Source organism: Setaria viridis, chromosome 6 (genome assembly GCF_005286985.2).
Source record: "Setaria viridis chromosome 6, Setaria_viridis_v4.0, whole genome shotgun sequence".
NCBI lineage: Eukaryota > Viridiplantae > Streptophyta > Magnoliopsida > Poales > Poaceae > Setaria > Setaria viridis.
Genome location: NC_048268.2, coordinates 30,919,038 through 31,033,100, shown reverse-complemented (window position 1 = coordinate 31,033,100; position 114,063 = coordinate 30,919,038). Strand labels below are relative to the sequence as shown.

Genomic DNA, 114,063 nt, shown 5'->3' with positions numbered 1-114,063 from the left:
GAGCCGAAGGTAGAGGAGCCAAAATTTTCGGCTTCATCAGCTCCTTACCTTTCTTAGTTCATTTCATACTGGGTTGGTAACTTGCTCCATACTATAGGACTCAAACGGTGCTGCTACAGTATGGTGTTAGGTGGAGGCAGCAGACCGGCCAAAGGGACTCTTTGTAGTTTTTAAGTTCAGCTGTTGCCTTGTTTTATTTAGGGTCTTGGCACCATTTTTTATATTTTGCACTTAAATTATATCGATCTTACTAATTCAGAGGCATGCATAAGTTCAGAAAAATCAAGATTATTTTGTTTGTTTACCAAGTTATGACAGTGTATACATAACTAATTTGAAATTGCACTAAACAAGTAATATTCAGGAAACACTATGTTACAAAAATAGACCTATGGACTATTCAGTGTTGCAGCACAGGACTGAATCACTGAACTGCTAAAGGTGCAGCCCTGCTGGGACGCGGAGTGTCCCCTTCTCCCATACGCAGTAGTCCTTGCCATGCGCCGCGGGGTGGAAATCCGACGGGATCACATTGCCCACGTCGTACCTTGTCCCGATCTTCACCATGACCTTCTCGTCGACGACGGCCACGTACGCGTCATCGTCGGCCAGGAGGATCCGCAGCTTGCTCCCGGCGTGGATGCCGTTGCGAGCCCTGATCGCAGTCAGTGTCGATATCTCCTGCTTCAAGTTCCAGTCGAACATGTGGTCGTAGAACTGCATGCGTTCAAACATGGTTATTAGGAGTTTCCCCTGATAAAAACTTGCTTAAGCTAAAAACTTGAGGTGCTTACGATGCAGGGGACCCCAGGATGGGTGAGGATGTAGGCGTAGCCCTGCATGACCTTGTCGGACGGGAATGGCCACAACTTCTGCGTCGATCCAGTGTCGTGGTTGTCAATGAACGTGACGGCCTTTTCTGGGGTCCACCCAATCAAGCCGGCTGCCTTGCCAGAGCTGTCGCGCAGCCGCCACAGCTCGCCCTGCACGCCTGCCTGCAGCAGCCCCTTGGTGGTGAAGTCGAACGCCATCGCCGGCTTGCCGACCGCTTGCACCCAGTTCACCAGCTCTTGCCGGCGCTGGTCCTGGTTCGGCGACGGCTTGCCGTCACCGTTGTAGCTTAGGGAGTTCCAAATCTCGGCCACGACGAAGCTTGGCCTGGTGTTCTTGACGTACATCTTGGCAATCGCCGGGGAGTAACCCTTGGCGAAGTCGAGGCGCCAGCCATCGAAGCCAACGTCGGACTTGAGCCAGTTGAGCCAGGCAGAGAGCTCCCGCTGGACGCGCGCATTGAGGTGGTCGATGTCGGGCGCAGCTGCGAACCCCTCGCCGGTGTCGCGGTGGCCGGTGCCGTCCGAGTACTGCGTGTCATCGCTGCAAATCATGCCGGGGCCCCAGTCGAGGCGTTCGTCGGGCGTCCCGCCCTCGAAGATGCAGTAGACGCCGCGCGCGTCCTTCTTGTCCGCGCACCGGTGGTTGATGACGATGTCCGCCACGCACTGGATGCCCCTGCGGTGGAACGCCGCGATCAGGGACTTGAGCTCCGCCGCCGTGCCGTACTTGGACGCGTCCAGATCGTACAGGCGCCCTGGCATGTAACCTGCCGACGATTGACACGTTGATTCGAGTTAGAAAGTGCATCCAATGCTAACAAAGAATGAGTAATCTGAGGTGTAAAAACAATGCATAAAAATTACCTTGTGGGGAGACGGAGTGCGAGGGAGGAGGCAGCCAGACGTGCGTGACGCCGGCCTTGGCGATGTCGTCGACCTTGGCCTTGAGGCTATTGTACCAGCCGCCCTGCTTCTTGCACGACTCCCAGTTAAACCCCTGCACGAAGAGATAGTGATACGTTGAAGTACTTGTCCTAAGATGACATGCAAGATACAAAGCCTAATCTTTTAGGGGGTGTTTGGATACTAGGTGCTAAACTTTAGCAGTGTCACATCGGATATTCGGATGCTAATTAGGAGGACTAAACATGAGCTAATTATAAAACTAATTTCAGAACCCTGTGCTAATTCGCGAGACGAATCTATTAAGCCTAATTAATCCATCATTAGCAAATGGTTACTGTAGCACCACATTATCAAATCATGGACTAATTAGGCTTAATAGATTCGTCTCGCGAATTAGACTCCATCTGTGCAATTAGTTTTGTAATTAGCCTATATTTAATATTCCTAATTAGCATCAAACATCCGATGTGACAGGTGCTAAACTTTAGTGGGGCGTATCCAAACACCCCTTTAACACGTACCTGGAAGAGGACCTGTGCCTGGACCAGGCTGCAGAGCGCCAGGAGGAAGAGCAAACCCAAGCTGCTCGAGTGCTTCATCTTTGTCCGCTGAGTGCTTCACTGATCTGTGATCTGTGATCGGAGGGTGTGTGGTTGTGCCGAGTGGCCTCGCCGTGCGCCCTATATATAGAGCCGTTCCCGCCTTGCCGGCACGGTGGTCGAGTCAGGGAATGTTCAAGACATGCCCCACATTAATGTGATGTGGATATGGATAGAGGGGCCACGTAGGCCCCGTGTGGGAAGATGGCCGATTGGCCGGGCCAGACCAATCACCGGTCGCTGAGATGCGGCGGCGTGGTGCTGTTGACGACGAAGACTGCGCCGGTTGGGGCGGCGGCCGTTGCTCGCACCGTGCTCCAGGCAAGGCGGAGCCGAGGAGGAGCTCGGCGATCGAGCTCGCGGGCAGTCGCGGCCGGTGGCTTGACCTTCCTCGAAGGCGCAGGCGCGCCACGACCCTGGCCTAGGCCGGGCCGGGGTGACTCCCGCCGGCTTTAGCCTCCTTAAATTCTTGACATGGCGACTCTATCCACAATTCCGCTTGCTGAACTGAAACCGCAAAGGTGATGGATCGATCGATCGAGCCCCCCAGATGCGAACCTCGAAAGGAGATAACTGGATAATGCTCCAATCAATGGACCCCACGGATGTTTGCATGCTTTGCGAATGAAGCAAAATCCATACGAATGCAATGCGTGCATCTGGATGTAGCTGGATTGACCAAAGTCATCGCAGGTTCCATGCATATCTGACGAAATTGGACTCTTGTTCTTCGAAATGCCGACTGACAAGACTTACTACTGTACTTCTCTGTATTCTGGCACCGAGTAAGGCTAATAAAATTCTCAGACGCCAATACCTTTTGCTATAAATTAACTTGTTGATCACAAAAGTCGAAGATGTTAAGGTCGCTCAATCTGGAGATTTTGAGCTCAATCTACTTCGCCCGGTAAATAATGTGGTCTTTGAATGGCTTTTGCGTCCACAGATTTGTCTGTTGGCGCACACCCTTTTCAAGTTTTGAAGTCAGTGGGCCGTACTGTACCCATTCGTTCACATAGGAGCATTTACGTGTGGCTCGTGACGTCTTCCAACTTACAAGATCATCTTCCAACAGTACCTATGATTGTAGATGGCTGGAGAAGAGAGATTGTAAGCGGACCCTATACTGATGCAGGCGTTGCCGACTCTGAAGTACCAGGGGAAGCAAGCAGCAGCGCGGCCAAGTCCCAAACACTGAAGGCAGGGTGACGAATGGGCCGCTCCTCACAGAAAAGCTCTCTCGGGCTCAACGGCCCAACTTGAAGTACTCAAAGGTGCCTTTTTGAGATCGTAAAGGTGGCCTTTGTGCGTGCACGAACATCTATCCGACGCTCGAATTTCTGATTGGTAAAAATCTGGGTGACAACCCAGGTAAAAATCATCTAACAGTCCCACTTTAATTTAATTATCATTTAGAAACGTCAAAGAAGATTTGATGCCTAGTAGGAGCCTAGGGCCAGGTTAGATAACTTCAAAACAAACCGTTTTTTTTTTGTCGTCTTGATCGAAACCCGTCCTAGTTGTCTAAGATGAAGTATACAGTAGCGATGTCACGTGATTTTTCTAAAATAATTCCCCCCTACCTGATGGTATTTTTAGTGCTCGGTAGCATGGAGATTGCGCTCACAACTTTATTTTGTTTAATCCAGCAGATTGACTTCCTCTTTGAGAACAACAAGTTCTTCTAACTAAAAATTATAAGATGACTGCCCCCGACATGATAGCATGCATGGTTGACCTAGCAACTAAGCATGTGTTTGTGTTTGGTTCCGAGGATGAATTGGGACGGTCCTCCTTTTCAGTGGTGTTTGGTTGGGAGATATCGGGACGAGTCCATCCCCATAGGGAAATATTTGGTGTAGATCCGGGATGACCCCGTCCGCCCAAAACGAGCGGACGGGTTCGTCCCAATTCGATGGCGTGAGCCATCGTCTTCTTCCTCATGCGCTCCACCGAAGCTCTTCCTCATCTTCTTCCTCGTGCGTTCGACCGGAGCTCCACCGCGCCACCCTTCTGAGAGGCGGAGACCCATCTCCGGCGCAGGCACAGCGGCCGCTGCTCGGGACCGGCGGGGGTGAGCTCCCTTGGGCGGAGATGCTCGAGGCCGGCATGGCCGAGCTCTGCGGCCGTGGCTCAGGGTCGGCGGGGTGGATCTCCTCTGGGCGGCGCGGCCGGACTCGAGGTCGACGGGGTGGATCTCCCCTGGGCGGCGCGGCTGGGCTCGAGGTCGACGGGGGCCCTCAGCCGGCGGGGGTGAGCTCCCCAGGCGGCGCAGCCGGGGCCTGACGTCGGTGGGGGCGAGCTCCTCGGCGGCGTGGTCGTGACCCTGGGGCAGCGGGGTGGAGCAGGGGCGGCGATGGTTGTGGCACAGGGGTACGGAGGGGTGGAGCAAGGGCGGCAGTGGCCGTGGCCCTGGGGCGTGGAGGACCTCCCAGGTGGCGGCGGCCGTGGCCCTAGGGCCTGGAGGAGCTCCCAGGTGCGGCGCGGCCGTGGCCCTGGAGGGGAGGCGGGGTGGAAGAAGAATAAGGCCAAGAAAAAAAGAAAAATATAAGAAAAATATTGAATAGAGAATGACAGTGGGGTCCACTTTTTAGATGACAGGTAGGGTCCATTTACTACGGCTAACGGTGTTAAAATCGTCATCCATCCCATTCCTTTGATCCCTTATACCAAATAAAGAACTGGGTCGGACTCGTCCCTCTCAACCAAACATAAAATAGGATCGTCCCATCCTAAAAAATAGGGACGGAATGATCCCGTCCCACCTTATCTCCAAGCCAAACTCACCCTAAATGTTCTGGCTCTGCCACTAATAAAATCACACATATGTTGTCACACCCTGAAATTTTTGAATTTCAGGATGTGATTAAAAGGAATAATTAAACAATGATTTTCTCATAATTTTTAAAAAAAAATTCAACATTTATCTTTCTTTACAGGAAATTGAGTATAGGAAAAATAATTGTTTGTTTTTTAGAATTTAATAATGTTGTTCTATGTCTGTGCATTCATGCCGATGCATCATGATTTTTTTTAGTGTAAAAGGTTTTAAAAATGCATTTAGATAATGTCCAGACCCTTCTGAGAATTTTCCAGCTTATCGTGGAACTTGTTCTCCTTTTTCCGAGAGCTAAATTTATTTATTAGAAGGCTCTAGATTCTTTTTCACGAGCTCCAAGTATTTTATTTGGACTCCTTGTGTCCCGATCTATCTCCAGGATTTTTCCTAGAATTTTTGAGATTTTTGGAGTATTTTTCGTGAATTAAATGAATTATCTGGAATTTTTAGATTTTTTTCTCTTTCACGGGAAATATATCCTATCCATCCGGGCCAAGCACGTAGGCTCGACCTGCATCGATCAGCCCGGCCACCGGCCCGCCAAGGCCCATCTGACCCATGCGCCGCTAGAGCTCGACCATGGCCGCCGCCGGCCCCCTTGCCTAGGCGTGCGCGCCTAGGGCTCGCTCCCTATAAAGGGTGAGCGCCCGCGCTCGTGTAGCCCTGCTGCTACTTCCTTGCGCCGTCGTCCTTCCCTCGTGCCGCACCGCCGCCAGCCGAGCGAACAGAGCCGAGCGCCATGGCCACCATCTGCTGTTCCGACTCGCCGTGGCGAAGCGCCATCGGCCAGAGCCGCCACCACCTGGTGCTCCGCGTCATTGGGCTGAGGACGCCTCCTCGTCGTCGGAGTGCCGTCGCCATGGGGAGCCCGAGCTGACCACCGTCTGTCACCACCCGGTGGTAATTTTCAGCTGATGTCGCGACCCTCCGTCGTTGGTGCGTGCCATGACGAGTTCCTCTCGACCTTCTCCACCTCCTGTGCCACTAACCGTCGGAGCTGAGCCGCCACCTCCCGTCTGTCTTGGACCGTTGGTTTCTGCCACCGCCGGCCAAATCCCCGCCACCTTCGTCCACCTCGACCATAGGTGAGCATCACTGTGAGGTTCCTTCGCCTTCCTCCTCCATTTCCCTACCTCGCCACCGAGCCTCGCTCACCGGAGTGCTGCCTGGCCAAAGGAAGAAGAAGCCCCGCCGGTTTTGCGTCTAGGCTCCTCGAGAACCCTGTAATGTTTGCCGTTTTCTTTGTGTCTTGGCAAATCTACAAATAACCCCTTGGATCTATTAGATGCCTGCAAACCAACCCAACCTGAGCCCTTTTACCCTGACCTTCAACCTTTTCACGAGCGTTGTTCCATGTCTCTTGTGAATCTTCCTTGCTTATTAATCACGACTAGGTCCTTGCGATCTTGATTAGCTCATAGCATCTATGTTTTAGCTCCGTTTTCATCTGTTCAAGTCGCGTTAGGTTCATGATAACATAAATTACACGTTAGTGTTGATGTTTTTCTTCATGCATGTTTTTGAAAATAAAGTTAATATTAATTTGATTAATATCTATTAACCATGTTTTCTTTGAATAAAAGCTATTTAGTGTTATACACCGTTTTTCATAATGGATGCTAACTTGATTAATGCTTACTTCATAAGCTTTTCTAAATAAAAGCTAATTAGAGCTACATTTCGATTTTTCATAAACTACATGTTAATTTGCTTAATGATCAACATTGATTCAACTTTTCTTAGTAAAAGTTGATTAGGCTTTTACATCGGTTTTCATGAATGAAGTTAATATGCTTAATGATATTATAAATGCATTTTCAGTATCAATATGTTTAGTTGAACACGAAATATAAAGTTATTCAATTAGATGTCTTATATATACTCTATTTTCTAAAGTTAATTGTAAAACTTGCATAACTTGTACTTGAAGATTTACAAATAAAATATGGTTAAGTTTCTCACGTTTTCAATGTTCAAATATATTTTCTATTAATTCCAAATAGGGTATTTCTCTGAAATAACCTATGTGCATGCTTTTATTTAATTAAAATGAATCAAGCGTATAGTCTTTTTATAATTCAAATCTCTCAATAGCTTTGTCTTTTCAACCATAGTTCCGTTCCAAGCATTTCTTGCGTTCGCGTGATTCTAGAATCGAGACCTATCCTTCAGTACGCTCTTTTAAAACTTTTCTTTTATTTTGGTGTATTGTTCTTAGTTGTACTTGTTTGTTTGCTTGTATGTTTATGCCGGTGTTTGCTTCGAGTAGAAGGATCGCTGCTTGAAAGATTTGAAGAGTAAGAGTTTCAAGAGAGCAAGAGCTGAAGTGCAGTAAGAGTAATTTTTTGTTGGAGAAAGGCAAGTGTGTCATTGTGCTTTTGTCCCAATAACTTTATTTAATCACTTTTGCATATTCTTGCATTTGATTTGATGAGTCCTATTAAGGTTTGCCTAGTTTTTATGATCATTTCTTATCAACCTGGGTTTATCTTTCTGTTGGGTAGCTATGCTTATTGCTTAACTTGGGTTATGGTGGTTCTAATGAACTCAATGATTAAACTTGTTTTATTTATATTGTACCTTTCACTAATACAAGATCACAATGCTTAATTGGACATGGAGAACCACCCAGAAAAACAGTGCAACCACAAGAACTATAATGGCTCTGATCTTAGCTAATTAATTAGAAACCTTAGTCTGGGGTAATCTTAATCGAAAGAGGCAAGAGGGGGCACTGAGTTGGCGCATAACCCGGTCCTCTTGGGAAGTGGGCTTGGCTAAGACACTATACCCTCTAGAGAGGTTTATGCGTGCCAGACACCGAAACCTTAGCAGGTTACCACTGACTGGGGAATTTAGCGGGTTACCACTGACTGGGAAATCTTTGTAAAGGCCTCGTAGTGTCCCTATGCAATCACACATCAAAAGTGTGGTATGATGCCTGATCAGCACAGCATGGTTTGATCTAAAGTTCTTTTGAACTTTTACGCGACTTGTGGGTAAAGATGTGCAACCTCTGTAGAGTGTAAAACTGATCGATCAGTCGTGCTTACGGTCAAGAGCGGTCTGAACCCTCACATGATTAATATACTTGAAGATGGACTTAAATCGTGGTTATGGTTGTGCCATATGCTTATGGTTATATTTCTATGAATTGTGGGTTGGTATATACTTATACCTTAGTAATCAGGTGCTAATAAAATTTGACCAACTAAAAATACTTAATGCAGTCAACCAGTCAGTCTTTCCTCGTTTAAGCTTTACATTTATATTTTTTCCACACTTGCTGAGTACGATATGTGCTCACCCTTTCTATAACCAACATTGCTCAGAAGAAGACGCTGCTATGAAGTTTTTGTGAATATGGTGCTAAGTTCTAGACGTACGCAACCCCCGGTCGATTGCCTGTGAAGTTTGGAACCTTCGTTTCCAGGATTAAGCTGTAAATCTCTGATATCTTTTTACGTGATACTATTGCTGCTATTCAGTAATGATGTCACTACATATATGAAACTAGATCCTGACATATGCATATACCGGGTGTGACATATGCATATACCGGGTGTGACGTACGTTCTCCAATTATTTGTTTGAAAAATGGTTGTTTGATACTGATGCCTATAATTCCATTATTTCTACCTCATCTAGTAGAACTGGGATTAGGGAATAGATAGTGCCTTTTATTGAAAAAGAGTTAATCTCTGATGTTCGAACACAAAATGACTTGATCAGAGTACAAAGTGGTGTCACATGTAGTACGGATGAACGCAGCAAATACGATATTTGGCCCTTCCCAAAGTGGTGTAAGTAGTACGGACGCACGCACGCAGTAAGTTTCTGTATTTGGTCCTTAAGACAGCAAATTTGACAGCACAAACAGCCGCCGGTCCCAAAACCCAACCGCCTCTCTAGCGGTAGCGTCCGGAAGGGACCCGGAGACCACTCTTCTCCCAGACGCAGTAGCCCTCGCCGGGAGCCGCGACGTGGAAACCCGACGGGATCACGCCGCCCACGTCGTACCTTGGCCCGATCTTCGTGATGACTTTGTCGTCGATCATGGCGACGTAGACATCGCCCTCGGCTTTGAGGATGCTCAGCTTGCTCCCCGGATGGATCCCGTTTCTCTTCCTGATCGCGGCCAGCGTGCTGATCTCCTCCTTCAGGTTCCAGTCGAACACGTGGTCGTAGAACTGCATCGATCAACAGCACGATCGAGCAAGGTTAGCTACCTAGGCTTGTAATAGGGTCAAAGAAGTTGGCGATGGAATGCTATAGATGTGCCACTCACGATGCATGGGATGCCTGGGTGGGTTAGGATGTAGGCGTAGCCCTGCATGACCTTGTCGCGGGGGAACGGCCACGAGTTCTGGGTCGAGCCGGTGTCGTGGTTGTCGATGAACGTGACGGCCTTCTCCGGGAGCCATCCGATCAACCCCGGCGCCTTGCCGTTGCCATCTCGCATCCGCCACAGCTCGCCCTGCACCGCCGCCTGTAGCACACCCTTGGTGGTGAAGTCAAACGCGGCGGCGGGGCCGCCCACGGCGTTCGCCCAGTCCACGAGCTCCTGCCTGTCCCCGTCCTGGTTGTTCGCCGGCTTCCCGTCACCGTCGTAGTTGAGGGAGCTCCATATCTCCGCGACCACGAAGCTCGGCCCGGCGCCGTCGACGTACGCCTTGGCGACGGCCGCGGAGTAGCCCTTGGCGAAGTCGAGGCGCCAGCCGCCGAACCCGACGTCGGCCGTCAGCCAGCGGAGCCAGTCGGTGAGCTCCCGCCGCACGCGCGGGTTGAGGTGATCGATGTCGGGCGCGGCGCCGAAGTCCTTGCCGGTGTCGCGGTTGCCGCGCCCGTTGGAGTACGCCGTGTCGTCGCTGCAGATCATGTCGGCGTCCCAGTTGAGGCGGCGCCCCTCGGGGTCGCCGCCCTCGAAGACGCAGTACACGCCGCGGGCGTCCTGCTTGTCGGCGCACCGGTGGTTGATGACGACGTCCGCCACGGCCTGGATGCCCCTGCCCCGGAACGCGGCGATCAGGGAACGGAGCTCCGCCTCGGTGCCGTACCTCGACGCGTTCAGGTCGTAGAGCCGCCCTGGCATGTAGCCTACAGGCACGCAGTTTGAGAATGGATCGCGTGGTGGCCAGTCAATGATGATCGACAGGGGTGGACCGGTAGAGCATCACCTTGCGGCGCGACGGAGTGCGACGGCGGCGGGAGCCAGACGTGCGTGGCGCCGGCATTGGCGATGTCGTCGACCTGGGCCTTGAGGTTATTGTACCAGCCGCCCTGGTTCTTGCACGACTCCCAGTTGAACCCCTGCTCCGCACGCGTCGTCACTCGTCAGTTCAGAAAAATGCATGGGCACGGGAGAGGAAGAGGACAGGGCGAAACCGTGTGTCCGAAGACGTTTTCCCGCAACAGCGTGTACCTGGAAGAGAACCTGAGCTCGTGCCGTGTTGGAGCCAAGCAGGCCCAGCGCCGCCGTGACAACTAGGATCCCGAAAAGGACGGGCAGGTGCGGCCTCGTCATGCCGACGACGCGAGACGACTCGTGTCAGCTTCTACGACTCACCTGCGCTTCTGGTTCTGGACGTGTACAGGTGAAGCTCGTAGTGAAGTGATGAGATGCCAGCTCGTGGCCATGTGTATTTATAGGAGCTGACGGATGGACGGGACGGGGGCCCACGAGGCCACGACGATGTGGATATACTTGGATGGGTGGTTCAGATGTTCAGTGGATAAGATGAGTCGTCGATCCTGATCAGGACGGAAGAGAGAATTGTATTCGTTGTGCCGAACATTTAAGGCCGAGATCAACGTTCGCCGGCACGTGTCGTCCCGGCACGCACGTCGAGCTACCGGGAGATGATCACCGTTATCCAGATCATTTCACCGTTATCCGGATCATGTCAAATATAAAGAGCAACACCTGCAGTGGAATGCAGGTATACTAGGGAGGCGGTCACCGTTATCCAGATCGTGTCAAAAGAACAACACCTGCTGACCACCTGCAGCGGAATCCATGTACTTCTCGACTACAGGAGCAAGAGACAGGCTAGAAATTTTTCAGGCGTCTGAATTTGAGCAAAGTCTGAATGAATTATCACAACTGGAGCTAGCTCTTTTTATACATCATCGTGGCCTAGAAGGGGATTATACTGGGCCTTATCCACAGACCATTCTACATGCTATCAGCCCAAGGAAAGATTGTGGATATATATATGCTTACGGGCCGCATAAGGAAACGGGCTCTATCACTATCAAATCCGTGTTACCGTGTTACCACCCATTTACGTGTTACGATGTTACCAAACACAGGAGCGTGTAAACCGGTGCATCAAAAAGTTATACAGAAATTTGAATGGATAGAGCATGCAAACATCTATCATCATGCAAAATTTGAGATTGAACAAAAATTTATGCAAGAAGTAAAAAAGAAAAGAGAGTACCACTTGAATAGGTGTGGGTGTAATTGTTCATGGCTGATCTACAACCTGCAACCATTCAACTGCTAATTTTTATTTTGTTTCTCCTTGTATAAGTTTTTGTTCAACCTCAAACATTGCATGATGATGATGTTTACATGCTCTATCTATTCATTTTTGTGGATGATTTTTTTATGCATCACCGTAACCCATAGTTACACATGATGTGTTCTCCAAATCCTGCATTCCATTTTCCAATCAGCACATTAACCTATGTGGTGCCACTGCAGTTACCAAGATTCCCTGAGAGAGCACCACATTACCTTTGATGGTTGCAGAATGAAGGCGTCCTTGGTTTCAAACCACTACTCGCCAAGCTACAAGTGTGGTTACCACATCAATTGAAGCACATGTTTGGTTGGTTAGTAGATTTAGACATGCCATAGTTCTTCTAGATAACAATTCCCGGCCCGCCTATGCCGACTTTAACGTCATCATCCCAGGGGCGTGCGACCTGTGCAGTTGTACAGGACCTCCATGAGATTAGTACCCCCATATTTCTAGACAAGCAATTGGTTAAGGATTATTTAAGATTAGTACCCCATATTTCTAGACAAGCAATTGGTTAAGGATTATTTAATTAAGTTACTTTGAGTATTTCTGCATAGGTAAGTTATTTAGTATCTACCAGTTAGGCGGTGAGGAAGGAAATAACATTTTATTCTTAATTGGTAACTGAGATGTATGACATATTTGGTGAAAATATTAGCCAGAGTCAACCGTTGCGGATAAGGTTCTGATAGCCAATAGAGGAGAGAGAAAGAGCCTGAAGCTGACGCCGCGTGGACCAAGACCGGCCGCTGTTTACCACGATTCCAGAAGCCGATGGAAGACTAGGCGGGTCCAATCCGAAGCGAAATCGACTCCACCAAATAAGGGAAAGTGTGGAGATTTATCTTTAATAGTTTTTAGAAATAGCTGTAATAGTTCTTGTAGTATTTGACTAGGATTTTAGCTTGCTCCAGGGTATAAATATAAACCCGCGAGTCTTTTAATCTCTCAATCAAACCAAAAGTACGAGGCAGCGGCAAGCATAGGTTCATCTTTGTCCATGTCAGACAAAGAAAGCTAAATGCCGTGGCCAATGCACAATTCATCCCATTCCACCCTTTTGGCAGCCGACATCCTATGGTACCATGTTCCCCAACCTTGAAGGTTGCAAGGCCATGAGCGAAAACCATTTTCCCAGACAATTAAATCCATGGAGGAGGACTTGTAAGGAATCCTTTGGGTTTTAGCAGTGATGAAATCAGTGGGATCCTCATCACCCGTGGGGCCAAGAAAGAATGCATTATTCATGTCACTAAGCGGAATCAAAATGTGGTCTCTAAGAACCTATGGATCGAGGCAAAAAAAGGAAGGAATGAGAAACATGGCGGAAAATAGATCAGATCTAACAAGCGCTTAAACAAGGCAGTGACATGAAAATACCTCGGGAACAGAAGTGGAGGTCGCCATTGATTGACTTTGGAGTTTCGGCCTCTGCGGGGAAGGTTGAGGATGACCAGTGGTGGGGATGCCCAAATTTGTGGCGACGCCCAGATTTGTAGTGGTGGGAAACTTGGTTGGCTTGAGGTAGAAGAAGAAAGGACAGAGTGGATATATAATAGTATTGTTGATCAAGTGAATCCCGAAAATCGAGGGCAGCGCCATCACGAAGACCGGGAAAGGAATCATGATTGTGGCAACGACTCTTTTAGTTTTGGAAGTATATCGGCTCGGGACACGTGAAGATGCTGACAAGAGAAGAAAATTTTAAAATATAATATTATATCCTAAAATTTTGGTTTTTGGCCAAAATTTTAAAATACAATATTATATCCTAAAATTTTGGTTTTTGGCCATAGTCGACCGTACCATGCTACGAGCAGTAGACCTTCGTCTCATGTTAGCAACTGAGCATCGACGCGCGTGCGTTTAGGCGATGGGCCATGCCGATCTGGCGATCGCGACTCCGATAGCTTGGTTAGATTCTGCTCACGGATTGTCTGACGATGCTTATGATTGTACTTTACTGCTTTTGCAGCAGCTACACATGACCTCGAGCCAACGAAAGCGATACCTACAGAGTTGAAGGTTCAACTCTTACTGTGCAATGGCAGGTACGTTCACTGAGGCTGAAGGCGAAGAAGATTCAGAGCTGAAAAGCTTGGATGGCGAGATGAAACCATGGACCAAATTTGCTTTGATCACGACCGTAACCTAATAGCACGAACGGGAATAGATACTGGACAGGAAGGACCTTTAATTTTGTGATTACATATCTTAGTCATCACTGCATCGATTTACTCTCCCAATCACTGAAGAAGATGCATGCTGCTCGCACGGCTCGAATGCGATACGTGGATCCCGGCGCCGATCGCCGACGAGCCCAGCAAGTCAAAGGCGCGCGGCAGCGCGCATCAGTCGCCGACGCACAGATCGATGGCATCCACCATCGGCGAGAGGGACGTCGGCGGCGTGTGACTCATAGTCATGGAGCATTACGATCGACTTACTTCCCGGCCGGCTCCTAGAGCTCCGGCGGGAACAATCGCCACCGTGTGCTGGATTAGGATGCGCAATTGTAGGCAGCGGCCATGGTCCCCTAGCGCATGATCACAACACATCCCGGGCCTTTTGGGATGCCAGCCATTCTGTGCATTTCCTGTTGGGTTCCTCGTCGTCCCATCACTCGCTCCGGCCGGGACCTGGCTAGCTGCACGCCTTTCTTAGGTCTATAGCAATCCGTGGATGTGTCCTTATATGGATTGTGAAGGGCAGTGTTGGGGAAAAGTACTTCGGGTGCGTGGCGTCCCCTTTCTTTTTCTTTACGATTCTAATCTCTCTTTTAGGGGAAGTTACTGGGTTATCATGAGAAGTGAAAGCATGGTTTCTCATGAACAGACGGCGGGAGCGAAGTGACGACTTCGTGAGTTGGAGCGAGCGGGAGCGAAGTGGCGACTTCGCGAGGCGCGAGGCTACTTCATGAGCAGGGTAGCCGAAGACTGCTCGAACTGGCACGGGGCGCGGAATCAAAAGGCGGCGTCATCAGACTGGGCAACAGTGATGCGTCCGGGGAAAGAGCGAAGTGGCTAGGCCGCTTCGGGGCTGTGAGCTGGCACGTGCTTAGTTGTAAAGTGATGAGTTATAAAGAGTGTGGCTAAAGTGGTGTAATGTTACTGTAATGCCCTCGAATATGCTTTGCATAAAATGAAAATTACGGTTCTATAAAAAGAGACCGTTGTGAATGGAAATGGATACGTTACGACTGAGGGGAGATTTCTTAACCTATCCTGAAGTCACTTTCTCAGTTTTTTATCTTTCCTGTTACCTTCGTTTGGAAACTTGTTGCCCCCTTCGAGGACCGTATCTACCCCAACAGGCAGCTCTGTACATGGCCGGTGCTGCCAGATCTGTAGGGACTATATGGGATTGCAAGGTGCCGAGGTGTTACTCCTAGTAGCCGACCACCACAAAGCTAGTGCTACGTCGTGTACGAACCTGGGCCATGTGAGTTGCATAGAATTAGGTGGCACGGATACACGAGTGCTTTTAACGAAATTATTTGTAGGCATGTGATTGGGATACACTCGCGAGTATGTTTAGTGTGTGGTGTAGTGTACGTACGCGGTCATCTGGATCATCCAGATTCTACTTGAATAGGAAATGTGCTATTTGTGTTCCAAAGGATAATTTTGAATCATGGTCAGGTTTCTTTCGGTATGTGTCACACACCTTTTAAAAAATGTTCTTGATCAATCAGAGAATAGTATGTGTGTTTAAGTATAAGTGAATTCTCTACCTTTGTTCATTAGGTTAAGATTTTTAAGTTGAAAAATATGGATGGTCGCACTTGCAAAGCCCGGCCAGGCCGCTGAGTCTCAGTCGTGACATTGCCAAATCGCTTCACTCATCTGATCCTCCAAGCACGGGATGCAGCCGGCAACGCGCGCGGCACCGATCACCATTCTCCGGAGGCACGACGCATCGAGCTGTGGAGACGGCGTACCGTCCACCTGCAAGTTGCGCGGGGGCGGCGGAGCGGTCGCGGGCTGCGAAAAGGGCCGTGAGCCAGGCGACGGCGACGGGGCGAGCCGGCGCCCGGCCGGCCGGCCCCCGTGCCTTGCGTGCGTCGCCATGACAAATCGGGGGTACCCGTGACGTATGGCCAGGGGCGGCGCCCCGAGCCCGGGCGCACAGAAGTTCCTGCTGGCTCGTCGACTCGTCGCCGTCGTCGTCCTGTGTGATGTGTCCTGGAATGAACGTGTGCAAGATGCAGCAACGAAACGCAGGGCTCATGGATGCCTAGGCAGAGGCGTTTTCGCCATTTTCGATGCGTGTTTTCGTTTTCAGCCGTCCGGCCAGCCGCAAGAAACCACACAAGGTGTTACCGTGGGGAAAGAGGAAACTGCACGGCGCGGTTCTAGAGCGGTCTCGAGCTCTCGGCGTCGGGAACACGGCGACGCCGACGTCAGTACGACCGCCGTCGAGGCGTCGAGCTATCAGCTATCGGCGAATGCCGTTCGAGGATGGAGCCTTCGTGCTACAGGGGCATCCTGTTGACCTGACGGGCGCCAAGAGGAAGCCACATTTGGAGATTGATCGTGGCGTCGTAGTAGCTGGAGTATCTCGAGTTCTCATGACCGGCGCCGTGCACGATTGGAGGTTGATCCGTCTTATGATTCGATTCGGTGGTGAAAGAAGGCATCATGGGTCTCTTGATCTATTTGATATCTTTACTTTCAAATTTATAACGTTTAGAACGCACTAATGAGCTTATTCTAAACATTATGTATTTTTTTTTAAAAAAATAGATATAGTATATTGCTCGAGTCTCCAGAACGCCAGAGAAGGGACATACAAGAGATCACATTTAGTTTCTATGCTCTAGCCATAAATAGTGATAAGTTGGGTGTGCGAATTAGCACACCCTTATGTGTGATAAGATAATGTTGAAACAGGAAGGTATGACATTTCTAGTATTCTTCCCTAGGAAAAAGGAAAATAATTTATTGAGACGATTATAAGTTTGATAGGGTTTCTATTACTCAGAGCAAGATGGCACGGCGTTTCCAATGACTTCCCTAGGAAAAGGAAAATAACTCATTGAGACAATATGAATTCGATTTGGTTTTTTATATCCAATTCCATTGTTTCAGTTAGACGTTGAATTGGTCAAGACACCAACATTATGGCTCTACATGATAGGTGTAAAGATCAACTTGAAAACAATGAACCCTTGAACCGATGAACCATATTAATTTTTTGCCTTTGTTTTTCTACAAATATTTTCAAAAAAAAATCAAGACTAGAAAAATTCCCCACTACTTTTGACATCAAAAAGTGTCACCAAAAATTACTAATAAGTTTAATAAAAAGTTCATAAGTTTGACTAAAGTTTAACACAAATATTCACCAAAAATCCATTAAGAGATGGATCTTGGGAAGTTGTTTGCGTAATCCTGGTCGGTTGTTTACAAATCATTTTCACCTCAAACTAATAAGTAATTTATATGGCTTAAATATACATCCGCGGAAAAAATTATACTGATAGAACAAAAGTTCACCATGTGGAACAATAAATTTTACAAATTGAACAAAATTAAAATATTATATATTTAGACGCCCAAGAGTTAAATAGTGGTTTGAACATTCGTCATTTTTTCAGGTGATTGGAATTTAATATCTGTGACCACTGATTAAGGGGGTGTATATAGAATCTAATGCAACATGATCGTAAGCAAAGGGAGTACATGATGATAATGAAGCCTATTTAAGTACACCGAAAAGAGATGGAACCATATCAATGATCAAGAATTATATCCTTTCGGACATAATTTCTGACAGTTCAAGATTGATAAACACCTTACGCTGCTCTCGTTCTGGTGGTGGCGGCGACACGTATAGACGCGCATTCCGCAAGTACCCATTGTCCAGTCCCTGTTTCCCCCACCTCGCTCCAAATCGACCAGAAACTTCACCCGCAACCGACCACAAATGCCCTCGATTCGGTGAAAAATCGAACGAAGAAGCTAGGAGGTTATCTAACCCGCCGAAGCGCGACGGCATCTCTGGTGGTGCGTGCATCATCGGCGTGCGCAAACAGCAGAAGCTAGCCACATCAAACTGTCTGACAGAGGCAGCACGAAACCGACCCAATCATCAAGCGATGCACCCGTCGCCATCCGTGCTCTCCGGCCGGGTCGTCAACGACATCGCGGTGTCCATCGGGAGGAGGCGCCGGGCGGGGTCGTGCCACCGGAAAGCCCATGCCATTGCTTGTCCGGGCTGGCCGCCGCCGGTCTGAAGCTATCGATCAGTACTTATGGACGGCGACGGCCAGACGTTGGTCTGGTGTATGATCCAGAGATCGATTCGGGGGCTGTGTCTTCATACGGCGGTCGCCAGTAGGTTCGAGAATGTTTTGCTCGCCGGCCGCCGTCAAACGGCGGCAATGCGCCGATCGTTTCGTCGCTGTTGCAATGGACGTATAGGACGACACTGTAATTTTGTGCGTATTATTCGATTTAGACACGATATATAGTGTCCTTCACAAAATGTGTTGCGAAGATCAACTTTATTATAACATTTCCTGGAAGAGACTCAGCCGTGTCTATCAGCAAATATGTACAGAATTGTTGTTTCTGCTAGCAAACAGTACTGTTTTGGTATTTTTCATCAAAGCTGACACGTTTTGAGTGTCCAGTGGCCAAAATTTCTGATAAGATAATGGTAGCATATTTTCTTAGATAGCACATTTTTGGTTCATGGATATACTCTTCTATTATTCTCTTAAAAAATTGTATATGTTTCTTCTAAGTTGGAATTGTACGGTGCAAATAATCTTACTATTACTAATTGAAGGCTCCTTTTGAAGCCTCTATGTGAAGCCACTTAGGATCCTCGGTGGATACTCTAGAGAAATACTAGAAATTCTTACACAAAAGCAAAACATCCAACCATCAATCGGTAGACTCAAATCATCATTATCATTGGATCTATTATGTTTTCTAAAAAACTACCCACCTCTGCTATTATGAAAATAGCCTAAAGTAAACCCCTAAATCTATATCTAAATTACTCACCTCTACCATTATATAAATAAACTAAAGTAATCACCTAATCTTCATCTAAATTACCCACTTATGCCATTATAAAAAAATTAACATAACCCCCAAAAATTTCAACTAAATTATCCACCACTAATACTTCAAAATAACTTAAAGTAACCCCTTAAATTTTCATCTATATTACCCACTTATAACATTATTAAAAATAACATGAGATAACTCTAAATTTGAATCTAAATCACATTCATTAATAATATACCCCCAATATACCCCAATATATGATTTTAAATTATCTATTCTTCACCATTGTATATAATATAACAATTAAGGTATATACATATGATGTGTGTCACCATTTATAAATATATAGAGGAAGTGATGAGAATATAGATTTCCATGTTAAAATTATAGTTCAAACATAGGGTCCATTAAACAAATTCAAGCGCATACATGGAATACAAAGTGAAAAGATAAAAACTATAAATATGGATGAAAACATTATAAAGTAATTACTAACTAAAATCTATCCCAATCAGTTGAACATAATTAAGTATGTAACTATATAACTATTATATTTTTCATAAAAAAATAAGTTACCTATTCTAGCTTTGCCATCATAAAAATAATCTAAAGTAACCTCCATAATCTTCATTTAAATTACCATGCATATTATTATAAAATATAATTTAAAATACCATTCTAACTTTGTACCTAAGTTACCTAAGTATATTATTATTATTAAAAATAATCTAAAGTAAATACCTAAATTTTAATCTAATTATCTTTAGATAATGTCCAAAAGTAAACTAATATATTATTTTAAATTATCTATTTATGTTATTATTGTTAATATAAAAATAATAAGTTAAGGTATATACGTATGATGGGTGTTACCATATAGACCATTTATACATGTATGGGAGCGAGTGATGAAAAATATTAAATTTTATACTAAACACAATGTATGGAGGTGCGATCCAAAGTGAAAAAGTGCATAGAGTAATTACTAATTAAAATCAATCAAAACTGGATAAAGATAAGTATACATCTATATGAATATTGTGTTAGAATATTAAATAAATGAGAGAGTAGTAGGTAAAGAATTTTGATTATTAGCTGGAGTCTAATTTCTAAATAATTTTTAAATACAATAAATTTTTAAAGTATGAACCCGTGCGAGAGCACAGGTTGATGGACTAGTGGAATCTAATATCTTTGATTATTTTTTCCCTAACCAACGATTGATTGTGTCTACAACTTTTTTCGTAGCGTCAGCTTTACCTAGCTATCCCAAGCCATGGAGCCACCCCAAATACATAATTCTTTTTTTTGCAAAATACAGCACAAATGCAGAAGCCACCACAGGTGCCTCGTTGTCAATTAACACTTCATCTACTACTCAAATAATTTCTAGAATATGAGAGCACTTGTGCCGAGTCGAGAGCTCGAACCTGGTTGGACAGGTTACACCAAGAGAATTTTACACCAAGAGAATTTTACCAGGTGAGTTATGCTCAGTTTGCCGAATACATAATTCCTTCCCAGAATTTAGGTTCATCTAGGTTTTCCAAATACATAATTCCTTCACTATTCCTTTTGTCAATGAAAAACCGAAGGGACGTTGAGATTCTAAAGCCATCATTAGTAGTTTAGTACGCAAATGGGATACCAGGAAGTAAAGTGTTTATTGATCTCGGTAAAAGAACTCATATGCTGATCAAAAGCAGATATATGCCTAAAATTAGCGCTCTTGCACTAGGCACTAGCACCAACTCGAGCAAGACCATCCAAGATAAAACAAATCGAGAAAGACCATCCACGAAAGTGTGGCAGTTTTGTTTCATTTTCTAGAAAAGTAAATCAATCCATGAAAATATTACAATTTTTTTAAAAAAATGAACATACAAAAAATATATTGTATACAAAAAATTTGACAAAAATACTTTACAAGAAAACGTTAACAGCAAATTTTAGAAAAAAATTAAAAGAATTAAAAAATGTCTTCAAAAATAATATCCAAAGTAATCCAAAGTTGTTTAAGAAAATCTAGGAAAAAATATTTCGCAAAAACTTTGTATGGAACATTTTGTACAAATATGTTAAAAAAAACTTTGTATAAAGATTAAAAAATATATACAAACTTTGAAAAAAAATTATAGATAAAAAATAAAATAAGAGAATGAATAAAACATCGTAGAGATCTTGAAGCCTGCCTCCCGCTACCTTATTGTTAGCTTGCCTATTGTCGCCAACTGTCGACCCCCTCCCTCCCCAATCCCAATAGCTCATGGACCACGCCTTAGGGTTTGATTGGTTTCCTGCTGAGCCTAGCCTAGCTCGTATCTAGGAGCCAGGCTCAGCGGATGTAATATCAGTTTGATTGGTTGTCTGCATTCATTCACCAGGCCACCGATATAAGCTGTTTGATTGCCCGCACGAGTACATCTTGCATGAGATAAAATATTATCAACAAGTATCATTATGATAGTTATTGTGTCTAAGCATATTTTAAAAGTTCTTAGCTTACATCATTAAATCTTAATCACCTTTGAAAAATACTAATATCACTTAATATACACTAATCACCTATACGCTCATTAGCTGGTGGCCACCCGCATCCAGCAAGCCAGGCCCGCGGGAAACGGACCTTATTTGCGTTTCCAGGAGCTAGCGAATAAGTATAAGGAGGTGATGTTGTGAGGAGGTGAGCTAATGCGTACTTTATCTCGGAATGAATCAAATGCGAACAATATTACCTAAGAATATTTTATGGAACATTAAGTAAAAGCAACAACCACATATACATATCACACCTACTCTAGTCATTTGGGCACTTAACAAGTCTCAATTCCATCTAGATTATGTGTAGTAAATGTGCATACAAATCACCTCAGCTTATGAAAAATGGACCGGATAAAGTATGTATTTGAGAGGCGTACGTGTACATATAGTCAATGCACTAAACTTCACAACTACCTCAATTACGAAAACGATTGATCCGTGGATAATATGTTCAATGTATCGTCGTCGGATATATTTTCCTTGCATGAGTTCATCTTAGCTTGACCCATGCTACTACATGGCACGTGGCGTTGCCACCTCATCCTAGTAGCAACGCCTTGTGTATCCTAACGTTAGGACAAACCCAGTGGTCAATGTAAAATACCATGATTTCCTAGAACTCTCGCAGAAAACGCAAAAAGGACCTCGACGATAACTGTCATGACCGTCTACACCTCCATCCCTGACCATGCACGCCAATAATCATCGCGGCAGATGAACCGAATCTGGAGCTGTTCAGAAATGTCAAGCGCTGACCCTAGCTGATGACATGCATCCATGCACAGTTCGCTCTCGCCGTGGGTGCAATCAGTTTCCTTATACGCGAGGTCAAACGAAGCCTGGGACCTGCACAGTCGCACGCATGCGTTGACGCGCGACGCGACAGGCGGAAATCGAGAGCCCTTATCCCAAAATTTCCCAAATTTTTAATCCCAGGCCTTGAAACCGCAACATCTTTGAAAAATCTCAGACCGCACCAACTCCTGATCCTGCAGCCACACGGGGGCACGCCATTGGCCCGGAACACTCGTTGGTTGCAGGCCGGAGCCCGGAGTTATTTCCGGCACGGCGGCCCGAGCTGTCGCTCTCCGGCGCCACCGAGCCATGGCCGTGGCCTGACACTTGGTTGCCCGGTTGCGCGCCACCTGGTGCTCCAGGTTCCAACCGTCAACTGCACAAGTCTACAACCAGGCCGGGGGCTCATAACTCCGTAAACAACGGCGGGTGTGTGTGATCCTTCTTTGTAATTTCTCACCCGATGGCATAAGCGATTACGTTCTCGTTTTTGACGATATGATGCTTGCATTTGCAGCACAGCATCTGGCGTGGTAACATCTGTACGTGGCGTTTGCTTGCGAGAAACAAATGGTGCAGGCATGACTTTGGCACATAAATTTGAGTAGTTGGCTGCTAAGTTCCCCGCACCTCAGTAATGCTTGCTTGTCAGCTTACAGTTGAAGGTATGCGTGTATCACCTGTGTGACAACAGAGCTTTGGATTTGCTCACTGTTCACAGCGGCTCAACAAGAGCTTAGCTCGTTTGGTGTGCCTCCCAGGCGACGAGCGCACCTGCCCGGACTTGAACCCGACTACATGCACGCTGGGGCGCTGCTCCTCTCCAGCTGCGTCCCAAGCCGCCACGGTAGCACCAGTGAGCCCCTCTGCTGGCCTCACCCTAGTGGAAAAAAAGAACTTAGCTCAGCCGTATTTGGAGTGAACGGGGTACCGGTGGAAATCCCGCCGTTCTTTCCGGCAATAGTAAAGTGGCTAGACTTGCTTGCATGATGTACTTTTTTTAATTCAAACTATGTAAATATATTTAGTTACTAGTTAGTAGGGATGCCCTTTGTACATCTGTAGGTGTATTTTTATGAGATACTTTACACGTATTGAAGTCATCCATATTTGTCCCTATATAAAAGAGAAAACACACTTATTTGTCAGATATATCCCATAGACACACATTATTAGTTGTTGCACACATTATCCTTTAATTTGTAGTACCGTGAAATTAACCATGAGTTTTGTTGGCCTCATGCACTTTACACGTATTTAAGTCATCCACATTTGTCCCATATATAATAAAGAAAGCACAATTTTTGGTCAGATATATTCCATAGAGTCACACGCATTCTTCTTTCATTTTTAGTACCTTGAAATTAATAGCCACAAGTTTTGTTAGGTACAAAATACGAGTTCATGAAGCCAACAAAACTTGTGGTTAATATTCATGAAGCTACAAATTAAAGAGAATGTGTGTGAATCTATGGAATATATATAGCTAAAAAGTAGAGTCAATTACATGTATGCCATTAGAAATTATTCCAATCCCTTCAATGCCATCGAAACGATCAACTTCCCTTTCAATGTCAGTGATTAAAATTCCCCATGTCTTGTGTGCCATTTCTAAGATGAGAAAAGACTATAATGCCATTTCTTGGGTTCTTCATCTTCCTCAATGACATACACAGGGAGAGATGAAAGATGGTCCTGGCGTTCCCCTCCTTGATAACCTCATCATCTTCCCCCTCTTCTCCCCACACGACCTCATCCAACCTCCCAATCTAATTGAGAAAAGATCCATCTGGCCAATTGCGGAAAGCTTACAGCTTTATTTTCATCTTCCTTTTCTCCATGTGCTCTACCATCATGCAACATTAATGTTGTTAGCCTGCACAACTGCACTTGCATCCATAGCATACCGGTCATCCATGCAACGTATATAGGACATGCACTCGCTCGGTCGTATGCTTGTAAAGTGCACTCGCCTACGCCACTATTAGGTTTCAACATAAAGGGGGTGATTTGAGGATGGGGATGAAATTGGGATTGGTTGAGTCATGTGGATGGGGTTTTGGGTTGCATGTGGGCCCATCGCATCAGCAAAAGGAATGGCAAATACGGCATTACAAACAAAATGTGACAACACCATTAGCCTGTAATAGTGAAAAATCAATGGAATGGCGCTAAAAAGGATGCAAAATTTTATCCAGTGGCACATAGGGGAACTCAAGAATTTAGATGCCAAACATGGGAATACTATAAATTCTAGTGGCATATAGAGAATTTGCTTCTTAAGTATGTTTTGTCTTTAATATATGGGACAAAATCTGGATAATTCCAAAATTGTAAAGTATTTCATCAAACTTACATTTAAAGAAACACTAGTCACAAAAGTTTTACTATTATTAAAGTAGGCCCCTAAATTTATGGGAAATACACCTATAAGCCACTAAACTTCGTGAAGTAATAATTCAAGAGAAGTCCAAGTCCTCCTATAAATATCTTCCCATCTATGTGGCATTTAAACTCTGTGTTAGCACAATCATCTGACTTCTCCCTCTTCCCAGTAGAAGAGGCGCATTCATGAAGTGGAAAATTGAATTGACATGGGCACAAAGGACTACACCCTCACCATTAGCATTGGACATAAGTGAAGAGATGCTAACAGGGAGATGATCGACCTCTCATTAACCACTTGAAATTCAACGGATTGAAACTGTATTTTCATAAATGCAAAGGCCTAAGTTTAACAACAAGACAAATTAATTAGGAACTATAAGTAGATTTACTCTCTTTAAAGAAATTAGCTTCCATATTTGTAGGAAGATTATATAATTATAACATTATTTATCCTAAAAGGATGGTTCAAGATATAGATATGCGCTCTTCAAGAGTATTCAAGAGTATTCCCATTATTCAATTTAACATTATTCGGAGTAGAAAGAAGAAGCTTTATCGATGCTATGCATTGGAGTGATGGTGTTGAACAAAGAAAGGATAAATTCCTTATTTGCCACTACAAGTTTTAAAACCATGGTTGTGTTTGTAGTCACTTATATGTGAGACAATGGAACAAAATTAACGGGCCTAGAAAAATTTTATTAGCAAATAAAGAATTCATCCATGAATAGAATGACTAGACCAAGTTCCCACTTCGGCCTAGAAACAATATAATCAATAACTCACAAAACTCTAGATGGTGACCAAGGTGGTGAAAAGAACTTACTTACACTTAAACCACATAGGCAGCATGTCACACGCAAGGGAAGAGGGGATAAAAGAGGAAGATATAAGGAAATGGAGAACGAGGAAAAGAGGGGCAAAGGAGAAGGTGGAACACATCTCTAAAAAAATTTCGAGGCAAGGCTATAACCCCATTTCCATTACGAGAATGGAAATACCGATATTTGGTTACAGAATTAACAGGGTGTGGATAGACGTACGACAGATCGCCAAGGACCTACGTATCCTGACTCAAGCTAGATAGGGCCTCTACAAATAAACACATCTCTAAATATAATGATGATTTAAGAAAGGGGAGATCAATAGCATAAGCAAGATTTGGTAATTGCTAAGACTACCTTGATCTCACGTAAGTGTCGCACCCTAAAATTTTTGGATTTCAGGATGTGATTAGAAAGAATAATTAAACAATAATTTCTCATAATTTTAAAATTTTTCCAATATTTATTTTCTTGACAGGAAATGTAGTATAGGAAAAATAATTGGTTATTTTTCTAAATTAAATAGTGTTGTTTGATGTGTGTTGCATTCATGCTGATGCATCTTATTGTTTCTTGAGTGAAAAGGTTTAAAAGTGCGTTTAGACGATGATCATGTTCTTCTGAGAATTTTCTAGTTTTTTTCCTAGGAATTATTCTCATTTTCCTGGAGCTAAGTCTATTTATTAGAAGGCTCTAGAATGTTTTTCACAAGCTCCAAACAGTTTATTTGGATTCATCGTGTCCCAATCTATCTCTAGGAATATTCCTCGAATTTTTGGAGCTAAGTCTATTTATTAAAAGGCTCTAGAATTTTTTCACAAGCTCCAAACGGTTTATTTGGATTCATCGTGTCCCAATCTATCTCTAGGAATATTCCTAGAATTTTTGGGATTTTCAGAGTATTTTTAGTGACTTTTATTGAATTATCTGGATTTATCTGGATTTTCTTTCCATGGGATTATTTTCTGGAAATAATCAAAAACCTATCCTATCCTTTTTGGGCTGATCCCATGGGCTCGACCCGCTCTAGCACGTCAGTTGCCGGCGCCCGTCACCATCCCAACCAGGCCCATCTGGGCCTAGCTATCATCGCTGCTTGTGTCCATCATGGACACGGCATCACAGCACCGCCGCTACCTTTCCTAGGCATGCGTGCCACGCAAGCCGGGCCCGTGCTCCTATAAAGCTTGAGGCCGAGCCCTCGCGTGCCCCTACCGTCCACGCACCACCACCTCGCCGTCCTTGCACAAGCACTGCCGTCGCCGCATCCAAAGGAGCAAAGCGTCGCTAGTTGCCCCACCAATTCGTCACAGCTGCCCTCCCTCAAAGCAAGCCGGCACCACCACGAGATCTACGGCGTTGAGCCGTAGCTCCGCCAACGGTCTCCGCCCTCATAACGCCACCAGAGCACCGCCAATCGTGCCGAACGAGCCGCCGAAGCCGAGCCCACCGCCGATCCTCGTCACCAATTCACCATGACTAGAGCACCGCTGGGAGAATCCACCACTTCCACGGGCTTCCCCTCGTCAAGATGAAGCTCCGTCACCTAGTCTTAAAGTCCCTCTGACTTCAGAGCCCCGCCAGCCACGCGAAGCCCGAGCTGGCTACCGTCCCCGCCACCACCAAGCCAAATTCCTGCCGCTGCAGTCGTCCTTCGCCGCTGGTGAGCACCTCCCTGAGTTCCTCGTGACCTCCTCTCTATCATGCGTAGAACCTCCGCAGCCCTAGGAGCCTGAAGCACCGGTGATTTTGCTCCCCAAAGCCGCCGTCTGCCATGACCACGGAAGCTCTATGAGCTTTTGCAGATAGGCCCCCAATCTATTTCGTAACCCTTTGCCCCTTTCTTGTGTCTTGGCTGATCTGAAGATAACCCCTTGAAAACCCTTGGAAACTCGTAACCAGATCCAACCATGATCTTTAACAGATCTAACCCTGTCCTTGTGCCTTTTCACAAGCACTGTTTCATGTGTGTTGTGAATTCCCTGCTAGCCCCTGTAGTCTATAGTTATTTTCTATCTAGGTCCTTGAATCCTTGTTTAGCCAATAGAACCTTCGTTCTAGCTCTGTTTCAATGTGTTCAGGCTGCATTAGGTTCATGATAACACACATTACACATTAGTGGTGATGTTTTCCATCATTGCATATTTTTAAAAATAAATTTAATATTAATTTGGCTAATGACTGTTAAACGCGTCTTCTCTAGATAAAAGCTACTTATAGTTATCACCGCTTTTCATAATAAACATCAATTTGATTAATGCTTACTTCATATGCTTTTCTAAATAAAATCTAATTAGGTTATATATCAGTTTTTACAAACTAATATTAATTTGCCTAATGTTCAAATATTATTGAATCAACTTTTCTAAACTAAAAGGTTATTAGGCTTTCACACCGGCTTTTATAAATAAATATCAACATGATTAATACCAATGTGAATATATTTTCAATAACAATTTGACCCACTTGAATCATAAAGTGTGCGTGTAGAGGTTTCACATAGTTTAGCCTTTCAAAACTTAAATGCTTAAATGGTATAATTGTACTTTAATATTTATAATTAAAATATTGTTAAGTTATAACTCGATTTTTCTTAATTATTTATAAAATGACTAATGCCAATATAAATGTGTTTTCTAAATAAAGTTTGTTTAACCCGTCACGACATATGTGTTAACTCGATTAACTATGTGCACCTTTTCCAAAGTTATGTAATTGGTATAATTCATACATGAACATTTATGAATAAAAACTTGATTAGGTTTTACCTTGGTTTTTGCAAATAAAGTATAATTTGCATTAAGTACAACTTAGGGTATTTTCTTTCCGAAATATACTTTACATATGTTTTGCTAATTAAAATAAACCTAGCTTATAGTCTTTCATGCTCTCATAAATGCAAATCGTTTGATAGCCGTTCTTTGTCAGCTTTAGCTCAGTATCTCTTCTGTAGATCTAGTCTTCTGTAAAGCTTTAGATCTTTCCAATTCCAGTTCCAGCTCAGATCCAGTTGTTTCATAACTCTAACGAAGTCTTTCCTTTTTAAGCATGGTTTGTGTGCTTTAGTGAGCCAAATAGTTTATCTTAGAGTTTCTTTTCTGCCTAGTAGTTCTGTGTCTTTATGAGTAGTTTTGTGCTGCTCATTTTCCCTATCTAAGTAATCCTATCGTTCCTGTTTCATGTTTCTTTAAGAATCGTATTTCATAGCTATCATGTCTCAGTTGTCTCTTTGTGAGTCAACTATGTTCTTTTAGTTCTCTGTGGCCAAACCTTTCGTAGCCATGTCTTTAGAGCCAATCTTGTTAGTTTGTTTCTCTACCAACTAGTTCAGTTTAGCTTTGACTAGTTTCTTGCCCCTGTAGTCTAGTTATTCTCTTTGTAGACTAGTCTTTCCTAAACCATAGTTTACGCTTTTCTTCTACGCTCTAGAGTAGTCTGTTTTTGTTATTCTTGTTTGTTTATGTCACACTCGGTTTTAAAGGCAAAACCAGATGACTATCATATGTGTGCCAGGATAAAGTTTCACACATATAATGACTTCAGTAAATATCAAATACAGTGTTATAACGTAAAGAGAGAGTTACATAGATTACATAACCAGAAATGAGATAAAAATCTCTAGTATAAGCAGCGGATCTCCAACAACTCCACAGGCAATTGATTGGGGGAAACGTACGCCTAGCAAATTTTCAAAGTCTTCAACAGATTTGTCTTTTACTGAACAACAGATATAGCAAGTGTGAGTACACTTATAGTTGGTACTCAGCAAGTGTAGGGAAAAGTGTAGTGTAAGGCCAAGTCAAGGAATAGCTGTCTGGTTTACTGCATTTAAGCACTTTTAAAGGTGGTCAAGTTTTATTAGCAAGCTATTTACTAAAATGTAAGTTTATACCACCCAATTAAGCATAAGAGCAAGAATATATCACGAACATAAATAAAACATATATTAATTATTCTTCAAGTTCAATTATCATGCGAGGGTCTAGGCCGCTCTTGACCGTGAGCATGGCTGATATACCAGTTTTACACTCTACAGATGTTGTACACTTTCACCATAAGTCGCGTAAGAGTTCAAGAGAACTTTAGACCCAACCATGCTGTGCAAAAGTAGGCATTTATCACACTACCATGGTGTGACTGCATAGGGATGCTACGAGGCCTTTACAAAGATTCCCTAATAAGTGATAACCCGCTAAGGTTTCCTCATAAGGGGATGAACCCTCCTCCAAGTGGTGCATACACCCCTTGACTGAACAAGCCATCGCACAACTTATAAGCCCCTCTTGCCCTTTTGGTAAGACTATCACAAACTAGAGTCTCTAATTAATTAGCCAAGAACAGAGCCCGTTGGTCTTATGGTTGTATTGTTTTTCTGGGTGGTCACTCCATGTTCCAATTAAGGTATGTGAGTGGTTGTAATTAACAAAGGTACATAACATAAAATAAATTAGGTTCATTATTGTTCAATACTTCCCACCATAAACCAAGTATAGCAACTAGCGTAGCTACCCAACGATAAAGTAAAACCTAGGTGGACAAGGGATAATATGGAAACTAGGTAAATCCTTAATTAGAACCCATCAAATTAAGACTCAAGCGTGCTGCATAGCATATGTTTCATATATAAATGTTGCATAGGACATAATGTCATCAAGGACACAACTTGCCTTTACCCACAGTACCGTTGCTGCTCAAAATGTCTCTATCTCCTTACTCTCGAATGTCACTGAAGTGTGTTCGTTCTACTCGTGACAATCATCCAAAACAAGCATTCAGAGCATGCACATACAAGCAAACAAATAAATTAAATTAAAAATAGTACATCAATCATCATAAATAGTACTAAAAAGTGGTACAAAACTAATCTACTTGTTAAGACAAACACATGAGCGAAAGAATCGCTCAAAACGGAGTTAAAATACAAAAGATATGGCTTAACAAAGCTCTACAGACTTGTTGGCGAGGTTTAAAAACTTCCAAGGGCTAAACTGCAAGAAACTGAGGACCTAAACCTAATTTTGTTTAGAAAATCGTGGGCTAACGCGCAAAATCTTAAAGACGAACTGGATCGTGAAAATCTAAACTTTCTGAGGATTTTTTCGCAAAACTTACAAGACACAAACATTTAGATCAAGGTTTCCTTTTTCTTCGAGGGCTAAAATGCAAAGTCACCATCTTCAACCTCCAGGCTGCATCTCGGTTGGTGGTTGATGACCTTCGATGGTGGTCGGGCCAAGGCGGCGGCGCTAGGCGGCAGTGCGGCACGCAGGCGTGGGACAGGGCAGCAGCACACAGGGGTAGCTCGGACGCGCGGGGTAGCTCGGCGCGCGGCGTAGGAGGCACGAAGGGGCGGCGGTGGCTGCGCAGGAGGGGGTGCCGGGCGAGCAAGAGCTCGGGCCATGCTGGCCATGGAGCATGCTAGGAACAGGAGAGAGAAAGAGAGTGGAAAAGGGGATTAGCTGGAAATGGCCTCCAAACAAGCGCTTGAACAACAAAACGGAATAAGGACGATGAGACGAATGCGATGGAGCGCTCACCTTCGACCGAGGATTGACAATTTTGCCAGATTTGCTCACCGGGAAGTTCGCTAGAGTTTAACACATTGATATGTTTGGCGTCGAACTGTGGGAGTTAGGGTTGTCGAAACAAGGTGGGGTTTGCGGTGTTGAAACAAGGATGTCAAGGAGATCACCGGAAAGTATTTATAGACCGGGATGGAGTCCGGTTTATTTTCCTCCTTTTTCTAATTTCAGGATTAATTTCACATTCGAAAACAATTCTAGAAAATCTAGAAATTGTAATTAAATCACAAAAAATACTTTGAAAACTCCAAACAATTTAGGAAAATTGTTGGAGATGATTTGGCAAACGTGGAACCCAAATAAAATACTTGGAGCTCTTGGAAATACTTATAGAACCATCCAAAATTGGATTAAGATCTAGAAAAATGAGAATAAATTTTAGGAAAAACTGGAAAAATTCTTAGAGGAACCTAATCATCATCTGAACGCATTTTTTAAACTTTTTCACACTCAAGGAATAAAAAATGCAACCAGCATGAATGCAACACACATAAACCTATGGCTCATTAAGTTAATTTTAGAAAAATATTTTAATGCCTAATAAATTCACAAAGAAACCTTAAGGCCTTAAATGAACTCAAACAAATTCTAGAGAAATTCTAATTAATTTTTATTAACTTGCAAATGATGAAATTAGGGTGTTACAGTTTAACCTTACCTTATGCGTTAGTAGTGTGTATTACCATTTTTACTTCAAAGTTAAATGTGAACTTGACTAATTCTTATTCAATTAGTTTTCTAATAAAAGTTGATTAGGTTCTACCTCGGTTTTCATAAACTAATATTTAATTGATTAATTCCTATTTATATGTGGCTTTTCTAAATAAAATATACCTAGTGTTATACATCTGTTTTCATGAATAAAGTTTATATGCTTAATGATATTAATGCTTTTTTCAATATTAATATGTTTAGTTAAACACGAAATACAAAGTTATTCGATTAGATGTCTTATACATGTTCTGTGTTTCTAAAGTTAATTGTTAAACTAGCATAACTTACACTTGAATATTTACAAATAAAATATGATTAAGTTTACCACATTTTCAATGTTCAAATATACTTTCTCTTAATTCCAAATAGGGTATTTCTCTGAAATAACCTATGTGCATTTTATTTAATTAAAATGAACCAAGCATATAGTCTTTTTATTTCTTTTATAATTCAAACCTCTTGATAGCTTTGTCTTTTCAACCATAGTTCCATTCCTAATGTTCTGTTTCTTGGGTTCAAGCGTTCCTAGAATCAAGCCCTATCCTTTAGTATGCTCTTTTAAAGCTTTTCTTTGATTGGTATATTGTTCTTAGTTGTACTTGTTTGTTTGCTTGTATGGTTGAGCCCGATGATTGCTTCGAGTAGAGGGATCGTTGTTCGTTTGCTTTCAAGATTAAGAGTTTCAAGAGAGCAAGAGCTGATGAGCAGTAAGAGTAACTTTTCATTGGAGAAAGGCAAGTGTCCCTAATTATCCTTCTATCTATGCTTATTTACAAGAATACCATGCATTAATTGGAACATAGAGTGACCACCCAGGAAAATAGTGCAACCACAAGAACTACATAGCTCTGGTCTTGGCTAATTAATTAGACTCTAGCCTGGGGTAATCTTACCGAAAGGGCAAGAGGGGAGGCGTTGATGGGGTATAGCCCGACCCTTAGGTTGATCTGCTCTATGGTAGCTTCGCAGTCTTGAGAGAGGTTTATGCTCTACTTCGACCTGAAACCTTAGAGGATTACCACTTACTAGGGAATCTTTGTAAAGGACTCGTAACGTCCCTATGCAGTCACACCTCGGTAGTGTGATAAGTGCCTACTTTTGCACAACATGGTTGGATCCAAAGTTCTTCTAAACTTTTACGTGACTTGGTGAAAGTGTACAACCTCTGTAAAGTGTAAAATTAATATATCAACCGTGCTCATGGTCAAGAGTGACCTGGACCCTCACATGATTAATAAACTTGAAGATGAACTTGAATCATTATTCTAGTTATTTCTTGTGGCCTTGCTGAGTACCAACCATAAGTGTACTCACCCTTGCTTACTGCTTCTCAGAAGAAAAAAGTGTGTGAAGTTTTCTGAAGATGATGCTGAGTTCTAGGCGTACGCAGCCTCCAGTCGATTGCCTATAAAGTTTGGAGCCTTCGTTTCCAGGATTAAGCATAAATCTCTGATACACTCTCTTGTTCTTTGCGTGATACTATTGCAGTTATTCATTAATGATGTCACTATATGTATGAAACTAGATCCTGGCATACATATATGTAGCACTTGGTTTTGTTTTAAAACCGGGTGTGACAGTAAGTAGCCACCTAGTCTCACCAGATAGGCCTAATCTCTATGACCATACACTACTGAGCATCTAAATACCCAAAAGCCCAATTTTTAAGATGATGAAAAATAACGAGTAGTAAGAACAAAACCTGGTAGATCCGGTGGACACTATCATTGCAATCGATACCATCATATTGTGACCTCCAATGTTCAAATCCTTGTTCGTGGCCTCACATCTTATGCCATGAATGCTTGGTAAACTGATCTTACTAACCACTCCACCACCTTTCTTTGGATTAGCCATACCATGACGCCTCCACTAGTCCTTGCTCCTTTGCCATATTGAAGGAGATCACGCGGGGAGGGGACAATTGGGGTGATTAAGGTCGAGGAGTGGTGTGAATGGGCATGGGGAGAGGGAGAGGGGGAGAGGAGGGTCTTCATAGCAACAAAAGTGTGATGGTGTGTGGACAATGTGAAGGTAGCATGTGAGAGCAGACATTTATAGAGGTTATTAGGTAGAGAACGCAATCCGTGAAATACTCGTGATAGATGCCTTAAAGTTTCCACCAGCAGGTGAGAGTGGATATTTATAGAGGCTCCATGAAATACGTGTGACAGATGTCTTCTAGTTTCTCACCAGCTAGGCCTTACGCAGTGTGTCCTTTTAGTTTATACAAGGGTGTCAAGGCATTTTTATTCCTCTCTACACATCCGGATTTTTTTTCGACCGTTAGATTTTGATCTCACCGTTAGGGCATCATCTTCTTGCATGGTCTTCTTTCTCCAACTTCCCTCTTTTCCACTCCTCTTATTGCTCCTTTGTATGACTCCCCTGCCCCGCCATCCTGCTCCTGTCCCTGGTGGTAGAGCTGCCAGGTCCACCTCCTCCTCCCACTACCACAGCTTCGTTGGTATATCAACTTGACACACCCGCCCAAACCCTAGCGACCAATTATCCTTCACCTCCCTAACCAGCGGCGCCTCACCATTTTCGCCTATTGCCCACCAGCCAACTTCATCGCCAGACTAGGCTTCCTTCCCCACCCTTCTTCTAAGTTTGAAGAATAAAGAAAATTTCGCTGAAGCCCAAACCTCATATATAACCCCAACTCCTAATCAGAATAGATCGTGAGAGAAACATGTAAAAATGAAGTTGCTTTCTCGCTGAAGCCCATAAAATACTTCAAATCTAAAGAAGAGAGATGATACGAAAAAATTGGATTAAAACACTTCAAATCTAAAGAAGAGAGATGATGGGAAAATATCAGATGTAGAGAGGCTTTCGTGAAGTATAATAATTTCTCTACTCGGGGTTATTCATTTTAAAGATCTTGGTGTATTATAAAGCTTTCTATACGAACAGAAAACAATTTAATAAGTTATGTATATATATGTTTTGTGCATAAACCGAAGATTACCTCTATTCTTAAAATAAAAAATGACCACGTATAGGAACTAAATAACCCCAATGATACATGCCTCGTTTGTCCTCTTCTTTGCTTGTTTATTTTCTCCCCCTCCCCAAAAGATTTTTGAAATTGTAATCGGAGCATACATGCCGTCAATGGACGCCATTTACATTACATCGACAACCCTCCCCTTGTGCCTCCCGGCCCTATAAATACCACACATGTGGATCCCTCCACCACTCACCATTCGGGAGAAGATTCTCTCAAGATCGCTTCCCTCGTGCCCCTCTCGCCTAACACCACCGCGCCACTGGCGCAAATCACACTCGGATACGAAAGGGAAGTACAGCGGGGGCACTAGCCTAGCCTCCCGTGTGATTTATCTTGAGAGGATCACTCCTCTTACTCTTAGAAGCTGCAGCGTAGGGGAAGGCCACGCATGGCTTTCTTCCTCGCTGTAGCTTGCGTCTACGTCGTCGCACTCGCCGTGCTGGTGCTGCTCGACGCGAGCAGGCGCCGGAGGGGAGGCGCCGCCGGCCGAAGCGGAAGCCCCCAGACGCAGGGGCTCAAGCTGCCCCCGGGCTCTCTGGGCTTGCCGTACCTCGGCGAGACCCTGCAACTCTACTCCCAGAACCCCAATATCTTCTTCGCCGCCAGGCTGAAGAGGTAACTAACTACTGCCCGGCCGATTGCCTAGCTGCCATTGCAGAAATGATCCGTAACTTGCAAATGCGTGCGGTGCAGGTATGGCGAGGTGTTCAAGACGCACGTTCTGGGCTGCCCGTGCGTGGTCTTGGCGAGCCCGGAGGCGGCACGCATGGTGCTGGTCTCCCGTGCGCACCTGTTCAGGCCGACGTACCCGCCGAGCAAGGAGCGCATGATCGGGCCGCAGGCGCTATTCTTCCACCAGGGCGACTACCACCTCCGCATGCGCCGCGCCGTCCAGGGGTGGCTCGGCCCCGACGCGCTCCGCGCCCTGGTGCCCGACGTCGAGGCCGCCGTCGCATCCACGCTCCGCTGGTGGGAAGGCCGCGAGACCAGCACCTTCCACACCATGAAGAGGGTGCGTGTCGTGCCGGTCGGCCTTCGTTCCTCTTCCATTGTACGCGTGGTACGTGTTCTGCTAACTTGGTGGTCTCCTTGGCTTTTCTTTCAGCTCACGTTCGACGTCGGCGTCGTCACCATCTTCGGCCGGCGGGTGGCCGAGCACGTGAAGGAGGAGCTGAGGAGGAACTACTTCATCGTGGAGAATGGCTACAACAGCTTCCCCATCCCCGTCGTCCCCTGGACCCGCTACAGCCAGGCCATCAAGGTACAAAGGAGACAATTCTTTCTCCTCCAAATCAATGGCGCTCGTTCGGTTTCCTACCTTCTTCACAATGTCACCAACACCAACCAACTTGCTCTGTCCGATGCATGGGCGCGTGCATTCTCAGGCGAGGCAGCGGCTGGGGGCGATCCTGAGCGGCATCCTGTCGGAGCGGCGGGCGCTGGGGGACCTCGGCGACGACCTCCTGGGCACCCTCATGCGGTACCGTGACGACGGCGGCACGGCGCTCTCGGACGACCAGGTCGCCGACAACGTCCTCGGCGTGCTGTTCGCGGCGCAGGACACGACGGCCAGCGTCCTCACCTGGATCCTCAAGTACCTCCACGACAACCCGAAGCTTCTGGAAGCCGTCAAGGTGAGCTCACCGGCGCCGATCCCTCCCAGTTCACGGTACAAATTGCTAGGGAATCTATGATCGGGACTGACTGGACATGACGTCGCACCCGACCCAACCGCCGGTGTTTCGGTTCTAACCATCGTCGTCACCCGTGTCCTGGCCCCCCGGCCGGCGTGTCGATCCGCAGGCGGAGCAGATGGCGGCCTACGAGGAGAACGACGGCGGGAGGCTGCCGCTGACGTGGGCGCAGACGAGGACGATGCCGATCACGAACCTGGTACGCCGCCTGACGTGCACACCGCTGCTACCCTGCCTTGAACACGTCTCTGTCGCAGAGGAGTTGGCTTCCATTTGGAACTATGCACTTGTTTCAGCTACCTTCCATGAGGTGTTCGTCGTGCTTCTTGTTATAACTTGTGAATCTTGTTCGATCGATCCGACCAGGTTATCTTGGAGAGCCTGAGGTTGGCGAGCATCATCACCTTCGCGTTCAGGGAGGCCGTCGAGGACGTGGACTATGAAGGTACGTTACACGATCAGAATGCAAAGGCACGCACGTGTAGAACATGGACCTCGCCCCTGGCTTAAGCGTGCAGCGGCAGTGTACCAGCAAAGCTCAGTCCTTTAGCCAGTTGTTGTACAGATGGATCCTTTTAGACACCCACGATGCATGAGTGCACCCAAGGATATGGCCCTCCAGAGAAGAGATAAAAAGTTGGGAACCTGGGAAGAAAAGTCACGTTTTTATGAAAAGAGGCATGCAAGATAAGCACCGCTGTAGAATCATGAACAACATGTGACATGTGGCAATGGTAGAAAAGTTATTTTGAAGCATCCTACTCTGAAACATGGTTTTACTTTTACAGACTTTTTTGTAGTGTATCCCTAACAAGTACAAAAATGACCAAGATTGCATAAACATTCTAAAAGGGGGTAGATGACAAAAACTCACGAGGGATTAATAAAGGAAATTCCCAATAAAATCTTCCACACATGGAGTACCCAGTACATGTCGAGTCAAGCCTACCTCAGCACATGCCAGACCAGACATGGAGAGATCCAACTGGCTTCATCGTCGTCTCACACATAAGCCTCAGAACATTAAAGAGAGGGAGAGACATTAGTCCTCCAAAGGAGACAATTTTGTGAGGCGCAGCTGAGCTGATCTGATTCCCTCGGCTGTGCTGTTTGTATGAACACGAGCGCATCCAAGCGTTGATTTCGGCCGTCGGCCCACGCGGGGACGGTCCGTTCTTCACCTCAAAACACGGCAGCGCGCCCGCGCCCTCTCGTTCCGACTAATATCTGACGAGCGATCAGCCATCGGCCGGCCAGGCGGCCGGTCGTCTCGGCCGCGCGCGGCTGCCCTTCCCGGACGGCACCGGCGTGCCGCTGCTCCACTCCATCCCTGTAGGCAGCATTACTGCAGGAATCAATGAGACAGGGAAAGCGGCCGGCGATGATGGCGTGCGCGCATGGTTCGGTTTGGCCGTTTGGGGGACATTGTTACGAGGATTAAGTCGCGGCGTTTAATCCCTAAAGCTCGATGATGAGCCGTCGTGTTTCCGCCTCTGAATTTACTCCGACTGAGACTGGACTGACAGGTGGCGCTGGGTTTGTGTTCGCAGGGTTCCTGATCCCCAAGGGGTGGAAGGTGATGCCGCTGTTCAGGAACATCCACCACAGCCCGGAGTTCTTCCAGGATCCACAGAAGTTCGACCCTTCTCGGTTCATGGTAATGCATGAGGCCTACCTGATCTACATTAATTGACATCGACCCTTCCAGTAGATGATTGCATAACCTTGACATCAACGTTACATGAGCGCCGATCGATCGAGTCGCAATAGGTTTGCAGCTAGCCATTGCTATCAGCTGCTGCAATCGGTATCAGAGAACCCAAAGTCAAGGACAGCAATTACTTTCACTACCGGCTGCACAGTCATTGTTGACTCTATCGCTCTCTGGAGTAGTACCGCAGGCAGCAGGAGACCCGTTAAACGGCAGCTGGCCAATCACCCGGCCAGGCCTGCAGCTGAGAGGGAGAACTCATGCATCAGCGACACCCCTAGCCCTAGCTTGGAATTATATTGTTCGTGCACAGCGCAGCGACAAAAGCATTACTCACCAACACGCACGCAACACTTGTTGGCACACTCTAGGATAGGTTGAGAGAGAGAACAAGTCTAGAGTCAGCAGCAGATCAGACAGATTTCTTTGGAGCATCATTAGTGGCCTAGCTGGGATCCGAATAATCCTTTGTACTGACCCGCGCGTCTGGTTCGTCGCGTCCACTGCAGGTGGCGCCCAAGCCCGGCACGTTCCTGCCGTTCGGGAGCGGCGTGCACGCGTGCCCCGGGAACGACCTGGCCAAGCTCGAGATGGTCGTCCTCGTCCACCGCCTCGTCACCAACTACAGGTACGTGTCAGCACCCGTCCCCCCACTGGCGGGGACCCGGCCGCCCGGATCTGCCATGTGTCGCGTGCTCCCTCGGGCGCGCGCACCGGCCCGTGGTCCGGAGCCAGACGCCGCTCGGCCCTCGCCTCGGGCACCGCGTCACTTTTCACGCATTTTCCTCGTACTTCTCGGCAATTGTTTGTTTGTTGATTCTACCAGCACCAACGACGCTGACGCGGGGTGGCTTGTGATGGCTTGGCAGGTGGCAGGTGATCGGGTCGAGCGACGACGTGACCTACAGCCCCTTCCCCGTGCCGAAGCGCGGCCTCCGGGCGAGGCTGCTGCGTGCGACGACCGCCGGCGCGGCCGAGGACTACGGCTGCCGCGCGCCGGCCGCGGCCGCCTGAGGTGGCAGCAGCAGCAGTTACCCTTTCTTTCCGTGTCGGATACTGATGGGCTACTACTGCTGGTCATCGTCCCCGGCGTGTGTTGGATTGGATCAGTTTATTGTAATAGCTGGTCAATCATTGGGAGGATGACAGTGTATCATCATCAGCAGTGTCACTGTGTCAGTAGCTAGTAGAGGACAGTAGGACACCGTGTGGTCTAGTGTCAGGCAGGTCGCCCGGGGGAATAAGCTAAAGCTCGCCTTGGGCGCCATTGGCATGCTCTGATGCTACTGCAACCAGAGTATAAGAATAAAGCGGTGTTGGTGTCAAAAACTGTCAATGTGTCATGCTGCGCTGCAGTGACGTCGCCACTCTTTCAGACCGCAAAACGTAGTGCCTGCGACTGCGAGGCTGTCGTCGAGACGCTGACATGTGGCCTGGCCATGCGTCCGCCCGTCCGTCGATCGACTGCGCAGATCACATCACACCGGCGATCCCGTCCGCGCCCCCCCCCCCCCCCCCCCCCGGCTTTTAAAAGCTGCCTGCAGGGGTCGATGCCAAATAGCCCGGCGGATGATTGACGGGAAATCGTGTCGCCGAGCCGCTTTTTGTTCACGGAACGCATACAGGCTGACAGACTGTGGCATCGGCGTGTGAGGCTATGGTAAGGTCTCGCCACGAGTCCCGGAAAAAGGGTGATCAACTGTCATCAGTCTGTTGCATTGCATGACAGCAGTATGAACTCGTTGCGTGGCTACAAAAATCCCAAACGCGCCATGGCCATGTGACGTGCCGATGGCGAGCAGGAAGAGCAGGAAAGGGTCACACGACAACCCGAGGCTTTCGAGGGACGGAAGGCCCGGCCGCATTCGCAACAAAAACAAACCCGGTGCTTTACACCGCCCTGATTTCATTCAGATAACCATGTATCCAGCTCACTCTACCTATACCCTTGCTTCATCGTCACACGCTCACATGACACAGATGCAGGCAACGAGGCAATGCATGCAAGAGTGCACGCGACACCACATGACCATACGAACAGAAATGGAAAAGGAAACGGCGCGTCCAGCATAAAAAGAGTAAAAACAGAGCTAAAAGGCTAAAAGGGCTCCTCCACGGGTCGGTACGTGGCGGTACACATCTGGATCTGGCAGCGCACTACTACAGTCTACGGCACTAGTGTCTGGACGACAAGTCTCTCCCCTTGTTTGCTCCAGTCCAGGTTGCACAGAATCCAGCGCCTAGCAGAGCAGCAGAGGATCGGACCGCATCCCCGAGTGGATCGTCGTATCGTATCCCAGCCCCAGCGCCAGCCAAAGCAGCGGCTCCTTTTCGGGGAAAAGGGAGCCAGGGCACCCACCCGTCCTCGCTGCCAAGCTTCAGAGATCGTTGCAGCGCGAGCGATCGTAGCTTTCTTTCTTTCACCTGATGTTGAGTTCTCTGTAGGTCTGTAGCGCATCCTTTCAGAGTGCAGAGAATAGTTTGCCATATACGTGTCGAGGCCACCCTGCGATCCCCGGCGAAATCATACGTGGTTGTACGCGAAAGTACAAAACGTCCCCCACGAGAAGCAATTATCGCGCTGTTCTCGGGATGGAGGACGAGATGACTCTTCAGCGGGTGCGGCCGGCGGCCGTGCGCGCCTGCGCACTGTCACGGACTCACGGCTAGGTCGCCACGACGCCACGTGCCCCCGTCGTACCAGCTCGTCCCGTACTGACCCGACGTGCTCTGCTCACGGAGAAAGGAAACACGGGCCACCGTGCCGTGCCCCGCCGATGGTGCCAACCGGCAACCGCTGCTCCAGTTCCGCAGTTCGGTCACTGATTTTGATCGGGTGAGTTGGCATCCAGTTGATCTCGTGGGGTTGGCTCGAGACCAGTGTTGGAGTCCAGCTAAACGAGCAAGTACCAGCACCGAGTCAGTGGTGAACTGGTGACCACCGCGGCAGGCAGGCAGGCAGGCAGCGTAGGGACACGGGCGACAACGGCACGCGCGTCACCAAGGCATTAGCTCGCCTTGCCCTTTCGCAGCCATCAAGGTCTCGCTCGCCTTCCCCAACCAACGAAACAAAGTACACGGACCCTGCTCAAGAACGGTAGTGATTCCCCGCTGAATCCGCGCTCCGTTCTCGGTCGTTTCCTTTTGCATCCGGTGATCTGGACCCGGTGGACGTGGACGCTGCTGCACACTGTAGAGCGACGCTGGCTGCGAGAAAGCAGCGGTGGCAGCAGCAGCTGCTGAGCTGAAATCACGAGGGAAAAGGGAACCAACCAATCATGCCGGCGGTGCTGGCTGGGCCAGGCCGGCCCCGGCGGCCGCGGAATCTTGTCTTTCGTCAACCTAGGAGATCTTGAGCGGGAGGGGCGGGGCTCGACACGTGGAGCTTTGTATCGCGTGCCTCCTGTGCGGTTGGAGGGCTCGGTGTGAGTGTGACTGACCCCGACCTCGACCTGACCTGTGAAAGAAGGGAAAGAAGGGGTCGCCGCCGGGCTCCAGGGCCAGCTAAGGCATCCACAGACCGCAGCATATGCCCATCAGACCATGCTACTCACTGTGAGTGTAACAGTGTAAGGCTGTAAGATGGCGATGCCCTGAGCTTACAGATGGCACGGCAGGCCAGTTTTCCATATGGTTTTCAGGATGTCCAGCTCCAGCATGCACAACCGCACCGAGGTAGGTAGTTTAGTTAACTGAACATAATGGCTTTGGTGCCTTGGTGGTACAGTGGAAAAATGCAAGGGATCCAGGCGTCCAGCAGGTCCAGGTAGTTGAAGGTGCGGCGTCGATGTCGTACCCTAATAGCAGAGTAGCACGGTTAGCGCTTGAAGAGATCGAATACAACTTGGAGCAGCGAAAGATTTACGAGCCTTGACACGAATGTTTCGCAGAAACGTGTCAATTCCTTTGCGGTTGTTCCTGAAGGTAGGAACAGCTGTTGACTGTCGATGAAAATTTACACCCGGTCGATGATATGTATGAGCATCAGTTTCACGGCTACACAAAACACCCTAGATTACAGCACGGCTGAAACTCGGACCGTGAAGTTTGGTAAGAATGGGGGGAAATAAGTATGCCTACAGCATGGTTATACAAAAATTACTTCAAGCTTTGCACAGGGGTGGTCTTTGATGTATTGCTCAAGTTCAGAATCGTCTCTAAACCTGAAACGGTATAACGCCTGGCGTTGTGTTAGGCCGACCGGGTAAATCCTGTATACCTTCAGATCGTCCCCACCTCTAATACTCGGTGGTCTTTCGTCCTTCCATACAGGAACGTGGTTGAGGGACCTAAATTTAGCAAGCACTGCAGACTCCAAAGCTCCCAGAGTTAACTGGCCAGATCTGCACGTAGCATGGATTGGAAGCATGTTTAAAGATGTACATGCAGCTAGAGATGCAATGAAGATTGTCACTCACACTTGTATTCGCTTTTTCAATCTAGACTCACCAATATAACCTGTGTAGATCTTTAGTATTCCTTAATTCTTTTTCTAGTTAAAGGATTTTGTAGCTTTCATATCTCAAAAGTAATTAAGGGTGAGCACAACAGTAAAACTTCCATACCTCAGAAAAATGCTCTCCGACTTAAACTGTCCTCTCTCTCGGACAAATAAGTGGTAGACTGTACCCTTTTTGCTGGAACAGCTACAAGGGCGATTTGTAAATTTTGGAGTCCTTTCCTCCTTTTCATGAATCTTTGTAGCAATATGTATGCAAAGCCGACAAGATGAATGAACCGCTGCCATGTCGATAAGTGCTTTGAAAGAATCAGACGGACCATCATACTTCCACCTACAGATGCAAACATGGAATGAGATATGTTGACTCTTTCATAGATGCTATGATAATGGCTGCTAGATGATCTTTGACAAAACTGCACAGAAATATTTTAATCCTTCATCAATATATAACTAGGATCAAATCTACATGTTTCTGTAGTTTTGTTCACTTTTGAAGAACACTCAACGATACCATCATATAGTAAACCAAGACACCTAAATTGCACGAGTCAAGAAAGTTATGCACCAAATAACTGATGCAAGCAGATAATTTAGAGTCTTGTCAAATCTAATCCCAGTAGAGGCTCACAGTAGAACATTGTGCTCCACAAGTGCTAGAGAACCTCACAGTTCTGTCCCAGTCAGTGTGCCTGTTTTTCATCATATAGGCCCAGGCACAAGGGAAATATGCAGACGCAGTGTACGTACGATGGATCATATGTAAAACGTCATATGTGCATCAGTTTCCTAAAAATAGATAACCTATCGACAACATCATCAACAAGCTGAGTCTGTCAGTTGCAACCTGGAGCCTAACTGAAGCAGTTTGCCCATGATTGTAGTTATAGTTGGTAGGTTTCATGCTTTGGCAGTGTCAAAACCTCAAGAGGCAAAAATTACATGGTGAGCTTTACTACCAAGTAACAGAGCCACACTACACCCTCTCCAATAGTCTCCATAAGGAGAAATGGATTTGTTGATGGAAAACTCTTAAATTGCATGGTGATTCAGTTCCTCAGGAAGTCACATCTTTATAATTAAAATGTTTGTTGTCACCTTATCTCGATATGGAAAAAATTAATTGGTTAAAGCAGCACAGGTTCACCAATAAAAAAGAAAGTTGATAACGTAATACAGGCAACTCCTTATGGAGTCGAATTAAACTAAAAAAGAAACACATAATGCCTGATTCATTCCAGATGTAAAGCAATATATAACAGCCCAGATATCACCATGACTGCAATGCTTAGCAGGGCATTTACCTCAAAGATTGATTGAAGGCATCAGGATTTGAAGCAATATTTTTCATTGTCTTAGCAACTGAAGCAACATCATCAAGCTCCTTAATATGTAATATCGCGCCTTCTCCTGGAGAAAACTCCTGAATATTCGGAGCACCAACAACAACTGGAATAGAACCTGTAGTGAAGGGAAAAATGAAATATTCAATCAGTACATTCAACTTACAATTTTAGACTTCACAAATATAGAATGTAAATCCAGCTCTAGAATTGGTAGTTTCTCTGGAAAAACAGTTTCAGAAAATACTTCGTCTGATGAAATAAACATTGCAGTTTGTTTTTTTTTCAATGTCTACAAAATAAACTGGAATAAATTACTGCATTAACTAACCAAATATACAGAAACAATCTAAAAGGAAAGGAAACTTGCCCATGGGGTGAAATGCTTCATCCTAGGGTGATGAACCAAACATATGAAAACAAATTAATCCTCAGCATGCAATGGTGGAAAAGAATTTCCAAAGAAATTTGTGTGGGTGGATAGATATGGGCATAAACAACTACCTGCTACCAGCGACTGAAAAAACTTTTCTGTTACGTAATCCTCCTCATTAGAATTCTCAAAGGCCAAGCTGAATTTGTAGTGCTTCAATGTCTCCACTTTGTCCACTGCACCCAAGCAAGAGATACAGTGTGAACTAAATTTCTTTCTGCAAAGTCAAATAAAATGCAGTCCAGCAGCAGAAACTAGGCATCAAGAATAGACGGATTACTAATCAGAGGAAAGCATGTACTCCCTGTGGTTTCAAATATATGATGTTAGAACAACTTAATTAGTTCAAAAACGAACTAATTAAATTGTCCTAATGCCATACATATAAAAACCCAGGGAGTATTAAACAGCAAAGGTTCACCCAACAATATCTTTGAGGTTCTGACATGGCTCCAAGAATACCATAATCCAAACCTACTGTCATTGCTAGGAAATTGGCAAGACATATAGTAATTCCAACGGGATTTTCATGAAATCTCACATTCCAGACGGACCTTAAACTCACATATACATGCCTCGTATTACTACTCACTAGTCAGACCACTCATTAATGTAAATGACAAGCAGGGACCTTGACTAAGACTAAGCCTTCATAAAACAAACTGCGACTAATGATGCCACATCTACACCAACTATAGACAGTGACATTTATATGGTTGTGATGAGCTAGAAGAGAGTGCATTACAGGTCTGGATCTGGTGGGTGGCTCTAAGGTGGAGATCTTTAGCCCTCCCAATGCCAACAGTACTTTTTTCCAAGCCATAATGCAGAAGGCACCGAGAGCTGGCAGCAATAGATGGATTAGGAAGGGCATTTGGCTTGTTCTTCGATACGGCAAAGTGAGACAAGTAGAAATTGAGTATCAAGACCAAGCATTTCTCCAACTTATTCTCAATCAAAGAAGTGTTGGGTAATTGCTTAGCTCTTGTTTCACTCTTCCTTTTGCTGAAAATCAATGGAGCAGGTAAGCTCCTTGGCCAATAGTGGCCACTGCCAGCCGTATATGGCAGCAGTGCCATGAGTAGAAGGGCAGTATGCCCTGTAATGTATAGTACTAATAGTTGGTAGTGTAGTTGGTAGTTTCACTCATACCATTGTGTACTCTAGTTCGACTTTGTGCTCTATAAGGAGTAGATGAGCAGCTGCAGCTCAAATCAGTTCAGCAGCACCAATTGAACCTGTGCAAAGTGTTTATGCGTGTGTGTGCTGTTCTCCTATCATCTTCTCCTACCTCCAGCTCTAGAGTGTGCGTGTGTTTGAGTGTGAGCTCAGGGAGCTTACCTTGGCCATTGCCAACAAGAAGTAACCCATCTGCCCCCCCCCCCCCCCCCCCCCCCCGCTGACTCCTTGCACATGCTACTGTTGTGCAGTATTAGTATTACAGGTTTATTGCGGCTACTGCCTCAGCCTGTTCGATGCGACTATACAATTTGCCTAAAAATAAGTCCACAAACACTTTTCCCAGCAATGTTTACAACACAAACATAATTTCATTTTGACACATTGAGGTTGAGCGAACTAAATATATGGGCTACATGTGAAGATGAGCAATCTGCTTTGACTACCATAGCAGATACCTAAAAATCTCTGAATAGTGAATACATTGCCCTCAAACAGTCAATAAGAGAATAACCAAACTAACTCAAAGAAGTATTAATTTTCTTTTATATCCGTTGTACATACAACTCTATTTTCAATTCATCTTGCATGAAAAGGAGGATGTCACAACAATCAGCAAATTGACAGGTTAGAATTAGCAGTGGCGATATTTTGATAGATTTCAAGTATTAATGGTATAATGCTATATCTGGCATTCAACGTTTAGATAGTTTTGATGCCTCTCATTCTAAAATATGCCTAACATCAATGGATGGAGGGAGTACCAATCTTTGCAAGCAGACAGAAAGTATCCCGTTCGTGTGCCAACAATGATACACGAATAAAAAGATGATGTTAAACATGCAACAGAGAGAGTGTACCTTTGCCATCACGGTTACGATGACAACTACCATAAGAATCGATTTTCACATCCAAGTTTTCAAGCATCTCAAGTGCTTGCAGACGAAAGTTCCGTGCACCACAGTTGGAAATAAAGGCTGCAGCAAGAGCTTCTTCGGTCTTTGGAGGCACAGGTGCCATAATATCATATTCAGCCCATGAAAAGTAGCCTACAGGTACATCCGAGGAAAGGCTGGTAGTCATCACAATTTTGTACCCTCTCCTGTATAGAAAGCAGCGAAATTGCCAGTCCATTAGAACAATGATTCTCGATATTAATAAATCCTGCTTCTGAAGACAAAATTCAAAAGCTCAATAGCAGGGCAAGAATGATGGAACATGGTACAGAATGAGGATAACAATCAACACAGTCCTTAATTCAAGATCAAAAGCATTCTCGGCGGATGATCTTGTCATGGCTGCTTGCTTTTTCCTCTTTAATTGAAATAATAATGGTTAAACACAAAAAAGAAACAGGTTTGGCATTCAAACAGGAAGAAATCCATTTTACTACCCCGAACAATTCACTTGGTCAATTTGGGGTTAGATGGGACCAATTGAAAGAGGGAATAAATTGAACCGAAATTTGGTTCAAGGGTTCAAATGGACAAAGTGGATTGTTCCGGGTAGTAAAATGGACCTTTTCCTTCAAATGATACTCCATACATTCTTACACTACCATAAACAATAAGAAACAACATTCACATTAGTCCACTAACCTTGCACTTTAACATGGATATCAGGAGACAGCAGCTAGTTCTAAATGTCCCCACGTATGGAAATAGAATTTTAGTAACCCAGCAGTATTAAATGTCGAGTACAGTTTAAGTTAATCTGTTAATGTGTACCAAATTTGGAAAGTCATTTCAAACAGGACGAAATCACCAATCAGAATTAACTTGGTTCTTACCCACCCTCGAGCCACGTCAATATTGTTCTCTGAATAATATTGAGATGATTCCATTGATCTGAGGATGCTATCTACAGAACGATCTGGCGCGATTCCAAAAGTAGCATCAGGTGTCTTACTCGCAGAAAACCCAAACTCACATCCTACAGAGCATTTATTCCAATCCTGAGTGAGAAAAAGAAATACATAAGTATCGTAAAGAGGGAGAAGAGAAGCAAGCCGTGAATGCCAAAAAAAAATGATGGATATGCATCACCATTTCCATACATAACATAATGCCACTACCTGTATGAACACAAACACGTGCGGCCTCTTATGCTTAAATGAACAACACTCCAACAGTCCAACAAAAATCAAATTTCCAAAAGCATTTTTTAGGAAAAAAATTCTACCCTGCTTTTTGGAGGGAGCGTAAACCGGGACATCAGTTTTACAATACAGGCCTAGTTCCCAAACACACGTAAATCGAAACAAGAACAGGGACCTAAAGCACATTATTACAATCCTGCGTAATAGCGTGGAGCTTCAAGCCAAGCAGCTTGAGCTGCAGCCCCATTTTCGTTCTGGCATAATATGCATAATATAGAAGCTGATGGCTTGTACTGCATGCTAGGCTACAAACTAGTACTTTGCATTCCGTGATCCACCATCCTGTAAATCTTAGAACTAAGTTTTTCAATGGCAATCTGTCATTTCATTTCAATAGGTGGCCTCACTTTGTACTTTGGGCAAGTTCCACCACTGCTTCTAGGGAAAAAAAAACTTGCCAAAGCTTTCAGAACAATAAAACTTGCAACTGAGGATAAAGAAAGGAGGGTATTTAGCAGTCACTGTTGGAAATTTCAGACTATTGTACAGAAAGCGCCCCTTCAGTAACACATTAACACTGCTTCCAGTTCCTTTCTACATCAACAGGACACCAGACCCGTTCTAATCTAGTAGCAATATGATTTCCTCAATCCAACTCCAAAGAGCCAATGTCACAATAATGACACTTTACTAAACCATACGCTATTCAAAGTTATCACACTTATCTGTACATATTATTCCAATTGAACATTTAAGACAATATTAGCATGCAGAGATGACATGAACTTACATTTATGCAGCTTCCTATTTGCACTCATGTAAAAGAGTACTAATATAGTATGAAGGTTTATGCTCTAGGCTTAGAAACTTGACTGATAAAAAACTAGCCAATCGAGCAGTTAGGCTGAGACAAGGCCATCAGCTCTCATGCCAAGCATGTCCAGTATGGAACAGGACAAAGAGTAGAAACTAAAACAAACCACTTTTGGTGGCCTTATTTGTATCTCTATTTCTGTCATTAATGCAGATGCTCTGTGGATACATGATATACAAGCTTAAGGTTTGATAATCAGCTAGAACTAGTGGCACTGTTTCAGATTATGTATGTACAAGCTGACCACAAGCACTCTGAAGAAGCACCTTGTATCATTCAATGACTCATTACTCATTACAGTATGTTAGTTTTAGTAAAATTTGAATGAACAGAGTATTAAATAGTGTCATGCTTCACCAAGTATTGAAAAGTTAATGAGACAAATGCTAAGATTAGATGGTCTAGATTTCACGGGACAAGAGATTTTACTCAAACTTATGGTGAAACTTCGATCCACCTGAGCAGCAGATCCATGGAGCCCGTTCGTTACAAAACTAGCTTTCCTAACCCAAATAAGAGCACGAGGGCAAAGGGCATGGAAGAGACCTTAGCGGCGCCGCCGACGAGCACGGGTTCCCTGTCGAAGTCGCGGTCGTAGGGCACGGCGTCCTCCCTCTCGAGCCGCTCCTGGCACCGCCGGATCTCATCGTCGCCCTCGTCGCCTCCCCCGCCCCTCGCGCCCTCGCCCCAGTGGGTCGAGCGGCGGTAGAAGGAGGTGGTCCAGCTCTCGACGGCCTCGGCGTTCTTCGCCATGTCGAGGCGGCCGAGGAACGCGATCTCGGCGAGGAAGGCGGCGCCGACGAGGAGCGGCAGCAGCAGCCCCCAGCGCCGCCGCGGCCGGCCCGGCTGCCCCCCCGCCTGCGAGTGGGAGGGGCCCTTCATCGGCGGCGGCTCTCCTCGCGGCAGCCTCGCCGGCGCCGGCGGGAGGTGGTGGGGAGGGAGATCGCGGGGGACAACCGCGAAGGGGTGGGCGGAGTCGTTGGTTGGGCGACGTGGTCAGGGGAGAAGTTGGAAATGAAGCAACGACCCCAGCGGTCGGAAGGGATTTGGTTCGGCCCAGACGGACGAAGCAGAGCAGGTTGAAGGAAGTGGGTACCACATGTCAGTGAAAGAGAGTCCTATTTACCTCCCTGAACCATTGGTCGAATCCACGTTTTCACCCTCAACTCAAAAACCATCCGTTCCGTACCTCGATCTAGCAAAACCGGACATCTGACCTCCCGGACCCGATTCCAATCCGGTTTTGTTTGAGCTGGATCCACGTCAACTCCAAAGCACTAATCCAATCCTACGTGGCATGAGCCCAATTGTCAAGGTCTCCCTCCTTATTGACGCACCCGTCATCTTCTCCTCCGCACGAAACAGCACCACCGCCGCCGCCTCTCACGCGCGGCGCGCGGTAGAGGACTAGCGTGCGACACCTTCGCCGACCAAAACGGTCCATGGCATCCACGGCCTTCGTTGCTGCCAAATCTTTTCCGACCCACCTCGACTCCTCCTGCCGTGTCGTTCACACCACGCCCCCTTTACTGTCTGTCCCCGGAGGTAGCTACCTCTGCGCCCGCTCCTACCGTTGTTACCTCGCCCGAGCTCCAGGCGCTCACCCGAGGGAACGACTCCTCGTACCCATGCTGTTGTTGCGACTGTGTGAGGAGCAGGTGCAAGCTGCAGGGGGGCCATGCCCACGGCGAATGCCTCCAGTTGCCATGTGCTTGGTACAACTTGCTTGTTTGGATTTGGAGGATTTGGTGAGATGCAGCGCTAGCTGCTGAAATTGGAGCAACAATTGCTCGTTGGTTGATGATTGGAGCTAAAGAGAGCTACGTGCTTGTGCTGGACAGATTTGGGGTAAGAAATGGCATGGCTGTGTGGGGATATGGATGAGGCTTCGGTGAATTTAATTTCAAGGGAGCAGTTGGTGAATTTCTTGCTTGCGGAGATGAACAGATCGACCATTCATCTGCTCTCCCAAATTGACATGCATAGCAGCCAGTGGCTTGGCTCCTTCAGACCCTCACGCATCTCCATCTCTCATAATTGCTCTTAGGTTCATCTCCACAAGCAAGCAAGCGACGCCGCTCTTACCAAGAACATGTGCTGTAGACATGGCTCAAGGGCTGAAGGCGTGCGCCGCCTCCGTCCGCTGCCATGGATCCTAGACCCTCTGCGGACGGCTGCAGCACCCAAACCCGCGGCTATTTCTTCCTGCCGCGAATCGCACCATGCAGCATTGAGGAAGGAAAGGAGAGGAGGAAGAAAGGAAGGACTCACTTACATGTGGGCCAAAGATACGTAGGATAAGTGATGTTTACATTATGTGTCGCCATGTCAGCCGAAACCAGGGTGGATTCGGCTCAGGATGGTCACCTAACCGGTTTTGTAAGCACGAGGAGTTGAAATGGATGGTTTTCGAAATTAGGAAGAGAACACCCCATTATCCAGGGAGGTAGTTAGGACTTTTTCCTTTTGGTTAATATAAAGTTTTTTTGGATAGGCCGGCCCGGTTGGACCCATTTAGTAGTGGGCCCAATCAGTGCTAGGCTGACGGAGGGAGCCTTTGGGCTAGTAAGAAATTTGAGCGGCCCTTCATCAAGAGGACTCAGCCCACCGGCCCACTCTCTGCGGCTCTTATTGGGCCTAATTAAGGTATCCCTGGGCCTTAGCCAACTAACGAAATTAACCAAGTATGTGTCAACTTTGCTTTGCTCCTTCCTCATCAGGCGGCAAAAGGCGTGCTAACCTGGGCTGGACCACAAGCACATAGGGATCGAATAATCCTGAATATGCTGTGACGGTAGATCAGGACACACGAGCGTTTCAGATTGCCATCTGTGCACCCCATGTCTGGGGACAACAAAACAAGGACAGATCAGTAGCCGGTTAAAAACAGCGCGACGTACGTACTGGAAAGGGTCGGATCGTTCGCACCATATGCATGTCCCCCCATGCATCCATAGAATAGCTAGAGCAATGTACTGATACTGCATGAGAGCCCAACGCGTCAGACAAAACCCGGCACTTAAACACACGCATGGGCATGGCTGGTTTATTCTTGCTAGCTACGTTGTGCGTACGCACCTTGTACAAATTGTTCTCTAGCTATTGTGGTCCATCAAGGGCAATAGGGCACATAGAGATAAGGAGCAGCTTGTTAAGTACTATGTGTACCGGTACGTAGGACCAGTATTATTGTACAGCCAACCCAAACAAGACTGGCGCTACAACTACAAATATAGTTCCCTCGAAGTGGCTGTTCGTTTCATCGTTTGGAGGATGGAATAGCCGAATAGACAGGTTTGTGTGTTCTGCCATTTCAGTTATTTTAATTCCGTGCTGATTCCTCCTTCCGAATATACGTGAAAACAAAGTAGGTGATACGATTTGTCCACACTCGCACAACCGCCCAGAGAGTCGGTAACGGGCTTGCATGCCGACTTGTCATGTACGTAGCCACTATAAGCCTGTGTATTCTTCAGGGAGCAGCAACATGATTGCAGTTCAGCAATCTGAACTCTCTGAAGGGTCATTAAGCCCCTTTTCCCGTGTGATTATTCCAGGGATCTCTTATTTTACACGGAAGAGTACCAGCCGACCGAGACGTTCACAGTACAGAGACAGGCCAGGAATTGGATTGGATCGATCGTCGTGCACAGACAACTTGACAGTAGCATCGATACTCAGCTCTACCTATCTACACGTACGCTGCAGTGGAGACAGAGAGACAGACAGTATCGGAGGACGAACTTTGAAAGATGCATCCCTATCGCAACGGCGTACGTACACGCACGCAGCCTTTTGATCTACCTGGGAGAAGAAGGTATCTTTGGTCGTTACAATCAATCAGGCTCGCGCACGGGTGCCGACCTGGATGCCTCTCTTTCCTAATCGATCGTGCATGCCGATCGATCGACCGCGTAACCATCTTAAAAAGCAAGCGATCGATCATGGCATCTTCTTTTCTCTCCCAAGATTTTTTTAGCTACTTCCTCCGTTCCAAATTATAGATCATTAAGTTTTTCTAGATGCACAGATATTATTATGCATCTAAACATAAGGTATGTCTAGATGCATAATAAAATTTATGCATCTAGAAAAATTAAAATGACCTACAATTTGAAATGGAGGGAGTACTCTATACGCCCAGGATGGCTTAGCCAGGACTTTCTTTTTGGGGGTGTTTGGATGCGGGGTACTAAATTTTAGGAGGGGTCACATCGGATGTTCGGACGCTAATTAGGAGAACTAAACATGAGCTAATTATAAAACTAACTGCAGAACCCCTATACTAATTCGCGAGACGAATCTATTAAGCCTAATTAATCCATCATTAGCAAATGGTTACTGTAGCACCACATTGTCAAATCATGGACTAATTAGGCTTAATAGATTCGTCTTGCGAATTAGACTCCATCTGTGTAATTAGTTTTATAATTAGACTATATTTGATACTTCTAATTAGTATCAAACATCCGATATGACAGGTACTAAACTTTATGAGCCTGTATCCAAACATGCCTTAGCCCCAACTGTACTGTACGTGTGTGCCTACGGTGGATTTGTTTAGTTAAACCCGCCATGAAGGGGTTAAGGGTAGTCAGTCCTTCTACGTACTAATTTGATTCGCTTTGCCTTTAATATGCAGGCCGTAGAGGAGTTGGAGAATACTTAATCTGCTCGTTGAGGTTTCTAGAAAAATATAGTGATTAGTGTACTTTATTATAAGGCTCATGATTGATCATTCTTTTGGTTTTTTTTTTTGCTAACCTTCTGTTTATCATCAGGTTCTTTTTTGGCTAAGCTGAAAATGAAAGGATTATTCCCGTATCGACACCACATACCAGACGGCTCTGGTGGAATTATTGCGTGTTCAGTATCAGCGGTTGTCCGCAGCAAATATATATTCGTCAACATCCCTCATCAGGGACGAAATAACCAACCGGCTAGCGCAGCATGCAGCACATCGCTAGCCAAAGCAAAAGGCTTCCCTCTTTACGCCCAGACATATCGTCTATCCTTTCCATCTAGTGGCGTCGCATAATGGTGTCCCTAGCTAGCTAGCCATGCTACTTCATACTCACGTCGCTTGCTTCTTTTCTCTTTATTTTATCAGAAATCCACACAGATAATGCTTTTCAGATGAAGAATCACACTATGACTATTCAGGAATTAGCTGATTGGCGATTAGACGGAGTCCAGTCCATATCAGTCGTCATATGGTAGAGTTACATCACAAGCGAAAAGTACCATCACAAGTTAGAGACCAGGACTTCTTTAGTTGCCCAAAGTTTGGAGATGTAAAATCACTGTAGCACAATGTAGCGTTTCGTTTGTATTTGTGAATTATTGTCAAAATATTGACTAATTAGGCTCAAAAGATTCATCTCGCAAAGTACAACAAAACTGTGCAATTAGTTTTTAATTTCGTCTACATTTAGTACTCCATGCATGTACTGCAAGTTTGATGTGATGGAGAATTTTCTTTTTGCATAGTGTCAAAATTGGGAGTTTGGGGAACTGAACAGGCCCCACATGACATGGTTATTAGCATTGCACGACCAAGGAGCTGACAGCTGAGAAGTAAAGCTGATGCATATTCACCCAGGTCCTCTGCTTTGCCGAGCGCACTCGCAGAGGGATCGTGTGTGTTGCTAGACCAAAGACCAGACAGCCCGCCAACTCTACATGGCGTAGGTGCATTAAAATAGCCAGTACGCAACGCCGGGCCACACCACCCGCACGAGCGCGTGGGCGTGCGGGTCATCATTCCGACGGCCTTGCATTGCGACGCAGTGCAGCAAGTTGCAACTGCTTCGCACGCATGCATAAACGACACTATTTTTCGCTCACATGAGCACATAGCTCCACTGTCCTACTGCCTACTAGGTATGCAGCCTCTAGGAGGTGTAGCAACTCACTGCATCATCGATCGCCCGACATGGCTTTAACCATATGTCTGCAGGCAAGTGTACCGCAGAAAGAGATAATCACCAAGGGCTTACTAGTCGCTCGCTCGAGCCTCCTCCAATAGTTACTGTTTAGCTAGCTCATAAAATATTTTCTTATATTTTAATAGAAAAAATATTTTCTTATATTTTAATAGAAAAGAGAAAAGCTATCCCTTGATCAAGAGATAGTCTTATACACGTACTTTAAGATTATACGGGAAACGGGAATGATGTGTGGAATCATTCGTATTATAAGCTATGTGCTAAAAGTTAGATCATCGGAGAGGTTATCTCTTAAAATGCTTAAAGTTGGATACTAACTCGTACTATTGGAGAAGGAGACGCAACACAGCCGGACACACAAAAGACTGAAAGCGATCACGCTGGTAGTGGAGAATTCGTGCCTCGTCCTTTTTGCCCCCGGGCAGATTAAAGACGGGCGCCTTTTGCTTCAACGAGCGGCTCGAACGGCACTGGAGAAGCTACGGATGCATGGCTACGGCTGCTGCCTGTCGCGGTAGCTGGCTAGCTAGGCTCGATCGAGCAAAGGATCGGAGCATCAGTAGCTAGTGACTGATTTGTTGTCCCAAACGGCCGGATCAGTTGCTGATCCTGTCTCGAGTAGGCTACTAGTAGTCAGTAAGATGCTAGTAGTTGCCGGCGCGCGTGGAATCACAGGCGCTTTCGGTTGGCGCGCGGCGCATTAGCCTTGTGTGCTCACCCGCACGCACGGGGGGACACGACACGAGAAAAGGATGGTCGGCATATATTGATCTGGTCGCTCGGAGGTGGAGCGGTTAGCTAACTTCCACAAGGATCACGAGAAGTCCTTAGATCCGATCCGCCGCAGGAACGAGAAAACACGAGCATCTTGCATTGGCAGCCCGGGCCGGATTGTGCATATCTGATCTGACAAGTTCTAGCTGTAGCTGAGATACCACATCTGACAGCACTGAGTTGAGATTTATAAAAGAGGCAGAGAGCTTGCAAACGTCAAAGCACTACTGTTAAGAGTTGGAAGCAAACCAGAGCACACTCATCACTAGTGCTGAACTGAACCACAGAACACTTGTATGGCAGATCGTTTATTATCTTTAATATAATAGTGTTAAAAGAAGTCATCATGTTCGTTGAGAGGGGCTAGAAATTACCACATCAATCTAAAAAAGAGAAAAACCTACACTGTCGGATTTTATGAAGATCTAATGATCTATATTGACTCCAAACAATCCATGTTGAATACGACTCATAAAAAGATAAATTCAGAATAGGAAAAAGATGACAGAGATATATAACGATAAATATCTAGAAGCGAAGGATCGGGACGGATGATAAGAGGGGGTGAATGGGAGCTGATTTAAATTTCTTCAAAGAACCTCGGCTTGAATTCCGAACTAATCCACAAACCTCTCTTCTAGTAATATCAAGTCCTCTTTGCTATGCAAGAGCTAATGGACCTAGAAATGGTGCTAGGAACTAATTTAGAGGACTAACAGAAGTAAAAATGAACCCAAACAAGTGTCAGAAGAAGAGATTCAAAAATCAACACAAAAGTACGAAAACTCCGCAAAACTCTTCGGAGAATCCGCAACTTCCGGAGAATCCGCACAAATCTCCGGAGAATCCGCACCTACGGAGTTTCCAGAAAATTCTCCGGAGAATCTGTAAAAATCTCTGGAATTTTTCACAACTCCAAAAACAGCCTGCGTGAAGAAAATGGAAAAATCCGAAACTCGATCAAACAACCTCCCAAAATCATGAAATTTGAACCGTAGGCTCACAACAACATACCAAGGCTATTCCTAAAGGCTCACTTCAAAAAGCCCAAGAATTGGTCACCAGATTCAAAGGATTTGGAGAGGGGCACAAAGAGCTCAAGAAAACTCCATGAACTCAAACTTGAAAATGAGTCAAACGGGGTTCAAAGCGAACGAAACTATAGTTGTAGCTTCACATATACACGGTGAATCTTTGTCCAAAAGATCTCTCCAAGAAAATTAAGATTTCACTATGAATTCATATACTTGGCCAAGAACACAAGAGGAGATGAGTTTTAGGAAAAACCTAATCGAGCCAAATCCGAGAGGAATTGGAAGAGGGAAATACTTTAAAGTTGCTCATAAGGATCCTAACAACAAAAGCCTCCAACAAATCTCACGGATTTCGCAGCAAAACGCGAAGAAAAAAATCCCAAAAATACCTCTGAAATTCCCAAAAAAGATAAAACTCAATCTTGAGATGGAGAAGCAATTGAGCACGAAATTGATTCTTGGATTACTCCACCATGTCCGGTTGCAAACCACTCTTAGGCACAAACAAAGCTAAGATGGCAAAAAGATTAAATCAAAGATCCCTCATCTCTCTCCCTCTCTCTCCCCAAATGGCTCTCACGAAACCAAATGAGAAGTCCACCTCCCAACAACCCCCAAAGAGATGTGTCTGCCCCAACAGCCCACTCCTCATATATATAGACATTTGGAAAATGTCCAAAATACCCTTACATTAAGCATACAACCCAAATACCCCCTGGGGTAAAATCGTCGAACTTTATCCTCGTACATCGGATGGACCCGACGCCTTCATGACTTAGCTTCGCCTCGAGCAAGCTTCGCAATAGTGCCACGCATCCTCCAACTCGACGTCGCCCAGTCGCACCGGACTCATCCCCCGGTTTTGAGGCCAAACCGGTCAAACCCTCTCGCACACCCCGCAGGTGTGACTCATCCCTAGTTTTGAGGCCAAATCAGTCAAACCCTCATGCACACCCCACAGGCGTGACTCACCCCGGTTTTGAGGTCAAACCGATCAAACCCTCTTGCATACTGCGCACGACGTGACTCACCGTTGTCGATGCGTGTTCAGCCTCCGCTAAGCCTTCGACGCCTCCAAGTATTTCGCTCCCGGCTCCCGGGCCACCTACTCGACTCGCCTCCATCCCGCTTGACTCGACCGACGTCGTCTCCAACTCGTCCATATACTCTTGCTCTTCCATGCACCATGTGAATCGCCCATGACTCCGCCCGAACTCCTTGGGTCCTTCGGTCCAAGCCTACTCATATCCATCCTTCACAACCCTAATACATCAGCATGAACCTTTCGCTTGACCTTCACCTCATGCCGTCGACCGCCATGTCGCATCCTACACCTGCACATCACAACCAAGAGACATAACACACAAGATATGTTTTACACAAACACCACAACACAACACACACAACATACACCTCCGATTAGCCGTTAGCATAATCAAGCACATATGGAATATGGACTCAACCGATAAAGCCTCAAATCATCCAGTCAATCACTCATCATAAATAGACCAAGGCACATCTCATCTTGATCTCTGAAGAAGAGTTAGTGCATTGATTAGAATTCTATCTAAACCTGACCACGTAGGTAGGTGTACTTTTTGTATATGGTAATCTGAATATTACATTCAAATGCAACTCTATCCCAAATAGATATAATAGGTAGGTAAGAATTAAATCTAGAGTTTGATTGGGGGAGAGAGAGAGCATGGACGGAAGGAAGAATAAAATGCATCACGACACCCTGATGTTGGAGGCGTGAAGAAGGTGGCATGATGCGGCTTAGCACTGATGCACTGAGCGACCGACGACATGTGATTCAGACAATCATGGTGCAAATGAGACAATGACTTCCTATCGGCTAGCTATGCGACACGCCATGGTCGACGAAGAGCTGAGGCAGTGGGCAACAACAATGGACAGTGCCATGGTCGATGAAGAGCTGAGGCAGTGGGGCAATAGCAGTGGACAATATGGCAACAACACACGGGCAATGGAATTGAGAAAACACGATGACGATGGAGCAAGGGATAGAAAAGGGGGAGATCAACAAGAAAACATGGAGACGAAGGTGTGTTGAGATATGGATAGCAGTTGTCACTTGATCTCTATTGCTGAGTAGCATATATATTTGCCAACGTGAATCCTACGTGGAGAGGGGTCTCCCGTTTGCCTTACATCGAGACCCCTTCTCATCTTTGTCAGTTTAAGATCGAACACGCTGGAAATGAGTGGATGAGGCGCAGCAGAAAACCAGCGGGCGCCGAGACTCTTCTCCATGGAAATCTTATCCCCCTCCTTTTTTCCTCTTTCCCGTGTCCTTCTTCCATGGGTGGTGTCACCCGATTTAGGTCGACGGCTGGCGAGGGAGGGAGGCCACACACCGCGAATCTCCGGCTAGAGGCGTCGTGCGCCGAGCGGAGGGGCTGTGTGTTAGAGATAGAGTTGTAAATGTATTTGGAAAATATCTGTTCATGAGAGATACGGCTAGTAGTTTGTTAGCTTGTACTTGCCGTATACTCCAAGGTCTGTAACAAACTATTGTATTCCATGCGTAAGGATCTTTGACGCCCATATAACATGAACCCATCGCTGCCCAGGGCAATGAGCGACGTTTCTCCCACGTTTATTTCCCTCTGTATATTTTCATGGTATACAGAGCCAAAACCAATCTATTGCCTCACCTCCAAACCACCATGGCCAGCTCCTCCAACTTCGGCTTCTCCAATCCATTGGTGAGCCACACCATTACCGAGAAGCTAGCCAAGAATAACCACGCACTATGGGAAGTGTAGGTGTTAGTAGCGGTGCAAGGCGCACACCTTGAAGGCTATCTGATTGGCACCATAGAAGCTCCGGCAGCACTCATCAACAGCAAGACGGTGGACGGCAAAGACACCAAGGTTCCCAATCCACTTCTCGATGATCGGAAGGCTACTGACCAGCAGGTCCTTAGCTTCCTTCTCGGGTCGGTTTCAAGGGACATGCTTGTGACATCCTGGGTCAACTAAGGATGAATTGAACCCACTAGAGGCCCATGTGAGTGGCATGGTATGTGTGTGGATAATAGTCCCACTTTGCTAGTTGAGGGTGAGTTTCACCAACATATAAACCCAAGTGCCAAATGCATTCCAACCCCCGGGCTAACCCTTTTACGCGAAGCGAGGACGAAAGCGTAAGCGGGGTTAATGCGAATGTGTGTTTTACTCTGCATGCAAGTAGGACTGAGCCATATTTGGGACTGGGGTGCTACAATTAGTATCAAAGCCGACCGTCACGGTTACACGGGCGTGTGCGTGCTGGGGGGCGTGGACATATGGTGCATGGCACGTGTGGGTCCTGTGTGGTCACACGGCATGGCATATGTGCCGGGACTACACGCATGGACGTGTGCTAAGAGGGAAAGTTCCTGGTCAATTGCCCCAGTGTGTGCGGGTATGTTGCCGATAAGGACGTCAGGTCCTTCAGGAGGGGGTGTATGTGACATCCCGAGCCAACTAAGGATAAATTGAGCCCACTAGAGTCCCATGTGAGTGGCATGGTATGTGTGTGGATAATAATCCCACCTTGCTAGTTGAGGGTGAGTTTCACCAACATATAAACCCAAGTACCAAATACATTCCAACCCTCGGATTAACCCTTTTACATGAAGCGAGGACGAAAGCGTAAGTGGGGTTGATGCGAGTGCGTGTTTTACTCTGCGTGCAAGTAGAACTGAACTATATTTGGGACTAGGGTGTTACAGTGCTATCTCAAGTGGCATCCAAGAAGACCATTGCCAAGGTATAGGGGTGATCCAAGAGATCTTGTCCTCCCAGACGTGTGCACGAGCAGTGAACACGCGGCTTCAACTGTCGACCACCCAAAAGGGGTCCATGACGGTTGCTGAGCACTTCACAAAGATGAAGGCCTACGTCGACGAGATGGCGGCTGCTGGAAGAGAACTTGATGATGAAGAATTGGTGGAGTATATACTGACCGGTTTGGACTATGAGTTCAATTCATTGGTGTCAGCAGTGGTGGCTAGAATCGGTGCTATCTCCCTGGGTGAGCTGTATGCCCAGATGCTCACCTTCGAGACAAGACTAGAGCTGATGCAAGATGGTGGTCAATCAGGATCATCCACAAACATGGTGAGCCACGCAGGAAAAGGGGGTGCAAACCGTGGCCCACGTGGTGGCCGCAGGTGTGCCCCTGGGCATGGACCTCCCAGCCCTCGTGGTCGAGGGCGTGGACGCGGCCCTGTTGGTTCAAACCAGCGCTACAACAACAATGCAGGAAGCTACAACAACAACAACAACAACAACAACAACAACAACAACAAGAGGCATGTCTACCAAGTGTGTTTCAAGAGGGGACACATAGCGGTTGACTGTTGGCATAGGTTTGATGAAAATTTTGTTCCTGATCAAAAACTTGTAGCTACTGCAACATATTGGTCATTCCACTGTTAAAACCCCTAGTTGTGATCTGCATCTTAATAGTGTTCTTTATGCTCCTGAAGCTTCAAAAAATCTTGTGTCCAGACATCGTCTAGTTTTTGATAATTCTGCCTTCCTTGAAGTTCACCCAAATTTCTTTTTAATCAAGGATCAGGACACGAAGAATAATCTACTTAGAGGGAGGTGTCACAAGGGACTGTATCCACTTCCTTCTTCGCCTCCATCTAAATAAGCTTTTGGAGCCACCAAGCCCACGTTTGCAAGGTGGCATAGTCGTCTAGGTCATCCGTCTTCATCTATTGTTGATAAAGTCATTAGTAACAATAATCTTCCTTGTTTAGTCGAGTCTAAAAGTGAGTCTATTTGTGATGCTAGTCAGAAAGCAAAGAGTCATCGGTTGCCTTATCCTAAGTCTTCCGGTGTATCAAAGTATACTTTGGAACTTGTGTTTACAAATGTCTGGGGTCCAGCACCAGACTCAGTTGGGAGAAAGAAATATTGTGTTAGCTTTATTAATGATCATAGAAAATTCACGTGGATCTATCTTCTTCATTTTAAGTCTGAAGTTTTTCAAAAATTTCATGAGTTCCAAAGCTTTGCTAAACGATAATTTAATCATAAGATCGTATCTGTTCAGACCAACTGGGAAGGAGAATATCAAAAACTCAATTCCTTTTTTAATAAAGTGGGGATAGCTCATTTAGTTTCTTATCCTCACGCTCATCAACAAAACGGTGCAGCCGAGCGCAAACATTATCATATAGTTGAAGTTGGCCTAGCTTTGCTTGCTGATGCCTCTATACCCCTAAAATATTGGGATGGAGCCTTTCTTGCAGCCACATATCTGATTAATCAGGTTCCTAGTAAAGTCATTCGAATTCCACTCCCTTTGAACTTCTTTTTCATCAAAAACCTAATTACTCCTCTCTACGGATTTTTGGTTGTGCTTGCTATCCCAACCTATGACCATATAATTCACACAAGCTTCAATTTCGCTTGAAGCAGTGTGCTTTTCTTGGTATAGTAGTCTACATAAGGGATTTAAGTGTCCCGAAATTTCATCTGGACGTGTGTTATCTCATGTGATGTGGTTTTTGATGAAACAGTGTTTCCGTTCTCTCACCTTAACCCCAAAGCAAGAGCCCAATTACGAGCAGAAATTTCCCTTCTCCCATCTAACTTGATAAATTCTAGACCAGCTAGCATTGGGGTGATCAAACTTTGGGTTCCAGTATGACTAATAGTCCTAATTTAACTACTATTGTTGAAAATCAGGAATAGGTACTACCAGCTGGAGGTGCACGTAGCAATCCAGCTGCTCATGCTGAACACGGAGAGGTTTCGGGTGCTGAAATCCAGGGCGAACCCTCCCCGGGATTGCACGCTGCAGGCGGCAGTAGATCCCCTCCAGCGTCTGTGCGGCGTATGGCTCCCACGCACACGCCTGGCGAACCGGGCAGCAATGCATGCTGCCCACTCCGCGAGCTCACGTGTGGGATCCAAGGTGTGCTTCTACGACATCGCCTACGGGACCTGCTGCGCTGCCTTACTCTACTACAGAAGATGTGGCGCCCGGGGCTGATGCTCTAGATGTGGCGCCAACAGAACTTGTGCATCAAGCTCCTCCTGCTGCAGACAAACCAAAGACACATTCGCAAAGTCGGATAAAAAAACCCAAGGTATATACTGATGGAACTATTACATATGGTTTATTCACATCTACAGGAGAACCACAAAGTTTATATGAAGCCTTGAATAGTAAAAATTGGAAAGACGCAATGGATGTTGAATACACAGCGTTGATGAAAAATAAAACTTGGCACCTAGTACCACCTCAAAAAGGAACAAATATTATTGATTGCAAATGAGTCTACAAAATCAAGAGAAAAGCATATGGAAGTTTGGATAGACATAAGGCTCGCCTAGTTGCAAAAGGTTTTAAGCAACATTACGGCATAGATTATGAAGACACGTTTAGTCCAGTTGTAAAGGCTGCTACTATTAGGATTATTCTATCTATTGCTGTCTCTCGAGGGTGGTGTTTACGTCAGCTAGATGTACAGAATGCCTTTCTTCATAGTTTTCTAGAAGAAAATGTCTACATGAGACAGCCGCCTGCTTATGAGGACTCATCCTTTCTAGGTTATGTGTGTAAGCTTGACAAAGCTTTATATGGTCTCAAACAGGCACCAAGAGCATGGTATTCAAGACTAAGTACAAAATTATGTGATCTTGGTTTTAAGTCATCCAAAGCACATACTTCATTATTCTTTTATAGCAAAGGAGATGTTATTATTTTTCTACTTATCTATGTGGATGACATAATTGTGGTGAGTTCATCATCCAAGGCTGTTTCAGCATTGCTTAGGGACTTAAATCAAGACTTTGCACTTAAAGATTTGGGTGATCTATATTATTTCTTAGGAATTGAAGTTGCAAAGGTATGTGATGTACACTCTTAACTTAGGAAAAGTATACTTCAGATTTGTTAAAAAGAGTTGGTATGGCAGATTGTAAACCTGTTAATACTCCCATGTCAACTAGTGAGAAATTGACCATAGAAGAAGGTTCTTTACTTGGTTCTAGTGATGTTACACAGTATAAAAGTATTGTTGGAGCTTTACAGTATTTGACTATGACTAGACCAAATATTGCATTCTCAGTTAATAAAGTATGTCAGTTCTTGCATGCACCTACCATTGTTCATTGGGCAGCAGTAAAAAGAATCTTGAGATATGTCATGTATTATGTGCGGCTTGGTCTTAGGATTACTAAGTCAGCCTCTACACTTGTTAGTGGTTTTTCAGATGCAGACTGGGCAGGCTGTGTTGATGATAGAAAATGTACAGGAGGATTTGCTATATTTTTGGGGACAAATTTAGTCTCCTGGAGTGCTAGGAAGCAACCAACGGTGTCAAGATCTAGCACGAAGTCAGAATATAAAGCTATTGCTAATGCAACAGCAGAGATTATGTGGATACAAACATTATTGCGGGAATTGGGAGTCCTAAGTCCAAGGGCTGCTAAGTTGTGGGGTGACAATATAGGAGCAAAGTATTTATCTGCAAACCCTGTGTTTCATGCAAGAACAAAACACATAGAGGTTGATTATCACTTTGTCAGAGAATGAGTTATTGAGAAACTATTGGAAATTGATTATGTTCCCTCTGGAGATCAAGTTGCAGATGGGTTTACTAACCCCTTTCTGTTCGACAGCTAGAAAACTTCAAGAGCAATCTAAACTTAGACAGGTTAGATTGAGAGAAGGTGTTAGAGATAGAGTTGTAAATATATTTGGAGAAGATCTATTCTTGAGAGATATGGCCGGTACTTTGTTAGCTTGTACTTGTTGTAGACTCCAAGGTCTATAACAAACTATTGTATTCCATGTGTTAGGATCTTTGACGCCCATATAACACGAACCCCTAGGGCAATAAGAGACGTTCCTCCCACGCTTATTGCCCTCTGAATATTTTCACCATGACGCGCGGCGAGCATAGGGAAGGCTAGGTGAGTTTGGCAGTGCCGGCAATGGAGGGGAGGTCACCGCCGCGTATCTCTGGCTGGAGGCAACGCGCAGCAAGCGGAGGAAGGCTTCCCTATGTGGCACGCCTTCCGCTACGAATCTCCAGCGAGAGGCGACGCGTGCCGAGCGGAAGGGCCGTGACACATGGCTTGCGGCGGGGAGGCTATGCTCGACAAACGGAGTGGGGCGATGCAAGGTTCTACATCGAGCTGAGGGTGCACACAGATCTGCTACCCTGTGTTCTAAACCTTTTCCCCACCGCTCTTTGTGAGTCAAATCGTGGCAGCGCCGTCGACTATGCAGCGTAGCATGGTTTTTCCTTTAACAAGGTGTCAGCCATTCTGTTAGCGGGCGACCTAAGGTCTGTCCGGACCCCTTTCTTGTTCTTGACCTTGTTCTTTAATATCATCAAAAATCATGCGATGTTTTTTCGCAAATTTGATCCTACTCATTAGTACTTTACTGGTTCATGTTTATGTGTTGTTTATGGGATGAATCCATCAGCTCACAAGTCACAAGAACATTCTTGTTTTGTGCATGTGGCGATCTACATTTTTTTTCTAAGTATTTTGTTTGTGATCCTTCCTATCTTCTACATTAGTGTTAGGATCTAATTAAGATATCCGATCTAGAGTTTTGGAGTATGTCTTATGTTTTTGGAGCATGTCTCTAGCTACATTAGGGTTAGGATATAATAATCGATTTTCAGTAGTTTTGTCTGTCACCGCCATTTCTCATAAGAAGCTGTAATTTCTCACCGCCATTTCACTATTATTTTTTGGTAATGAGCTTAACTTACCATAGGAAGTAACTTTACCACATATGCAGTCTCATAAGAAGTAACTAATTTTGTATTTATATTTCATACAAAGTAACTTACCACATATGCAGAGGCAAAGTAGGTGCTGCTGGTGTTGGAGTATGCATGTAGCTACTTTAGGGTTCATATAGGATTAAGATTTCACGTGAGGTTACTTTATCTTCAATCTGAATTTTTGATGTAAAACCCACCATCATGAATTTAAAGTTGCAATTTTCACTACCACTGCACTTTGTTCCGTTAATGTACATGTAGTTTTTTTAGTGACCACAGCTCTGAATTATGTGCTAATCACATGGTAGCACTTTTGAAGGTAGGATAATGATATGATAATGATGTTCACACTCAGTAACTTTGTCACTACACACTATTTTAGGATGTAGCTTACATTAATTTTACATCGCATATAAAGTAACTTATCTCTTTATTTTGTTTCATATGTGCCATTCATTATATTTGGGCACCTGTCTTTATGATGTTAACACAACAGTTTGATGTTTACATGAGAAAAGAACTAGGAACTCATAGACTTGTCATTATTTTTATGTGAACGATGAAGTATCTAATCATTGGTTTACATGAGATTAAAAGTAACTAATCACTTAACCACCTAAAATAGGAAGTAACCTGACCTTTGATTTGAGACACATAGGAAGTAACTAATCTTGGTAGACATTATATTGGTAGTAACTAGCCAGTGATTTGAAACACATAGGAAGTAGTTAGCCATCTATTTACACTATATAGGAAGTAGTAACTAGCCTGGTTTGAAACTCACAGGAAGTAACTAGGTTTTTTTTTCTTGAAATTCTTTCTTTTGCTATGCTTGCCAGTTGTAGTTTCATAGTTTATCAGTTTTATTAGAATTGTACACATTTAGTAATTGGCAAAATGCTGAATTTCTTTTTGGTTTTAAAAGATGGAGTAGGATTATGAGATTTTTTATTTTCAGTCTTTGTGTACAAGTTTTACCATCATTGAAATGCTTAAGCATAATGTTATTATTTTGCTTTAGATAAGCTCCCTGAGTGCATGATCTTTTCTATATCATATTAGTAGATCATTTTTTGATGTTTTATCTGATAAATAAAGTACTAATTTAGATGCCTTTCATTCACAAACTATGGTGATATATCTTTATCAGCTTGCTTTGTGGCCTTTTTCCTAGGTGATGCTAATTCAATCCTATTGTCAAAAGGCTTCATCAACTCCCTTTCTACGTTTAAAGCATATCACAACAGCTATTTCTATCATCAATCAGTGCTTGGCACATACATCATCTGACCATGATCCCTGCAATTATACCATGTTGATACTCATAGCATTTTGGTATGTTACTCTGCTACTAATGCATCTGCTGTTTAACTCTCAGTGAACGCCCATATTATAATGCTTGCACATGATCTTTTAACCATGCTTACTTTATTTGACCTATATTGTTGCATATTGATGTTGGTTTTCATTTTAAGATAACAAGTAATGTGCTACTACAAATATGGGATAGGAAGTAACTTATCATTGATGTTCAAGAGATTAACTAATTTATCCACATGAGATAGGAAGTACTTCGCCACTGATTTGGAACGTCCAGGAAGTAACTAGTCATATATTCAAATTAGATAGGAAGTAACTTTCCTTAGTTTAAAGTGCATAGGAAATAACTAATTATTGTTTACATTTATATAGGAAGTAACATTCCCCTGATTTGGAAATAACTAGACATCTATTGACATTCGATAGGTAGTAACATTTTGCCCCTGGTTGAAACACATAACCCCCTCCTTGCAACATTTCCAAGTGCAGCTAAGACAATATGTCACAACCAGACACACCTCCCAATCATGATCTCTACAATTTTTCTAATTCATACTTCCATGTTTTTGTTAGGTCAGTTTTACTAGTAATGCAACCCCTATTTTTAGTTTTTAGATAATTTTCCAAGTTCTGATGCTGATGGAAAAAATGTTGTGGTTTACTTGAGATAAAATGATCACATGCACACCTTCAGCTAATCTGAACATATCTTATCTGATCTTAGTGAAGTAACTTTTGTCATTTTATCATTTTATTTGAAACAGTAGAAAGTAACTTATTTTCATACAGGTTTTCTTATCATGATATAATGAAGTTGCCATTGCCACTGCCAATTACACTTTTCTTTTAATGACCACATATTTTTCTTTTTTTATGGCACCATATCTTTGATATAGTATCTTCAAAAACATTTTCATTACATGCACATGACATTTTTACTATATATATAGCTTGTGTTTTTCACCTCTGCTTCATGTGTTCAACTAATTTGATGTAGAAAGTAATTTTATTTGACCTAACTGAGGTAGAAAATAACTTTATTTGACCTGACTAAGGTAGAAAGTAACTAGTCACTCATTTGGAACACATACAAAGTAATTTTGTAACTGATTCACATGACATATGAAGTAACTGTACATGACTTGGAAAATAATCTGGAAGTAACTCATCACATATTCACATGAGATTGAGGGTAACTTTTTGTTCTTTGCTCTTCTGAAAATGGGCTCGTAAGTATGACTTTGTTTGTTATCCTTTTCAGGAATAGAGATCTAAATATGAGGCGTAGGGAGGAACATGTTTTTTTTTGGTGGGGAGATACATTCTGCACATGTAGATATGTATTAGTCATCATATGATGGATGTACTCGTTTCACTTTGAAATCTCGATTATACAGCTGATGGAATTTTGTAAGAAGCTGTTGTGTCGTTCTAAAGGATGCGTAGCTGGACCTGCTTACTCTCCCTTTTGAATAGGCTTGTATTTCCAAGTTGTTTTCCATTCTATTTTCCATCTTATATTTTTATCTCATTTTCATCTCGATTCATGCCTGGAACTGGAATGTGTTTTTGACGCTCCACCAGCGGCAGCGGACGGGGAATGCACCAAATCCAGGATTTTTTTTACTTTATCTGGGCCTATGTGTTTTTCTGCGTCCCTTTTTCTTCGCGCCAAAATTTCCAGTGCCGTTGGCGCACTTTGGCTCGGTGCGTACATAGCTGGCGCAAGTTCCGCTAGGAATCGCGGGTGCGCGATCCAGCAAGAAGCTCGTGCCCGCTGCTGCCCTTCCCATGAAGGGTATGGATGCTGAATACGGGGGCTCTCCGATTACCACTAAATGAAGAGGGCTCTCCACATATTCGCCTCCATTTGCCAATGCCAGCATCTACTATGGCTATATCGAATATGATTAGCAAACACATAAATTCAGAATTTAAAAAATTAGCAGTTGGTTTCTGCAAGCAAAATAGCTACTTAAAGAGTTCATAGCTAATACAATTAATAATTTAGATATTAAAGTAGTAAAAAATGTACATGGTTGTGTCTATCTATATTTCCGCCGATCCTCGCGCTCGGGGGCTAGGCGCCTACTTCAGATCGGCGTGTCTCCTTAGCTCCGCCAGTCCTCACGCTCGGGGGCTAGGCGCTATATTTGGATCCTTTTCACGACGAAAACAATACATCACATTCTTGACCATTGGACCAATTACTTTAATCGCTTCAATGCTCGAGGTCTACTTCATATGGAGTGCATCTTGTGATGCTCTTCATGTGCTTCCCTTCAATCTACAGGATGTCAGACATCCCGGAGCTTGGTAGTTGCGTAGCCATGCGTATTTGGTCATACACCTATGGAAGCTTCAATTTTTCTTTCTTTTTTGAGTACCGCGTAGCCTCTCCATCGCTATGACGACTCTGCAACTTCGGCCAAGTACATTACAAGCTTCGTTGCACATCCGTCAGGCTCCTGTTCGACTCCACATGGCTCGGGGGCTTGAGGGATAAGGGTACCCATGAGTCCCCACCGACTAGGATACTGGCCAGCCTGACAAGTGGATTCCGCCCGACCATGGCATGCGGGGCAAGGCATGAAGACGCGTGGAGCACAATCTGGGAGGCCAGGCGAATAAATTCAGTCCGGATACTTGTTGTAAACCGACTCGGATTGATTTCCTTGTAACAACCGACTAGGATTAGATCCTTTCCGACTTGTAACCCTAGATCATCAGCCTATATAAGGCGGCCCCCAAGAGCACGTTAACTCTCCGCATACCATACCAACAATACAATCCACTAGAACACAGGACGTAGGGTGTTACTTTTCGGAGGCCCGAGCCTGTCTAAACCTTGCGCCCCCTGTGTTACCATTCGAGTTCTTGGTCTTATGATCTCCCCCGCCTACAAATCTATCACCTGGATAATGGACTGCCGATCACTAAATCTGATAATATAATATTTAAAAGCACACCCCTATAACGCAGTAAGGTGAAGTTAATGTTTGATTCTAACAAGATCTAGGATGGACACAAAATAAGATCACGTAACATGTGACCTGCGTATGTCCTATAACACAATAAGGTCATGTTACAGTCCAACTCTAAACAAGATTCAGGATGGACACAAAATAAGTTCACATAACATGACCAACACTAACGACACGAACGTACTCTATCTGAATCGGTAAATACAACGCAAATGTAATTTGTTTGGTATCCCGTGATTTTTTTCCTTGCCAAGGGATTTCTTCAAGATGATTCACCATAAACCCGAGAGGGTGTAGAAATTAACAGGTCAATTGAAAACAAGTTACATCACTGGATTTTGTAATGATCTAATAGTGTAGACTAACCTAAAGAGTTTTGTACAAAATGTGATTAATAAATAACTAATTTTGAAATAAAAATAATGAAAATGGTTTTTTGAATTTTCCTTGATATTGGGAAACATATTTCTTAAATAAAGAAACATTCTTTGAGTATAATTAGTTAAATGTACTTATTAAGAGATTGTTAAAATTTTAAAAGAAGCCACCACGTTAGTCGAGAGGGTCTAGAAATTCCTACATTAATAAAATAAAAAATATACACCATTGGATCTTACGAAGACCCAACAATCTAGACTAACTTAAAGGATCCATATTGAATACGACTAATGAATATGCAAAAAAATCAGAATTAAAAAACAAGGAAAAATTAGCACTTTGCACTTGAAGTCCATACCCAATAATATTATTTTCTATTTTAATTTCTTCCCACGTTGAGGGGAGAGAGAAGTCCTTAATGTCACCGGCTATTATCCTTTTCTTATCCTTCTCACTGGCTATTATTGAGAGTCGCCCACCATTTACTTGCATCCATTTATTTTGATGCAGAAAAACTCAGATGGACACGAGGGGCCTCTTGTCTTGACACTTTGCTAGCGCCTCCCCGGCTACCGCCTCCACCTCTGCCGCCACCACCTCCTCTGCTGCCGCTGCCTCCTCTTCCTCCATTGTGAGGCACGCGTAAGCCGAGGGTACGGCTGCTGCAGCCCCGGGGTGCTCCTTCTTCCCGAAGCATCTCGGAGTAGGAGTTGAGGTCGGGGAATTCTTCGACATGTGAGTTGAGATCCAGGGCTTGCAAACCCTCACGAGGAGCTCCAGAAGATTTCGCCTGCGAGAAGAAGTTGAAGCTGCCGGCGGGAAAAGGTGGATCCGCGTGGGAGAAAAGGTCTTGCAACCTATCGTCGCCGTGGCCGTCCATGAGCCTCGGGGAAGGGTTCAGGGCAACACGGCGCACTACTGGCGGCATGGATGCCGTGGATCTGGGGCGGCATAGGGAGGAAACAAAGAAGGGCGGGAGGGGAGTTCCTGCTGGCGGGGTTGCCGGGGGGGGGGGGAAGAAAGGGGGAGGGGAAGGCGACGGGAGGGAAAGAACGGGGAGAGGGGATGGTGGGAGGGGATGACCTGCGAGCGGGATGGATGGCCGGCGGGAGGGGATGACCTGCGGGCAGGATGGATGGCCGCGGGAGGAGATGGCGGCGGGCGGTGAGGAAGCGATGTGGGAGGGAAGGATGCGGAACAGATGCAGGAGGGGAGGATGCGCAGAAGACGGGTAGAAAGGAGAGGAGGAGAGAGGGGGGGCAACCAGGGAATAAGTGGGGAGGGAGACCACTTTTAACACCTTTAGCCAATTTTAACATCTCTCTATGTGTTTATGAAAAATAGGGTGTTAAACTTTAACATAACCCTTTTAAGTGGCAGCCAATGTGTTAAAAAATTGCTAAAAATTGGGCGTTAAGCCCCTCTAAACAGGACCTACTTTAATGATTTTCGTCTAGAGTGTGACAGCTAGTCGTGTCAACCAACAGCGCAGCCTAGGACTAACGCGTGGTAACCTAGATGCCTAGATTTTGTGCACGCCCAGCCGACCCCCAATGGTAGGAAGGCACTCTAAAAATTGCCCCTATAGCTTGAGCCCTAATCTTTCTGAAGTGATGTGACCTGATTGAACACGTACTACGGTACTACTCCGTACTCCTATTACTTGTTGGATGGAAGCACAACAAGGCCTTCTGTAGTTCTGTGCGTGCACCTCAAAAGCAGCAGCGTTGGGACTCGGGAGCCTTGGAACCCATGCAGTCCTGCCGATGCATAGGTAGATTGAGGTCGCGTTTGGTTCCCTTTGCTTATTTTTAAACAAGTGTCACATCAATATTTAGATACTAATTAGGAGTATTAAACGTAGGCTATTTACAAAACCCATTACATAAGTGGAGGCTAAACAGCGAGATGAACCTATTAAGCCTAATTAATCCATCATTAGTAAATGTTTACTGTAGCAACACATTGTCAAATCATGGACTAATTAGGCTTAATAGATTCGTCTCGCCGTTTAGCCTCCACTTATGTAATTGATTTTGTAAATAGTCTACGTTTAATACTCCTAATTAGTATCTAAACATTCGATGTGACGGGTGCTTAAAAATAAGCAAATGAACCAAACCAGGCCTGAGCTTCACTAACAGACAGAATTAGAGAAAGGGTCAAGTTCTGCAGGTGAACATTACATGCACGCACTATAGCTAGCTACCAAACTAACAACACGAATAATCCACTGATGGAGAGACTGACGAAGCAACACTACCTCATTTCCAAGATCAACAAGTGTCTCCATTTGCTCCTAATCAAAAAAAAAAGTGCCTCTATTTGACAACGAAGTCCAAATCACTGTTCCAGTTCTATGTGAACAGCCACGGCAAGCAGAGAGAGCAGAGAGCAATAACACCAGCAGAAAACGTGAGAAACAACACCTTGTATTATTAGACCCCGTTTGCTTCCGCTGATTTATTTTTAGCATCCGTCACATCGAATGTTTAGATACTAATTAGGAGTATTAAATGTAGACTATTTACAAAACCCATTACATAAGTCGAGGCTAAACGGCGAGACGAATCTATTAAGCCTAATTAGTCCATGATTTGACAATGTGTTGCTACAGTGAACATTTGCTAATGATGGATTAATTAGGCTTAATTAGACTTAATAGATTCGTCTCGCTTTTAGCCTCCACTTATGTAATGAGTTTTGTAAATAGTCTACGTTTAATACTTCTAATTAGTATCTAAACATTTGATGTGACACGTGCTAAAAATAAGTCACCGGAAGCAAACGCCTTAGCATCAAAAGTCAGACGGCGGCGACGACGGACACTGACTTTCAGCATCAGAGAAAGAGAGCAATGCAGCAAGCTCTGTCGAAATATCGCAGTTACCATATGGACCATCTTCTCCTTGTCCCATCCCAGGCTGCAAATTTTCTCAAGATAAGCTATCCCGGGAAGGTGTCGGTCTTGTCCAGGCCGAACGTTCATGTAGAGGTAGGTGCTTCCCACTGGTGTCTGACATGAATCTCTACTACTGTGCCAGGACGGAAAACATGGCTCGAGATCATGGCACGTTTGAACGAGAGTGTCAGCACTGGGCACTGGCTTGCTAAATTCAGTTGAACACCATCGCAAATAGCGAAGGGATGATGTGATAAAAATTAAAATACACGCAAAAGGAGTTTTTTTTTTGGCAGAAAGCAAAACGAGGATTAGTGCGCTGCAGGATGGTAACTAAAGTATTGCAGACTGTACCCGTTACAGACAAGAGGATCGATCCCAACACGTATAAATAAAAATAGCAGCCGCAAAGAGACTCCACATATGGGAGTACCTTTGTTATAAACAAGAGGAGCCATGTAAACAAAGCAGCCGGTCTTGAAGAGAACTCATACTTTGCGTCACTTGGGAATTGGGGGATTCATGCGTTTCTTTGGCGTCGTCGTAGGCCACTCTCGTCCTAAGTTTAATGCCGGTCCAGTTCTAAAGGCTCCACCGGTCTAAAATTAGTACCACGCCTCATCTTTCCCATCGGCATTAGATTTCCTTTGAAAAATCAGCTACTGCACACATGGCCGTACAGTGAGCATTGAACAAAAGGCATCTTTTCGTCAATGGAAAAGAAACTTGCCCTGAAAATTTTGCAAACCGTTGTGCAGGAGGAAAACATCCCAGCCAGAGCCAACTCATCAACGGCTATTTCCCTTGCCATTGCCAAGGCTGAGCCGCTCAGGCACGTTCAGGCCGGCGGCGGGTTCTGTCTGCACGAGCCTCTGCTCTACCGGAGGCGCCAACCACATGCGGATATGCCGTAGTAGGCCCCAGGGAAGCATGCAAATGTGCTCAACCTCAACTCCGATCCAGCCCCAACAAATTTCCTAGCTAGGAGCTGAACCCATCAACAAATTTCGCATCGCGCTGCAAGCCTGCAACAGGTTCGGGGCGGTAACCGCGATGCAAACGAGTAGAGCAAAAAATTGCGGAAAGTGGCCGGATCGGAGACAAATTTCGAGCATCTTTCGTTGCGAGCGAGGGCGGAGAGAACAAAAATGAAGCGAGAGACGCCAAGGCGGCCAACTCAAGAGCGACGGATGGGCACCACACCTAGGTGACCCGGAGATCTCTGCCGCGGGGCCCGCCCTCCCCCGTGCCGCCACCTCCCCACCACGCGACGCCGACGGGCAACGCGATGGCCGCCTCCCACCTATATAACCTCGCCTCCTCGCCTCCCACCCGGCCTCTAGCCACATCTCTTCATTCCCTCGCTCCGGCCGTTACCCAAGCAGGCAGACACCTCAGCTGTCAAGCTCAGCTCCGTGCCTGCCTCCTCCATCCTAGGAAGGCGGCGGCGGCGGCCGCACCCGCAAAGAGAGAAGCTCGGCGGCGGCCGGTCGGTGGCAATGGTGGACGTGGACCGCCGGATGGCCGGCCTGACACCAGCGGCGCACGCGGCGGGGCTTCGGCGCCTGTCCACGCGCGCCGCGGCGGGGCCCTCGTCAGCGTCGGCGTCCCCGCGGCACGGCCTGCACTCCTTCGCCCCGGTCGCGGCCGCGGTGCTGGCCCACCTCCGGGCCTCCGGTGTCGCCGTGCTCCCGGGCCTCACGGAGCTCGAGCTGGCGCGCGCCGAGGCCGAGATGGGGTTCGCGTTCCCGCCCGACCTCCGCGCCGTCCTCGCCGCGGGGCTGCCGTCGGGGCCCGGGTTCCCGGACTGGCGCTCCCGCGCCGGGCTCCGGTCCGCGTTCGACCTGCCCATCGCGGCGGCGTCGCTCCAGATCGCGCGGGGTGCGCTGTGGCCGCGATGCTGGGGGCCGCGCCCCGCCGACCCGGACCGCGCGCTGCGGCTCGCGCGCTCCGCCATCCGCCGCGCGCCGCTGCTCGTGCCGCTCTTCGACCGGTGCTTCCTCCCCTGCCGGCCCTGCCTGGCGGGCAACCCGGTGTTCTTCGTCACCGACGACCGCGTCCTCTGCTGCGGCCTCGACGTGCTCCACTTCTTCACCCGCGACTCCTGCTTCCAGCCGACGCTCGACCCGCGGGCGCCGCTGCCGTTGTCCGGCGAGGCGCCCGCCGCGACGCCGTGCACGCGCCGCAGCCTCGACGCGGCCTGCGGCGGCAAGGCCCCGCGCTGGATCGAGTTCTGGAGCGACGCGGCGTCCGACCGGCGCCGCCGCGACTCGTCCTCCTCGGAGGCCTCCACCGCGTCGTCGCTGTCCTCCGGGTGCGCGTCCCCGCCGCCGCCGCCCAGGCGGTCCAGGACCCCGCACTGGGTCGACACCTACCTGGACCGGCTCGGCTCCGTGCTGCGGCAGGGCGGGTGGAGGGACACGGAGGTGACGGAGATGGTGGAGGGGGCGGCCTCCGGGATGTTCGACGGCGAGGAGGCGGCGGCGCCCCCCGAGGCCGACCCCGACGCCGTGCTCGACGCGCTGCTGCTCAAGGCCGACCGGTGCTCAGACTCGCTCCGGCGCGCCGGGTGGAGCTCCGAGGACGTGTCGGACGCGCTCGGGCTCGACCTCCGCCGGTGCAAGGAGCGGCCGCGCCCCGCCGTGCAGATTCCTCCGGAGATCGCCGTGAAGGTCGAGCGGCTCGCGCGGTCGGTGGCGCGGCGCCCCTGACCCGGCCTCGCCGCGGCTCTGGCACGGCCGCATCAGCTGCCGCCGGAGAGGCACCTGCCGCCACCATTTTTCTTCTTTAGGGAAAAAAAGGTGCTCTTTTTTTTATTGACTTTTTCACTATACAAGGAAAGAATACTTGTACTTTAATCAAGTAGTAAAAACTGTACGAAAAAGTTAACCCCATGATCGTGTCTATGCGGAGGTGTAATTAAATGCTTGGAAGTGAGCAGTACTAACGGCTACATTTGACGGCGCAAGCCATTTCTTCGTGTCTCGCTAAGGCCAGCATAGCCAGCCTCAATGGAGTTTTATGAAAAGTTTTATGGAGTATATTACTGACTGTTTTGGTAGGATCATTTTATGAGGAGAGTTTCATCAGACGTGAGAGTAGTTTCATCCCTATTATACTTCATTGGAACAATTAATTAATTTTAGTAACTGTATAATAAAATTGTGCACTGACACTGCATAATGCAGAATCGGTAAATGCTTGCCAGGAGAAGTCGAAAAGAGGTAACGAAACTGAAATATTGTCGTGATTCGCTTGAATTTTAGACAAAAGTGTTCGTTTTCAGACCGGACGAGAAAAGCCGCCCTGTGTTGGGAGCACACAGTAGAGCCGAGGTAGTAGTGGTTCGTTTTTTTTTTCCCGATCTTTAGACAAGGAAACGGTACTTTGTGTCGATTCTTTGGGTGTCAAGGTGGATGCCGATGTCTGCCGCCAATCCAGATCTCATCCGAGGAGCCGAGTCATTTCCAGTAGCAAACGGTCAGATTCCAGGTAGCAGCTGCCGTACCGGTATAATTTTGTGGCGAGGGATCTTCCTAGCATGCTTCGACGAGACGACGACCAAGTCTGTTCCTTTTTTTTCTGTTTGTTTTTTTCTTCAGTTCAGAGTTTATTCAGTCTTTAGTTTCAAAAAAAAGTTTATTCAGTCTGTTTTACTAGTTACCCTACGCTCCCGAGTCCCGATTTTTACCATCTCCTTTTCTTTTTAACCCTTCACTTTTCAAAGCTATGAAATGGTTGGTTGGTAATGCTCGTGCAGTCATGCATGCACTTGTGTGCTTCGCTCGCTTTTGGTTGGGGGTGTGTCCGTGTGAGTGTGCCTGCCTGCCTAGGCTAGGCTTGCCCCCTTTTCGTATACTACGTGCTCTGCGCCTCGCATCTGTTCTCTGTTTGGACACTAGGAAAAAGAGCAGCCTTGTTCCGTCGCCGTGCGGGCCGCGGCGGCAAAGCGAAGCGTACGCACACGCGCGCGGCCGGGGGCAGCGCCCGCCCCGGCTGGCCTCGGGAGCCGCGCGGTCGTGTCGCGCGCCGCGCGCGCCTGCACTGGCACTGCCCGCCTGCCGCTGCCGCCTCCTGTGCGGCTGGCGGCTGCGCTCGTGCAGGGCGCCAGGGCGCAGCGCGTTCCCACTCCACTCCTGACTCCTGAGAGGCTGAGACAGGTTGGGCGGTTGCGCCGGCGCGCCCTCTCGATTCAATGCGGCGGCGTGCGCCCGGCCCTTGCCCTGTGCCGCGCGGCGTATCGGAAAGCGGAGCCGCGGCCCGTGGCGGAACAGCGACGCGTGACCCGGTGGCCGAGCGCGCGTGTCCGGCGTGCCGGGTGGTCCTGGCGGCGTCCTGCTGCCTGCGCCACCGGTCTCCTCGGGCCGTGCCTGCGCGTCGTCGCATCCCGACCGTTGGTTGGATTCGAAATGGCTGGCAAAGCCTGCGCGTGCTCCGCCACCTGTGCCTCCTCCAATGATTACGTATGAGCTGCTCATAAAATATTTTTTCCTATTTTAGTAGAAGAGAAAAGAGCTACCTTAAAATTGGACGAAGATAACGTGTAAGGTTATTTATATTATGAGCTATATGATTATTCATATTATGAGTTATATGCCAAAAGTTAGATTACTGGAAGTGTTATATCATGTAGATAGGAGGAGGTCCTAGTTCTCCTCCAAAGCTGTCACCATCGGCTTTGATGGAAGCAGGGGAGGGGCCGGCCGAGAGGGTGACATGCACGCACGCTGGCTGCTGGGGTTCCCAGTACTTCGCTGCGAGCATTGGTCGGGAGTCGAGACCTGGGGGCTAGGGAGAGGTTCTACGAATTTGAACTGTGGGAGTCAGGAGGTGCGGTACTTAAAGCAGAGGTGAACCGTGGGTGGAACACAGCTTTCACTAGCACTTTAAACTAAGGTTAACATTCTTTTAAAAAAAAACTAAGGTTAACACCAGCTTGGTTTACGCTGCAAATGGGGGGATTAAAAATAGGAGCGGCGCGGTAATCCTGTTCTTTTTTTTTTGGCATGCTGATGCTCGAACAGAGCAGATAAGAGCTACTAGTAGCTACTCTTGTAGCTTCGGCATTGTGTCCGGCCATCCACTTGGTACTGTCCGCCACAACGAGAGTTTCTTCACGCTTAACGGCCCTACTAATTTGCAAGTAAAAAATTCTAGTTACCCAACAACTTTACTGCTAATGAGATTAAATGGGCGGCGAGAGGAGCCAACTGGAAGTTTGTCACTGCTTTCAACCGTTATTGGCAGCTTAGCATTAACAAATTTGCAAAAGTGACACTAGAACGGTCATTATTCGAGTGGTAATTCTTTTTATAAAAAAAAGATAAAGGAAAACAGACATGGGTTCAGGGTTCACTCAGCTCCCGAGCCCAACCAATGGAGTAGATGGAGAGGATGGAGCCGGCTAGATCAATTCAATAGGCACAGTACTGTGCTAGTGTGAAAAATCTATCGAGTTCTAATCAAATATTACAGCTCCTAAGTCCTAACTACTAAAGCCCTACCTGTAGTAGGATTTCGTAACCTAATCCTTTCCGTTGGTAAGGATATGCGAAGCATCGTGTTAGTTGGCAGTATCATGCATGCATGAATGATGCATCACTATGTATGATTGCATGACGGACACACGGGGGTCCTCGTATAAACAACGAAACTGCTTATTGCACGCCACCTTTCCGAAGACAAAATCTGCCTCATCAATAAACCTTCTTACCGGTAAAACGGGGTCCCCTCTTACCAAGAAACGTTTGCAGCAAACGATAAAACCCATGCACTGATGCGTGCATGGCTGCAACGTAATGAACACGAACAAAACCGGATTTAACACTATAAGCAGAGCAGGATTCCAGACACACCAGCTTGCGATGCCGGACATCGCAGCCTAGACCTGCGTTGTTTACGTCGAATCCCTCCAGGTCTTTTCCAGTGGTCCTGCTCGAACCTATCTGCCGCCGATGGAGTTCTTTAGGAGCTCTCACGCACGGATTTCTGTCGCGAAACAGGATTGTGGTTGTAAAGCGTGTCCAAGGTTTTGGCTTGTTTGCTCGGCAGGGGAGCACAAACTGGAGATAAAACTGACCATATTCTTCCTGGACCACAGTCACGAAAGGTATAATGAACTATATAATGTGGATCAGTGGATGCGTGATGGGTGATGCACACGCTTCGTGTACTATTTCGTTCTTGACTAACCAAGTGTTGAATTGTTTAGTTGGATACCAGGGAAGAATAATCAGATGAGCGACCTGTCACAAAATTTTCATACTGGAAAATTGCCACAATATTCCTGGACCACATAAATGTAATTCAGATGCGGAAAAAGTTTACGTGGGAGGTCGGTACGTAGGGACAAATGAGCTAAGTTCATTGCTGTAATTTATCACAGGAAGAATATTGATGAATAGTACTTTCTCTGTTTTTTTAAGGCGTTTGTAGTAATAAGATGTTATGTTGGCAACGACCACTTCGCATATAATTTGCAGCTGAATGTAGTATCACCATCGTCTAGCAATCATTTCTTAGTTTGGTTCTAGACCTTTCCCACAACTTGTTGTTATTCACTATACCACTATACCCTCCCTCTTCGATAGGCACTCTTAATTATCAGCTAAAATGAGATGAGATGAGGAATAGACTGGTCAAGGGGGAGGAGGGAGGGAGCAAATGCCCCCATTCATATTGGTGGTTCATGGGGACATTTTCATAGTAATCTTTTTCATCACGAAAACAACCACTTCCCTCAAATAGATGAGTTATGAAGTCCGGTGCATAGTCAGTAATTTACATGAACCAATGTCTTGTATATGTACGATCACACAAGACATCCACAAAAATCACTTTGGACTTAGTTTATAAATGGCCGCATGTGTTGCTTTGCATGAAGTGACGAACTCATGGTTGGCTACCAAGCAGGTCCGTTCCTGTCCAAGGCATCAAAGCTTGGCTCTAGCATCAGTTTTGCCTAAGCTAATCACACTGAGATATTGAGTGAGATATTTTCTCCAAGGTAAACAGGCTTAACATAATCGAGATTTTCACGGTCATATATAATAAGTAAACCTAATAAAGTAGAGGAGCAGAGTAGTATTGTAGGCTTCTAAAGTTATGTAGTGACCTTTTATTTCTTATTTGAACTAGATATATTGAACTTGTTTTTCGAGTTGCAAACTTTACTTATTCAATTCGAGACTTTATTATTATATTTATATCATACTTTTGGCGTAATTTGCATTGGTATATCAGATTTGCCGGATTACAAAAAAATGTAGGGCTAAATGGTTGCAGCAAACAAACAAAAAAAAGAAGCCTTGCTTCACCACTGAATTTGTGGATGTGCCATCGAACTAACTTCACTAGCCTTTCGTGGCATCACCCTCCATTTTAATTTGCTTATGCTCCATCCATCTCATTTTGTACGATGGCTTAGCTTTAAGCATTTAGATCAAGGAATTCAAAGTAGCCAATGCCCTCGGCTATTCCAAATTCGTGGAAGCAAGATGTAAAGATCACCTGGGAGTAACTAGCGGAAAGCGGATCCAACTTTCCAAGCAGCACGACCGCGGCCACGGGTGACACCAACACGGAACAGGCATCAGCGCGATCTGACGAACATCGGAACATAGATGATAGCTTGCGATGCCACAGATGACAGATCCGATCTTACTATGAGTTATGACCAATCTATCGTGCCCGGTGCCCCACAGCCCGACCGGTGTACTCCCAAAAGGCCAAAAGGCACCCACCCGGGCCCCGCTCTGACCTCCGAGGGTGCCGGGCCGCCGATGCCCGCGGCCATTTTACCGCGGCGCACGGTGATACTGTGTTAAAATAAATAAGTGTTAGCACTATCAAATAGAGTGCTAAAGTTTAACACATTAGAGTGTTTGGATGATGTGTTAAACTTTAACACCTTTAGTGGGAAATGACTCCATTGCCCCCTCATTTATGGCCGGCGAAGAGAGAGGGAGGAGAGAGAAGTGGTAACCTGGGAAAAAGCGGAAAGGGGGACCACTTTTAACACCTTTAGCAAGTTTTAACACCCCCTCCATGTGTTTATGAAAAATGGGGTGTTAAACTTTAACACCTCACTTTTAACACAAGTGTTTGGATAGGAAAGTGTTAAAAAGTGTTAAAAGTGGGGTGTTAAACTTTAACACCCCCTTCCCAAACAGGGCCTATACATGGTATTCTACCCTCGCGCGAGGAAGAGCCGGTGCATGTATGCAAGAGAGATAAAACTGCTGATGTTATCCCACATGCAGAACCGTATGGAACTTAAAAAAAAATATAAATCTTACACCGAGGACCATTGGATTTCTGACAATAAAACCTTCACAACGAGATCCCACTTAATTATATTTGGATGAATTTTTTTATTCATATTTTTTAATCAAGGTTGCATATTTTTCGAACTAAGTTAATATAATTTGTTCAAGACGTACAATTTTTTGTTCTATAAGTTTGTACAATTTATTCCATATCTACATTTTTGTTCTGTTCTATGTATTCATATAATTCGTTCAATGTGTGTAGTTATTTTATTCTATAACTTCATATAATTTGTTCCAGATATACATATCATTAAAATATTTTCACCTTCATAAAAATATCCATAAATAAATTTCATCCAAACATAGTCAAGTGTGGTCTTATTTTGAAGATTTCGCTGTAATAAGATTAATGGTGCAATCAGAATTTAATTTAGATGCTCGGCTTATGGATTATGATTTTTTTAAACTTCAAAACTGCATGCATGTCGATACGTCATGAAATTTGTTTTTGCTTGCAGGCATGTTCGTTTTTCTTTTCTCTGCTTATGAGCCTGTTTGGGAGGGGGGCTAACGTTTTAGCCCACTCAAATGAAGGGGCTAAAGTTTAGTCCTGGGGTGTTTGGAAGAGAGGCTAAAGTTTAGCACTTTGATTATCAAAAGACTCTTTTACCCCCTCTCCTTTACCCTCAACTTCTTCCCTCTGCTCCCTCGAGGCCCTCCCAAGACTGACCGCCGCATCCGCCCAACCCCCCTCCCTCCCCTTCCCCGACTGCTGCAACCGAAGCTCGATCCAGTCGTCGTCACCTCCTCTCCAGCTCTCCTCCCTCCACCTAGCCACCTAACTCCGCGCCGCCCGCCATGACGGGCCTCACTGCAAACGACCACTCGCCCCCGACGGCGGCCCCGCCGCCGCGCCGCCTCTCGTCGCCGCTTCCCCGCCGGGCGCCGCCATCCCCGTCCCCGTCCACCTCCTCGCGCGCCAAGCCCAGGAAGCCCGTGCCCGCCGCGCTGGGCCCCGAGGCCGACGAGTCGCTCGACAACCCGAATTTGGGGCCCTTCCTCCTCAAGCAGGAGCGCGACGCCATGGTCTCCTGGGAGGGCGGTGACGCCACGCGCGCGCTCGAGTTGGCCGAGCACGCCGCACGGTCGCTCGAGCGACGCGGGGAGGGCGCCGAGCTCGAGCTCGTTATGAGCCTCCACGTCGCAGCCGCCATCCTCACCTCAGATCCGGCGGCCTACGGCGAGGATGGGGAGCAAGAGGGAGCTCGCGCGGGGAGGAGAGAGAGAGCGCGACAGGGAGGAGAGAGAGAGACGAGGGCAGCGGGGTCGCGGCGGAGGCGGCGGGGCTGGCGAGACGAGCGGCGGGGCCGAGCGGAGATGGCGTGCAAGAGAGAGAGAGTGGAGAGAGAGTGCGGGGAGGAGAGAGAGGGGGTTAGGGGGTGGAATTTAGGACGAAGGGGACCACTTTTAGCCCCTTTAGTCTATTTTAGCACCCCTTGGAGGGGCTAATAGATTATAGGGGGCTAAAATTTAACCCCGTTATTTTAGCCTGGGTGTTTGGATGAGAATGGCTAAAATGGGGGGCTAAGGGGGTGTTTGGGAGGCATGTGCTAAATTTTAGCACCTGTCACATCGATTGTTTGGACACTAATTAGGAGTATTAAACATAGCCTAATTATAAAACTAATTGCACAACCCCTAGGCTAAATCACGAGACGAATCTATTAAGCCTAATTAGTCCATGATTTGACAATGTGGTGCTACAGTAACCATTCGCTAATGATGGATTAATTAGGCTTAATAGATTCGTCTCACGATTTAGCCTAGGGGTTGTGCAATTAGTTTTGTAATTAGACTATGTTTAATACTCCTAATTAGTGTCAAACATCCGATGTGACAGGTGCTAAAATTTAGCACCTGCTATCCAAACACCCCCTAAAGGCTAAAGTTTAGCCCCTTCCGAACACCCCCTAAATAAGAATAGATATGTCATTGGCGCATGTGTTGCTCCAATCCTGATGCGACATGTGGTGATGAGTATGGACGGAGCACGAATGGTTTGGTGGCCGAGCCCACATGAGCGCAGGGGCCAATGATTGCCTGCCTGGGGACGAGCGGCCAGGCTTGTGTTCTGCTGCCGCCCTCGTGGACGCGGCGCCCTCCCAGCTCAGCGCTGCAGGTGCTTTCGGAGGCCGGCCGGTCCATACTCGTCTCCACCTGGTGGTTCTTTGTTGTGGGGGCGAGCTAGGAGCCCAGGAGTATGCTCGTGCCCAGGTCCGCCTGCCTTCCCTGCTTCGAAGTAATCCATGTGAGGGGACATTATGATCGGGATTAGTTGGAGCGAGCGATGATTAGGCTTACACTCAGGAATCGTTAGTCGTTAGTACACGGCAATGCTACAAGATACGGCCAAAGCTCGGTTTGGTAGAGCCTTGTGTCGGCACTCGGCACACGCCAGGCACGCACATCCAGAAGAAGCCTAGGGGTACTGGAGGATGGATTTCCGAGCGTAGAACATCGGGATGGTCATTCCGTTTGTTCGGATGCTACCATCCATCACGTGCCATCCAAAGTCCACGAACCATCGGATTCCGACGCGCCCGTGGCCGTGCTTGTTGCGCTTCGGCCTTGGCAGTCGGCACCAGCGCATAATAATCCAACCCATGGGAAGCCGTAAACTAGACGCCTCGGCCTCGCGTCGCGCGCGGCTCTCCGTTCCGCGGTTCCGCGTAATCTCTAGCCGCGCACGCTCCCTCGTGCGCCTCGTCCTCGCCGCGCGCTCCCCGTGTTCGAATCCGAGGGGGAAGCCTCCGTTAAGATCCAAGCATCCGTACGGCCCGATCGACGATGGATTGAGAACGAGAAAATTCCCAGAAATCCCATTTAAAATTACACGATCTCTTCAATGCAATCAATTTTGATTTTTACTCACACTTGTGTGCCATTACCGTCACTTTTACTGTCACAGCGTTAAAAATTTAACGCCCTTGCCATCTCCCCCAAATCGATTCTGCCTGCACGTCCAACCGCATCCGCCCACCCCGGCGCCATCGTCCACCTGCCTGGCTGCCTCGTCAGCCCCATTTGCGCCCACGCCGCCGGCAGGGCCGCGCCAGCTCAGGCCACCTCGCCCTTGACACCTCCGCTCCACCGGCGCTAGCGAGGACGCGAAGCTCTCTGCGCTGGGCCCTCCCCGCTCAGGCCGTCCGTGCCACCCTTCGCACCATGGCCCTCCTCGCTCGGTCCGTCCGCGCTGCCCCTCTCCTCTCCGGCCTGATCCTCTGCGCCACCGCTTCTTAGCTTTGGAGGACGTCGTGGGCAGGCTCGAGCTCCACGAAGGAGCAGTCGACGGGCGGAGGTTTGCGGCAAGGGCGCCGAGCTGAGCCAGAGCCAGCCATGATCCGTGCAATGGCACCCGCCCATCAAAATCTCATCCCATGTGACAAATCAGAACAAACAATCAAGTTAGCTTGAAAGCTTCTCAATTCCTCATAGGCCAAAAGGGCAGCGCCCATAAGGTGAGATGATTTTTTTTTCTCCAGTGGCTTCGATTAGCAACATGTGAACTTGATTTGGATGACGACGAGCTCAAGTATGACGTTGAAGGTTCGATTTGGGTGTGGTTCGTTGGATTAATCTCCCTGCTGAGCTCGTCTTCGTGTTCTGCCGTCGACGAGCGGGCGTCTAGATCCGGCACCGTTCTTTTGGACTTCTGGTATCGCAGGCTGCACTCAAGAGTCAAGCGGAGCCGGGGTCACGTTGGGGTGCCGCGCTCCAGTTTTGCGGGGCCGTCGGCATCGGCGCTTGGGCCCGGAGGTGGCTGGCGGCGCGCCCGGGGGCTGTGGCTGTGTGCGGCGAGTGAGAGAGGGAGGGAAAGGCGCGGCTCGACCAAAGATGGCCATGGCGAGGCGTGGGGACGATTGCAGATCCGCTTGGTGAGGCGTGATGTTTTAACGCTGTAACCAAGGGATCTAGAATTAAAACCGATGGCACTGAAGGATCCCTATATTTTCAATGACATAGGAGGGATAAGTATAGATTTGGATGGCGTAGAAGGAATTTTCTCATTGAGAATCCGAGATGCTAGCAGTATCATACGCTCCACTGGATTATAAGAAAAAAGGTGTGAGCGAGCTGCTCTGTTTTGTGGATGGATCATCGGTTGCAGCGGAAGGCATGCGATCCGAATATCTGCTGGTCCCGTGCGTGCGTAGTCGTGCACGTTCGGGTCTATTGCGTGCCGCGCGGTGTAAATCCCAACGCGCTGTCTAGTACCGACCGGCCGGTCGATCGGCCGGGGCGGCAACTTGCGCTTGGTGTTGGTGCCGTGGTGGGGTTGGGGTTGATCGGAGTCACACAGACAGAGTGGATTAGTCCAAGGACCGAACAAGATTAGCGTACAAGTTGTGCGACGGCAGAAAGGGGATCTAGATCAAGCGTGTGCCGGAGGTTGAGTGGCCAGCGCGTTTGCCATGCTGTTGTACGGTACGGACGCCCCTCGCTCCTCCACCGATGGGTTGTCAGCCTTGTCATCCGCGGATGAAGATTCATGGATCGCGCTCGGTTCTGATCCGTGCAACGGCTCTGGACGGGCATTATATATTTGCAGATTTGCTGCCTCGTTCCTCGTTTGACGATTCGCCCAGGACGAGATCCGGTGCCGTGGCTTTCAGCTTCTCGTCGCGGATCTGCTGCTGTGCCGTACATGCCGGCGCCTTGGACGCTATACTGACTGGAACAGCGAACGCTGGGTCCGTGCGCGCATCCGCACGACCCCACAGCACAGACGTAGAAAACGACACGTCAAGGAGTTGTAGGAGCGAGCGCCAGCATACGTGTCGTCCGCGCGCCGGGCCCGGCACCACCCGCCGCACGTGGAGCCGACCGTTGCGACCTCGCGCCTTCACGTGCGGCTGCCCTGTCCCCACATGCCCGCCACGAGGGACGGACGGCCGGCCCCACGAGCTGGCTGCCTCGCGACGCGACGAACGCCTCCGGCCTCCCTCCTCCTGTGCACGGGGCCGGGACGGTGGACCCCGCCTTTCGGGACCGACCCGCCGGCGACACGTACCAGCCTCTCGCCTATCCCGGCGAGTCGTAACAACTTGCTTCGAGATCCGATACGATTACGGACTCCTGCAGCCAGCCGCGCAGCGACGCCACGCAGTAGACAGAAGAGGGCGTGGCGCATGAGCAGCGTCCCGAATAAACGGCGCCGCTCGACGCATTCATGATTCGATCATTGAGATGCGCCAATCATTTCCCAGTCGCCTGATCCGTACAGCCTGTGCGCCGTGTCCGTTTTCGTGCGTGCATCGTCGGAGGACACAGCCACACAGGACAGCGGCATCTCGTCGCGCGCGCGCGGACCCCACGCGGCTGCCGGGCGCGCCGGTGGCCACCGCCAGCCACCACGATGCGGCCTGATCAGCAGCGATGCCCGCTGCCGTTATCCTATCCGATCCGGAACAGTTGATGGCCGCGACCCGCTATGATAGGGGATCGACGCCTGCCGTGCGACTGTGCGTGCGAGGAGACCGGCGAGGAACCGGCCATGCTGCGCTGCGCGCACGGGCGCGCGGTCCTATGGCTACGATACGCCCATGCGGGTGCACCAGGCCAGGTACAGGGGTCAGAGACTACAGTGCCTTTCTGGGCTGCTGGCAAGCCTACTGTATGCCAGCGAAAGTGGAGGAGCTACGGATAAGGTACGTCGCACGTACTCGTACAGTACGTTACCCCTACGTGCGATCGCGACGAGATTTTGAGTTATGATACTAGTAGCAGCATAACCAGCAGACGGTTCAGTAATTAGACCGTTGCTGTCATCAGTTTACGAGCAGTTCGTTGATCAGCTGATCTTCTGATGGGATAGTCCGAGCACACCAATTAAGGCCAGCAGGCAACACCTCGATCGCTTGGCTTGGCCGTGTGTCCTGCCCAGAACAAGACAGCCCGGTCCTGATTGCCGCATCGTCGGTCCGACCGGCCGGCGAATGGCACTCCAAAGCATCCGCCGCTGCTCATCGCGAAAAGTTTCTGGCCCTACCCACGCGACCATCCATCCATCGACGGGCCCGGTCGCCGGCATTGATCTCGCGCTCCCGGTCAGCCGATCGCCGTCGCTCATCTGTTGCCTGTTGGCGCGTCACCGGTTGGTTATTCGCGGACGGCAAGAGGCCCGCCCGACCCGATGAGACCGACGGACTCGCGCGCGAGGGCGACGCCTCCCGATCGCGCATCGCCAGCGACACCGACCCTACCGTGTCGCGCGCCCAGCGAGCCGGCCGGAGGGGCGGTGGTGGGCTCGCCGTGTCCCGGCGCGTACACGGGGGTGGTGTCGCCATCGGGGCGTGTTCCGCCGCCAGGGCCCGGGGGCTCCTCCCGCGCCCGGCAAGCCGACCCCGCGCTAGCTCCCGTCCGGACAGGGACTGTTCGTCAACTAACTGGCCGAGCGGGTGCCTGTTCGTGGGGCAGCTACGCCATGGCTGGTGCTGGCACTAGTGCCTAGTAACGTTGTCTGCTGGTGATGGCCATCAGCTGATCTGCCCCGCCGGTAGGCTACCAAAACTAAGCTAGGTGCCGTATCCGAAATCTCACATCCAAAGATTTATTGCGGCTGCGGCAGGACGACATGTACATGACGGGGACATCGGGACATGCCTTTGCGGGGCGGCTAATGATGAAGAACGCATCAAGGAACACCGCACGGGTGGGTGCCATGACAGGTACCGGGACGAACGAAAGGGACCTGGTCGAACATCTCGAGAGGAACAGAGAGGCACAGAGCAGAGCACAACAGAACGGGAGAGATCACTTCAGAGGAAGGCTGGAAGGGTTCGTTTCGTTCCGCAGCGGCGGCGAGTTTCCCGCCCCGCCGCCCTGCACCGGAGACTCGGAGAGACGAAGGGTCGTTCTCCGGTGCGGTAGCAGGTTCCTATCCGCCTTTCCCGTTTGGATCGCATGTACGACGACCGGCCGCCGGCCCCGGCGAAGACGACGTTCTGACGACGGAGCGAGCGAGATCACTGCGTGCCATCATCTTCTCGCGATCCAACAGTTGGAATGTAGCGCTAGGCGTTTAGCTGATTGCCTGTGAGGGCAGAGCGCGGTGAGGTCTACTACGGCTTGTCTGCACGCGAGAGCTTCGCATTCAAGCCGCGTCAATTTCTGTCCCTGATGGACGTGCCCTGTGGACAGTGGAGTTACTGTGATTGAGCCAAGTGTTTCTTTGTTCCGTTCCGGTCGTTGACTATTGCGTACGGTGTTCTCCGAGCTGGTGAACGGCTTGTACACTGGCCTGCCCTCAAACCTGTCTGGTGTGCGCAAGCGCAACCCGAGCTTGGACTACGGTTTCAAGGGTGCCGACTGCTGATCGCCATGGCCTCCTAGGGCGTGATTGGTTGCCTTAGGCTGGCCGGAGCGAGGTTCAGCTCATACAACATCACCATAATTGGTTGCCTCAATCTCTCCAACCAGCCTCTAGGGAGATACTGATTGGTTGCATACATGTACATAGATTTTAAATAGCAGATGCAAGATGAGTTTGATTGGTTGCCTGGATTGAAACAAAAACAACATCCTCTTGCATGGAAGTGGTGAGGTTACCACCAGCTTGTCCATGAGGCCAACACCAGGAAACAACCAGTATTACATACATTTCCAAAGCATAAACATAATAATTAATACTTAAACTAATATTATGCATCAACTAATAATGTGATTACATCTTTAAAATCTAGACCACCCTTCTTCCTCTTGAGTTCAGCTGCAAGAGAGTCCTCTTTTTCTTGAACATTTTCCATGGCATGCTGCCCTGCAGCTGACCTCTTGATCATGGCACTCCTCCCAGGTGGAGAAAACATAAGGAAATAAACAATAAAAATGATAAGTAGGCAATAGGTAAAATGAAAACAGATGAGCAATTAACAATTGAAAAAAAGTCCACATATCATTATTGGTAATGGGTATATGCTCAGAATAGGACTACCACATGAACAAGGTACCACATGAATAGGCAGTAGTGAAAATGCAAATAGTAACATCAGGGTAGAATGGAGAACATAGCATCATTGGCAATGGATAAGTATACAAGTGCAGTAGTCCTATAGTTATGCAGTTTGTGACTTTATTTATCTACCCATGCTAAGTTAATTACCTTGTGGGACACTTAACCCATCATCCCGCTCTAGTGCATCAAAAAGAATAGTAGCGTCATGTGCTGACTCCTCCCAACCAGCCAAGACATATGTGAATTTCAAATCAAAGTCCATTGCAGCTAGTAACATTTTGAGTTGTGTAGTGTTTCCTGCCCCTAAATGCTGCTTGCATCTTGGCTGGCACTCTAGCATAGATATGAGTTCCATCTATTGCCCCAACATAATCCTACATTGAACCCAATAATATTTGGTTACATGACTTGCATCCAAGTATGCAACAGTTAGTGTTACCACAATGACTTAGCAATTACCTTAAAATATGGATACCATGTTGCGCTGTTTCTAATTTTAAGTGTTGTCTGAGTTGAAGGAGCCTTAATAAGTTTATGCCTAAGTTCCCCAATAGCATATAACACTTCCTTGAAACTCAGTGTCTCAACTGACCTCCTCCAAGATTGGTGTATAACTCTAAACTGCTGGTTATGCCCAACAACATGAAGAAACATTGTAACTTGTTCTTCTACGCTGCTATGTATGCTGTCTCTAAGTAAATTTCTTTCCCTAAGCACATTGCATAGGTGGAAAAAAGGGGCTCTCCTCATGCGAAGCATGTTTACACACTCAACATCCCTTAAGCACATTGCATAGGTGGAAAAAAGGGGCTCTTCTCATGCGAAGCATGTTTACACACTCAACATCATTGCAATTATAAATTTTATCCAAGTTCTTTTGCCTTTCCTCATCCATTGCACTCATTGGGGCATAAGTTATTTGAGGGCGTGAGCATTGCCGCAGTCTATGACTATTGAATAGGAATGCATATATAGTAGCAATGATAGCAGCAACATGAACAACAAGCATGCATCTCTGATCTTCCAAAGCCATCTAAAAAATAAAACAAGCAACATCTAAAAAATAAAACAAGCAATAGATCCTAAATGGTTGGACATGAATGAACATAACTGACAGGTAGCAATATGGACAAGTATACTCAAATTTAACAAAAAAAATCATTAGCATGGATTAGTATGCTCAGATTTAACATAAAACATCATTAGCATGGACAAGTGTGCTCAGATTTAACATGAAAACATCATACTAATGAGACAAGTATGCTCAGATTTCACATAAAACATTATTACCATGGATAAGTGTGCTCAGATTTAACATAAAAACACCATTACCATGGGATAACTATGCTCAGATTTCACATTATTTACATCATTAGTATGGACAATATGCTCAAGTAAGTTCCATCCAGAGCACCGTAAGAATCAGAGGAAAACAAAAATATCACTTTCTTCACATAAGTAGCATCCAGAGCATCGCAAAATCATTCAATCGCAATCACAAGATTCGGTCAGAGAAGTGAGAAGGAGGGGGTCAATCTTTTTGACCACAACAGGAGCAGCACGAAGCTAGTCAACGCACAGATCTAAGGAGAGGAAAGGAAGGAGAGGAAGATCTGCAATCCTACACAAACAACAACAAAGATTAGCAACCACATCACTAAAAAAACATACAAGAAAGCTAGTCAACGCACAGATCTGAGGGAAAATAGGGTAGACAGAAAGAGGGGAAGAGAGAAGAAATCACTTGCCTTCGCACACAGCTACCAGGAACAATCACCACTGCAAATCAAAAGAGCATGACAGAGAGGAGATGTTTGGGCCTCAATCGATTCACCGGGAATGTGGGACAATGAACGGATCTGAGAGAAAGTGAAGAGCTCACCTGCTCGGGCGAAAATAGCGATTGAGAATGTGAGAGGAGGAGGGATGGGATATATAGGCAGTGGATGGCGCGAAAATGGGGCGGTAACTGGAAGTCTTCCCGTGTGCACGGGCGCAGCCATTTTCGCCGCCCGCGCACTCGCCGTCGCACTGCTAGTGCTTGGCTCTGCAAAAACAGGGTTCCGAGCATATCTGGAGAGCCAGGCTCGGAGTGCCCCCTTGCACGTCGCGGGCGTGGCCCTCTTACTAGGCCAGGCAACCAATCAGCCCAGCCTTGCATCCGGGGAGCTAGGCCTGGCTTGCGTGCGGCCAACCGATCACTCCCTTAGGCTCCTGCAGTTAGTTGCTCTGACTGCTGCAGTTCCTGGGCAACCCGATGACCGACCACGTCCAGACTTCGGAGCGGAGCAGCACAACGAAACAAGCAGAAATAAATAGTTGAACAAAAATACACAAAACGACATGCCTACCAACATACACGAAACGAGCAGTCCAAATTAGTCTCAATAACTTAAATCAGTTAACTAAAACAACACCTTCATCTAATTCTATCATCGACACTAATAACTATTTAAGAGTAAACCAACCTTACGAACAAAATTTATCATAAGCATTTCCGGAAAAATAATGCGACAAGCACAAAGGTTCTCACTAAATCTAATAATTCCAACTACCCCTATAACAACTACATTGTCAATACCTAAACAAAATATAACGCTACCAATGCAAATAATATTAATCTACATAAATCAACAAACTAAATTTACTGTCAACTAAATATCTAAGCTAAATCCACTATACTGACTAAGCTACATTTTCCTATGTCTAAAATCCGCTACATTTTCCTAAATCTCAGATCCACTAAACTAACTACTAGATCTATCTACTACCACATCTATCCACTACACTGTCTAATACCTGAAATGAAGTGACGACCGAAGCTTCAATCTCCCCTCCCCTCCTCCCTCCCTCCCTCCCTCCCTCTCTCCCTTTCTTCCTTCCTTCCTTCCTTCCTCTCCCTCTTCCTCCCTTCCTTCTCCTCTCCATCCCTCTCTCCCTTCAGTCTCCCTCCTTCTCTTCCTGGCTCACTCGGTTTGCTCTGGCGTGGGTGGGAGCCTGGGGGGTGGCTGCGCGCCGTTTATTAGGGGGCCCCTCCGGCTCATCCGGCGGTAAGGGGTGGCTTTCGCCGTTTGAATTGGCGGGGCGCCCTTACCGCTAGATGAAACGGCGAAAGCTCCTTGAAACCCGCGCCATTGGAACCTGTGGGCGGCTTGCTGGATGGTAAGACCCTTACCACTGTTTCAACCGGCGATAAAATGCTACCGCCGTTTGGTCCGGCGGCATAGGTCTATTTTTGCAAATTTTTGGTTCGACTATTTATTTCTACAAAATAATAAAAAAATGTAAAAATAAAAAAAAAGTCCACAACCAAGCAGGACGTGAACTCGGGCTCCACCGACCGTCCTCCTGAGTACGCGAAAATCAGCCCAATAGGCCGAGTAGAGCAGTACACTAAAATCAGCCCACTTGTGTTCTGCGCAGTCCGTGACCCCAAGTAAAAGAAGAAAACGCGCGGGAGGTCTAGCAGGCCGGCCCAGAGTTACGGTTTCTAGTCGATTAGCCTTTCCCTTTTCCTTTTTATTCTTCTCTTCTTTCATTTTATTTTTGTTTTTCTATTTCTTTCCCCACCGTTACGCTTAGTCCATCAGCTCTTTCTATTTTCTCTTTCCCTTTTACAGCGGCTGGAGACACATTATTTCAAGGTCACTGAAGTTTACAGTCAGAGCAGCTGTTGGTACTCTCTATATCTTACCGCTCCCTGGTAGCTAAAGTTCATGTGAATGTTGTTGTGTTCGCAGTGCTACGACGCCATGGCCTGCAATGCGCGTCCTGGGCATCTGCGGCTTCTAGCTGAAACTTCTGCTGTTTTGAACTTGTGAACAAAATAATTTATAGTAGTTCATCTGGCGGGCGGTGGCCAACCTCTGTCCGTTGAATCGATCAACTCCCAAGGATGATTGGATCGTTTACAATTCGTTACCTTTACCTTCCACGTCGGAAATATAATCGGTACCTGCCTTTGTCAAGAAATCAGATTCCTGGCTTTTGTCAGGAAATTAGATTCATGGCATTGTCAAGATTCGGTAGCAGGGGAAACTATTTCGTGATGCCGACATGTGGGTCCAAGGTTAACATGCCAATGGACACACTAGTGGCATGTGGTGGACAAATTGAAATCATCCTGTGCCGTTTGGGTAGGCACCCTCGGATCTCTCCCCTCGTTTACTTTTCTCGCAGACCAGTTCAGTCCTTAAATCTCCTGAAAATGTCGGGTTTGTGTGTTGGCATGTTAACTTCATATTACATTCACAGTTCCTGCACAAGTGACCTTCTGGCAGTCACATTCCAAAGACTTTTCATGCCGCCTCCTGCCTCCATGGATGATGAACGGTACGGTCTGTTCATTACTTCCATTAGCACCGGACTGGCCATTTCTCTGCGTGATTTCGCGGAATTGGCGTGATCTTGCCGCGAGGCTCCATTGAATTCCCCAACTGCGAGTACAGGTACAACCGCACAAGGACAGCATTCATCTGGAGCTTGCTTCGGCGCCCGCCGCCCAGGTCTGAATTGCTTGTTGCCCCGCATCCTGCAGTCTGCACCTGCCTGGTGCCAGCATGGTCTGATAGACACTTGCTAGCACAAGGAAAATTAAACAGACCGTGAGCCATTTTGGTGTCACCCCTCTCACCTTCTCTGAAGATGCGTGAGCCAGACCAAGACGCTCACAGTCACAGCTCGCCATGTACTCTCACCAACTCCTACAGTTTGTCCTCTTCAGGGAGAAGACTGTTCAGACTACACATCTCGATCCGAAACGCATTGGTACGTTTCCGCTGGAACTGGGATAGACCCAAGACAACACCTAGGCTGGTAACCCTAAACCTTGGAGCGATGTGGCTCCTCTCAACGGTCAGCACTCTCCAGCAATGTCTGTTCCAACCACTGGAGGCAGCGTCCAACCAAACCTCTCTCAGAAAAGCTCCTTTTTTGGATTGCTATAAGTAGTACCATCGGACTTGAATGCACGTTCAGTTTCGTCCTCCTAAAGTCGAGCCGTCCAAATCAGCATGGTTGTCATGGATGGACTGACAAGGAAAATCTGTAGCAGTATTTCAGATTTCAGAGCGAACAATTGGCCACGTGTACCAACGGAAAGCCGAGAACAGATTTACCAGTTGGGCTGAAATATTTGGTTAGCCCACATGTAAGTTGGGCCGTGGTGTGGCTACACAGAAGTAGATAATTCGGCAACACTGCAAAATCTGCATAGCGATCATACCAACGATCAATTTATTTTTTTGACGAGTCTCCCGCAAGATCCATGTTTCCCATAGAAAATCTTTCATACTTACTGATTCATCAGGTACATACGAGGTCAGAGCAATAATGAATAGGTTTCTAACAAAATATGGATATAATTCTTCTCTTATATCTATAAACTTAAATCTTTCATCTCTTACGTAGTCTTAACCACACTCTTTCCATCCTATGACCGCCTTTCACGTACCGCCACCACTAGCCTTCCCATGAGAAAATCTAATTTACGGACGAATAGTACGAGGCATCCTACCACACGATTTCCGACAACCCTATTTTGGAAAGTCCCATCATGATCCCCTTTCCAACTTTCCTTTTATATAGTTTATTCAAAAAACTATTTGCGTAATTGTTTTGCATATTTTTCTAATAAACTTTGCGCATATAAACTTTTTGGTACAAGTTTTTTGAAGCAATTTTTTTGCACAACAAGAAAAGTTTTGAACATTTTTTAAGAAAAATAAGAAATTTTTCCAAAGAACATTGTATAGATTTTTTTAAAAAATTAAGTACAGAAAAATGCTTCGAAAGGTTCATCAACAAACTAATTTATGAAAAAGTTTTATAAAAAATGATTTTGCAAAAAATTTTGGAACCATATGGTTTGCAAACAAATTTGTGCATATAAAATAAATAATGGAAAAAAGAAAAAAATGATGGGCCCCCTCATGATTCGTGGATCCCCACAAGGCTTGGGTGGCCGCTCGTCGGGGAGCCCACCTCGCTTGCTCGTCGCCGCTCGTGTGTGCTGTATGTGGGGGAAATGAAATGAATAGGAGGAAAGAATGATATAGATGAGGTTTATCGATCGATCGGGAGATGATAGAATTAGGATTGGACCTTCCTTTTCCTTGCGACCAACATTCTATCAGTGACAGAGCAAGAAGGCTAATCAAGAAGAGGACAATTAGTAATAATCTCATTTACCTAATGTGTGCATTTATTAATTTTAAGTATTAATTTAGAAATTGGTTAAGATATTTTTCATTTTTTTGGGTTGGTGTCCGGAATAGATCCTCAGTACCCGCAAGAAAGGAAGAAGTTGGACTCCTACTAGAATTCCCCTGTAATCCGACTAGGACTCATACCGTGTACTCCTACTAAGACTCCTCCCTGTAATCCGACTAGGACTCATACCGTGTACTCCTACTAGGACTCCTCCTTGTAATCCGACTAGGACTTCCTGTAACACCCGCAAAATCACCAACTAAAATCACCCGTTAAAAATCACTTTTAAAATCTTTTTACCGTAGAGCTCCCGGAAATCTAAAATCTTCCCGGCGATTTCGCCGTCCCGGCACCCAAGCCGCCCTCCATCATTTTACCCGTGCCCGTAAATCTCGCCGCGTGCCGTCGTCAGACCGCCGCGCGCGTGCTCCGACCGCGTGCCGCAATCGCCGCCGGTCCCTCTCTTTTTCTTTCTCTTTTTCCCCTCCCCTTTTCCTTTTTCTTTTTCCTTCTTCCTTTCTCCTTATTTCTTCTTCCTCCTTCCTTCTTCTCTCTCCTCCTTTCTTCTCCCTGGCACCCGGCGCCACTTCTACTGGCGCCACTCCTCCGGCCGGCCCTGGCGCCATTACTCCTCCCGGCGCCCACACCTCCCTGGCGCCACGCCGCCTGGCCGCCCCGGCCCCCGCGCGCCTCGGGTCCCGTGCCGAGTCCAGCACCGACCCCTGTCCGGCCCGGCCTCGTCGGCCCCAGCGCGCCGGCGCGCCGCCCGCCGGCCCCTACCTCCGCCTCCGGTCCCGCTCCGCGCCGCCGCACGCCACCGGTGCCGTGCCGCCCGCCGCACCTTGCCGGCACCGTCCCCCACCGCCGGCGCCGCCTGCCCGGACCCCCACCACCGGAACCCATGACCACCGCCGGCCCCATCCCACCCCGACCGCCCCTTCTCTCGCCGGCTATAAAAGGGCGACGCCCCGGCCATCTCCTCCACGCCCACCCCATCCTACTGCGCTAACCACTGCCGCCGCCACCCGTGTGCCACCCAAGCCGCCGCCACCGCCGCCGCCAAGATCCACCATCGGCCGCACCCCATTCCCCACCCAAATCCCCAAGGTGAGTAGCAAAATGGGGCCTCCACGAACCCCTCCGCCTTCTCCCGCCGCCTCCCCTCGCCGCCGGCGAGCCTAGGCCACCGCCCCTAGGCTGGCTGTGCCCCTCCCCCTTTCTCCCTATGTACTGTGCGCACAAGAGGAAGAAGAAGGCCAAATTTTGATCTAACCTCCTGAAATCCACTATTCGCGAAATAGTCCTTCCACCACTCTCATAAACCTATTCGCGGATAAGCCCCTCCACCTCCAAAAGTATTCACAAATAGGTCTCTGGTTTATCGCAAATCAGTCCTAAACCTCCTTTTTAAGCCCTTAAACCATGTTTAACCCGTCATTTGATGCGCCAAACTTCCTCCAATTAATCCCAAATTTCACCACGTCATCCTCCGGAATACTTCCGCCGATCCATATCCAAATTTCCTAAAAATAATCTTTCTACCTATTTTCCGTTCGCGTTTTCTGTTCGGAGCTCACGGTTAAAAACCGATCTTTCTTTTATTTATTTGTGTGCCCGTTTGTGTGTGCCGTAGATCGCGGTTTACCCGAGGAGGAGTTTGACCGCGAGCCCGAGCCCGAGGACCAGCAGCACGAGCCGGAACTCCCGGAAGGCTTTGAAGACAGCAAGTCCAATCTCACTCTTTGATGCATACTTAATACCTAGTTTTTCAAACACAACCTATTGGCCTGTTTTATAAAATGCATATTATTTCTTTGCAAGACATGGTTGGATAGCCACCCCTTGATTGTTATGAACATTCCTTGTTATCCTATGGTTGTCTCTAAATATGACTCGCTCTATTTAGTCGATAACCACCGCTAGAATGCTTAGAAAATTGCTACTCGACTGCAATCATTATTACAATGGTTTACTTGGAAAATAAGTGTGTGTGTGTGTGTTCAATTGGGAAAAATGGTTTTCCGGGTTCGAAGGAAAGGGATGGGTAGACGAGATGGATGGGTGTTTTTTGTGTGAAATACCAGGATGTTGTGCTCGTACCTTAGTGGTTGAGAAATGTCGGGAGATATCCATCTTGTCATGGTTAAGGACCGAGTTGATGTGTCATCTTGCCTAATTCCACCATCGTGCAACCACTCGACCGTTGTATGGGCAACGGCTTAGCATAAATCCCACTAGCTGAACTGTTAGTCTTCAGGGGTGGTGGTGAGCAACGGGAGCCCATGGGAAAGGAGTAAGATCTTGGTGATCTAGGTCCTGGTTAAAGTCTCATGGATGAGCCGTGAACCCCTTGGGTGCTTCCGTGAGGGCTAGCCAGTCTTAGCAAAGGTGGGTAATGGCTTTGTTAGGATCCGCACCGGCACTAAGGTGATCGTGCTGCGGTACCCTACTTGTGGGAAAAGTGTACAACCTCTGCAGAGTTAAAACCTATCTGGGTAGCCGTGTCCACGGCATTGGACGAGTTACGGCTTGGTCACATAACTAGCACTTGGGCATGGTTGTCGCGCGCGTGTGTGTGTGTGCGTGTGTGTGTTGGATTTTGGAAGTGTCCGGCAGTTGTGCTGTGTGCTATGGCAGACGGGGAGTCCGATAGCAATAAAACTTGGATCCTTTGTGTAGGATCAACCCCACTCAATGTTCGGTTACCAAAGAAAAGCTTTACAAATTTTTTTTTTGAAAACGAGCCTATGCATGTGTTGAAAATCTAGCTTTATTGCAAATAAACTCTAGCCTATCCTTGCTTTATCCTGTGCATATACTTGCTTGTATCCCCCTCCGTGGATGGGGTTGGACTTGTTGAGTACGTTCGTACTCACCCTTGCTTCGTTACTACAGAGGAAGACCCAGACTTCATCGCCGAAGACTTTGAGTAGAGGTTGTGTCTGCACCCAACGCTGCCTGTGGTGTTGGCCTTTCCAAGATGCTGCTGCTGCCGTGTAGTCCCGAGTGCTGTCTTTTGGCAGTCGCTTGGTTAGCCGTTGTTGTTTATTTACTTCTTATCGCTGCGTGGCTTTCACGCCCACTCCCCCGGGAGTTGTACGGTAACTGAATTATCTGTCGAATAAATGTGTTATCAGCCTCCTGGGACTGATATTTGTATCACATTTAGTCTCTACTTATGTGGGGACGCTTCACTCCCGCCCCCTGGAGTATATAAAGGAGGGCGAGGGTACCTAGAGCAGCAACTCACCTAAGCTCAACACCCAAGCGCAGGGCGCAATATACAACACCCCAAAACAGGACGTAGGGTATTACGCTACTCTGGTGGTCCGAACCTGTATAAATTCGTGTCTTGTGCCCTCACTTTTACCTTCGGGTTCTAGGTCCGGCGATCCCCCAACCGACTAATCGACTACCTCGGGTACCCCCTTGGTAGGCTGCCGGTATAAAACACCGACATCTGGCGCCCATCGTGGGGCAGATTGTCGCGATCATAGGGCGAGCTTGAAGGACCTCATCTTCAAAATCAATCTACTCGACGTTACGCAGTCGGCGCTCAACGAGCTACCCAAGTCGAAGTCGCCGAGATGCTGTCTTGTACAACGATCAACACAAGGGCACCACGCGCCATCTACCAACGCGTCACTACTTCAGTTTTCAAGACGGAATCGACGACAACGCTATTGATTTACCATAGCGCGATGCAATCTTATCTGAGTCAAAGCCGCCAAGCGTTGCGGGCAGCCATGCTACTGCCCATCAATTCGGAAGAGGGATTGGTGTAAAAAAAATTTGTAGCAAGTAGTACAAGCATTGAGATCAATGCGGAAGCCGTAATCGAATCGGATTTAAGACTGTTACACATGCATGTTCGATACGAGGAAAGATCGTGCTGCTGTCCGATCTAACATGCAAAAGGAGTCATAATTGCAACATGCAAATAGAGTCATGATTACCTTTTGCAAATTTTCATGATTAACAAATTGTTTTCTACAGTTGGAGAAGCATCCTGCTATGCGCACACGAAGGCTTACCAGAAGACTCCAAGATCTTTGCCTAGTGAACACAAGAGATGTACGCGAGTACGAATACGTCGATGTCCGGCTGCATCTACCTGTGTACGACTACTTCAGCTTCGTCGACGACGACTTCGACAACTCAATCCCGACTACTTCGTTGGGCGGCTCGTCGGTGACTACTACCGGCTACGTCGCGTCACTCACCAACGACTACTCCGACTACATCGTGGCGTTCGCCAACTACTACGGGCGGCTCATCGATGACTTTTTCGACTATGCTGCGGCACTTGCCCATGACTACTTCGACTACTCATCTCGACTGCAAAATTAGTCGAGGATGACTACTTCGACTACTCGCCTCGACTACTTCGCTCGGCGACACACTGACGACTATTTTGTCACGGCGCTCGCTGACGACTACGAGCGGCTCGCCGACGACTTCTCCGACCACGTCGTAGCGCTCGCTGACGCCTACTTCTACTCCTCGTCTTGACTAAAGAATTAGTCGGGACAAACTTCATACTATCGACAACTAGTCGGAATCGGCTCCGACTAGTCGGCTTCGTCAACAACCGTCAACGAATCAAGCTAAGTCACTTTTCTAATTTTTTCCCAGCTTACTCTCCGCTTGCGCGCAGCACGCGCTCTACTCACCGGAAGCTCTTGTGCACAACACGCACTCTACTCGCCGGAGGGCAGCAAACTCTCTCGCGCTACGGCGCTCTCTTTTTATCGCAACATCGACTATTCCTTTTTGTCTTCTCTGAAGGTCACTACTCTTCTCGAGCAGAACACGCCTTAACTTGTGAAAGCCTCGGGTGCACCTGTGACACCAAATGCTAGCACACATACACGTGCAAACAGCAATGCCCATATGCGTACACGAGACACAGCTCTCACACACGCAGCGGCTATGGCTAAACAGGGACTGAGAGCCTAAAACGTAACAGGCTAACTACTCGGCAAGAGTATGGCTGGAACAAGAGCATGACACACAATGTTTACATTGATCGCTGAATAAATTTCAACAGTTTCAATATTCTGCAAAAATGCTACATAATGTATCCATCTTTTCTTTCAGATCAAACTTCGGCAACGACGCTCTAATATGCTCAGCGTACGTCCAAAGGCACAGACTAGTTCCCAAACTCGGGGGGCTAAGCGCAAAACACTACTCGACGTGGCTCCTACGGCTCACCTGGCACATAAGCTCGGCAGCTGGACGCTGCAAGACTACTCGGATGATGACTGGCGTGAAGATTTAAGATCCTTGAGTTGATTATTCAATCAATTCAAGGCTCGGGGGCTGATAAGCTACACCCAAAAATTTTTCAAGCTGGAAGAAGAAGATTCAAGATTTTTTTACCCTCAGCCTGATTCTACGATTCAACCTAAGGCTCGGGGGCTACTCCATATGGAGTGCGACTTTCGCCGCCCTCCATACATGAAGACTACAATATCAAGATGATCAAGGCTTTGAGTACACCATAGCCTCATGGCAGCTTTGAGAAGCTTTGAAGATTCCGTCAGATAAAGTACTCGACGAGCACGAAGACTACTCGGCGAGTATCTTAAAAGTACTCGAAGACTGCTGCATTCGACTATGAATCGCTTGGGGGCTTGTCGGGGATAGATCCCCAGTACCCTCAAGGAAGGAAGAAGTTGGACTCCTACTAGGATTTTCCTGTAATCCGACTAGGACTCATACCGTGTATTCCTACTAAGACTCATCCCTGTAATCTGACTAGGACTCATACCGTGTACTCCTACTAGGACTCCTCCTTGTAATCTGACTAGGACTCCTGCCCCCTGGAGTATATAAAGGAGGGTGAGGGTACCTAGAGCAGCAGCTCACCTAAGCTCAACACCCAAGTGCAGAGCGCAATATACAACACTCCAAAACAGGACGTAGGGTATTACGCTACTCTGGCGGCCCGAACCTGTATAAATCCATGTCTTGTGCCCTCACTTTTACCTTCGGGTTCCAGATCCGGCGATTCCCCAACCGACTAATCGACTACCTCGAGTACCCCCTTGGTAGACTGCCAGTATAAAACACCAACAGTTGGGTAGTAGTTTTTTTTTTGGAGGGGGGGGGGGTTAACGCCCCCCTTTGACATATACACCTTACCGTTGCCACCTCGAGCATCCCCGTCTCCACCGCTTCCCTGCTCACCAATGGAAGTGCAGGTAGCTAGGGCAGTTTATTTATTTGCTTCTTTTCATTTACGTTCCTTTATTCCTTGCCTCCCAACTTCAAGAGCTGCATGGTCAATCCTGTTGAAAGTAAGGTATGATGATATAACTAGAAATTTAAAAGTTAGCTTACTGCCTATTGAACTATTTTTTTAGAGATTAAAATGATTTGCTACTTTCTTTCCCTACTGTCCTTTCTTTCTCTTGCGGATGGAAAGGATTTTTATTGCACCATGAAGTACAAACCCTTTTTACGTGGAGGACTCTACAAGCTATAGAAATTACAAATAACACGCAACCAAGATCTCCACATAGCTCCAGATTTCTCCGCCACCCGTCACATCGCCGATCCAGGCCAAAGAAGCATTGAGCGATGAACTGGAGAGGAATCCTCCTACCAAGACCGAAGAGCAACTCCAAACTTTGGATTCGTTGCAAGAACCGATGCCATGGACCCTCCACGACACACTTAGCATGCTAAACAACCATTGTTCACTGCCGCTCCAACGTTGGCAGGGGAATCAGCAATCCGGCACCACCTCACTAAAGAAAGTAGCCCAGGGGACCGTATCACAAGAACCCCCCATTTGAAGAAAGCCATCCCATCCGAATGCATTAGCAGGAGACCAAACGTACCTCATGCATTGAGCTAAGTGGAGCTTATCACCATCGCTAGCATGCTCTCTCACCAAGATGAAGGACTAAAAGGTAGGGATAAAGCCGGATCAACACCATGGAGGAGCCAGAAGCAACTACCATACCACCAAACCTAGAAACTATATAGTAGTATAAACAACTGGCGGTCGATTCCATGGTCCCCCTTCCTCTCTAGCACCGACTAGGTCGCTTGAGAGGCGGGGAACCAATGGAATCGACCCCAGATTAAGGTTCGCCACCCCATTTCCCTATCTCAAACAGTAGTTTTGGGAAGAGACGGGAAGGGGAAAAGGCTATCCCTAGTGTCCTATATCATATGATTTTCAAGTTTTCTGGATATTTTTAGATAAGATTAGCTTGTAATTTTTTAGGTACAAATGGTTAAAGAGAAACCCATTTATGATTTTTTTCAAAAGGAAAATAGATGAAGAAACCCATTGAATTGGAACAAAGAGAAAGATGAAGAACAAGAAATTGCCATCCTTTGTGCTTCCATTAAATTATATTATGACTTATCTAGCAGTTGTGGTGCTTGCTAGTAAGGAAGAAGGTTGCCCATATTTTCAAATCAAATACAAAGGTACAAAACTTGACATGTATCTCTATCATTGTCCATATCTATCTCATTGCTATAGCATCATATCTTCCCACAATAATGTACTTGTGCCAGGGGACACATCTCTTTTCGAACTATAAATTGATCAGGATCTTTACTAAGAGATGCTATATTTATGTTGGTTAGCTACCTTCAGTATCAAAATCTAAAATATCACACAAGGTTATGTGAAAAGGTGTTGCCTTTATTTTGGGAAACTTGTAGCTAGTGAAAAGTAAGTCTTTAGACATGTTGTGCAAAACATATAACTGACTCATCACTAGCTAGTGAAAAGGTTTAGCATGAAAGAAGAATATACTTTTCTTAGTGACTCATCACTAACTATATAAGTTCCAAAATAAAGGCAACCCTTTTAGCATAGACCTGCTTGTGATATATTTTACACATAGAAAGTAAAGTATATTGCTAAAAGGAATCCAAGATATTGCTAAAAAGAATCCAAGATGTGTAAACACTGCAAGTAATGTGTTGATCTATGATGAAAATTTTATGACACATTTATTCTCATCCTAGATCTATGACATTTCTATCGGTGTTTAGAGCCAGCAACCTACCAAGGGGGTGCCCGAGGTAGTGTTTCAGTTAGTGGGGCTTGTCGAGATCAATAACTCGAAGGTAAACACAAACACACGATTTAGATAGGTTCGGGCTACTAAATAGTGTAATACCCTATGTCCTGTGTGTTGGTTGGATTGACTTGCTTTGGAGGGGGTCCCTGCCTCACCTTATATTGCTGGGGGTAGTATTACCGGTCGGTTGTTTACAAGAATACTAGTTGGATTCGACTAGACGAGTTCTACTCCTATTGCTAAGAGTACTTTTCCTAATCCTCGACTAGTTCCTGTGTTGCCATGTAGACTACGTCGTTCTGCACCATAGTCTCCATGTTAGATACGTCTCAGTGTCCAGCCCTATATTTAAGACTGTCCAAATCTTCTGGTGAAAACGTCATAAATTTTGACGTCCGAGAAAATTTAGTGACAAAGTTACGGAACGTCATACAAGTTGCCACTATAGCCAAAAAGAAATCATCACTTGCTGTTACATGGTGGTTTTGTGACGATATAAGCTTCATGAAAACATCGTAAACCAATGAGGGTCCCACATATAAGTTTAAGCTGATAAATAGGATGGTAAAATAAAATGGAAAACGTGCTCCTCCCATGGGTCTAACGTGTTACCGATCCAATGGGAAGTCTTTACAATGACCGGGTCTCACATGTAAGGTAAATTTCAGGTGAGTGTGGTAATTGGCGGCAGAAAAGCCCGCGCTGCAACCAAAAAATAGTTTACCCACTGCCGTGCTCCCGTGATAGGGAAAAAAGAAGAACAGAGAGAAGGTGGCCAGGACGGAGCACTCCGACGGAGATCTGCGCCTCCTCGCGGCGGCTCAGTCCTATGGCAGCACAAATTTGGTGCTTCCTGCTGCGGTGCGTCAATCTAGTCAGTAATTTTGAGTTGAATTCACCAAAATTTCATTTTGCATTAAGGTCTTTTAATCTGGTCAGTAATTTTGAGTTGAATTCACCAAAATTTTCCAAATGGATAGATGTTGGATACACAATTGTCAACTATTTACCCCCGAGCATGAGAAAGGGGTCAATGATTTCATGGAATTTGTTAAGAGTAGATACTCTGACGATGATCAAATACTATACCCGTGTCGTGGATGCCTGAATCAGTCTAGATGTACTGTAGATGAGGTGAATCTGCACTGGATGCCTGAATCAGTCTAGATGTACTGTAGATGAGGTGAATCTGCACTTACTTTTGAGTGTGTATATATCAACTCATCTACTACCATAGTTCTTTGCATCCTTTCTTTTCATCTATTTTTCTGACTACTCTTGTGTTGTGCTTAATATAGGGACAATTTGACATTGACACCACCAATCAACCTATCATAGAGGCATGCACTGACATGCTCATGTCGCAACAGAGAGGCAGGGGCGGTACCAGCTCAAGAAAAAGTACTTCAATGGTCTTCCAGAAATGAAGTCCCAACCAAAACTAATGTGACCACTATGAATGACGACCAATGGAATAAACTGGTTACAATATGATCTAGCCAACCTCACAAGGTATGATAGAACTTCAATTTGCCACTAGCACATTTGCATGTACTGATTTGTTCCTCCTATTCATTACTCTTACACGAGTTTTCATTATTGTAAAGGAGAGGTGTACTACAAACACTGGTAATCATGGACAGGTCAGGTATCCTTAGCGCACAGGATCTAGAAGCTACGTTGCACAGGCTCATGTTGTGGTAAGCAACTGAACAAGTCTTGTTTTTGCTCTGTACTTTATTTGATGAACCTTCTCATGCTCCTTGTTCTAAGCTAACAGTTTATGCCTATTTTTACATCATATTAGAGGGAGAAGCAAGTTAAAGGAGACCCAACTCCAATTGATCTTTTCGAGAACTTCCATTGCAGCAAAAATGGCTACACCGCTCCAGTACAGGCAGCCATTATAAGTATCTATTTACTTTACATTCTTCTTTGCAACAACAACACTAGAAACATTTGTGAGTACTTTTGTGAGACCATAGGTTTTCTTTCTTTTATTAGGCTCGGATGGAACAAATCACCGCCCAACCTAGAGACGACCAACCAAAGACTGCTGCTGAAGCAGTGGCTAAAGTTGTCCAATCTAGGATATTTTGGGAGGTTGCTGGGATTCACCTACACTCGAAGAAAAGGACTAGGGTTGGTATTGCGCTGCAAGTAGAAGAAATCCAAGGTGATCTTGGGAGTGAGAAATAAGGGGGGCACAACTTCGGCAAAAGATTGTTGAACGGGAGTCTGATATGGGTGCACTGAGATTGAGGGCTGAAACGCAAGAAACAATATTGAAGGCTTAGACAGAAGAGCACGAAGCTTTGAAGAACACGACAAAACAGTTGCATACTCTGATTTCTAGCTTGATTCACTTCAACATCAGTCAGAGCCAGGTGAATCCTTCCCTTAACTTAAGTGTGTTGCTAGCGAACTTGTTGTTTGTTGTTGATGAACTTTTGTTGTATGTTACATTGTTGATGTTGAACTTGTTCTATGCCGCATTATTGTTGCTGGTGAACTATTCACTGATTGTGATGCGAATAATATGGAAGTTGGAAATGAGCTGTTTTTATGTCTGGGATTGTGATGGTGATCAGCAGCCAAAATTGAATATATGGCACTACGACATGCAATAATAGGCTAGGGCTCAGAAAAAAATAGCTCAATATGGTACTGCAAAATGCAATAATGGCTCTTCGTTAGATGGGCTAGGGTCTAGAAAAAGCTGCCCAATATGGCATGCAACAAATATTTTTCAGCCTAAAAAATAGCTCGGAAATCTAAAATAGGCTAAAAATATCCCAAAAAATTGGGCTCATAAAGGCTCTTATATGGATTGAGCTTCAATTTGTGACGAACCAAAATCGTCATAACACCCCTACCTGAAAGGATCTTGATGTCGCCTAGAGTAAGGGGGGAGGTGAATATACGTACCCTGAAATCGTCGCCTCTTAAAACAAGTTTATCAGCGACTTCCGGAGATTCCCCAAATTACGGAATCTTCAAAGAAATCTCCAAAATTTCCAAAGATAAAAAACACACACCTTAAGCAGCGGACTAAAACTCTGTCTACTTGAAAACCGGAACTTTTGGTTTTGGCTCGAGCAGAAAGAACCCCAAAACCTTATGCGTAGCAAGTGAGGTAAAGATAAAACCAGATTTAGAGAGTATGCTTAGATGGTGTATTTAAGTAGGATCATAAAGTTCCCGCACTTCACAAACATTAACACCCGAGTAGATCAACCAATATTATGATATCAACAAAAAAAATAAAAGTGCAATGCAAATATAAGCAAACCAGTGAGGAGACACAATGATTTGTTTCACCGAAATTCAGATTCACCCCAGGCGAATCCTACATCTCCTTTGGATGCTTCCAAAGAAGCCGAGTTGCACCCAACCCTTTCCCCACTTCACTAGTTAGCTTCTTCCATTTCGGAGGCGAAGCTCGACCTGCACAGACTGTCCCGTGGCTCACCACACCTTGGGAGCTCTTGGGCAACGTCTAGCCATCTAGGAGGAACACCTCCAAGAGTAACAAATGCTTCACTTGAAACTTGACAAGGCAAACCAGTGCTCAAGCGTATAAGTGCTCTTCTAGTTCTCTCAAATGGCTCATATCTACAACCCAACTCACAAAATCTAGTAAAGATCACACCACCTCACAAAAAAGGGCTGGGGAGAACTATTTGGCTTTAGTTCAGCTTAGAACAGGTAGAAAGCACACCAGCAACTGCAAAAACAGCAACCAGATACTGAGGGGGTCGTGGGGTATAAATACTCCACTCCCCAAAAACTAACCGTTAGAGTTGTCAGACCAAAACCAAAACTTCCGGTTTCCTAAAACCGGAACCTCCAGTTTTTCAAATCAACTAACCATTAGGGATTAAGTTCCGAAGTTTTTCGGAACTTTTCTCTAGAAACTCTGGATCCTCCGAAATCTTCCGGAACTTTCTTTAGAAACTCCAGAATTTCTTGTATTTGTCACTTCCTGACCCGTTAGTGTGTACGTGTGGCTTTTGTGTGTCTCATCCCTCACATAGGATACTTGAGCACTGAGACTTTATCAAATGACTATGTGATGCATCCCTCTTGATAGTACGGCACACCTATATTCAAGATCAAAATATAAATACCATATTCATCCTCTTGATCTTCATTACCATGAACCATGCCATAGTCGATAATCATATCTACTTGAGAACTGCATTCATCTTTGTCTCTTTGGTTTGACCGCTTCAACCTTGAGCTAGTGAATTGGATTAATATTCAACCGCATATGAATGAAACTCAATTTTCGATCACAAGTCACTTCTTCATATGACTCAATAAACATTTGATGCATCCCATTGCTATACTCGATAAGGCTTGACTTGATACCTCAAAATCCTCCAAGCACTAGCCGCTTCACCCTAGCAAAGCTCAAACTTGACCAAACTTTGCCTAGTACCTCGTTGCTAATCACTTGCTTGATTTCTTCATCCAATCATTGCCGCATTTGAGTCTAGCTATGTTTTGACATCACGAATGAAATCCACTTGAGTTTATATCTTCTTTTGACTTCTATATCCCATTTGTTCATAACAAGCTTCTCATTTTATTTAGAGACCAACTAATATCCCAATACCATCATGCTTATATCTTTACTTCAATTTGCTTGTCACATATCACACATAGCTATCATGGGATTCACATAATATTCCTTATTATGACATTTATCTTTAACTCAAGCAATCTTGCAATATGAGGCTATCAACCAAGCCTCAACTCTCGTTTACACTATTGCTTGCTTAGATGAACAATGCCATATACCGTACTTGTTCTTTTCATTGTGTGAGCTATTTAATACAATCTTTCCCACAAAGATTATTCATCAATAGCATTATACCTGCTTATAGACTTAGCAAGTTCATTAGACCTTTAATCATGTTGTCATTCAACTCACCAAACCCACTAGGGGCCTAGATACTCTTTTACTACCACGTCGGAGTCACGTTGGATTCTTGTCCAACGTGGCGGAACCTCCGAAATAGTTTTATGATGACATTTGGGGTGAATTTTCAGTCGTCATTATCTTAGTGACCCATCGAAATAAGGAACTAGCCGTGGTTTATGACGCTCGACTAATGACAAAGGGTTTTCGTCATTCCCGCGTCATAGATCACGGTTTATGACGCAAAAAACACGTTTATGACACTTTTTGGTTTGTCACTAGTTGGAAGATTTCTTGAAAGATGTACTCTCTCTGGTTTTTTTACATGTCGCTTAAGGTTTGTCCTAAATTAAAGGTATTCGTCTTTGACCAAATTTATAAAAAAAATAATACAACATCAATACTACCAAATATATGCACTGCATCAAAATATACTCCATGCCTAGTGTCACGTGTACTTAAAAAAGAAGGGATGGAGAGTATACATTTGCCTCGATCAAGGTGTCATGACAGCAATACAACAATTCAAACGACGACAAGTAAACATGCATGCCACTTCTTAATGCTCACTTAACTAGAAAAGAAAACCCCGCGCACACAGAGATAGAGTGGAGGAAGAGAAGTGGTGCGCCCGATCCGGAACGGGTGATTTCTTACGAGTGGCATACGCAATAATTGGCCATGCCAATTGCCAACCACCCCCGTTTCCTATGGCGAGCAGCCCGGTTTTCGTTTTCAGGGTTGGTGGCGCTTGTTTGTCCAGCCTCCATCCACCCTCCTGCCGGTCCGGTACTACCTGTCTACCTCTCAAAAGTCCCCTCAAATACTCCTCTGAAGAGAGGAGAGATCAGAGGAGTAGTAGGTAGAAATCCAAGAGAAAGGCACTGAAACACTACTGCACAAGATAAAGAGATGATTACAAATGAGATCAGAAAATTAGAAACCTTTTTTACTCTGATGAGTCTGAGATGATCCACCCATCATTCACCAACCATCCCACTAGCAAAAGGCGAGCAGAGAGGGCTCACGCACGCTCACCTAAACCCGCACACCCCGGCGTGCCCGGGCCCCTATTTAAGGGCGGCCTCCCCCGCCGTTTCCCTCCAAGAAGAGCACGCCTATCCTCCGGCTCTTCTTCTCCACCACCACCTCCTCCTTGTGTAGCCGCCGCGGCCCCCTAGTTAACCACCGTCAGTGCAAGCAATGGCGGGCAACGGCCTGATCGTGGAGAACGACCCGCTCAACTGGGGCGCGGCGGCGGCGGAGCTGGCCGGGAGCCACCTGGACGAGGTGAAGCGGATGGTGGCGCAGGCCCGGCAGCCCGTGGTGAAGATCGAGGGCTCCACGCTCCGTGTGGGCCAGGTGGCGGCCGTGGCCGCGGCCAAGGACGCGTCCGGCGTCGCCGTCGAGCTCGACGAGGAGGCACGCCCCCGCGTCAAGGCCAGCAGCGAGTGGATCCTCGACTGCATCGCCCACGGCGGCGACATCTACGGCGTCACCACCGGGTTCGGCGGCACCTCCCACCGCCGCACCAAGGATGGACCCGCCCTCCAGGTCGAGCTGCTCAGGTAAAAACCATCGTCAATTCTCCATTTCTCCCTGCTCGGGTGGGGGCTTGGCCAAGGCTGCGATGCATTCATGTTTTTTTTTTATTCCTGACATTCATTGCCTTTTTATTCCTGAGATTCATTCATGTGCTGCCGCTGCAAGCCTTCAACCATCCATGCAAAAAACGGTAGCAACCCACCCAGCATCAATCCTCGCGTTCAATACTGAATTGCCTATACAGTGGTAGTAGCAGTAGATGAGCACCTCACTGTAGCTAAGAACGGTGACGAAGGCCCAGTGTTCCAGATCTGGTGCCGCGGCGTTGGGCAAAGCACAGAGCACTTGTTCGGTCGATGCAACGTCTTTTTCCCAACCCCCAAAACCCAGCTGAAAGCGTAACTACCGGTCCTGCGCTGCGCCGCCGAGCACGGTTGTGCCGGATGGCATGGCTTGTTGCCTATAGAAATGCATGGCAAGGAGTAATACGACAGGCCGGCGCGGCTGCCGGCGGCGGCGTGCCGGCGTGGGACAAGTCAGCAGGGAGTTTGGCAGTCTGGCCGAGCTTTGTAGGTTGTGGGGAACAGTCTGGATAACTTTTCTTGCTAAATCCAGACTTTTTCTTGGAAGTTTTCGCGTGAGACGAGTTCACCTGTGGATCTTGTAGACTGTCACCCATATCCATATACTCCAGCCTTGAGGACTCGAGGTACATCGGTGACAAACTTGATGGCACTGTCGCCAAATCCAAATTGCCAGGCCGTGTTCACAGTTCAGCCGGCGGGCAGCGGGCTCCTTTCTGTTTTCCTGCAACTTGGCAGTTACCTAACGGCTTTTGTCGCGATCTGTGCACGCGCGCGCCCGCGCTGGCCGGGCCAGAATCTGAGACGATCCGTCGACTGACCATGAGCGCTCCCGTGTCCCCCCTGCAGGCATCTCAACGCCGGTATCTTCGGCGCCGGCTCCGACGGCCACACGCTGCCGTCGGAGGTGACCCGCGCGGCGATGCTGGTGCGCATCAACACCCTCCTCCAGGGCTACTCCGGCATCCGCTTCGAGATCCTCGAGGCCATCACCAAGCTGCTCAACTCCGGCGTGAGCCCGTGCCTGCCGCTCCGCGGCACCATCACGGCGTCGGGCGACCTCGTGCCGCTCTCCTACATCGCCGGCCTCATCACGGGCCGCCCCAACGCGCAGGCCGTCACCGTCGACGGCAGGAAGGTGGACGCCGCCGAGGCGTTCAAGGTCGCCGGAATCGAGGGCGGGTTCTTCAGGCTCAACCCCAAGGAGGGCCTCGCCATCGTCAACGGCACCTCCGTCGGCTCCGCGCTCGCGGCCACCGTGCTGTACGACGCCAACCTCCTCGCCGTCCTCTCCGAGGTCCTGTCCGCCGTCTTCTGTGAGGTGATGAACGGCAAGCCCGAGTACACCGACCACCTCACCCACAAGCTCAAGCACCACCCGGGCTCCATCGAGGCCGCCGCCATCATGGAGCACATCCTCGAGGGCAGCGCCTTCATGAAGCACGCCAAGAAGGTGAACGAGCTCGACCCGCTGCTGAAGCCCAAGCAGGACCGGTACGCGCTCCGCACGTCGCCGCAGTGGCTGGGCCCGCAGATCGAGGTCATCCGCGCCGCCACCAAGTCCATCGAGCGCGAGGTCAACTCCGTCAACGACAACCCGGTCATCGACGTCCACCGCGGCAAGGCGCTCCACGGCGGCAACTTCCAGGGCACCCCCATCGGGGTGTCCATGGACAACGCCCGCCTCGCCATCGCCAACATCGGCAAGCTCATGTTCGCGCAGTTCTCCGAGCTCGTCAACGAGTTCTACAACAACGGCCTCACCTCCAACCTCGCCGGCAGCCGCAACCCGAGCCTGGACTACGGGTTCAAGGGCACCGAGATCGCCATGGCATCCTACTGCTCCGAGCTCCAGTACCTCGGCAACCCCATCACCAACCACGTCCAGAGCGCGGAGCAGCACAACCAGGACGTGAACTCGCTCGGCCTCGTCTCGGCCAGGAAGACCGCCGAGGCCATCGACATCCTCAAGCTCATGTCCTCCACCTACATCGTCGCGCTCTGCCAGGCCATCGACCTGCGCCACCTCGAGGAGAACATCAAGACCTCGGTCAAGAACACGGTGACCCAGGTGGCGAAAAAGGTGCTGACCATGAACCCGGCCGGCGAGCTCTCCAGCGCGCGGTTCAGCGAGAAGGACCTCCTCACCGCCATCGACCGCGAGGGTGTGTTCACCTACGCCGAGGACGCCGCCAGCGCCAGCCTCCCGCTGATGCAGAAGCTCCGCGCCGTGCTGGTAGACCACGCCTTCAGCAGCGGCGACGAGCCCTCCGTGTTCTCCAAGATCACCAAGTTCGAGGAGGAGCTGCGCGCGGTGCTGCCCCAGGAGGTGGAGGCCGCCCGCGTCGCCGTCGCCGAGGGTACCGCCGCCGTGGAGAACCGGATCAAGGACAGCCGGTCGTTCCCGCTGTACCGCTTCGTCCGCGAGGAGCTCGGGTGCGTGTTCCTGACCGGCGAGAAGCTCAAGTCCCCCGGCGAAGAGTGCAACAAGGTGTTCGTCGGGATCAGCCAGGGCAAGCTCGTCGACCCCATGCTCGAGTGCCTCAAGGAGTGGGACGGCAAGCCGCTGCCCATCAACTAAGGAGAAGAGGAGGAGAAAAATACAACTACACTGCTTGTATGTCCAGATCGTGCCGTCGTTCTTCGATCGTTCGTTGCATTGGGTGACCTTTGGTTGTATTATTGGTCGACCCATATAGTGTGCCTGTGTGGCGTTGTTCTTTGTGTAGCTGCTCGGCAGCAGTTGTATTTGGGGTGAACCATATGCTACGTACCCAATTCCTTCTTCTGATTATATCCTAATAGAATGTTTTGCTCCTATAGTACAATGTCTCATGTTTCTGCTGCATTTGATCGTTTCAAACAGATTCACCACATCTTGTATAACAAACTCAGAGGAGTTCATTTTTTTTTGGCTGATTCAGGGGAAGCTGGATGCCACATTTCAACAACAAAATCATTGAGACAGATTGCAAAAGTTCTTTTCTATATGGTGCCTTCTATTATATTGTCGCTAACTTGAAAGAGTGGCAAAAAAGGCCCCTTGCTGTTCTGCTAATCATTGCCATGTTGCTGATGGTGCTGTGGAGCAGTCACTGGGTATACTAAAATAATGGCTTTGGGACATGATGGCCAAGTGTGATGCTTTCTCTGATCTTGGCATGAAAATTGTATTTCGATTAGGTTGCTGCTTTATTAATATCTGACCTGTCTTATGAAGCTACATATTTTATATTAGTGATATACTGATGTTGCGATCCTTAAGGGTACATTTAGATGAACAGTGACAACAAGGCCAGAAATGGCACTGTCCCGGTCTGTCAGTTGTTGCAGTGGCTGGAACAAGTAGCTTTCTCAAGCCAAAAAACTATATCCCAGAAAATTAGAGCAGATGAGAGCTTCTACGGTTCTACCTAACACAGATCGACAGCTTTCCGCTTACCTACCGCGGTGGCGAAGCGAATGCGAGGTGTCATCACGAGTAAATTTGATTTGATAAGCATGGGAGTGAATCGTACGTGTTGGTTTGTCAGCTGAATTCGTTCAATTCGGACCACGAACTTCATTCTACTCTGCAAGAAAAGCTCGGAAAGCAACACAAACCGTAAACTACAGAGCCTACGACCTACCAAACCCCCAGAAACTTTCTTTGCAGGGATGAAAACAAGATCTGGTCACTGAACGAACTCGGGCAAGCCGCCACAGCATACTGCTTGACGATCAGTAGTGTTGCCGAGTCAGCATGATCCTTTCTTCTCATCGGGCTTTGAGGCAGACAATTCCAGCTAGGCTTCAGTAACATGATGATACTCTTTTTAGAATACGCAGGAGAGCTGCGTATCATTCAATTAAGAAGATAAACGGAAGCACAAAAGTTTTACAACGCGAGCTAACCGGGCGCACGCACACGGGAGGTGATCACGTATGTCAATTACATGCATGTTCGATCTAAACACCCTAAGGTAGCAGAGTTAAGAAGGCTAGAATCGGGAGGTCACCATATACCCCGGCCAACCTATGTCTGCTAGGGACTTTGCCCAACATAATGATACTCTGACTAGCTACAAACTGATTCGTTTGGACTTTGGAGGCTTCAACGGGTAAGGTAAGGCCAATGCTAGTGCTTAATCATGTGCAACTGTCAAAGTCATTGGCATGTGATTATCTTTCTCTCTGCAGATTGGTACTACGTGAGAGTTGCAAATTCGTCATGGAAGGTGCAGAGAAGCCATACACTCCAAGACAGCTAATGGTTTGATGCAGGACGGTAAGGTGACCCTCTGTTGATGTTCTTGAAACTGAAGAACAAGCGCAGGCTGAAGAGAAGCATGTGCATTTTTTTTTCTTTTTCTGGTTCAACTAAGACAACCATGTGCAATTGCGCATCCATGATCCATCTGCAGGATCACTATGGCCAAGTGGCTCCTCAATCAATAATATTTTTGTTTGATTGAAAACAAA

At 46.8% G+C, this 114,063-nt stretch overlaps 6 protein-coding genes and 1 non-coding gene across 7 annotated transcripts; 4 read left to right on the top strand and 3 right to left on the bottom strand.

Annotated features, from left to right (window-relative positions):
* Positions 1–272: 272 nt before the first annotated feature.
* Positions 273–2,415, bottom strand: LOC117859981 (alpha-amylase isozyme 3D). The gene is made up of 4 exons (XM_034743186.2): positions 2,261–2,415; positions 1,698–1,830; positions 795–1,600; positions 273–717 (listed from the first exon to the last, which is right to left on the bottom strand). Exons 1-4 carry the CDS (start codon positions 2,336–2,338, stop codon positions 436–438), a joined length of 1,299 nt encoding a protein of 432 aa, XP_034599077.1. The 5' UTR covers positions 2,339–2,415; the 3' UTR covers positions 273–435.
* Positions 2,416–8,836: 6,421 nt separating this feature from the next.
* Positions 8,837–10,799, bottom strand: LOC117860330 (alpha-amylase isozyme 3B). The gene is made up of 4 exons (XM_034743602.2): positions 10,600–10,799; positions 10,355–10,487; positions 9,466–10,274; positions 8,837–9,367 (listed from the first exon to the last, which is right to left on the bottom strand). The coding sequence occupies exons 1-4, from the start codon at positions 10,699–10,701 to the stop codon at positions 9,086–9,088; spliced, it is 1,326 nt and encodes a 441-aa protein (XP_034599493.1). The 5' UTR covers positions 10,702–10,799; the 3' UTR covers positions 8,837–9,085.
* A 23,983-nt stretch (positions 10,800–34,782) lies between these two features.
* On the top strand, positions 34,783–39,323 carry LOC117860191 (abscisic acid 8'-hydroxylase 3). The gene is made up of 9 exons (XM_034743445.2): positions 34,783–35,204; positions 35,283–35,601; positions 35,695–35,850; positions 35,975–36,223; positions 36,393–36,482; positions 36,650–36,728; positions 37,834–37,940; positions 38,504–38,622; positions 38,864–39,323. The coding sequence occupies exons 1-9, from the start codon at positions 34,978–34,980 to the stop codon at positions 39,006–39,008; spliced, it is 1,491 nt and encodes a 496-aa protein (XP_034599336.1). The 5' UTR covers positions 34,783–34,977; the 3' UTR covers positions 39,009–39,323.
* A 2,553-nt stretch (positions 39,324–41,876) lies between these two features.
* On the bottom strand, positions 41,877–49,383 carry LOC117861390 (glycoprotein 3-alpha-L-fucosyltransferase A). The gene is made up of 7 exons (XM_034744935.2): positions 48,927–49,383; positions 47,202–47,362; positions 46,269–46,510; positions 44,301–44,405; positions 43,758–43,914; positions 42,560–42,787; positions 41,877–42,337 (listed from the first exon to the last, which is right to left on the bottom strand). The coding sequence occupies exons 1-7, from the start codon at positions 49,260–49,262 to the stop codon at positions 42,082–42,084; spliced, it is 1,485 nt and encodes a 494-aa protein (XP_034600826.1). The 5' UTR covers positions 49,263–49,383; the 3' UTR covers positions 41,877–42,081.
* A 10,691-nt stretch (positions 49,384–60,074) lies between these two features.
* On the top strand, positions 60,075–60,213 carry LOC117862305 (small nucleolar RNA Z247). The gene has a single exon (XR_004641957.1). It is a non-coding gene; the product is annotated as a small nucleolar RNA Z247 (small nucleolar RNA).
* A 13,638-nt stretch (positions 60,214–73,851) lies between these two features.
* LOC117860043 (uncharacterized) lies at positions 73,852–75,540 on the top strand. Its single transcript, XM_034743244.2, has one exon. It carries the CDS (start codon positions 73,999–74,001, stop codon positions 75,208–75,210), a length of 1,212 nt encoding a protein of 403 aa, XP_034599135.1. The 5' UTR covers positions 73,852–73,998; the 3' UTR covers positions 75,211–75,540.
* A 33,522-nt stretch (positions 75,541–109,062) lies between these two features.
* On the top strand, positions 109,063–112,424 carry LOC117861038 (phenylalanine/tyrosine ammonia-lyase). The gene is made up of 2 exons (XM_034744501.2): positions 109,063–109,542; positions 110,452–112,424. Exons 1-2 carry the CDS (start codon positions 109,178–109,180, stop codon positions 112,181–112,183), a joined length of 2,097 nt encoding a protein of 698 aa, XP_034600392.1. The 5' UTR covers positions 109,063–109,177; the 3' UTR covers positions 112,184–112,424.
* The last annotated feature ends 1,639 nt before the right edge of the window (positions 112,425–114,063 follow it).

What these genes read in the sequence shown, in the direction of transcription:
- LOC117860043 (XM_034743244.2), top strand. Translation starts at nt 73,999, where the DNA reads ATGGTGGACGTGGACCGCCGGATGGCCGGCCTGACACCAGCGGCGCAC.
- LOC117860191 (XM_034743445.2), top strand. Translation starts at nt 34,978, where the DNA reads ATGGCTTTCTTCCTCGCTGTAGCTTGCGTCTACGTCGTCGCACTCGCC. An exon ending in AGCTTCTGGAAGCCGTCAAG is followed by an intron (nt 36,224 to 36,392) that starts GTGAGCTCACCG and finishes GTCGATCCGCAG; the next exon opens with GCGGAGCAGATGGCGGCCTA. An exon ending in CGCCTCGTCACCAACTACAG is followed by an intron (nt 38,623 to 38,863) that starts GTACGTGTCAGC and finishes ATGGCTTGGCAG; the next exon opens with GTGGCAGGTGATCGGGTCGA.
- LOC117859981 (XM_034743186.2), bottom strand. Translation starts at nt 2,338, where the DNA reads ATGAAGCACTCGAGCAGCTTGGGTTTGCTCTTCCTCCTGGCGCTCTGC. An exon ending in AGGCACAGGTCCTCTTCCAG is followed by an intron (nt 1,831 to 2,260) that starts GTACGTGTTAAA and finishes CTCTTCGTGCAG; the next exon opens with GGGTTTAACTGGGAGTCGTG. An exon ending in ATCCTGGGGTCCCCTGCATC is followed by an intron (nt 718 to 794) that starts GTAAGCACCTCA and finishes GAACGCATGCAG; the next exon opens with TTCTACGACCACATGTTCGA.
- LOC117861038 (XM_034744501.2), top strand. Translation starts at nt 109,178, where the DNA reads ATGGCGGGCAACGGCCTGATCGTGGAGAACGACCCGCTCAACTGGGGC. An exon ending in CTCCAGGTCGAGCTGCTCAG is followed by an intron (nt 109,543 to 110,451) that starts GTAAAAACCATC and finishes TCCCCCCTGCAG; the next exon opens with GCATCTCAACGCCGGTATCT.
- LOC117860330 (XM_034743602.2), bottom strand. Translation starts at nt 10,701, where the DNA reads ATGACGAGGCCGCACCTGCCCGTCCTTTTCGGGATCCTAGTTGTCACG. An exon ending in GAGCTCAGGTTCTCTTCCAG is followed by an intron (nt 10,488 to 10,599) that starts GTACACGCTGTT and finishes CGTGCGGAGCAG; the next exon opens with GGGTTCAACTGGGAGTCGTG. An exon ending in GCACTCCGTCGCGCCGCAAG is followed by an intron (nt 10,275 to 10,354) that starts GTGATGCTCTAC and finishes GCGTGCCTGTAG; the next exon opens with GCTACATGCCAGGGCGGCTC.
- LOC117861390 (XM_034744935.2), bottom strand. Translation starts at nt 49,262, where the DNA reads ATGAAGGGCCCCTCCCACTCGCAGGCGGGGGGGCAGCCGGGCCGGCCG. An exon ending in TCGTAACCGTGATGGCAAAG is followed by an intron (nt 44,406 to 46,268) that starts GTACACTCTCTC and finishes GCTTGGGTGCAG; the next exon opens with TGGACAAAGTGGAGACATTG. An exon ending in TCGGAGAGCATTTTTCTGAG is followed by an intron (nt 42,338 to 42,559) that starts GTATGGAAGTTT and finishes TGCTACGTGCAG; the next exon opens with ATCTGGCCAGTTAACTCTGG.